The sequence below is a fragment of the Aquarana catesbeiana genome, linkage group LG01 (assembly GCF_042186555.1).
Source record: "Aquarana catesbeiana isolate 2022-GZ linkage group LG01, ASM4218655v1, whole genome shotgun sequence".
NCBI classification, from domain to species: Eukaryota; Metazoa; Chordata; class Amphibia; order Anura; family Ranidae; genus Aquarana; species Aquarana catesbeiana.
The window spans coordinates 446,812,283-446,956,461 of NC_133324.1; the positions used below are offsets into that span (position 1 = coordinate 446,812,283).

Sequence of the window (144,179 nt, forward strand, 5' to 3'; positions counted from 1 at the left end):
AGTGTGTTATGTGTGAAACTTTCATTGCTAACAGACAGCAGGCACCGCAAACAATGGTGGGGCAGGGGGTTACCAGAACATCCATGCAGATAAGGGGTAGAAGGGAGCCCTGTCAGATGCTGGGGAGATCGGACGCTGGGGCAGCGGCAGGGTAAGAAGATGGGATGACACAGCGATCATCAGTCTCTCACATCTCTTCAGCATTGGATGCCGACGAGTGGAGGGGCATATTAGGGACAAAGGAGCACTCCTGCCAGTCACCTCCGATCTCTCCCCAGCACTCCGCTCCACATCTCCTCCATCAACTTCATGATCCCCAGCTGCCGGGGTGAGCTTTGCGGCATGTGAGAGACTGATGATTGCTCTGTCATCCTATCTTCTCTCCCTGCCGCACCCCTGGTGCCAGATCTCCTCAATGTCTGCAGCTGTAGTACTTGTGATGTGGAGGAGATTGGGTGCCGGGGGAGCAGCAGGGAGAGAAGATGGGATGATGACATACATCCTATGTACAAACAGTGATCATCAGCAAAGGGCCCAATAAGAGACCTGGTGAAATTGTGCACATAAACCCGGGTGTATATAGTTTTAATAGAGATACAGTACCTCCAGGGGAATGTTGTGGCAAAGTCCAGTGGCAGGGGTCCCTGGTGTAGCATTGGAACTCAGAGTCAGCATATCCAATATGCACTTTAGACCCTCCCTAGCAGTTTCTAATCTGACAAGCAACCAGACCTCTAACTACCAGAAGTAGCTTTCGGATGCCTAACCTGGCTCTAGCCTATGCTGGTTATTGAGCCCTAAGTTAAAACTAGCTATATAAACTATATTGTAATAAACAGGTTCACCTACTAACATACAGCAAGGTGACTACTACACACATACAGTAGCACAGACCTAGATATCTGGTGCTGTGCATTTGAGATAATAATTATAATAGGACAGAAATAAGTCTGCCACAGGGATTTAGATGTACACTCAAGAAGCTATAGGCAGCTGCAGTTAAACTATGTGCACATAGGAGTACTTGCATAATAGTCTCTCCTTCTGATCTGGGTGAAAATACAGTAGCAGCCCCTGTGTGTATAAGACCATGTGACTCAGTTCTCGGTCTCTCTCTCCACTTCCTCCTTCTGGGGTTTTCAAAGCCCCTATCAGAGACAGCTGATGGGTTTTACTTCCTCTTTTTTCCCCTGCAAAGTAAAAGCATAATGGGCTATTATGCATCTCATACTAGCCCATTATGTGGCACTTACCTGCAAATGAAGGCCGTGCTATCCCCGCTGGTGGCCGCATCCATCTTCGCCCCTCTTCCTTCCGGGGAGCGGACTCTGGCTTTGTGACTGGCCAGAGCCGCGTGACGTCACTCCCGTGCATGCGCGTGGGAGCCCTCAATCACGGCACTTGCTAGTAAAGAAATGACTCGGAGGGCCATTTCTTCACAGCGCATGCACCGATGGCATCATCGGCGCACTACAAGGTGAATATCTCCTAAACGGCGCACGTTTAGGAGATATTTACAGTACCTATAGGTAAGCCTTATTATAGCCTTATCTTTAGGTACAAGTTGCACAGAGGGGTTTACAACCACTTTAATACATAATTATACATGACACTCTGATCATAGCAGCTAACAGTAGAGGGAAGCAGATCCCTACAGCAGTACAATCAGTTCCTCTCCACTACAGCAGTACCATTAACTCCTCTCTCAAAGAATAGAGGATTACATCAGCTCAGCTCTCTGCCAAGGTAGCACTGTCATCCCCCCACACCCTACCAGAGCAGTACTATAATTTCTCCTCCCAAATAATAGAGCAGTACCATCATCTCCCCACTCATAAATAGAGTAGTACTATCAGCTCTCCTCTCAAAGAATAGACCAGTACCATCAGCTTCCCTTTCATAGAATAGAGCAGTACCATCAACTATCCTCTCTACCAGAGCAGTATTGTCAGATCCTATTTCAAGGAACAAAGCTGTACTATCCGATTCCCTCCCCATCAGTAAACTACCATTAGCTCTGGCCACCAAAAGAGAACTACCACTGGCTGAGGGGGACTGGGAATTTTTGGACTCAGAACAAACAAAACCAACTGTCCTTTTTAGCCCCCGGCCACACTTAATCTTTTTACAATGTCATTTTCCCTGTTCACACTTGTACACTAGGTTGCCCTACGCTCTATGTTCAAAAAAGTACACAAGCTTTTTTCTAGCATATTCAGACCTTTCTGATCCTATAGACTTTAGTGAGAATGCCTGTAAACATGCAATATGCGCATTTCAAGTGTTTGTTCGTGCCTGAAGAATTCCTCTTCTTCTATAGAACTGCTATCTTCTTCTTTGATATGCATGCAAAAGCCCTGTAAAATGGCTATATTATTGTAGTACCCTCCTAGTTTTAAGTAGGCTGCTAGGTAAGTTTTTTTTTTTTTAATCAAATAGTTTTTTATTAATTTTTTATAATACAACAATTCAAAAACACACAAAACATTTCCCACAGATATCCCCACCCAAATTACTCCTCTCACCAAAAACAAACAAAAAAAATAAAAAACCACATCTCCATATTTATGCTCACCAGACTACGCTTCAATCTTTATTAAAGACCCTTTGTCTCATTATTACTCCTTAAAGTGTTGGTAATGCATTTATATAAGACTATGCCAGCCCTTCTATTAGAGGCTGGCATAGCACACTGTGTAAGTTGTTTTGAAAAACGAGTTTTCTAAATACCGAATTTCAGCTGTCTTCAGGCCAGTCACGTGACTCGTGGCCGCTTTACAGCTCCGATGGATGTCTTCTGCGGGAGGGGCCATGATCTTCCTCTGACGTCAGCCGTGGAGATCACGTGGCCACTCATCTCCTCGGCAGAAACCAAGCCATCGTAGCTGTAAAGTGGCCGCGAGTCACGTGACCGTCCTGAAGACAGCTGAAATTCGGTATTTAGAACACTCGTTTTTCAAAACAACTTACACAGTGTGCTATGCCAGCCTCTAATAGAAGGGCTGGCGGTGACAATTTTAGGTTTTTGTTTTATAAGAATAGCGGCGGGAGGGGGAGGGGGGCGGGGATGGAGACAAGTAGTGGAAGTGGCAAGTACAGGGAGGTTTTTTTTTAAGGTTTAGAGGTGGGCAGATTACACAGCACACGCACTGTGCAGTGTAATCTGCTTTAAGGGACCATGACCTATATTTTTTTTTGGGGGGGTTAACAATGACTTTAATGGAATATGTATACTTGTCCCCCTCTTATGTCATTAATTTACTCAACTGATTGTTCAAATAGATTGGAGACTAGCCACCAATGCCAGATTTTTAGAATTTTTTTTAGGGCTCCTCCTATGTTTATATGTCAATTCCTCTCGTCTTAAATTAAGGTTAACCACCTTGATCCATTGAACTATCATTGGCGGGTATTTTGATATCCATTTTTGTAATATAAGTTTATGAGCCATGTAGATAGTTCTCAACCACATCACATGCCTTTCAACTGGAAGGGTTTCTTCTGGTATAATCCCTAGTAATGCTGTTTTTGGATCAAAATTGACCTGCGTGGAGCCTAAAAAATGTAAAGTATTAAAAACACCCTCCTATTAGCGATGCAATTTGGGACATCGCCACAGCATATGTATGAGTGTACCTGTATCAGTAGTGCATCTTGGACAATTTGGTGTAACTGCTTTAACCCAAGTGTATAATTTTAAAGGAGTAAAATGGGCTCTGTGAATGATAAATAGCTGAGTTAGGCACTGTGAAGAGGATAAGGACACCTCAAATAGATTCTTCAAAGCTTGTTCCCACTCCTCGTCATTAAGTGTTTCTAGATCCCTGCACCATCGGCCAAAGCTACCCACTTGTAGATTAGTTGTAGCTGTCATTTGTAAAGTAGAATATATATGCCTGTAAACATGCAATATGTGCATTTCAAGTGTTTGTTCAGGTCTGAAAAATTCCTCTCCTTCTATAGAACTGCTATCTTCTTCTACCCAAATGGGGGAACAAACCCCTGAAGTTTGATATGCATGCAAAAGGCCTGTAAAATGCCTATATTACTGTAGCACCCTCCTGGTTTAGAGCAGGCTGCTAGGTACGTTTAGTTAGCTCCTCTGTAGGCAGAGGAGCAGAGGTTGATTGTTTTGGGCTGTTCAGTGTCTCCAAGGCAGCTGTGCTGCTACTTCCACCTGTTTTCTGGATGTTTCCAGAAGCATAGTGGGAGGGAAGGCAGAACCAGCAACCTGAATGTTTGTGGATCCCTAGCCAATCCCTGGAGAGGGTGGTCCAGTAGCTGGCTGGGGAATCTATAAATCTTCAGAGCGCATGCGCCGGTGGCATCAGCGTTTACATGCAGGGTGAATATCTCCTAAACGGTGCACATTAAAGTGGTTGTAAAGGCTTGTGTTTCCTATGCATTAAGGTGAAAAAACACCTTGCAGTCACCGGCCCCTTAGCCCCCCCCCCCGTTTTACTTACCTGAGCCCCGAATTTCTGGCAGCGCGTCCCCACCATCCCTCTCTCCACGGGTTCCCAGCTCTTGATTGGATAGATTGATAGCAGTGCAGCCATTGGCTCCCGCTGCTGTCAATCAAATCCAATAACGCGGGCGCCGGGGGGGGGGGGCTGAGTCCTGCATTCGGCCTCGATGGACGCCAAATGGTGGACTCGTGACCGCGCCCGCAAGGTAACCCCCTTGGGAGAGCGCTTTTCCAAGGGAGTTATCCAATGCGGGGAGGAGCTGCGAGAGCCGCCGAGAGACCCCAGAAATGGATGTTCGGGGCCACTCTGTGCAAAACGAGCTGCACAGTGGAGGTAAGTATGATATGTTTGTTATTTAAAAAAAAAATAAAAAGCGATCCTTTAGTATCACTTTAAGACCCCTTTCACACTGGAGGCATTTTTCAGGCGCGTTAGCAATAAAAATAGCGCCTGTACAAAAAACCTCATCCCAGTGTGAAAACCCGAGGGCATCCACACTGGGGCACTGCGCTGGCAGGATGTAAAAAAAAACTCCTGCAAGCAGCTTCCTTGCAGTGTATTCACCACTCCTAAAGTGCCCCCTGCCCATTAAAATCAATGGTCAGCGCTGCTGAAGCGCCTGCACAGCGACTCGACAGCGGTGCTTTTAACCCTTTATTCGGCTGCTAGCGGGTGATTAAAAGCGTCCCGCTAGTGCCTGAAAAGTGCTGAAAGAACTACGGTAAAGTGCCGCTAAAACTAGTGGCGCTTTACCACCGACGGCAGTGTGAAAGGGCTCTTTTACCTAAAGGTAAGCCTTATTATAGACTTACCTGCAGGTAAAAATAACAATTTACTACCGCTTTGAGAGACATTTGGGTCAGGCCGATAGGGCCCCTTTATGCTATTAAGATATTCCTGCTACTACGGTCCACCTGCATGCCTATAGTTTATTAGTAGGATGTAAACACAGACTCTGTTTAGGTGTTCAGCTGCGCAACAGCTGTGTATGGATGGAGCGACACCGTGTGGTACTTCAACGACAGAGATACGTTGAATAACCTCAGCCCATAGCAAAGTTGTTCAAAACGGGGACGCGCACGCGCCACGCAGCCAGGCGACGTCTGCACGCCTTTGTTTCTGCTTAATTCCCGCCCATTACTGTTTCCCGTCCCGCCATTGGCTGACTGTACAGAATACGCCCCCACCACTTCTCCCAGTAGAGGGCTGTGGCTGCTCTGCCAGCTGATTGGTTAAAGTGCACAGCTCTGTTTTGGCGGTTCGGAGGAAACAAAAAAAAAAAAAAAAAAATGGCGGCGTCCTTTTCTGCAGGAAGAAAAGTTTTTAGTGTTGGAATGAAGAGGAAGGAAACCGGCGAGCAGTGTTTGGCAGCCGGCGAGTAGAGCCGCGAGGACACCTATATTATTGTGGTGGCTGGATAAGTGCTGGCTTCCCTGACTAGCCCGCCTACTGCTCTTTCTAGTTTGTTCTTCCCCGGTCGGTTCGGTCTTGTTTGTATTCCCTGGTCGGCAGAATGCAGAGCTCCGCACGATCCCAGCCCGCCTGGAGAAAGGAGCACCTGTGGCTGACTCTGCAGGCCCTGGGCTTCGAGGCTGGAGCAGAGGCTGCTACGATCAACAAACCGCTGGCCCATGTGTCCTTTGCAGTGTGAGTGGCCTAGATCTACATAGGATCGTACTTTTCTTCCTGTACAGGGACCAGAGTTAGGTCACACCTGTCTGCCTCTTACTGGTGACAACATCACTATGCAGGCCACAGCAAACCTCTTCCCCATTTCCACTGTCGTTTCTCATACTCAAAAGTGGGCACTGTAAAAATACGTGCTTGAGCTGTGGTTTTTCCAGCTCCCCTTAGGCCCCTACGTTCCAATCAGGACAGATGGATGGAAACAGACTTGTGTCCACTTGTACCTGTCTACTCCTCTAAGTCTGGAAAACCTAATGGAATATAGCTGCATCTGTCCATTTTTCCAGACTGGATCAGTGGTAGCCTGAGGTAAATGGACAGCAGAATCTGTTTTACACCCGGTCACCTATAGAGCTGCCAAGGGTCTGCCCGTGTCGGGTACAAGCTCAGCAGGTATGAATGTCAAAATACCTGCACATGTCCCGTTTGGCTCTGATCAGGGGATTTGCTGCTGGATCTGCTGATCGGACCACATCTTGTGAAAGGAGCTTTATGCAGCGTACACACAGTCTGACTTTTCGACCGGACTTGTCCGACAGACCAAATCCGGCGGACAATCCGATCGCGTGTGGGCTTCAGCCGACTTTTCCAGTCGCAAATCTGACAGACTTTAGATTTGGAACATGCTTTAAATCTTTACGTCGTAACTCTCCGGACCCAGAAATCCGCTTGTCTGTATGCTATCCGACGGACGAAAACCTACGCTAGGACAGCTATTGGCTACTGGCTATCAACTTCCTTATTTTAGTCCTGTGTACGTCATCACATACAAATCCGTCGGACTTTGGTGTGATCGTGTGTAGGCAAGTCTGTCGAAAGTCCGCTGGAAAGTCTGCCGGACCAGTCCGGTCGAAAAGTCCACCCGTGTGTACGCGGCCTTAGAGTCCATTCACATTAGGTGTGATGGGACTGCATTGGGCGGCTATTCTAGTGCGTCTGGCCCCGTTCCACAGAAATTGATTTAGATTTACCGATCAGCAGTCACTGATTAAAGCGGCGTCTCACTTTTACAACTTGGTCTTAAAGGAAAGACCACCCCTCCACCACTCATTTTTGGATAACTATTTTTTTATTTTATTTAATGAAGTACATAATGTACTTCTGTCCTAGCTCGTTGCGGCCCAGGGCATCATTTCATCATTTCAGAAAGCGCCACACGAAACAAAGCCTGAAGGCCCCACTGCTGGTTTCCCTTAGAATGGCATTGCCTGCTCCAGATTCGATAGACTGATCGGCCCCGGGGGGGTTAACATCGCGGGCTCCCTAGACAGGTAAGTGTCCTTATTAAAAGTCAGCAGCTACAAAAAAAAAAAAAAAAAAAGTTGCAGCTGGAACAACTCTTCCATGTATTATGATAGGTTAGAGTCCTGCTATCAGAGCACAATGTCCCTGGGGACATTTGTATGGATGGACGAATCTGTTCCTTTCCTATCGTTTACCACACTGGCTAAATGGGGGGGAGGGGGGGAGTAACTAATTATCTATGGCCAGCTTAACGGTGTAATACCTTAAGGCTGGTCATACATGAGTCCTTCCCACCCCCTCTATTTCCCCATTCTAGATGTGGGTGGGGGAATCTCTCTTACAGCACTATTGTATTCTAACAGTGGGGATATTTCACCTGTTGTCAGAATACACTCATCAATATTGCCAGCGATAGTCGAGAAAAAGAATTTACAACTGGCTGGTTGTACACAAGTCAGTCGATAGATGTACCTGTGTACAACCAACCTGGCCATATGTGGATCGCAATTCAGCTGGTCCCTTCTGCACCAGCCGAACTTCAATCCATGTGCTGTATAGCTGGGCTTAAGACAACGGCCATACTCTTTTGCCTTTTGGGGTGTGTTGTGTGTTTTTTTTTTTTTTGCCTCAATTTTCAATATTCGTGTTTTAAAGTGCCTTTTTTGCCTCTTCCAGGAACATGTTTGATAAGCCCAATAAGGATGCATTTTATGTGGTTTTCCACTTTCTCTTTTCAAAGCTCAATGCTGTCCAGTGCAAGGAGGTTTTCAGGTAAACAAATTTTTAAGCATTTGCTAGTTATTCTTCTGTATATTTTTGCATTCTTAAAGTTTAACTCCGGTCATTTTTTTTTCTTTCCTGTGCAGTGGGGCTGTGCCTGCACTGCATGGGTTAATTGCTAGTTTATTGGTAGTGGAGAGGACAGCGGAGATATACTTACCTGATCTGCTGATCCTCCCCGCACAAGACTGGCCCAGCACCCCCATGCTTGCGCTTCAGTGGTCTTAAAAATGGACTGTTCCTGTCCATTGAGCATGCTGATGTCATGAACAGTCCACCACTGGACCTTTGGAGAACTGTGGTTTTCCAGATGATTGGTGGATCAGGTGAGTATAAACTTTGTTCTTACCCCTAGAAAAAACGACCAGTTTACTCATGTAGTTCAGACACAGCCTGACTGCATGGGGGAACAAAAATTTTGCCCGGAGTTGGGCTTTAAATGTAAACCCAGCACTTCATATTCCTAATATGCACCTACTGTACCATGTACCTGTATGAAATATCCTGTTTTTTGTATTCCTTTGTTTGAAATCCCTGGTGTTCCTGCCAGTCCCTCTGCTGTCCTACCAAAAACTGACCACACTAGGCCTGAAGGCACAGCATAGTTAGCCATTGGACTGATTCTCTAGCAGCTGGGGCAATTGGCTCCCGCTCCTGTCAATCAAAAGCTGATACATGGGAGCACAAGGCAGGGTCAAGTCCCTGTGGTCTGTGTCCATGGACGCAGCAGCAGGACTCAGGAGCACACACAGGTGCCCCCAGGGGAAGCTGCTTTCTGTGGGGGCACCTGCTGAATAGGGGGGGGGGGGCTTGAGCACTGGTGGGGCACCCCAGAAGAAGAGGATTAGGGCTGCTCTATGCACTAGCATTGCACAGACCAGATAAATAGACATGTTTGTTATTTTAATTGAAAAAAAAAACAAGTTTAATACTGCTTTAAGATTTTTATTTTTTTATTTATTTGATTTATTGAATCAATACAAACATTAAAGTGGAAATATGAAGATTGCTCTGGCCTATATGGGGTATTAAGTTGTAAGAACTTGGATTGGTTAAGGAGTAACTTTATTGATTTATGCAACAATTTTAGTTAATTGACTATTCCATACAAGCGTGACCTAAATGAGCAATATAGTGTTTATGCATTAAATGCAACTGATACATGGGGGGGGGGACTTTTGTGAATTTAAAATATTGATTGTAAAATTAAGAAATAAAGATGGACTTGTAATACTTAGGTAGCCTTTGCTTAAAGTGATTGTGAAGGATTTTTTTTAAATTTAAAACAATAACAAACCATGTTATACTTGACTGCTGTGTGCAGTGGTTTTGCATAGAGTAGCCCGGATCCTCCTCTTGGGTCCCCCCTGCTACTGGCTGTGATGGACAGCAGCGGGAGCCAATGGCTGCTGCCTCTCAGCCAGTCGGGAGGGAGAGACCTGGGAGATCCTCGGGTCTTGTACACATTGCTGGATCGAGATCGGCTTAGGTATGCATGAGGAGGTAGCTTCACACTGAGGGTTTTTTGGAATGCATGAAGGTAAAAAAAACAGCTTTTGCAACCACTTTAACTTCATGATTATTTGATGTTTATAATTCAGTAGCATTTTAAATTAAACCTCCTTTTTATCTATGCCTCAGTGTTTGTAGATCTTTCCTATACTGCGTACCCTCCTAAAAATTTCTTTGCAAAATTTGACTTTCTGAAAGTTTGAATCTTGATTTTAGCTTGCTTCTTCACTGTGACACTTTGACCCAGTGATTGTATAATTTCAGTGAAATTTTTGGTTGCACATACTCGGAGGTAATTTTTTTCAGGCATTGAATTTGAATCCGACTGTTCCAGGTAAGTAGAACACCTCATTGTATCTGCTAGAAATGCTGAGGCTTAGATAAGTAAACCTGTTTGACTAATTTACTCCTGTTTGGTCATCCATGGTGATGGCAAACCTGACCGATTTGTGCCGTCTGGAATTGCACCAATCACTCCCATTGTTCTGAGAGCAGTGGGAACCATTGTTTGAGCAACATATATGGAATGTAGCTCTCAAATGGTTATCTTTCAATTTTTCAGTTTAATGACAAAGTGAATATTCTTTACTCTCTGGTAAGGGGCATACCACATGTGCATTATCTGCCTGCAGGTAATCTTGCTATGTGTGGGCACTTGTAAAGCTGTAGCAGTCTGTTTGGCATTAATCTATAAAGCAGCAGCAGAAGAAGAAATTAAGCTACTCCCGTGTTCTTGTTTTGGAAATGTTTACCAATAAAAAAAAAAAAATCAATATTTACTTCCTGCTGAAACCACCAATTGTGGAAGGTGGTTCCACATCCTTGCAGCCCTGGCAGTGAAAAACCCCCTGTGCAGCTTAAGGTTAAACCGCTTCTCCAATTTCATTGAGTGGCTTGTGTCTTTTTACACTCCCTGAGACAGAATAGTTTTCTACCTACGCTGGGATCACCATTGAGGTAGTTGTATATCACTATCATATCTCCTCTCAAGTGTCTCTTCTCCAGGAAGTATACTTTTTTAGTGCTTGTAGTCATTCCTCGTAACTGAGGTCCTCCAGTCCCCTATTAGTTTTGTTGCCCTCCTCTGCACTTCAGTTTGAAAGCATCTTTCCTGGAGGATTGGTGGTCAGAACTGGATGGTCAAGTTTGTTACTTGTTTTGGTCTTTGCACAATTTTGTTTACCTGAATTTCTTATCTCTGCTAGACATTGTTGGCCTCCACTGGATAAGAAGAAAGATGCTGAATTTAGGAAGGCATCCTATGACTGGCTAAGAAAGATTTCTGTAAGTATTTTTTACATCTTGTTTAGTTCTGTTATTACAGTGACTATTGATTCCTTTTGTTCGCCTCTTCTGCTTACTCATCCCCCAACAATGGTGCATTGACTTTAAATGCTTTTGGAGTTCTGTGTGGTAATTGTGGCTTTTCCCTATAGGAAGATGCTGGGAATGGTTTTCCGCAGGTTGTTGCATCCATATTTCTTTCACCCGGCGGTCCTAAGTTTGTTCAACTCTTGTACTATTTTGCCAGATATGTTATGTTACAACATATTAAAAGAAATGTTGATGGTAAGTTGGATTGTCATAAATGCACGTTTGTATTGCAGTTTTCACTTCTGCCTTGCCGCACTGGGGTCCTTAGTTTGATTCCGACGAATAAGTTTTCTGCATGGCGTTTGCATGTACTCTTTTGCTTGTGTGGGTTTCCTCCCACATACCCCCAGCCATGCTGGTAGCTTACATCCTGTTTCCTAATTTGGTGTGTGTTGTTGGTGACCATAGATTTTAAAGTGACACTAAAGGTTCGTTTGCTATTTAAAAAACAAAAACACCTCAAACTTGCCTTTTCTGTGCAGCTCGTTTTGCACAGAGTGGCCCCGAACCTGCTCTTCTGGGGTCCCTCGGCGGCTCCTCCCCACATCAGATACCAGCCCCCCCCCCCCCCCCCCCCAGGGGTTACCTTGAGGGGCGCGCTCCCGAGTCCAGCATTCGGCATCCATAGAGGCCAAATGCCGGACTCGGCCCCGGCGCCCGCGTCATTGGATTTGATTGACAGCAGCAGGGGCCAATGGCTGCGCTGCTATTAATCTATCCAATCAAGAGCTGAAAACCCCAGGCAGAGAGAGGGCGTGTCTCCGTGGGTCAAGTTCGAGGGTTCAGGTAAGTAAAATAGGGGGGCTGGGAGGCCGGTCACTGACAGGTGTTTTTTCACCTTAATGCATAGGATGCATTAAGGTGAAAAAACACGAACCTTTACAACCCCTTTAAGCTTCTTATGACTGAATTTTTTAAATGCTTGTAATAAATACCATCCCAGCTTTGGCAGGCCCCTTCCTGTTATAGAACTACTTGCACTCTTCAGTGCTACCCTCTGTGTCCTCCGCTGGTCTTCTTTATGTTTGCATCCAATGCCATTCGACCATTTCCTGTAAGCCCAGGCTGTCAATTTCATACCCACCTGGGTTCCACACCATAATGCAGTCTGGTCTTACAGTGAAGTGCTGCATAGAATGGTGTTCACATGTTACACTGTGAGCACAGTTCTATGTGGCATTGAGGACCACTAAACTGAGGCTTTGCTTTAATGTTGGTGAATACCTTGATAAAGAGAGTCTTGAAATGGTAGTATGCTTCATGTGACCTGGGACTAAATGTTTGAATAAGCTATGTGTCTTTGTGATATTGGTACAGTTCCGCTGCATGAAAACACTGGAAGCTAACTGTTTGTCAGGAGAAATAATGACATAAAGTAGTGTTACTACATATTTCTTGGTGTGTGTACGTACGCAGGTTGGTTTGCTTAGGGTTTTTTGTTTTTGTAATAAACAAATTATTTTCTTGTAGGCACACATGCCTATATTCCTGATTCCCTCCAGTTTCAAATTCAAGACCCAGAAAAGGCTTTGGCGAGAAATAAGGTGGCACGTCAAAGATACTTACGAACTCTGCAGAGGGAGAATGTTGTGATTAAGCAGTACCAGGAGAAAGCACAGTGAGTAGTATTGAAAAATGTAGACTACTTTATCGTACATCGCAGGACACAGAGTGCCTTTCATGTTCAATATGAATAAAGTTTTGCTTCCACCATCAGGTGATTAAACACTGGAAAAAGACCAGAAGGTATAACTCCTCCCTGTTAGGCAAGGCTTCAGTTTTTTTTTTGCTAGTGTCTGCAGGTGACATAAGTGTCTGTGCATCTCTCTGCATAAAAATAACTAGCTTATAGTTGTTGATCTGTATCCTACACCTTGTCAGCACTCAGGATTGATACATGGACCCTGCAGGGATGGCCTGCAATGTTGCTGGTTGGCACTGGACCCTGCAGAACAGGACCCTGGCAATGTTATAGTAGGGTGCTGTACTGGTGCAGGGCAGTGTTTCCCAGCTGGGGAGTTCAGTGTTGTGTATGTGTTGTGTTTTTTTTTTTTTTTTTTTAAGGCCCTTGTGGCAAAAACCCGCCGTGATGGGTGAGAATTGGACTCTCTGGGGGTCCTGTGGCTGAACTGGTGTGGTGCCATTGTAATATTCAAGGCAGATGTTTATGAGGCTTTAAAAAAAGAAATGGAGAATAAACTCTTGGCATTGATGCATGTGTGAACAGCCCTAAGACTGCTTTGTACCAAAACAAACTGTCATTACAGAAGTGATAATTGGCTCTGGAGACTATCAAGTTAAATCCTATACTGCAGTGCTGTTACATAGTTTTGTATTTTTTAAATAAAAGTGTCTGAGTAATTATATTTCTCTTTTGAAAGGTTGCTTGTAAAGCAGATAAGGGAGCTGCGGTCTGAGTATGGGGCTTTGCAGAACCAGTGCAGGTAGGTGTAACTACTTACCTTGTTTTAACTAAAGTAAGTTTGTGTCTGAATTCAGTTACATGCTCACAAGGTAACCAATTATCACCAGTAGGTAAGATCGAAACAGGAAACGCATCATCCACAATCAAACAAAAAACACAGCCATCTAGTAGAGCTGCACAATTAATCGTTAAAAAAATCGTGATCTCAACCCCCCTGACAATCTCTCTATTGCAGAGTTTGTGATTCTTTCATATAACAAGTGGAGAGACTTATCTGCTCACTCAGCTGTCAAAAGAAAACATCTGGGCAGTCTGCCAAGTTTTTAACTTGAAACATTGTAACTAACTCTTCCTTCTTAGATCAAAGGGATAAACTTCTGTGTGGGAAAAAAAAAAAATCCAGGCAGTCTGCCAAGTTTTTTAAACAATGTGTAAATGCAGAAAGTTTAACCACTTAAAGTCTCTAAATCTTTTTCTGACACTTGTTAAGTTAAAATAAATATCAAATAAAAAAAATATATATATATCAGGGGAAAATCGTGGGTGCGTGTTATAGGCCGATCCCCGCCAATTTTGTGTGATCGGAGCGATCGCCGCTGACATACACAACCGTGTGTAAATTCAAATATGGCGCCGAGACTGCACGGACTCGGCGGAGCCGAGATACACCTACCCGAGAGTTCTCGGCGCCGCTCACAGTCCCGCCCAGTCCCGCCATTGGACCTGAGTTATGTCCATCATAGGGGAGAAGCCAAGGACTCTCGGGTACGTGTATCTCGGCTCCACCGAGTCCCTGCAGTCTCGGCACCATATTTGAATTTACACACGGCTGTGTATGTCGGCAGGGATCGCGGTGATCAGGCAAGGCTGCACTGGGGCAAGGCTGCACTGGGGCTGACATGGCTGCAATGGACACTGGGGCAAGGCTGCACTGGGGCAAGGCTGCACTGACAAGGCTGCACTGGGGCAAAGCTGCACTGACAAGGCTGCAGATTGACACAGATAACGCTGCATTGATGGGCATTTTAATGTAAGTTTTTCTTCCTTAAACTTAACTCCTAAAAGTTTTTTTCTTTAAAATTCCCTCCTAAACTTGGGGTGCGTGTTATACACCGGCGCGTGTTATACGCCGATAAATACGGTATATTCCCCCAGCCCTTCATGCTAATTGCAGGGGCCTTCCGGTGTGTGCTCCCCCATGATTTCAGAGACAGTAGACCTGGAAGGGTTGCATATTTGGGCTCTTGGTTACAAATAAGCTTTTTATTTATTTTTTTTTTTTGACTAGTTTTGGCGAAGCAACTAAAGCTGGCTATACATTATACAATTTTCCTATTCGATTTCATTTAGATTTACCTTCGGCTAGGAAGTGCAAGGGCCTGCCTGATTTTTTTTTTTTTTGCAAGTAGTTAAAGCACTGCACCTGCAATCAGCAGGTCACAGGTGCAATCTCGGGCTCCTGCAGACTTTCAGTGTATCTGTCTGCTTGTACCTCCTACGGGCAGGCAGTTACACAATGACAGGAAGACTCAAATTGCCTGGAGCACTCAACTAGCGCCCCGGTAGTTCATTGAGAACTGTAGTTCGTGTAGTAGGTGAGGTTGAAAAAAGACAAAGTCCAACCTATGTGTGATTATATGTCATTATTTACATTGTATATCCCTGTATGTTGTGGTCGTTCAGGTGCTTAATAGTGTTTTTTTTTTTTTTTAACTATTGATGCTCCCTGCTGATACCACTGGCTGTGGAAGGGAATTCCATATCCTTGCCACTCTTACAGTAAAGAACCCTCTATGTAGTTTTCTTCTAATTTTAATGAGTGGCCATGTGTCTTGTTAAACTCCCTTCCGCAAAAAAAAGTTTTATCCCTATTGTGGGGTCACCACTATGGTATTTGTAAATTGAAATCATATCCCCTCTCAAGCGTCTCTTCTCCAGAGACTAAGTTCAGTGCTTGCAACCTTTTCTCATAACTAATATCCTCCAGACCCTTTATTGGCTTTGTTGCCCTTCTTTGTACTTGCTCCATTTCAAGTACATCCTGCCTGAGGACTGGTGCCCAAAGCTAAACGGCATACTCTAGGTGCAGCTGGACCAGAGTCTTGTAGAGCGGGAGTATTGTTGTTTTATCTCTGGAGTTGATCCCCTTTTTAATGCATGCCAATATTCTGTTAGCTTTGTTAGCAGCAGCTTGGCATTGCATGCCATTGCTGAGCCTATCATCTGCTAGGACCCCCGGGTCCTTTTCCATCCTAGATTTCCCCCAGAGGTTCTCCCTCCAAGGTATAGATTGCATTCATATTTTTGCCATCCAAATTCATTATTTTACATTTTTCTACATTGAACCTCATTTGCCATGTAGTTGCCCACCCCATTAATTTGTTCAGATCTTTTTTTCAGGGTTTCCACACCCTGCGGAGAAGTTATTGTCCTGCTTAGCTTAGTATCGTCCGCAAATACAGAGATTGAACTGCTTACCCCATCCTCCAGGTTGTTTATGAACAAAATAAATAGAATTGGTCCCAGCACAGAACTCTGGGGGACCCCACTACCCACCCCTGACCATTCTGAGTACTCCCAGTTTATCACCACCCTCTGAACCCCCCCCCCCTTGTAGCCAGTTTTCAATCCATGTACTAGCCCTATGGTCCATGCCAACGGACCTTACTTTGACCTTACTTTATCTAGATGGCAACTTGATTCTTCATGAATCCATGCCAATTACTGCTAATTATACTGTTGTTTTTTTATTTATTTTTTTTTACACTAAAATCTTGTATATAGTCCTTTTATCATCCCCTCCAAGAACATACTATTGATGTTAGGCTAACTGGTCTGTAATTCCCAGGGATGTATTTTGGGCCCTTTTTTTTTTTTAAATATTGATGTTACATTGGAGAAAAGACAATCAGCTGGTACCAATTCCAGTCATTAGACTGTCAGTAAAAATTAGGAACAATGGTCTGACAATTACTTGATTGAGTTCCCTAAGTGCCCTCTGGTTCAAGCCATCTGGTCCCAGTGATTTATTAATGTTAAATTTCCCAAGTCTAATTTTTAATTCTGTCCTCTGTTAACCATGGAGGTGCTTCCTGTGATGTGTCGTGAGGATAAACGCTGCAGTGTTGGTTACTGAAGCCCCCCGATTCCCTCGAAGGCTGAGAAGAATAAATTCAATACCTTCACAATCTCTCTCTCTCCTTCTTTTTTTTTTTTATTTTTGCTTTCCTCCGCTATGTGTCTTTCGTGTTCTATCTTAGCCACCCTAATTGCACCCTCACATTTCTTGTTGCATTCTTCATAAAATCTGAATGCTGATAATCCCTCAACCTTGTATTTTTTTTTTGAAGGCTTTCTCCTTTGCTGTTGGTACTTGCAACTCATTCGTTCTCTGTCTCTGTGAATGAATAATGCAGCCAAGTGGGAGTGACAATCGCTGGGGTGGGGGGGTGGGGTGGGGGGGGGGTGTGCAAAAGCGGCAAGAGGCTACAGGAGTGGGAACATGTTACATGTTCCACCCGTTTTAGGGTATAACACGTTCCCAAATGTGAACCTATTCTTTAAAACTATATGCTCCTGCATGGTTTTCATTGTGTACTTGCAGTAAAGTTTCTGGTCTGCATGCTGTAATTCCCAACAATAAATTATGCTTACTGTTTCAGAGCAACACAAAATGAGAAAACTTATGGTGAAAATAAGGAAGATCAAGTAAAGGAGGTATGTGAACACAGGCAGGTCTCTATGCTAAAAAAAAAAAAAGAAAAACACATTTATTTAGAACACTTCCATGGGCCATATTTACCTACCCTTCTTTTTTTTTTTTTCTCTTCATGCCTAAGGTGCGACGTTTGTGGGAGAACATTATGGGGAACCTGAAATCTGTGGAGAAAGAAGTGGAAGTTGTGGATTCTGTTGTTGTTGGAGATGTTGATCAGTGTTGCTTGGATGGGTCGAAGGTTTCCCTAAACATTCCCAGTGCATTGGTGAGCAGAATTGAAAATGAAATGCAAAGGGTAAGCATCTCCAAAGTCACTCCATTATTCTGTGTAGAGCTTTGAGTGGAGACATGTCATACTCAAAGGAAGCAGAGGGCAAAACTGAGTGGACTCCATCTTAAAGGGGTGCATTATGTCAGAGTACACTTTTTTTTTTTTTCCTTAAACAGCTGGGGCCCGTTTTAATCCTAATTCTAAAATCACCAAGGGACATGTATGGAGACATATGGTCAAATGCTGCCCAAAAAAAACATCAGTTCCGCATGTCTACCCAAGATCTTGTTCGGAGTCTGGCTGCTCTTGTTTTTGTGCATTTGTACATTCTGTCTACTGCCAGGCACCCTATAAACTCTGTTGGGTTTTACTATGGAAATCTGTTGGGGAGGGGGAAATTCTTTTTACCTTGGCAAAACCGGACTCTCTTCTCATAAAACTAAAGTCAGGAATTCTGTGTTAATATTCATGCAGCTGATTAAAAAAATGTATTCAGCATTGGCAGTTGAACACCTTTTTGATGAATCTCCCAAACATTTTTTTTTTTTTTTTTTCTGACATTGTAATTCTAACCTTTTCATGTTCTCTTGTTACAGTTGCAAATAGAAAATGTGTATGAAGCTGGAAAAGTGAACCTTATAACCATTGTCCAACTTCTAAATGAAGCCCTAAAAATAATCAAATTGGAACAGAGTTGCAATGGTGGGCAAAAACTTCAAGTGGACCGTCAGTATGTTGCTGCAAAGGCTAAGTTTGAAACTGAGGTTCTTACAAGGCTAAAACACACAAGGTGAGACCAATATAAAATCAACAAGTTGTGTGGGGTGTTTGTTTTTTGTTTGTTTTTTTTTTTTTTGTTTTTTTTTTTGTTTTTTTTTTTGTAAAGATTTTTAATTTTCACATAAGGAGAGTGGAATAGATGTGGGTGGGTATTAACACATTGAGTCCTGGTTGGATCTACTTTTGTACATACAATTTGATCTTCTGGTACGCATGTTTAGTGATTTTATAAAAAATGAAAAAAAAAAAAAACGGGGGGGGTGGGGGAATCCAAACACTTGTACAAAGCTCACATAAACCATTAAAAATTCACAATTCCAACAATTTGATATATATAATTTTCTCCTATTAGCTTTCAAAGTTCTCCAACCTGAGAAACTAGTTATTCAACTTATGTACAAAAATATTTAAACTAACTTTATTATACAGACAGTGGTCAAAACACACATTTAAAAAACATTGTAATGCAAATCGTCCTGAACAGTTGATATTTTGTATGTACTTTACAGTGAACTAGGCCTTGTAAATCTGAACCCTTTTCACCATTTATGTCCACCTTTTTAAAGATGTTCTGTAGGCAACAAAATCTAGATATAGATAGATTAGATATCTATCTCAGTATAATATAAATTACGGCAAACCTGATGTTTTAATTTGATAAGGATATTGTTCAATATGGTGGTGGAATTTTTTGATGCAGAATAATTTTTTTATTTTTTTCTTGTATTTTGAGTGCCGGTTCACACTTGTGTGCTGCAAATTATTTTCGGGTACTGTACCGCATCCAAATCGCACCCTGTTCATGCGAACTTCTGTGGGTGTGCATGTTAACGACACTCTGAAATCCTATTTTTTTTTTTTTTTTTTTTTTTTTCTCCCATACAGAATAATGGTTCAAAATTTACTGCTGAATAATCGCATGGGTTTTGAACAGAAATGCGGTGTGAATCCTGTTCAAAATCGCTTGCAGTTCCCGCACCACGTTTGTGAACTGGCGCTAAGGCTCCATGCACACTAGGAGCAGAAAAAAATGACAACTTCTGCCAGAAAAGGTGGCATAAAAGATTCTCATAGTAGCTCACATTGCACAAGAGTTTATAGGCATTTGCTTTTAGAAGCAATTTCTATTTATCTTTTTTCCCCTAAAACATTCCCTTTAATCTGAAAATGCCAAATGCTTTATAACGTTGCGTTTTATGACCATACAGGCCAGTTAAGTTCCTCCACCCCAAACTCGCTCATCCATGTCTTTATGAACCTTGCTTTGTGCACTGGTCCAAATCATTAGACTGAGCCAGGCTTTCTCGTCCAACATCAATGCCTGGCCTCACAAATGCGCTTCTGGAAGAATGGTCAAACATTCCCATAGACACACTCCTAAACCTTGTGGACAGCCTTCCCAGAAGAGTTGAAGCTGTTATAGCTGGAAAGGGTGGGCCAACTCAATGAATCCTATGGACTAAGACGCCATTAAAGTTAATGTGCGTGTAAAAACAAGAGTCCCAATACTAGTTTCTTGGTTTAATATCTCTAAGCTGTAAGAGTACAATATTTTTGAGTTTGTGTAAAAGTGAAGGTTGCCTAGTACATATTCAGTTGATGTATGTAAAATGTGGGGGATTGATACACAGATGGAGATGAAATCTGCTTCATTTGTCACAAAATCTCCCTAGAATAGAAATGCTCTCTGATGACCGGGGCGAAATGAGAGAAATCGTCACGGACAGATACGGAGCGGACACATGCTAATTTAAGATGGACTTGTAATGTCTGTTAACACGATCTTTGCTGCTTTTTAGACATAAAATTAAAAGAGAAGATCTTGTTTCTATTAATAAATCAATTCTGGAAAAACAGAAGGACTGGGAGAAAAAATGGAAGAGTATTCTTGGGATGTCACCTTTTAGCCTCTTCAAAGGACTAAACCCAGTAAGTAATTTTTTTTTTTTTTTTTTTTTTTTAATTGAGGTGTGTGTGTTTTTGTCAGCCCGTGAGCACGTTATCCTGCTATAGACAACTCTTTAGCAGGGCATAGTGCCTCCAAAATTGTGAGCTCAACAGTGTATGTTTGTTTATTTATTTTTTTAAAAGAGTGTAATGTGGAAAGTGGGTGCTGTGGACCTGAAGTGGTTAAAAGTAGGAGTTTTTTATTTATAAATCCTTAAACCAGGCACTTTTTTAGTACTGGGGGGGAAAAAAAAAACTGGATATGGCATGGATAAAAACACTTGCAGGTGTTTGTGTATTCATTGCTACCTGGCAAACTATAGCATTAAAACTCTAAACTCACATGCCTTATTTAATTTCTAAAGGAGGTCGGCCAGCTACCCTTTTTATGTAATGTTAAAGCTCTTGTTTGGTGAGTTATGAATTCTGGTGTAAGCCTCCATTTGGTTTCTAGACCCTTTTTAAAAGTTGACAGTTCTACTTACGATAATAACCCTTTTTACATCATACACTTAATGCATTAGCAAGCTTATGCTATATATCTCTAGCTTTTTAGCTTCAATGTAATTGGCAGCATGTTGTATTTTGATCTCAGAAAACGTGCAGGCTTATTATTGGTTCAAAATTATCTGCACTAAATTGTTAAATCAATATTTGGCACACATTAATTGTACTGAAGTGTGTGTGTGTGGTGTGTTTGTTTTTTTTTTTTTTTTTTCTTCTATGTAGCCTTTTTCACTTGGTAATGCTGCAAATAAAATGCACATCCTGTGTCTACACTAAATGCAGGTATGGCTAGATGGTTATGTTGGATACGGCACCTCATCCCAAAATAATTAAATAACTGATAAATAAGGGGACAGGGGATTATAACGGTGCTAAGATAAAAGATGTGAAAATGAGAAGGAGATATAAAATTGCAAATATTTTATTACACAATATTAAATACATAGAAAGAGCAATAGAATAATTAACAACCAAAACGCATATATGTTGCGTGTGACCCAGATGCAGTAGGGTGGGCCAGATGGAGACTGCCTTCAAAGCAAGGGCTCGGTTTCCTACATGAGCTTGTTCCCTGAGGAAGCCAATGCCTTGGCGAAACATGTAGGAAACCGAGCCCTTGCTTTGAAGGCCGTTTCCATCTGGCCCACCCTACTGTGCATCTGGGTCACACGCAACATATATGCTTTTTGGTTGTTAATTATTCTATTGCTCTTTCTATGTATTTAATATTGTGTAATAAAATATTTTGCAATTTTATATCTCCTTCTCATTTTCACATCTTTTATCTTAGCATCGTTATAATCCCCTGTCCCCTTATTTATCTGTGTCTACACTAATTTTTCCATGGTGTGTATGGCAGGAGCAATAGCCGTCACCTAGGCTGGACTTCGAATAGGTCTGCTTCTGTTAGTTTCCATTATATGGCAGATAGGACTAATATTTTATAAAAGAGAAAACGAGCTTTCCCGCCGCCCTCCGGTGCTTGTTCCGACTCACCGTTACGATCGGTGAGGCGGAGAGCGGATCCGCCGGCGCCGGATGTAGATCATAGAGCTTTCCGGTGGACCAGATGGTCGCCGGAGTCTCTATGATCATCAGAGGCCGGGCGCGATGTTATGACGTCACGCCCGGCCTCTCCATTCAAAAAAACGGTGCCGATTCGGCTGGGAAGTGGTGATTGTTTTATTTTTTTTTTTTAAATATTTCGGGCTTCCCAGCCTAGTGGTGAGATATGGGGTCTTATTGACCCCATATCTCACTATTAAGAGCACCTGTCAGGTCATATTCCTATTACAAGGGATGTTTACATTCCTTGTAATAGGAATAAAAGTGATCACATTTTTTTTTTTTTTTTTTCAAAAAAGTGTCAAAATAAAAAGAAGAAAATATAATTAACAAAAAAAAAAAAAAATTTAAAGCGCCGCTGTCCCCGTGTGCTCGCATGCAGAAGCGAACACATACGTAAGTCTCGCCCACATATGAAAACTGTGTTCAAACCATACATGTGAGGTATCGCCGTGAACGTTGGAGCGAGAGCAATCATTTTGTCCCTAGACCTCCTCTGTAACTCAAAACATGTAACCAGTAAAAAAAATTTCAAGCGTCGCCAATGGGGATTTTTAAGTACCGAACATTGGCACCATTCCACGAGCGTGTGCAATTTTGAGGTGTGACATGTTAGGTATCTATTTACTCAGCGTAACTTCATCTTTCACAAATTGAAAAACATTGGGCTAACTGTACTGTTTTGTTTTTTAAAACACAAAACTGTTTTTTTCCCAAAAAAACGCGTTCGAAAAATTCCTGCGCAAATACTGTGTGAGATAAAAAGTTGCAACAACCACCATTGTATTCTCTAGGGTCTTTTCTAAAAAAACATATAATGTTTGGGGGTTCTATGTAATTTTCTAGCAAAAAAATGATGATTTTTACATGCAGGAGAGAAATGTCAGAATTGGCCTGGTAGGGAAATGGTTAAAACGGGAATCTAATGCAACCACCACATCTAAGGAGTGGTAAGCTATAATAATTTTTGGGTTGGATACATTTTTTTTTTTTTTTAATTTTTTTATATTGGGGTAGTTATTCTATCTGATGCAAACATACATGTGCAGCCAATAATTCGTATGGCGTGGTGTGTGTGGTTTTTATATATATATATATATAATTTTATTAGCAGAGGTTAAAATTTTAGGGCCGTCAGTGTCTGATACATCAGGGGCACGCTGCAGGCAGCACTGGAACTGTTGAAGTGTTGGCAAGAGGTACCTGGATTGGTGGGCAAAGAACGCGTGGAGTGTACAAAACTCCACTCAGCCGATGTCCGCACTCCATTCCTCAGTATTAACACCTTTTTGACGATTTAACGTGGTGGAAAGCAGGAATTGTAAATTGTGTCCAATATATCTAGTATTGAGGTAGCTACCGGTCCTTGGCCTGCACAGCTTATTCACAAAGTGAGTCTATAGAGACAGGGTCACACTTGGGCTGTGCCATGGCTCTGGACAGCAAGAGCCCTCCATGGCTAATGAACACAGTACTCTCTCTGGTCTGGAAAAATGCCCCATGCCTGAAGGTCACATTCCAGGTTAGTATGTTCTGTCTAGCGGGGTGGGTATTCCAAAGTCAGGTTTGGAAAAAGGCCTATCAAGTTGGCTGAATAGAGAGACCATTGATTAAGCATGAATCTTGATGGGGTACAAAAAAGTCAAATTCTCCTGAATGCAGCAGTATAACCTGACAGTCTCTCAATCTGTGTCCCTCGATGAAAAATTTCCCTGGAGCTAAACAAACGTTTTGTCGCTGATGGTAGAAAAAATGGCTGTATGCAATGTATCTAGTAAAATGGCTACCCTAATCTTCATTAAACTGCAAAAAATACATTTGTTTGCATAGTCGCATGACAACATTGTGCATAAAGAACCTACATTAACCATGGTAACTTATTCCATTGATTTGTTGACTAGCAACCTTTTTAATGCTGCAGTATTTATTGGCACTTTTGAGTCCTAAGTGCCCAGCAGATGCCAAGTTTTTAAGGGCACATTGAACTGAATGGCTCCTTTTATTATTCAAAAAATATAAGGCGATGCTGCAGGATGACTATTGTCCAACAAGCAGTGTAGGCTCTCTTATTTTTACTTTTTTTTTTTTTTTTTTTTTTATCTTCTGACTAGGTTCTTGAACTTCAGCCCCCACTAGCTCCTTTTTCATTTGACCCTGCAGCAGAAGAAGCTTTACGGAGCAGTCTTTTTAGTCAGTACCCAGTCTCTCTCCCAGGTAAGGTGTGTGTGTGTGTGTGTGTGTGTGTGTGTGTTGTTGCTCAAAAGCTTTGATTCACTGTATGCAATTTTATATTTACTAAACCCTTTTGTTAGGCACTGCACTTTTAAACTCAGGTGGTCAGACATTTTATTGCAATATTTCAAATTTTTTTTTTCTCCCTTTACAGCTTGCAGGGTTTAAGACCCCCTCAAACCATACATTTTCTGAAAGCAAATGATGTGTTTGCAGTAGGGTTGCTTAGGTATCAGAGGAGCTGTGGGGCATTTCAAAGGGCAGCGATAGGTGCAGAGCAGCCAGGGACCATGGAGAGTCTACTGAACGATTCTGCTATAAGTTCATGACTGGAAACGGTTTTGTGCCACCATATTCAATTCTTTGCTGGCAGCATAAGGGGTTAAGCACACTTCTTTGCACATTATATTGGTCACAATCACTTGGCTGGATGAAGTCAATCATATACCAAATTCTGAAACATTGGTGTGGGACACCCTCCCCATATGGCTTTTGGAGGGTCAGAAGGGCTTCTAATGCCATGCTGATGAGGTATACGCTATTAATAAATTGGCGGTCCTGTTATAGTAAGTTATGGCATGTACAGCAAGTGACAGGACCACAGTGATTCATATAAGCTGTAAACTTACAATATGCTAAGGATTATATCTGTTCATGATCAATAAATATTTCCCTAAACGTCTTTCAGGACAGCACCTGAGAGAGTGGCTCCACCCGCTAGGAAACGGAAAGCGCCAACTCTACCAAATTTTAAAAGGAGGCTTCTCCCCGCAGCTTGTCAGTTTTTTTGTTTCCTCCGGCAAGGGAACACCTAGTGGGAGTCAGGGTCTCTTAGGTGCTGTCCTGAGAGGCTAGACTGCCTACCCCACCATACCTTTTCGCCTCCAGAGAGTCCGCCCCTCCCACGCTGCACCAAGGGTAGCTGGTAAGTGGACTCCTCCCTCTTCAGCTCAGAGAGAGCTCGACTGTTTCCGGGGCCGCTCCTAGGCGGCGGCAGCTATTCAAGGGGTTCCCCAGCATGTCGGCATTACAGGCCGCCATCTTTTTAGTGGCAGAGTAGAGACTTGGCCGGCCGGAAATAAGGTATCTGGCAAGGGGCGGCACCGGGGAACAGGTGCAGCGTCACTTCCAGAAATTGCGCAGGGGGAGAGGGGCAGAGCGGTCCTGGTACTTGTATTCCTGTTTTGGTCCGGCGCTGATGGACTCTGGAACAGGCATTCTAAGCCACTAACAAGCAGCACCACGATGGACTCTGTGGCAGCAGCAAGTGGGACAGGCACCAGCAAGGCCCAGGTAAGCGGGTATGGGGGGGGGGTCTACCTTGTATATTATGGTGCCTCTTTTTCCATTTTTTTTTTTCTCCCCCCCCCCCTTTCCCCTCCCGGTGGCTGGGGCCTGTCTGGGCCCCATGGGGTTGGAAGAAGACTTTGTGTCAAATTTGCATTGACTCCTTAGTTGAGGAAGCAGCTTCTTCTGCATGCAGGGATTTAAATGCATCAGTAATGAGCTAGATGCTAATATGAGGAGGACTTTCCCCATGCATTCAGTTATCTCTGAAGCCATCAAAAAGGAATGGGTGGATCCAAAGAAAAACCTTTTTTCCAAGAGCGCATAAAAGACTCTTCCCGTTCAATGAACAACCATAGGCGCTTTGGAACAAAGTTCCTAAATTGGATGCTGCATTTTCCCAAGATTCCAGATCGGCTGACTTGGCACTGGAAGACATGGGAATATTAAAAGATCCCATCGACAAAAGGATGGATACACAGCTTAAAAGGGCTTGGCAATCCATCATGGGCAACCTTAAACCGGCTATGGCTACTACCTGGGTTTCTAGAAACATGGAGTTCTTGCTAAATCGGCTAAAAGCCCTCATTATAGCAGATTCACCCAAGCAGGAGATTCAGGATTATTTTTCAACCCTAGCAGCAGCTGTGGCTTACATTTCTGATGCATCTGCAAAATCAATAAGGATGTCAGCTAGATCCGCGGCCTTAACTAATTCAACCAGGAGAGCCCTATGGCTGAAGACCTGGCCAGGAGACGCATAGTCTAAAAGTAAATTGTGTGGAATCCCATTTATGGAGACCTTTTATTCGGTCCTGATCTAGATTCACTTTTAGATGGGACAGCTGATAAAAAAAAATCTTTTTCTGTTTAAAATGAAAAAGGAGCCAGTTAAGCAGCTTTTTCAACCTCAGAAAACTCAGGAACAGGGCAATAGGCCCCAAGTGAAGAGAAGGAATTGGTCAGCACAAAGGGACAAAGGCAGAGGGAATGTCCTTTTCCATCCTCCTGCGCCAACCAAAAAAACGCAATGACTCCTCATTGCCAGTGGGAGGAGGTCTTCAGAAATTCCTTCTTCACTAGGCAAGCATGACAGAAAACCCATTTATTCTAGACATTGTGGCCTAGGGATACAAAATAGAGCTTTCGGATCTTCCTCCAGAAAAAAAACTTTATTGTGTCCCTTAACAGGTTTGTTACAAAGGCCCTAGCCATGAAGAACCTGTTAGGGGATCTGATGCAACAGGGAGTTGTGATTCAGGTATCTCCCGAGGAATGTTATCGGGGTTTCTATTCCTATATTTTCCTGATAATGAAAACGCCGGGAAGCTTTCATCTCATTCTCAACTTTAAAACTTTTAAACAGGTCAGTCCAATACAGGAGATTCCGCATGGGCTCCATTTTTTTTCGGTCCGAAATCTTATTCAAGGGATGCTCCATGGCATAAATTAACTTAAGATATGCGTTCCTGCATGTGCCTTTAGCCCCTCAGTCTCGAAAGTACCTCAGGCTGGCAATAAATAAGGGGAAGAAGGTGCTGCATCTAAAATTCAAGGCCCTCCCTTTTGGTCTTTCATCCGCCCCACGAATATTTACAAAAATAATGGCAGAAGCTCTTGCTCCTCTCCGTCTGCAAGGAATTGCGGTAATCCCTTATCTGGATGACCTCCTCTTTTTTGCCCCTTCCAGAGAAATTACAGGTAGACTTGGCCAAGGCCCGCAATCATTTGGAAGCCTTGGGCTGGATTGTGAACCTTCAGAAATCAAATTTCAATCCAGCTCAAAGTTCAGTTTCTAGGTTATCAAATGGATTCTGTAGAACAAAGGTTTTTTTTTTCTTCCAGAAGAAAAGAAAAACAAAGTCACGAGGTGTAGTAGCAGGCTACAAACAAACCAGGAGATGGCAATCAAAGATTGTCAGCCCTTGGAACCTTAACTTCAACAATGCCGGCCATTCATTGGGCGAGGCTTCATTTCAGGCCCCTCCAGAGTTTTCTCTTTAAAGGTTTGGGAGCACAGCCCAGAAAACTTAGACACAAAAGTAAAACTCCCCACCAGGGTCAAGAGGACCCTTTGGTGGTGAAGTCAGTCTGTCAAAACTGACTAAGGGCTTACTATGGTCTTTTCGGACAGTCACGACAGATGCCAGCAGTTGGGGGTAGGGGGGCCCCACTGGGATCAAAATATAGCACAGGGAATTTGGTCACGATCCGAAGCAGGAAGATCCTCAAACTGGACTGAGTTAAAAAGCAGTCGTCCTAGCATTGGCTGCCTTCTCTCCAAACCTCCAGGGTTCCCATGTGCAGATTTTATCAGACAATGCCACTACCGTGGCATTAGAGTTGCCACCTCATCCCTTGAAACCCGAACACCTTTGAATTACACAGGTTCTGAGGCTAATTAAATGCAGATAAGGCACCAAGTGAGTTTAATTACCACCTTAATCAGCCACAAAACTTGTGTAATTAATATGTGTTCGGGTTTAAAGGGATGAGGTGGCAACCCTACGTGGCATACCTGAACAAACGGGGGGCACAAGGAGCAAGGCTCTTCTATTGCTGTCATCAGAAATTTTTGAGTGGGCAGAGAAGCATTTACACTCCCTGTCAGCAGTGCATCTCAAAGGCACGTTAAACGAAGTAGCAGACAAATTCAGGAAGCAGAATGGAGCTTAAATCTGGAAATATTTTCATTGACCACCAAGATGTGGGGGCGTCCAAGTGGATTTGTTTGCATCAAAAGAAACCGCTCAGCTCCCTTAGTTCTTTCCTTTGCACGGAGACAGCGGCTCACTAGGGATAGATGCATTAGCACATACCTGGAACTTTCATCTGGGCTATGCCCCCCCCTTCAGCTAATTCCACTGGTATTGAGGAAAATGCTAAAGGGAAAAAATGTCAATAATTCTGATCACTCCGTTCTGGCCGAAAAGAGCCTGGTTTGCCTCCATTTTACAAATGACAGTCAAACTATTCTGGCAGCTTCCTCAGGTACAGTATACCACCTGTATTTAGCCAGGTTAAGTCTCACCGCCTGGTATCTGAGGAACAGTTGTTAAAGTGGTTGTAAACCCTAAAAAAAAAATAACAAAATTAAAAAAACCCTGCAAGGCAAAGGCATAATGAGCTAGTATGCATAGCATACTAGCTCATTTTGAATTACCTGAGATCGAAGACCCCGCAGCGGTCCTCGTTCACCGCTCCGGCGGCCGACATCGATCCTGGAGTTACTTCCAGGTATCGCGTGCTCCGGCGCTGTGATTGGCCGGTAACGGCACAGGCTGACTGAAGCAACGGCACGTATGTGCCGTTGCTTCAGTGCACATGTGCCGATGACGTCGGCACATGCAAATGCAGGGGATATTTCCTAAACCGTATAGGTTTAGGAGATATTCATTGTAGCTACAGGTAAGTCTAATTATAGGCTTACCTGTAGCAAAAAGTGGTTTGTAAAGGGTTTACACCCACTTTAAGGAACAAAGGATTGTCAGAGCCTCTAGTATCCACTTTACTCGCCAGTAGAAAGAAAGTAACCAGAGATATATTTACGCTAAAGGTTGGAGAGTCTACAACTTTTGGTGTCCTCCTTCAAGCCGAACCTTAGAAGACATTGGGGGTTATTTACGAAAGGCAAATCCATTTTGCACTACAAGTGCACTTGGAAGTAAAGTTGCTGTAAATCCGAGGGGGACATGCAAGGAAAATGAACAGCATTTTAGCTTGCACATGATTGGATGCTAAAATCAGCAGAGCTTCCCCTCATTTCAGATCTACCCCTCAGATTTATAGCGACTGCAGTTCCAAGTGCACTTGTGGTGTAAAGTGGATTTGCCTTTCGTAAATGACTCCCATAGTGTCGATTTTGGAATTTCTACAAAATGGCGCAAACAAAGGTCTTGCGATTAGCACTCTTAAAGTGCAAATGGCTGCCCTGGGAGTATACCTAGAAAGACCAATTTCTTCAGTTCCTTTTGGTTACAAGATTCTTTAAGGCACTTACTAGGCCCAGACCAGCTCCTACTAAATATTTTCCTAAATGGGACCTGTCCGTTTTGCAAGCCATCACAAAAGATCCTTTTGAACCTTTACAGACAAACTTGTTAAGGAATTTAACTTAAAAAGGTATTAGTTGCAGTTACGTCCGCAAGGAGATTCTGTGAGCTACACGCTCTAACAAAAAAGTTCCTTTACTGATAATTTACCCAGATAGGATTGTACTTTAAAGCAGATCCGGAGCTTTTGCAAAGAGTAGCGTCAGTTCATAATAGGTCGCAGGAAATCATCCTGCCAACTTTTTGCTCAAATCCTTCTGGGAAAAGAGAATTTATTCCATAACTTGGATGTAAGAAGAATTTTATTACATTACTTGGAAGTAACAAGGGACTTTAGGTCTTCGGACTCTTTATTTGTTCTTTTTTCTGGTAACAGAATAGGCCGCCAAGCATCAAAGGGGTCAATTGCTAGATGGCTAAAATCGGCTATTTCAGAAGCTTATTCCCAGATGGGTTTGTCTCTTCCGCCGGGAATTCGAGCGCACTCTACTAGAGCTCTGGCCACTACATGGGCAGAAAAAGCTGGTGCCACCCCGGATCAAATTTGTAAGGCGGCCGTCACGGTCAAGTTATGTAACGTTTGTCCGTCATTACAGACTGTATCTTCTGTCCACTGATGATCAGGCATTTGGCAGAAAGGTCCTTGCAGGCTGTTGTCCCTCCCTAGGTGGTAAGTCTCAATTTATCCTCTTAGGTGCTGTTATGAAAGACGTTTAGGGAAAATTCAAGTTAGACTTACCGGTAACTTGTTTTCCAGGAGTCTTTCAGGACAGCAACGACCCGCCCCTTTCTTTATATTTGCTGTGACTAACCGTATTCTGATTGTGTTCCAGCTTGGGCCGGAGGTACTCTGCTACAACTGACGAGCTGTGGGGAGAAGCCTCCTCCTTTTTAAAATTTGGAGTTGGTGTTTCCTGTTTCCTAGTGGGTGGAGCACCTCTCAGGTGCTATCCTGAAAGACTCCTGGAAAACAAGTTATATAATGTATGTATGTGTTTCTTCATCAGAATTTCTTTGAATTTATGCAATTATATGCACATTTAAATGTTTGTTTTAATTACAGGTGTGCCTGACAAGGAATCAGAAATTGTAGACAAAGATCACAATGATTCCTTTACAAGTTTCATGGATGCCACATTATTTACACCAAGGGGAAGGTAAGCATACATGAAAATTATATTAAAGTGGTTAAATTTTTATATTGTATTTTCCTGCCCCCAGCTAAAGGGTACCTAAACTCAATAACAAATTGAATACTTACCTTTTTTCGTGTGTGTGTGTGTGTGTGTGTGTGTGTGTGTGTGTGTGTGTGTGGGGGGGGGTGTTGTTTTAAATAATATTTTTTTTTTTTTTTTTTTTTTTTTATTATTTCGGGCTTTCCACCCTAGAGAAGCTAGAGAACCCCACATATCTCCATAAAGAGGACCTGTCATGCACTAATTCCTACTATTCCTATTAGAAGGGTTGTTTATGTTCCTTGTACTAGGAATAAAAGTGATTACATTAAAAAAAAAAAAAAAAAAAGTGTTTGAAAAATTGCTGCTCAAATACCATGTAATGTAAAAAGTTGCAACGACTGCTATTTTATTCCCTAGGGTGTCTGCTTTAAAAAAAAAAAAAAAAAGTTTGGGGGTTCTAAGTAATTTTCTAGCAAAAAAAAATTTTTTTTTTTTCACCATGTAGGAGAGGAGTGCCAGAATAGGTCCGGTATTGCAGTGGTTAAGGAAGACACTTTTTTTTGTTGGTCCACAGATCAGATACGTCACCAATGACCAGCAGTTTAGAGCTTTGTTAGCGGGGCCAGAGAAAATCGCCTGGAAAGCATTCAAGGATGTCATTTGATTTTCTTGGCACCTACAGAGCACCAAACTGCATTCAGCAGGTTAACAAGCTTCTTCAAGCATACGATACAATGAAGTGCAACATGTTTCTAAAGATTCGTGAATATCCCTTCACACCTGCTCTTTCTCGAAAATCTAGGTGCAGTCAGTGAAAATTATGGTAAAAGGTTTCCCCAAAATATAGTAACCATTAAAAAAAACTATCAGGGAAACTGGAATTGTCTATTGGACAATGGAGCAAGATGGCACCAGACACGGAGTACAAATGAAAGTCGGCAGCAAAACACTTAGCCCTGGTTAAGTCATACAACATGCCAGAAACCTTATGTGATTGAGGCCCCTTTCACACTTATACGACTTGTCCCACGATTTTGTACTGCAAAATCGTATGACAAGTCATTCTCCATGATTTTCAATGACTACCATTCATATTGGCACGACTTTAAGTCGTGCCGACTTGAAAGTAGTCCCTGCACTACTTTGGTCCAACTTCTATGCGAGTTGTACTCCATAGACCTCAATGTTAAACCCTCAAGTAGCATGCAAATCGTGCCTGAATAATATAGACACGATTTCAGTACAACTTTGTAAGCACAAGCCTGGCTCGCTGATCGGGAAAGAAAAACTTTTTTTTCCTTTCACGATGAGCAACAGGCAGTGCTGACAGCTGTCTGGTATGAATCCTGAGGGGGAACGCCGCGCCAAGTTTTAAATGAAAAAACTGGCGTGGGTTCCCCCCCAGGGGCATACCAGGCCCTTAGGTCTGGTATGGATCTAAGGGGAACCCCCTACGCCGAAAAATCGGCGTGGGGCCCCCCCCCCCCCCCAAATCCATACCAGACCCTTATCTGAACACGCAGCCTGGCCAGTCAGGAATGGGGGTGGGGATGAGCGAGCGCCCCCCCCCCCCCCCCTCCTGGACCCTACCAGGCCGCATGCCCTCAACATGTGGGGTGGGTGCTTTGGGGCATGGGGGGCACCCTGCGTGGCCCCCCCACCCCAAAGCACCTTGTCCCCATGTTGATGAGGACAAGGGCCTCTTCTTGACAACCCTGGTCGCTGGTTGTCGGGGTCTACGGCAGGGGGCTTATCGGAATCCGGGAGCCCCCTTTAATAAGGGGGGCCTCCAGATCCCGGCCCCCCACCCTATGTGAATGAGTATGGGGTACAGCGTACCCCTACCCATTCACCTAGGGGAAAAAAGTGTCAATAAAAAAATGCACTACACAGGTTTTTAAAGTAATTAGTAATTAACTTCGGGGGTCCTCTTCCGACTTCGGGGGTTTCTCCGGCGTCTTCTCCCGGTGTCCTGATCTTCTGCCGGCTCCTCCGCTATCTTCTGCAGCTCAATTGCTAGCGGTGGCCCGGACTTCTGCCTTCTTATTTTCTTCCAATGTTGACACGACGCTCTCTCCAGCTGCAGTGGTCTCTGAGCTCTCCGCAATGGACTTATATAGGCGGTGACCCTTATGAGGTCACTGTCCCGGGGCATGCTGGGACTGTGCCGTCATAAGGGGGCGTGGTCATCACACGGTGACCACGCCCCTAAAACATCACAGTCCCAGCATGCCCAGGGACTGTGACGGCATAAGGGGGCGGGGTCACCGCCTATATAAGTCCGTTGCGGAGAGCTCAGAGACCATTGCAGCTGGAGAGAGCGTCGTGTCAACATCTCTGGAAGAGAAGAGGGAAGAAGACGATCCAGAAGTCCGGCCACCGCTGGCAAAAGAGCAGCAGAAGATAGCGGTGGAGCCGGTAGAAGATGCGCACACCGGGAGAAGACGCCGGAGAGACTCCCGAAGTCAGAAGAAGACCCCGGGGCTGCCTAATAAATTACTTTAAAAACCTATGTAGTGTGTTTTTTATTGACACTTTTCCCTAGGTGAATGGGTAGGGGTACGATGTACCCCATACTCATTCACATAGGGTGGGGGGCCGGGATCTGGGGGGCCCCCTTATTAAAGGGGGCTCCCGGATTCCGATAAGCCCCCCGCCCGCAGACCCCGACAACCCACGGCCAGGGTTGTCGGGAAGAGGCCCATGCCCTCATCAACATGGGGACAAGGTGCTTTGGGGTGGGGGGGCCCAAAGGGCGCCCCCCAAAGCACCCACCTCCCCATGTTGAGGGCATGCGGCGCTCGCTCGTCCCCACCCCCATTCCTGACCGGCCGGGCTGCGTGCTCGGATAAGGGTCTGGTATGGATTTTGGGGGGACCCCCACGACGATTTTTCGGAGTAGGGGGTTCCCCTTACAATCCATACCAGACCTAAGGGCCTGGTATGCCCCTGGGGGGGGGGGGGAACCCACGCCAGTTTTTTTATTTAAAACTTGGCGTGGAGTTCCCCCTTATGATTCATACAAACTACTGTATGTTTTCATTTGTTAATGCCAAAAATGTGGCAAAATCGTACAAAGTAGTACTGCTCCCAAATCGCAAGGCAAGAAGTTATTTTCATATTTCTAAAAGATTTTTGTGATGGTCTGTTTTGAAATGTGTTCAGTCTAAAGGAGTATTTCATAAAGTTTTTCAGGAATCAAAACTTTTGTAAGAATTTTGTCCTGTATATGGAGCAGCTTATTCTTTAAATATGCAGGCTCTGTGTCCTGGTCATCTTACTGATCTGTTTATCTCACATTAAGCCAGCCAGGGTCTGTCTAAAACAATAGACCTTGGGCCCTCCAGCTGTTGCAGAACTACAAGTCCCATCATGCATCTGGGAGTTATTGTAACTGCCAGCCTTGCGATGCCTCGTGGGAAATTTTAGTTCCACAACAGCTGGAGGGCCTCAGGTTGCCTACCCCTGTAATAGACTCATTGCAGTCTTTCACTAAATTAAAAGCCTCAAATTTTCCTGATGGCAAGATGAAATAAGGTCTAGGCTGCCAACGTTTTTGTCCTAAACATTTTTTACTAAATCTAGGAATTGGGGAATAAAATCTGAATCTAGTGCAGCTTCTGAAATGTTTCCCTTATGATTAAGAGACTGTAGTGAAGGAGCCGCAGAAGCAAGTAACATGGGTTTTCTGTGCTGTGTCAATTTCTTAAATGTATTTGTTACAGGACGTCATTGCCAAGTCAGAAGATGACTCCTCCCCATCGCAGAATGTCCTTAAATGAGATGGTAAGAAATTTAATAGCACTTTAAATAAATTTAAGTTTTCTTAAGTAGTTGGAAGTAAAGATAGTTAAATGAATATGTACAACTGTTCCTGTACCCTTTTTTTTTTTTTTTATAGTAGGTTTCCCTGACGGCTCCTCTTGCTTTGCTTGTTCTTTGACATGTTGCCTAGGTGCTGTGCCAAAGGCCTGCCATGCATGGATCGAAGTTTGGGTGGTTCAGCAGTGACTGGCCAAATTTTGATCCATGGATGGGCACCCTGGTTGTACAGAAGTCAATCTACAAGTGCACTTCTGTACAACTAACCTGTTTGGGTTTTCCCAGTCGATCAGTCCCACAGGTTATAGGTTGGCACACTGATCATTGTTGTTTAGTGGCATGGGAAGCATTAAGGTAAAAAAAAGCTTCTTCCTTTTAGAACCACTTTAACCGCTTCAACCCCCGGAGGATTTTACCCCCTTCCTGACCAGTGCACTTTTTACAGTTTGGTACTGCGCCGCTTTAACTGACAATTGCACTATCCTGCGGTGCTGCAACCAAACAATTTGATTCCTTTTTTCCCCACACATAGAGCTTTCTTTTGGTGGTATTCGATCACCTCTGCGGTTTTTATTTTTTGCACTATAAATGAAAGAACAGCGACAATTTTAATAAAACACTATCTTTTACTTTTTGTTATAATAAATATCCCACATCTTTTTTCAAAAACACTTTTTTTCCTCGGTTTAGGCAGATTATGTATTCTACATATTTTTGGTTAAAAAAATTGCAATAAGCCTATATATATTGCTTTGTGCAAAAGTTATAGCGTCTACAAAATAGGGGATAGATTTATGGCATTTTTATTTATTTTTTTTTCTACTAGTAATGGTGGCGATCTTCCTTTTTTTTTTTTTTTTTTGGGGGGGGGGGGGGGGGGACAGCGATAGTGCGGCGGACAAATTGGACACTTGACATATATTTGGGACCATTGACAATTATACAGCGATCAGTGCTATAAAAATACACTGATTACTGTAAAAATGTCACTGGCAGGGGAGAGGTTAACACTAGGGGGCAATCAAGGGGTTAACTGTGTTCCCTCTCTGTGTTCTAACTGTAGGGGGATGGGACTTGCTAGGAGAAGAGAGATCGGTGTTCATACTTTGTCATACTTTGTATGAACACATGATCAGTCTCTTCTCCCCTCAGAGAACCGGGATTTGTGTGTTTACACACACACAGAATACCATTTCTCGCTGTGTCACGAGCGATCGCGGGGGCCTGGCAGTCATCGCGGCTGCCGGGCGCTTGCATCGGCTCCGGGGGCGAGCAGCGGCCGTCCGCGCCCTTAGTGGCCACAGGGCGAAGCGACGTAACATAACGTCGTTTTACCCAGCCGTGCCATTCTGCTGCAGTAAAACTGCGGCGGCTGGTCAGCAAGTGGTTAAACAATTGCACTATCAACACTGAAGAGCAAGCCGTTGAGGTGAACACATTAGAAATCCATTCACAGCTAGCCAGGGTTTAAGTGAAGGTACTAACACATCTCGTCTGCAGATACACAATCAAAAGATCTGGAATTCTCTGAATTCCATATTTCTTTTGATTGTGTAATTGCACTACCAATTTGAGTATATATTCCATCACTGAAATTATTTCAAATCTTTGCCTTGTGAAATGCACATGTACTTGCTGATTTTTATACCTTGATTTGTTTTTATAGGGGTATTTTTTTTTTTTATTGGTTTTGTAGTTGACTGTATGAAAATTTAGTTTTAAAGACATACAAACATAAAAAAAATTACAGCCACAATGTCAACACGGTGCCAGGTTCAAAATCAATTGCAGTTAATAAACAGTCTGCAATTATCTATCACACGTCTCTTGTAGTATTTTCCAGTTGTAAAAATATGCAGTGTTACATAATACAGTACCAACATATACATTAATAACTGTCAATGGGTAGTAGATAACAAATACAGATGGTTGTAGTTTAACCTAAGGACATGGGCGTCAGTGTCAAGGGACTCGCTATTCACTTGCCCTAGTTTTTATTAAAAGTCTTGACTTTTCTTATCGTACATCAGGGGACACAGAGCCATAGTAGTTACTATGTGGGTTATAGGCCACCTTCAGGTGATGGACACTGACACTCCCTATATAACCCCTCTCACTACTGGGAGTACCTCCGTTTTTTTTTCGCCAGTGTCTAAGTTGTTGGTCACGAGTAAAGCTGTGCTGAGCTCCACTGGAGCAATCCTTGCTGGGGCCAGCCATGCAGCCGGATCCATGTTCCTGAAGGTTTGGTTACGGAACCCACCGTGAGGGGTGAAGATTGGGTCTGTTGGTTTTACCACAGAAAACCCTGCGGTGGGAAAGGTAAGTGGAGTTTTTCTAAGGAAATTTTTTATGAAATGTCTCCTTTAAGAAAAAAGTAAATGTTGTCATGCCTAAGAGTCACCACTGGGGGCTGTATGGAGCACGTACCTTGTCATGCGTTCCTCAGAGTCGCACTGTGTCAGCAGAAGCAGCAGGCGTTTCCTCCGGCTAGCAGCTCAGACCTCTGGTAAGTTTGGGGGGGGGGGATTTTCTTTCACCAGACACCCCCCCACCTGGACTAAGCTCTCCCCCTTCTTCTCTCCCTGGAAAGGGGAAAGCTAAAAACAATTGGCGAAGCCTCTGCACAGTGGCTTCTCTCAGGTCTCCTCCTCGCCATCCCTCCTTCACTCGCATGCCGTTCCTGTCGGATCGGAGGCCCGCTCACGCAGGAAGACTTTCTTTTGAAAAAGAGGGGTGCGATGCGACGGAGGGGGCGGGGCTTAGCACAGCGTTGGTGTCCTCCAACGGCCAGCGCGGGAGTATCTTTAAAAGCTCCATTTTTGCTGGATGTAGATGCTGAAGGCACACGAGCAAAAAGGGGCATGTAAGAGGTTTGGTGACACAGGCATTCCTATTGGCACATTTACTATTAGCATCAGGCTGAGCATTAATGGCAGCAGCAGGGCTGGACTATTGCTTAAGCAGTGAATGCAATCCTTATGGTAGTACCTCTGCATTTGTGCATCGGGCTATGGTCGGAAGGGGGCTAGAAACACCCCAAAAAAGCTCAAGAAGGACTTCTTCAGCCGCAAAAAAAACTAGAACCATCTCTAAAACAATGGCATCCTCCCCTGAGAGTTCTGAGGTGGCTGGTCAGAGTGAGCCATCAGGGCCGTCAGGTGTTGCAACGGTTTCCAACACTGCAGCCCCTGTCTATATTACTCAAGAGGTTTTTTTCCTCAACCACATTAGGATTGGAGCAGAAAATAGAGGCTTTAATCGCATCCCAGAGTGGGACTAAGCGCGACAGGTCCCCTTCCATTACCCAGGACCCTCAAACCGAGGAACCGGGGGCGGGAGATGATGAATTTCTCTCAGGGGACATGAGTCCTCTGTTCTCTTGGTGCGTTGTCTCCCTCCCTTCAGTTGCCATTGCTATGGGACATCCCACATAGTAACTACTCTGGCTCTGTGTCCTGTGATGTACGATAAGAAAGTAGGATTTTTATAACCGCTTACCTGTAAAATCCTTTTTCATTGAAGTACATCATGGGACACAGAGGTCCCTCCCTTCTTTTTGGTATACACTTGTATTGCTTTGCTACAAAAACTGAGGTACTCCCAGTAGTGGGAGGGGTTATATAGGGAGTGGACTTCCTGTCTTGGTGTGCCAGTGTCCATCACCTGAAGGTGGCCTATAACCCACATAGTAAGTGGCTCTGTCCCTTGATGTACTTCAAAGAAAAGGATTTTACAGGTAAGCTGTTATAAAAATCATATATTTTTTTTTTTTTCCGTAGTTCGAAGGTTAAGAGAGGGGAGAGAGTCATTAACAAATTTTAATTTTAGCCACTGGGATCGTGTTGGTGACCTTGGTCCTTTCCAGGATAATAGAGACTTTTTTTTTTTGCATAGAAGTAAAGAATGCAAAGCAGTAATCTCCAAATGTATCGATTTCAATCTGAAGTGCCTTTTTAGAGTCACAGGGGTCGGCCAAGTAGACTAAAAGATCATCAGCATAAAGTGAGATACGTTCTTTAATGGATGGTACGAATGGGAAGGTGCGGATACGTGTGGCAAGAGGTTCTGTGGCTAAGGCGAATAGGAGAGGCACCAAAGGACACCCCTGCCTAACGCCTCTAAGTATTGGGAATGTGACTGTGGCATGGGAGTTAACTCGAATGCGTGCTACCGGAGCAGTATAAAGAAGGCCTATCTATGCCACCATACGAGGGCCAAAGACGTAGAGTTGTAAAACTTGAAATGTGTAGGGCCATGCAACAATGTCAAAGGCTTTACATGTGTCCAGTGAAGCGATGACACGTGTAGGGGACAGTTGTGAGCAAATTGCAGATTCTGGAAAAGTCTACAGATATTCCTCCTGGTAGATCGACCAGGTATAAAGCCACACTGGTCACTTTGTACTAATTTTGCAACTACTGCGTTCAGACGATTGGCCAAAACTTTAACTAGGATGTTGACGTCCACGTTAGTTAATGAGACTGGGCTAGAAGAATCGCATTTAAGGGGGTCTTTATGGGGTTTCAATAACCGCACAATCCATGCCTATGCAAACCTTTTCTTGGTTAAGTGTCTTGTAGGCACCATTCAGAGAGAACTTTGTGGTGTGTTGAGGGTTTTTTTTTCCCCTCTGTGAATTTTAGAATGTTAAAGCAATGTTTATTGCCTTTTGTACATCTATGTATAGAAGTCTGATTTGGAACACAGACAAAAAAAAAAAAAAAAAACATTTTTAATATGCAAAGATAAAGGTAAAGGTTACCTGAGCTAAGCTGTGACATATTGTGCAAATGGAGAGAAATGGCAAGACTTTGAGCAAACAGTTGGTGTTGGAAATGTTTCCTCTGCTTTGTTTATATACTTGAAGTTCTGTATGCCATTGTGAAGAATCCAGTGGTTGTTGCCTGCAAAGTGTTTTTTTTTTTTTTTGTTTTTTTTTTTAACTTTTTGTGAAATATAAAAAAATATATATATATATATATAAATTTTCACCAGCCAGTCATGTAAAGTGAATCGCTCATTGTAATTTTAAGACAAATTCACATACAGTGAATGAATCATTGGTAAATGTCACATTCGCTGCTATCAAATCATAGTTCCAGATAAACATACCCCGGGACACTGACAGCAGTTTTGGACTTGTGTAAGTTTAGTTCTGCCTTAATAGTCCTAAATGCCAAAACATAGCACACAGAATGTTCCATTGTACTGTATTACAAGATGTACTTAATATGGATTACTGCATTTATTTTTAAAAGTGTGCTGCATAAATTGACAGCGCTATATAAGTACCTGAAATAAATAAAAGAAAATCATTTTTAATCTCCAATACTCAAAGAAGTGACAAAACTGACCCACCACTAATTTGCACTTTTGTATCCACCTTTTTTTAGGATTTTCGAACACCATCATCTGCCATTAAGGAGAGGTTTTTGCAAAGGACGCCAAATTCTTTGCATAAGAGAAGGTCCGATGTGACTTGGAAACCTACACCAAGTAACAAACTGCCACATACCCCAACACCTTGTAAACAGGATCCTATGAGTGCAGCACGCTTGCAGCTTGCACAGCAGGTTTGTGGACCTTTTTTTTTATTAAATGTGAAAAAAAAAAAGTTGCGCTACTAGTGATTATAAAGGGCAAAAAAGCATTAACTTAGCAGCCAGCATCAACAGTATAGTGAACCGTATGTCAATTAGAAAAAGATGTATAAATTGCAGTGCTAGTGTAAAGATCAAAATCCCCAGAGCATCCCCCAGGGATGAGTGTGAAACTGATGGCTGCTCATTAATTAGAAACCGACATCTAGTGAATATATCATAAAAATCAAAAAATATCAATGTGCAATAAACAAGAAAAAGCAAACAAAGTTTCTGTGAATAAAGGAGAAAAAAAAAAAGTCTGATAGACAAAAGCTTAAACACTCCTCAACGAGGTACTGTATAGTCCCATGTGAAGAGAACATAGGGGTGATGCCTTTTCAATAGATGGGTAAAAATGAGCAGGCTTCTCCATATATCATTCACAGATATGCATGTAGGATGATGGAAGAATTGGGTATGCTTATCGCAGAGGGTGGACACACTCGCCGTACGGCGGTGGGTCAGACAGGCATTTGGATCATTCAATCCAGCAGATGCTTGGTGGGAGATTGTGATGGTATAATGATACACTTCGATGGCCACATCCGGAACAGCGAAGAGTAGATGGAGCACACCAGAACCTCCAACAGGCAGACGTGCCTGAACTTACACTAATCACCAGCTGGATGGGATATGCAGACTCCAAATGGCAGCGTGTCAGATCATGGAAAAAAAGAAAGGGCCTCCACATAGTGCATGAATCCGAATTAAAAAAATGTATTTATTTAAAAAGTACCAAAAGATAAAAAGTGCAAACCACCTAGCAAGGTGGGTACAGGGGGTGATCACATAAAAAATTTTTTGATTAGTTGTGTGGTGTCAGAAGCACAAAGGCTGGCAACCCGACATGTTTCAGGCAATAGTCCTTCAACTGGGGCATAAAACCTAGTGTTTGGCACCACGCTATTATAGGAACACTATGATTGTAAAAACGCAGATCAGCTGTGTTGTGCTAGCACTGAAAGACCGTGATGGCCAATCATAAGTCGTCAGTGCACACAAACTCCTCCTCACTGTGTCATGTGACTATATGGACCAATAAGTAACAAGAGCAACCTCCGTCTGTAGTCGCGTGTTGACGCTGCTGTCATCGCGCATCAGTATTTGCGCGATGATACATTTTTTTTTTTTTAATTCGGATTCATGCACTATGTGGAGGCCCTTTCTTTCTTTTTCCATGATCTGACACTCTGCCATTAGGAGTCTGCATATGCCATCCAGCTGGTGATTAGTGTGAGTTCAGGCAAGTCTGCCTGTTGGAGGTTCTGGTGTGCACCATCTACTCTTCGCTGTTCCGGATGTGGCCATCGAGGTGTATCATTATACCATCAGTCTCCCACCAAGCATCTGCTGGATTGAATGATCCAAATGCCTGTCTGACCCACCGCCGTACGGCGAGTGTATCCACCCTCTGCGGTAAGCGTACCCAATTCTTCTATCATCCTACATGCATATCTGTGAATGATATATGGAGAAGCCTGCTCATTTTTACCCATCATCTGTTGAAAAGGCATCACCCCTATGTTCTCTTCACATGGGACTATACAGTACCTCATTGAGGAGTGTTTAAGCTTTTGTCTATCAGACTTTTTCTTTTTTTTTTCCTTTTTTCACAGAAACTTCATTTATTTGCTTTTTCTTGTTTATTGCGCATTGATATTTCTTTTTGATTTTTATGATATATTCACTAGATTTTGGTTTCTCATTAATGAGCAGCCATCAGTTTCACACTCATCCCTGGGGGATGCTCTGGGGATTTTGATCTTTACACCAGCGCTACTTTTTATAGACTTTTTTTTTTTTTTTTTTAAATGCACTGCAAGGTGTTTGTGCACAAAAGCAATTCATCACTATAGTTAAACATCTTTCTTGCCTGTTGAGGGACACGGGAATAAAGAGACTGTTGGGTTATATTGTTGCCTACAGTATGATTGAACACTGGCAAACAAAATTGTGGCTTAGTATAACCCCTTCTACTCCCAGAATGCCTCCAATTTATTTATTGTCATAGGAAGATTTACTTTCTACTGTGCCACGTGGGCTGAGATGAAAGCCCCGGTAGTTACCTCTATCAGAACACAACAGCTCAGCACGGTAGATCGCTGTACTACCATTAGCTGGAGGCACCGTTCTTGAACTGTTCTCTCTCGCAGGCCATGCACTGCAAAATTTCTTGGCCGTGACCCTAATCTGTCAGCTCCTAGCAAACTTCCACCTCATCTGCTTTTTTATGAGTCTCTTGTCAGTGAATATGCGGATTATGGAAAAAGTGCTTGTTTCACATACCATTTGAGGGGCAGCGCCTCTTCAAAGCTGCCCTGAATGCCCTTATCAAAGATGACACTGGTAGATGGAGTTCTCAACTTTCTCAGCAATAACAGCCTAGGGCTTAACATTGGAATACTCCCTAATTGACAGAGGCCCAAACTAGTCCTTTTTACTCCACAGCATCTGCCTCAAATTCCAGATGCAGTCTGGCACCCAGTCCTAACCCTCCAGAAACCTTTTCAGCATGAGTAGATTCCCCCATTTTCCGATGTGATGGGGGAGGGAGAGGGGGCTCTGAACACTTGGGTGCAGGTTTTTTTAGGGGCTACAAGTTAGTTAGAATTTTGTTCCCAGTCCCCTTTTTGGTTAATTACTTCCAACCTGTCTGTGTCGCTGCACAGCTTGGCAGATCTCCATGCTGCTCTAGTGGGTCCTCTGGCGCAGGGCATTGATGTCCCTGTATCTATGGCAGAGCAGTTCTAGAGGTTCTATTCCAAACTTTTTAGTTCCCAAATCATAAGGGGGCCTCGTTAGGGCCCAGGAATTCTGCATAGAATCCAACAGGGCTGTTGATTCCTTTCAGGAGCCCAAGCAGAGAGCAAGAGCGAGAACCAGTGATTCTCATTGCACCAAATTGACTTGGTACACATTCATACTCAGACTTCTAGGAGACTGTCGTTGGCTGCTTCCAAATAGGTCAGACTTGTTATCCCGAGGCCCCCTGTTTCATCCAGCTTTTCTGTCACTCGCTTTAACAGCATCGCTGTTAAAGTCCAGGATTTGAGAGACAGAGGGATCTCCGAGTCTGTCATTCCCACATTGCTAAAATGCAAATAGGCCCTTCCAGAAAGATCTACTGTTGTACCTGGAAGTCATCATTTGCCTGATGTGAACACAGGCACTTTACTCCCAAAGACTGCTTTTGCATTTTGGCCTTCCTACAATTGGGGCTTGACCAGAATTTGATCTTAAGTACTCTTAAGGGAAAATTTTCAGCCTTGTTCATTCCTTTTCAAAAGATTGTTTTCGGTTTCCCTTGTAAAGACCATTTTTAAGGTGTTTCTTGTATCAAACTACCTTTACAACACCCTGTTTTTTCTTGGAATCTCAATTTGGTTCTCTATGCCCTGCAAGAACCACTCTTTGAAACCATCAGGGAACTCCCCTTGGATGTTTTCTTCTGCAAGATAACCTTGGTGGCTCACATCTGTCAAACTGGTCTCTGGGTTAGCAGCACTCTTGTAAGGAGCCAATCTTCACAAGAATAAAGTAGTATTGGGCTCAAGAACATCTTTATTTCTTAGGGTGGTGTCGGCTTACAGTCTAAGGTCCCTAACTCCTATTCATATATACACATACCAGGGCCAATTTAGACAGGAGCCAATTAAACTAGCAGTATATCTTTGCATGGGGTTCCTCTGGGTATTCCGGTTTCCTCCTCTCTCAGTTCCAGGTAATTCTGTGGTTGGAATTCGAACAAAGGACCCTAGTGCTGCTAGGCAGAAGTGTTAACATTTAGCCACAAGCTTTGGACCTGTCATAGTGAAGGTATCTGCGGCTCTAAATGCACGAAGTGAAAAGAGATTTACCAAAACCCACATTTTATGAAGTGCACAGGCCTTCTTATGTTGGTGGCATGCCGAGTTTTAATGTTTTTTTATAATAACTTTTTCCTCAGGTTGCTGATTACATAGTTAATGAAACTCCAAAATATCAGTCGGGACGTGGAATGGAGCTTGATGATTTGCTTGGCATGCTGTCCTCTGATCCTTTCTTATCTAGAAAAGAGATTCCTCGCACTCCAGAGAACTTAAGTAAGCTAATTTTTATAGATTTGCTTATTGAATAACTTCTGTACAGAGCTCCATAGTCTTCAAATGAATCCTATATAATGAAACACTGTGCCTAGAAAAATATGCATCGGAGAATAAATATTTTTACAACTGCATGCTTTACTGCATCTTTACAAACCTCTCAAGTTAGGAAAGTGTTGTTTTTTTTTTGTTTTTTTTTTTTTTTTTTTGTTTTGCCAATAAATATCTTTTAAATGCATCATGTTGTATAGTCGCCCACAGCTTAAATTTTGAAGGTTGACACAAACTATATGGAAACAACCTTGTTTATACAGTACATTGAGTAATGTGTAACTACTCCTAAACTCTAATAGTAATGTATATTATGTAAACTCCTCCAGAACATGTTGCATAGGATTGTGCTTAAAGGAAAAAATTGGTTGATTCCCTCATCTTTTGTTAAATGCTGTGGATGGAGTAATCTCCACCGGCGGCTGTTATATTCAGAAGCTGCTTGCATACAATGGAACTGTTGTACAGTGTTAGGCCAATTTTCCACCTGGCAGTTTGTTGTTTTTATAGATTTTTCTTAACCGTACATTACTGGATGCAGGTGAGGGACTGATTCTTTACGTTTGTACAGTAAGCGTCTTCTTGTACAGTTTCAGATATTCGAACATCCTGGCGAAAAGCCATCCAAAATGAAGAATTTTGCAATGTATCCAGTCCAGTGGAAGAGCCATGTGTAGAATCTCCTGTAGAGCAAGAGTCTGCTCACTGCAGCCTGGTGGATCTGAGCATGGCTTGCTTCCTGTCTGCTTCTCATTTGTCTGAGCATAATGAATCGCCAGATCAAAGGATGTCTTTGAGCACTGGAAAACCAGACCCTCATGAAAAAGCAGCCTTAAGTCAGAACTTGACACCCTCTTTGGCTAGTGAAATTAAATGGTCTGAGCAAGACAAATGTATTCCATTAAAGGAATGTGTGAAAGCGCAATTTTTGCAGTCTGCAATTGAAGACCAGAATCATACTTTTATTTTTGACGACCAGCCATGTGATGAATTGAAAGATAGCACAATAATTATACCTGCACCTAGTCAAGAAATTGCTTCTGCACATTCCACTCTTTCATGGAACTCTTCAAAAGCAATGGACTTCAGCATCAGTTCAGAGAGCCACGATGTGATCCAGTTTGGCATACTACAAGAAACTATCCCAGAAGGAGATGGAAACCTAAGTCTTACCAGCACAACTAGTGCACAGACTCCGGAGGTGGATAGGTACAGCACCAGAGTAGAAAGTAGTGAGCTCCCCTCAGATAGTAGAGAGGGTGGCTGGGAACCTATGGAGCGTAAAATAGACATAAATTCTATACGTACTAGATATGAAGCTCTAAAAAGGAGCTTTTTTACGTCTTTAACAGAGGAAACAAAAAGTGTGGCGCACACCCCGTTAAGCATGGTTGCGAAGCAAAAATCTGAATCCAGCCTTCCAACAGAGACTATCGGTGTGTTCAGCCCCTTAGATAAAGTATTAACATTAGATTTGGACTATCTAAACACTCCATCACCCAGGAACAGAAAGCTGTCCCTTCCGCAGCTCATCTCTTTTTCTCCATGTGAAGATAATGTACGTGCCAGGACCACAGAAGATTTCCCAGATGTGTTTGAATCACGAGGTAATCTTTATTGCAGCTATACTCGGAGGCATTGGCAGACCTCTTGGTACATATTTAGGTGTTAGTTTGTGTAGGACGAAGTATTTGAAACTTTTCTGTGAATTACCTTACACCTAAAGTTTTTTCTGTCATTGCCTTCTGCAGTTATAGTGGTCATGGAACTGCAGAGCAATTGTCTAATGTATAGCAAATAACATATTAAAGTGTTTCCCTAATTTATTTTATTTCGTCCATTGACTAACGCAGCCTCTTCATATTCTTGAGTTCTGCCCACACACTCCTTTTTGGTTCGTACTTTTAACTACAATACAGGGCACTTACACCACCCCCTTCCTGCCCAGGCCATTTTTCAGCTTTCAGCGCTCACACTTTGAATGATAATTGTGCGGTCATTCTACTGTAACCATGTGAAATTTTTATAATTTTCTTCACACAAATAGAGATTTCTTTTGGTGGGGTTTAATCACTTCTGGGTTTTCTTTTCCTAAAATAAAAGACTGAAAATTTTGAAAAAAAAAAAAGTTTTTCTTAGTACAATTTGTAAATTTTCTCTTGCACTGATGAGGCTGCACGTATATGCCGTACTTATGGGCACTGATAGGTGGCACTGGTGGGCGTACACTGCTGGCACTGGTGGGTGCTTTATTGTAATCAGGGCACTGATTATCAGTGCCCTGATTACATGCCTAGATGTCTTCTGTGAGGAGATGCCGCTGATCGTCTCTCTTCTCATCACACTCTCAGTATGAGACAAGGAGTGCCGATTACCTTCATCTCAGTGTTTACATGTGACCAGCTGTGATTGGCCGCGGCTCTTTACAGTGATCAGGGTCGCGCCGTGTCCTAGCAACACGGTGCAGCCTCGATCGCTGAGCGCCCATTCTGGGTGCAGTCGTATGACTTCCGCCCAGAACGAGAGCCTGCACCGCCCTACCGTCTGACGGTGGGCGGGCGGGCGGCACGTGGTTAACTCAAGGAGTTCAATATGTAGCTCCTCCAGGGCAGTCTGGTTCTGACGACTCCTCAGAAGCCTCCTTTTGAGAACATTAGAGCTATTCCCTTGCTTGCGCTCGCCATTTTAGTTGCTATCACTTCCGCATGCTGTGCGCCGGCCCGAGCTGGCGGCCTTGTGAGTCTCCCTTAGGGGTTTTGACACACATTCAGCGTTTCTCTGTCCATGTCCCTCCTTCCTACAGAAGATGGTGTCCGATTTTTAGGTGAATGAGGACATTGCCCTGCCTTGTGTTTTGCACCCTTCACATTCTAAGCAGATTGTGCTGCACTCCCTGGATGTGATCCAGTTTACACCATTAAGGGTTGGGCTCCTCCCATTAAAGCGGGGGTCCACCTATCTATCGTTTTTTTTTTTTTTTTTTTGTTCACAAACTTTTCTTCTCAGCATTACATACTCACATATTGTGTGTAATATGTCCGCCTGTGTCAGATTTCGTCGGAAAGAATAACTTATATTATTCACTGCAGGCGGTTTCCATCTTCATTGTGGGCATTTGAAGCCCACAAGCATTTATTTCCTGGATGTGGTGAATGCTGTGCTCCCAGCATTCACTGCTCGTTCCGCACATGCTCAGTGGCATCCTGGGAAGCCTGAGACTAGCTCCCAGGAGTCTGGGAGAGGCTAGAAACACGCCTACTCCCATGGGAGGAGAACCAGGAAGTGCAAAGAAGAATAGAAAAATAAAAGGTAATTACGGCGATTTAGATTTTTTTAAACGGCATGTCAGCATCTAGGCAAGGAAGAGAATACATACAGATATTGTTCAAAATTTGGGTGGAACCCCGCTTTAACCACTTCAGCCCCGGAAGAATTTACCCCCTTCCTGACCAGAGCACTTGTTGCTATTCGGCACTGCGTCGCTTTAACTGACAATTGCTCAGTCGTGCGACGTGGCTCCCAAACAAAATTGATGTCCTTTTTTTCCCACAAATGGAGCTTTCTTTTGGTGGTATTTGATCACCCCTGCGCTTTTTATTTTTTGCGCTATAAACAAAAAAAGCAACAATTTTGAAAAATGCATTTTTTACTTTTTGCTATAATAAATATCCCCTAAAACTATATAAAAATTTTTTTTCCTCAATTTAGGCCGATACGTATTCTTCTACATATTTTTGGTAAAAAAAATCGCAAGAAGCGATTATTGATCGGTTTGCGCAAAAGTTATAGCGTTTACAAAATGGGATAGTTTTATGGCATTTTTATTCATAATTTTTTTTTTTTTTTTTTAAATGACGGCGATCAGCAATTTTTATTGTGACTGCGACATTATGGCGGACACGTCGGACATTTTTGACACTTTTGGGACCATTGTCATTTATACAGCAATCAGTGCTATACAAATGCACTGATTCCTGTGTAAATGACCTGGCAGTGAAGGGGATAACCACTAGGTGGCAGTGTAGGGGTTAAGTGTGTCCTAGGGGCTTGTTTCTAACTCTGAGGGGCATGGCTGTGTGTGACATGTGACTGATCTCTGCTCCGATGACAGGGAGCAGAGATCCAGTGACACTGTCACTAGACAGAACGGGGAGATGCTGTTTACATTAGCATCTCCCCGTTCTTCCTCCCCGTGAGGCGATTGCGGGTATCCCAGTGGTGATCGAGTTCGCGGGACCTGCCTCACGGAGCTTGCCACGTGCGCCCGTTGGCCGCCTCTTAAAGGGGAACGTACAGGTACGTGGCTTTGCCTGTACGAGCCCTTCTGCTGCAGTATATCTGCGTGAGGCGGTCGGCAAGCGGTTAAGGCACACTCTACTAGGGTAATTGGCTAGAGACACTGCTTTGGGACATCCCTATGGTAAAAAATTATGAAGAGGCTGTGTATGTTAATGTTACTCACCATAAAATCCCTTTCTCTGTTCATTGACTTACACTGCACCCACCCCTTCTAAGTCCTAATAGACTTGGTGACAGGTATTTTATGGTGAGTACCCCCCTATTTTCTTTGTATGTTCACATGTGTATTTTAGAGAGTTTTTAAATTTTCATATTCTTATTCCGTTGGGCGTACCTGGTTGAGTCGGTCACCTTTCTTTGTAGCTCTAAGCTGATCTGTGCTTGCATGGTCAGTTTGCATCCGTTGCCTGGTCATAAAAAAAAGTCCTAAATGAACTATATGCCAACCCATTATATGAATGCGGTCATTGTAACCCAAAATACTTTTCATTTAGCCAGAATTGGTCGCGGCCTAGGCACCTTGACGCAGTGGCTACCTAAAATAATTCATGTGGCTTCTGAGTCTTCAACCACTGAAGGATCGCCCCGTGTACATGTACTGCGGCATAGCGGCCCTTAAGCGCAAAATCTAATTTATGAAGAAATTGGATTTTTTCCAAAATTTTTATTGGATATGTTTTATAGCAGAAAGTAAAACAAAAAGTTTATAGCGCAAAAATTTTTATTTGGGTACGGCCCTGCATGCCCGTGCATTTGTCAAAATAACGCAGTGCTGGATCGCAAAAAAATGGCCTCGTCATTAAGAGGGTAAAACCTACCGGGGCTGAAGTGGTTAAATACAGTATAGATAAATATTCAAAAATGTTGTATTAATCAAAAAACAAAAATATACCCTGCACCTCACCCATATTAAAAAGATAATGTTGGCTTATTCTAAGTGAGCGAACATCCAGACGTCATAGCCACTGGTTTAACTTGTAGATAAAGAATTATCTAAACTGTCCAAAATATTAGGACAATATTGACACTAATATAGTTTTTGCATTTATTGGCTTTTTATCAATCGTGCATCCTATGCATTAAGGTGAAATAACACATGGCAGTGACCCCCCCCCCCCGTTTTACTTACCTGAGCCCTGGAATTTCTCGATTTGGATAGATAGTAGCGCAGCCATTTGGCTCCCGCTGCTATCATTCAAATCCATGGACGTGGGGGGGCGGGGCCGAGTCCCCTTCTCCTAGGGGGTTATACGATGGGAGGAGCTGCCGGGGGGCCACTCTGTGCAAAACTAATTGCACAGTGGAGGGAAGTATGGTTTGTTTGTTTTACAAAAAAAAACCTCAAAACTTTACAATCCACTTTAATCACCCCTGCGGTTTTTATGTTTTAGACTATAAACAAAACTATAATTTTGGAGAAAACCTATTTAATTTTTTTTTACTTTCTGCTAGAATACATATCCAAAAAAATATAAAAAAATGAATTTACTCATCAGTTTAGGCCGATTATATATTCTTTCTCGTGTTTTTGGTAAAAAAAAAAAAAAATCACAATATGCGTATATAGATTGGTTTACGCAAAAGTTATGTCTACAAACTATTTTTAAAAAAAAAAATTTTTTTTTGGTAATGGCGGTGAACTGCGCTTTTTGTTGGGACTGCGACATTGCGGCGGACAAATCTGACCCCAAATGACACTTTTTGGAGACTAGTGACATTACATTGATCAGTGCATTTTTATAGCACTAATCAATCTATAAATTACACTGGCAGGGAAGGAGTTAATTGTTCCTTGGGTGTGTTCTAACTGTAGGGGGATGGGCTTCCTGGAACACCAGAGATCGCTGTTCCCGATGACTGGGAACAGCAAATCTCTGAGATGTCCCCTGTCTGACCAAGGATCAGCCTTGTTTACATAGGCAGATCTGTTCTGCCTCTGTATACTGCGATTGTAGGTTCCCGCGGCGGGCGCGCCCGCTATTGCATGCATGGACCAACGTACACCTATGGCGATTCGTGCTATCCAGCCACCTTGCTGCAGTATAACTGTGGGTGTTCGGGAAGCGGTTAATTGTTCCACCATCAAGGTCCTATATACTTTATTTGTCCTTTTATGATAACATACATATAGGTAAAACTAAACTGAGATTAGAAACCTGTATCGGAGCATATGTGAGACATTAAAGGGAAAGACCCTGATATCCCACTGGCCCAACATTTCGCAAACCAGCATAATGTAAATATTAATGGTTTTAAAGGTAAAAGGGATTTATGCTTTGAATCTCTCAGAAGTGGCGACTATCACTGGTGTTAATGGAGGAGATATGAATTTACACGCTAAATAGCTTGTCGCCAAAGGGATTGAACACTGAGGTCAGTTTCCAGCTTTTTCTTGCATTTTAAGCTCTGATATATAACTATTACCTATTTTTAGGCTACTTTCACACTGAGGCGTTTTTCAGATGCCAAAGGGCTAAAAATGGCACCCAAAAAACGCCTCCCCTGCCACCCTGGTGTGAAAGCACGAGTGTTTTCACACTGGAGCGGTGCACTTGCAGGACGGGGGAGAAAAAGTCCTACACCGCTCCTAAAATGGCCCTGCCATTGAAATCAATGACCAGCGTTGCCAAAGCGCGGGGTGCTTTTAACCCTTTCCCGGCCATTAGCGGGGGTTAAAAGCGCTGCTAAAACAATGGTAAAGTGTGAAAGTGCCCTTTTTAGAATCTCCAGGGTTATCCACCTCTTCTCTACCCTGGACAGCATAATTTAAACAAATTTCTCTAAAGTTATGAGGATTATTGTTACCTTTTTTGTATTGCCTTCTTTTACATGTTTGTAAAACAAAAGCTCTTTGTTTCTTTTAGTTTTTCTCTCCTGGTTTCCTCCATTTGAAAAAAATTGGTTTAAATGGTTGATGTCATCCCTGATATATTTTAGTGTTTGTTGATGCTTATTGGATATGAAGGGAATCTGCCTCTAGTGCTTAGTTGATCACTAAAATCAAAATCTGCGTTTCTTTATCGTACATCATAGGACACAGAGCCTAAGTAATAACTTAATGGGTTATGGGCCACCTTCAAGTGATGGACTCTGGTATACCCAATACAGGAAGTTCACTCCCCTATATAACCCCTCTGTCTTCCAGGAGTACCTCAGTTTTTTCGCCAGTGTCTAATGTGTTGGTCACGAGTGAAGATGTGCTCTGAGGAGCTCCAGGAGGGATCCATGCTGGATTTAAATTCCTCTATAGACCGGATCCATCCAAGCCACTGAGGCCACGGGATGGTACCCGGGCCTCGCATAGAAGAATGAGGTTTTGCCTGTAAGCCTCTTCCCTTTTTTTTTTTTTTTTTTTTTTGCGGGCTGGACCCCAGGAACCAGGACTCTTTTTGGTCATGCTACATTACTTAAAGTTGCTTCTGAGGGGTGCTATACAGGTCCAAAGGAGTGGAACCCCTATTATAGGGACCCGGTCTTTGAAGGCTTACTAACGCTGCCCGCCATGATGGGTGAAGTTTGGATCTGTTTGTTTTCAGCAGTATCCTGCAGCAAGGAAAAGGTAAGGGAAGAAGCCTGGGAACTGTAAAAAGTCCGCCTATGCCTTTTTTCTTCCATATGAAAAACATTGTAATACCCTAAAATCTCCACTAGAGGGAGTATAGATACACATACCTTGGTACGTTGCTCTCAGCAGCTCTGTGTCCAGCTACAACAGCGTGTGTTTGTGTGTCCCAGTAGCCAGGAGGGGGTTTGTAATTGAACAAAGTGTCGTCCCCCCCCCCCCCCCCCCAAATGGGGAAACTAAGGGGCTGGGGCTCCAGCATTTTTATATGTACTATGGCTCTGGCTGAAACAGATATTAAGCCTCTACTGCGGGGCAGCTTCTTTATTACCAAACAACATTTTGCTATGTTTTACCTGCCTTTTACATAAAGCCTTGTTGCGCCCCATGAGAGCGCCAGATGGTGGCTGCAGCCTCCTTTTCTTCAGTCTGTATTACAGACCCGAATGCGTGCTGTCCGCGCGTGCTAAGGGTCATTTTGAAAGGAGGAGGGTGGGTCACTCGAGGGGGTGTGACCTAAGGCAGGCGGCGATCAGGGACGCCAATCGGGCTCACACCTGAAGTTTCTTTATAAAAAGCAGACGCTCTTATAACAGAAGGTCTCTACCAGAGCAGCTGAAGTGAAATCTGTCACACAGGACACAGTAGCGCTGGGGCACGTAAGGAGTGTATACAGCCATTTCCAGTATAGGAAATACATTGTTGCTCAGCATCAAGCGGATCTTTATGGTGCCATTGTGATTTCTAGACTATTCCTCAGCAAGTAGTACATTTTTCTGGAGTGCCTCTGCTTTTGTGCTTTGCACTATGGCATCCAGAGTTACCACAAAGGTACCAAAAATTCCTCCCCCAGGCGCTGGGAACTCCAGTCATGCCGCCACACTGTCATCCTCTCTGGAGATACCAGATATGGCAAGCCAGGATGAGTCATTGCAACCTATTGGTGGTGCAACTGCTTCTCACACTTCAGCCCCTGTATACGTGACTGAAGATGCATTTTCCTCTGCCCTGCAGGGCTTCGAAGGAAGATTAGCGTCTTTAATCGCATCCTCCATCTAAATGGATAGGAAGCATGCTAGATCCCCTTCCCCAACCTCAAATCCTTTACAAAGGGAACAGTGGGCACAGGATGAGTTATTACCCTCAGGCGATCACGTGGAAAAACAAGCCGATTATTCCTCTGCGGAGGAAACAGTTGATGAACATTTTGCAACCCTACAATCTAAGAGATTGATGGTAAAGACTCGATGGTTCGTTCCACATTCATGCTACCCCTAACAGAGTCAGTTGAAAGTTCGGTTTCTTCCTTGGGTTCTTTAAAATCATTTTATTTATTTTATTATCACGCGTTTCTTGTCCATTCATTACTAGAAAAACTTATTTTTGCTAAATGGGATCACCCGGATAAGCATTTTCTCTCTCCAAAGAGATTCTCTGTTCGCTATCCCATGGAGAAATTTACCAAAAGATGGAATGTACCAGCAGTTGAAACTGCGATTTCCAGTGTGAATTAAAGTTTAACTTGTCCGGTAGACAATGCGCAAATGCTTAAAGATCCAACAGATAAAAGTTGGAATTCCTGTTAAAATCCTTATTTTTCCTTAGATGGGGCCGTTACTCAGCCTGCAGTCACTGCAATAGGCATCTGCCAGTCCCTGAAGGACCAGTTCAGAGAGGCCCTTAAGCAGATCCCTGCACAACAGGCCCGTGAGTTGGCTAAACTACCAAAGGCATTATGTTTTGCCATAGACTCTATAAAAGACTCCATTCACCAGGTGTCCCGCCTTGCACTTGTGCTAGTATACATGCATAGGACCCTTTGGTTAAAAAATTGGTCAGCTGAAGCATCTTGCAAAAGGCTTCTGACTAGTTTCCGTTTTCATGGAAAGCGACTTTTTGGGGATGATTTGGATAAATACATCCAAACTATTTATAGTGGGAAGAGTACTCTTTTGCCAGTCAAAAGAAAGTATAAACGTCCTTCATTTAAACTGACTTTTTCTCCTGCGCCAGGGGCATCCGCCTCTAGGCAGTGGCGATGGCCTCCGCCGTCTGACTCTAGAGGAAAGGGTCAGGCCCAGGCACATAAGACATGGGCCTGGAAATCTGCAAAGCAGAATACTAAAGCCTCATCGTGAAGAGGCGCCCCCCCTCGCCAGAGTCGGGGGAAGACTTCTGCAATACTCAGAAGTCTGGCAAAAGGAAATTCAGGACAGATGGGTCATCTCCACGGTGTCTCTAGGATACAAACTAGAATTTCAGGAATTTCCACTATCTCATTTTTTGAGATCAAATGTTCTCAAAGATCCAGGGAAAAGGCAACCTCTGTTTCAAGCATTAGACCGATTATTGACTCAGAGGGTGATCATACAGATCCCCCACAGAAGAGCAAGGTTTGGGGTTTAATTCAAACTTGTTTACAGTACCAAAACCAAATGGAGATGTCAGACCCATTCTCTAGATCTAATGAAACTAAACCAGTTCCTGAAAATCTGCTCCTTTTGCATGGAGTCGATCAGGTCAGTTCTTTCTATCCTACAGGGAAGAGAACTTCTGGTGTCCATCGACATTAGGGATGCATATCTGCATGTCCCTATATTTCCTGCTCACCAAAGGTTTCTGCGTTTCGAAGTAGAACAGCAGCACTTTCAGTTTGTAGCCTTGCCCTTCGGGTTAGCTACAGCACCCCGGGTGTTCACAAAAGTGCTGGCCCCACCTCTAGCCAGGTTAAGGGCACAGGGCATAACCTAGATGTACCTAGACGATCTATTGTTAATAGACCAGTCAGTGGCTCGCTTGGAGCAAAGTTGTACGCATTACAGCCAGTTACCTGGAAAGTCTGGGTTGGATTCTCATCCTAGAAAAGTCTTCCTTTAAAACAGCTAAAAAAGCTGGAGTATTTGGCCCTGACCATAGACACAGCCCAGAAAAAGGTGTTCTTGCCTCCGGCAAAGATCAACTCCATACGAGAGCTGGTGCGGATGGTCAGGTTGAAAAGAAATCCCTCAATTTTCCTTTGCATGAGGTTGTTGGGAAAGATGGTGGCTTCATTCGAAGCAGTCCCCTATGCCCAGTTCCATTCGAGACTGTTGCAAAGCAGTATCCTGTCTGCTTGGAACAAAACGATCCAAGCTTTGGACCTGCCGATGCGGCTGTCCCCAAGGGTGTGCCAAAGCCTCAGTTGGTGGTTATTAACCCAAAATCTGCTGAAAGGAAAATCCTTCAGACCAATTATCTGGAAAGAAGTAACAACAGATGCCAGCCTTTCTGGCTGGGGAGCAGTACTAGAGAAAACGACTGTCCAAGGACAGTGGTCAACCGAAAGAGCCTTGCCCATCAACATCCTAGAGATTCAGGCAGTGCTTCTGGCACTGAAGGCCTGGACTTCCAGGTTAAGAGGCTGTCCTGTCAGGATCCAATCTGACAATGCCACGGGTGTGGCCTATATCGATCACCAAGGGGGCACCAAGAGTCTCTCAGTGCAGAGAGAGGTGAACCATATTCTAACTTGGACAGAAAGGAATGTTCCGTGCCTATCGGCAGTCTTCATTCCGGGAGTAGAGAATTGGCAGGCGGACTACTTAAGTCCCCAGCAGTTATTCCCAGGGGAATGGTCCCTTCACCCTGACATTTTTCGGGCTGTTTGCCAAAGATGGGGGACTCCGGACATAGATCTTCTAGCATCCAGATTCAACATGAAGTTAGTCAACTTTGTGTCCAAGACCAGGGACCCACTCGCATGCAGAACAGATGCGTTGGTGACCCCGTGGGATCAGTTCTCACTGATCTAGGCATTCCCCCCCATTCAGTTGCTACCACGACTTCTTTGCAGAATCAAGCTGCAAAGAAAGCCGGTAATTCTGGTAGCACCAGCATGGCCCAGAAGAAGGTCATGGTATGCAGAAATCGTAAAGATGGCAGTGGAGGATCCATGGTCCCTTTCACCTAAGGCCAGACCTGCTCTCGCAGGGGCCGATATTCCATCCTACTTTTACGAACGCTAAATTTAACAGCCTAACTATTGAAACCCGCATTCCTGAAGAAACGTGGGCTTTTCTGGTCAGTTGTCTCTACTTTGATTAATGCAAGGAAGCCAGCTTCCAGAACTATATATTATAGGGTCTGGAAAGCTAATGTTTCCTGGTGTGAATCAAAGGGTTGGCACCCTCGGAGATATATCATAGGCAGACCTCTTGCCTTTCTATATTTAGGCATAGAGATGAAATTGGCCTTGAGTACTATTAAGGGCCAAGTCTCAGCCTTATCAATCTTATTTCAAAGACCGCTTGCTACGCATTCTGTAGTCTGGGGTTTTATGCAAGGGGTGATGCGGATTAATCTGCCAGTCAAGTCACCTTTGAGCCCTTGGGACTTGAACTTAGTTTTGTCAGTGTTACAAAAACAGCCATTTGAACCGATACAGCATATTCCCTTCGTCCTTCTGACAAGGGACAACTGATGTTCTTGGTTGCTATATCCTCAGCAAGGAGGGTTTCGGAATTGGCTGCTCTTTCGTGTAAAGAGCCATATTTTGATTATTCATGAGGACAGGGTGGTGTTACACCCTTGTCCAGACATTTTGCCAAAAGTGGTTTCAGGTTTTCACCTGAACCAAGATATTGTTGTGCCATCATTTTTTCCAAAACCATGTTCCAGGGAAGAAAAGTCACTGCACTGTCTTGATGTGATGAGAGCAGTGACATAATAAGCTCTCTATAACGGACAAATGTGACATCTTTTGGGAGGGGGAAAGTGAAACCAAGGGTCTCAATTCAAGGATTCTACTCCATTGCTCTTCCGATTTTATAGTTCCTACATCTTGTTCGCATCTCATCCTACTTAGTGGGGTCCTTATCCCTTCCAGGCTCCCCCTAAATATATGCGGATATAAGCTCTAAATAAGGCCTTTTGGGGTGGTTGCATTAATAACCTGGAGCAAAGGAATCTCCATTCAAGCGCCCTCTCTCTAAACTGCGCCTCCAAGGCCTGCCTGACCTGTAGGTACCTAAAGGATTTATTTGGTATTGTGTATATTTTTCCCTCAATTCCTGAAAAGATTTCAGAGTATCTTCATTATATACCTGGCTAATAAACATTATTCCGCACATCTCCCATTCCTTGATTGTCTCTATCTTCTGGATTTCACCCAGATTTTTATTCTCCCATAAGGCAGTATACTCTGTAAGTCCCTTATACCCTAGCAATGTCTTCACTGTATTACATATTTTAATTGTTAGACTTAGTGTGGTGAGCCTAGAGGGGAAAGAGCCTGCCTCCATAGCTTCTACCAATGATCCATGTGGGGTGTTTTGTAGCAACATTTCCTTCCCCACATATCCCCCTTCCGATCAACTACATCATCCTATATGCTGTAATTGTGCTGAAAGGAATTAACTCTGAGGGTGTGGAAGTGCAACCCCTCCTTCCTGTCTCTGTAATTGTAAAGTGCGCAGACGGATTTTTGCCAGACCACCTTTCCAAATGAATTCTCTGAAAATAACGTCTAACTTTTTGAACCACTTTTTGTATACCCACACTGGAGAGTTGATCAAAATTCTATGGATACATTGCATAAGTTACATCGTCCTGCTACTGATAATGGGAGACTTTTCCATATTTTAGTTTTTTCCAGTAGTGGGACAATGTTATCTGATATACTGTTTAGGGTCTCTTGTGATTATTAATTCCCAAGTATTTCATTTTGCCCACTATATAAATTAGGGCGACCTCCAGGCAAAGTACTGTCCAGGTGATCTATTGGTAACAGTGCGCATTTTTCCCAGTTTATAGTGAGTCCGGAAAATTGGCCAAAATGTATTTCCATTTGCCTTTAGCATGGAGTCCTGCGTATCTCCTAGAAATAATAAAAGGTCATCCGCATATAATGCTACTTTTTCTTCCACTATTCACCTTTTAAACTCTATCACCTTCGGGGAAGACCTAACAGCCACCGCCAGAGTTTCGATCATGAGGGACCAAGAGCGGGGGGGGGGGGGGAGTGCCTTAGGGCACCCCTGTCTCGTTCCCTTCAGCAGTCAAAATTTGTCAGAATGTTCATTGTTCACTCACTTATGCCTTTGTCCCCCTTGTATAGCATTTTTATCCAGGTAATAAAGCCCGGGCCTAATTGAAACTTGGCCAGAACCCTCCAAGTATCGCCACTCCAGACTATCAAAAGCCTTAGCGGCATCCAAAGGCAAAATTGGCCCTTGATCCATCCCCATCAGCCGAGACCTGTAAATTCAAATGCACGTGTCTTATGTTTATACTAGTAGATCTTCCAGGTATAAATCCCGACTGATTTAGGTGGACAAGTTTCGGGATGACCCTAGTTAACCTGGTTGCCAAGACCTTCGCCAAAGTTTTTACATCCGTACTAAGTAAGGAAATGGGTCTATATGAGGATGTATTAAGTGGATCCTTGCCTTCCTTATGTATCACACCTATGGTAGTTTCCATCATAGATGCGGGGAGCTCCCCCTGAATCAATGACCAATTTAAGACCCCCAACCACTCTGGTAGTAACACCTTCCTATAGGTCTCTGCCGGAAGACTGTCAGGACCAGGAGACTTCTGGCCTGCCATCTCCCTTGTGGCCTGCTGCAGTTCCTCTGTTGGCAGGTCCAGTTCATCTGAAAGCATCCACCTCTTTCCCCCGTTTCCTGTTGCTGGTAACTATTCAGGTGCTCATAATATTCTTTAAACTTCTCTACAATTTCTGGTGTATGTGAAGAGACCCTATCCTGATCGTGGGAACCATAGATGGTGGCAAGTTTATCTAACCAGATTGGCCAAATTCACCCCGCCCTTTCCCCCCTCCCCAGAGGATTTCTGCCTCTGAAAAAGTTGTTTATGCTCTGCTTTGTCCTGTAGATTTTGTCCTTCCTCTGCCCAAACCCTACGTTTCAAGGGTCGGATTATTCACATATTCTTCCATGGCTACTACCCTCTCTCTGGCTGCCCTTTCCCAATCCTTGGCTTGTTTTTAAATTTTTGACACTTGTATCAGTATTCCTTGAAGGAAGGCCTTCAAGGTGTCCCAGATTACTGTTTCCCGGGGCAGTTTCTCTATTCAAGTCAGCAAACTCTCTCAAGTCTGTTAACGCCTCATCTGGGTCACCCGTTCCATCCAAAAAGGGCTTATTTTCCACTCCCCGGGTCGAGAACTCTCCTTCACCTCTATTGATAATGTCATCGGGGAGTGGTCAGAAAGACCTCTCAGCATGAAACTTAGTTTTTTTTCTATCACAGATAAATCATGTGCGGGCGCTATCCCCTTAATGACCTGCTGAACCTGCAGCGAAAAACCTTAAAAACAAAATTAACTAAAGTGATGTGCCTATAAATTCCAAGAATAAAAAATATATATAAAAGCGACTGTTGTTGTCATACAGCTTACAACATCATATAGCGTGAATCTACATTTCATAAAATATAAATATTGATACAAAAGTGATCCATAAAGTGCTCAGGTGCATATAGGTCCGTGATACTCTGACCATCCAGGGTCAGTTTTCGGCATCCTTAATCGATAAGGAAAAGATAATAAACTTGATAGGTGACTGTGAATATAGTGATCTTCAATAGTGATTTACACTCAAGTGCTCCCCACCCCAAGGTAATGGCCGCTCACCTCAGAGCGTGTGACCTCACAATTAAGTTTGCTCAGTACATGCTTTTGAATCATCAAAACGGATTCCAGGTCAGGTTGCAAGGTCCAAATACTGCTCAAAGATGTGGCATCCTCATATATGAATATCAAAAAGACTTCCATAGTGTAATAACGCTTTAAAAGATTTTATTTAATGCAAACGAAGCCCTATTATAGGGTAGTCACATGCGTCTAGTGCGTTAGTGCACCGCGCTATAGCATGCCTTAATAGCACCAAGCCGTGGATGAGATTGTGTTGTCCTACTCCACATGGCAGACCAGCTGCCTCCTGTGCCGTCCAGTCCCCTCCTACGCGTGTCGATACAAGGGAAATATCATATCTTCGTCGGGGGGACAGGGTGATCCCCCTGATGAAGATATATTTCCCTTGTATCGACACGCGTAGGGGAGGGGACTGGACGGTGCAGGAGGCAGCTGGTCTGTCATATGGAGTAGAACACGATCTCAACCACGGCTTGGAGCTATTAAGGCATGCTATAGCGCAGTGCACTAACGCACCAGACCCATGTGAGTACCCTATAAAGGGGGTTTGTTTGCATTAAATACAATCTTTTAAAGCTTTATTATGCTATGGAAGTCTTTTTGATATTTATATATGAGGATGCCACATCTTTGAGCAGTATTTGGACCTTGCAACCTGACCTGGAATCCATTTTGACGATTCAAAAGCGTGTACTGACCAAACTTAATTGTAAGGTCACACGCTGAGGTGAGCGGCCATTACTTTGGGGTTGGAAGCACCGGAGTGTCTTCACTATTGAAATTTTTTATTCTTGGAATTTATAGGCACATCACTTTAGTTAACATTCCTTCATTTTTTTTTTTTTTTTTTGGTTTTTTTGCTGCAGGTTCAGCAGATCATTAAGGGGATATCGCAGCACATTATTTATCTGTGATTCTCACACGTTTAGTATGGGACGTGATTAGTGATAGCAGATGTCGTCATACTATTATAAGATGGGGGATCTTTGATTTGGTAGCTTGCAAGACCTTTACTACTATTTTAAAAAACATTTTATCACCTGTAATGCCTCCTCGTTCCCCAGAACATATCAATTCTAGAAAGAGTGGAGTGTGTCCTGGAAAAACACGAGTACTGTCGGACCGCTGGATTCTGGACTTTCCATATATCCGTTAGTCCAGCCTCCCTTAAAAATAGAGCCAATCAATCTGTGTCCCATGGGGAAACCTATCCATCTTCTGGTCCAAAACCGTATTAAAATCACCCATGACAATAATCGGCACACCCGGTTTATCCAGAAAACTCCAATAACCTATACAAAAAAGTGTCAAAAGGAGGAGGAACATATAAATTGGCCAGCACGCAGGTTCTGTTCTCTATAGTACAATACAAAAAATATAGCGTCCCAGCTCATCAGTCTTAATCTGCTTGCAGGTGAACATTACCCCAGACCTGATCAGAATACTCACCCCCCTGTAGGAGGTGTGAACTGAGTGGTACTAGGTTTGAAATTCACCCCATCCCAGCTGCCGTATAGAAACATGAGTAAGGTGCGTCTCCTGTAGGCAGAGCAATCCCACCCCATACATTTTTGATCTCCCAACCCCCAGACATTCCAAGAACATATAATTTAATTACCTGCATAGGATTAACCTCTTAATTTGCAACAAATACATATAATTCAAAATGTCCACTCCAAATTGTGTGATTTCCATATACTTCGTGTGATCTTTCTTTGTTGACCAATACCCATTCTTATTTTCCTTCTGTGATACTTTAGTGACAAAATATTTCCTATTTTGAGATATTTATTCCTCACACATCCCCACCCCTTTTTCATACCTAACACACCATCTGTGTCTCATTCCCAATTCACTCACCACCCTTTTGGGTCCTCTCTGGGAGCTTCCAAAGTGACCTTCCCATGTGCTCAAGATAACAAATACATAATTTCCTCCGTGTATAACCTCCCTCCCATTAACTTTGAGGAAGAAGGCCATTTACACATTCTCCCTCTAACCTAAATGCAACCCCCCGCTGAAGCTCCATTATGTGAAAATACATGATCAATTGTGCCCCTGGATCATCCATGCAGTTGTTATACTTTTTTTCTTTTAAAGTGTTGTTTTTTTTTTTTAATTCTTCTATAATTTCTCCTTACGGGATGCCAGCCACCCGTTCTCCTCTCTGGGAATTAAAGTCTCCCCCATAGCAGTCACCCGCAATCTTGCTGGATATAACAAGGCATAGGAGACTTTCAGATGTTGTCATTTGAGCTTGATTTCCAAAAACTTGTTCCTCCGTCTCTGCACATCTGGTGAAAAATCTGGGTATATAGATACCCTAGTTCCTTCATAAATGATTTTGCCCATTTCCCTGGCCTTCTGCAATATGGTTACTCTATCTCTTTATAATAAAGCATTTTAACCACAAGAGGTCTTGGATAGCCCCCTGGTAATGGAGGTCTAGAATGCACCCAATGGCTCTTTCCATTGCAAAAAAGTGTGAGAAAGTGTCCTTTCCAAAAAGATCCCTGAACCATTTTTCAAGAAATACTGTCAGGGTTGATGACCACTGCTCTAGCGCATCTGGTCACGCCTGCTGCTGGCACCACTCTGGAGATCGCTAGCCGGGATAAGAGGTGAAGTGCAGTTGATATCATTCCACATAGGATAGGAGCCGGCACTACAGGAGGCATCAGATTATGTGGCTCTTGCTCCCTTCTACAGCTCCAACTTTACAACTAGTCCCTCTGCATTGCACTCTGATGCTCTGGCATTGCAGGTCAGCAAACCCAGACCAAGATCTACCGGTAGATCACGATCTATGGGTTGCTAACCCCCGATTTTAGAGAATTTATTTGCCATAAGTTACTAGAGTGGTTGACAACAACAATATTGTTCTTTTTCATATGGGTGAGGTGAAGGGTATTGTCTTTTTTTTAAATAATTGTTGATTTTTTTTTTTTAATCTAATGTGATAGTTACATTTTGGAATATTTTTGAATAAATAGATCTGTACATTTAAACTGAGAAGCCATATGAGTCAATTTAGGTAACCACCTTGTTAAATGAATAGTTTGTGCAGCCACTACACCTCACCAGCCAATCACAGCCTGCCTTTGGCACACACCCCCTCCCAATCATACCCTGCCTCACGAACACACCCACTTTTCAATCAGTTTGCATATTGCCTCAGGCTGAGCAGACTTTGCAGTACAGGTACAGCATGTGTTTGCAGAGTGTGCTGGAACCCTGCCCCCCCCCCCCCCACACACACTCACACACTATCGGGAAGAGATGCTTGGTCACAAAAAGAACTTTTTAAACCTGTAAATAAGGGAAGAAAGATTTTCTGAAACTCAGCAAAAGCAGATATGGTGCTTGCAGTGACTCATTGAGTCATTGTTTTCAGCACTTGCGAGGACTGGGCCATTAGCAATCATGTGATCACTTAGTTCTCAGTCTTAGAGCCAGTGGGGGCTGCAACAGGGAAGTGAGTATGTAGTGATGTTTGTTCTATATTTTTTCATTTTTTATTCCCATACGTTTAACAAATCTCATCTAATAAAGCACTCAAATCATTACCCATTCAGAAGTCCTATAACCGTTGGGATCAAAACTGTCCCCCCTTAGACAAATGCTTGCCCAAAAATGGATGGTGTTTTAAGGTAGGAGTTCTTTGTGAATGGGCAATTTGGAGTTCTGGCTATAGACTGTAGAGATTATAAAAATCACTTTCGGACTTGATTTCTATAAGTGTGATTTTGCTTAACCCTGCCATAAATGCATTTAACACATGTATTATCTGTGTGGCAAACAAATATGCTTTTCTTTTTTTTCAGGTACTGGAAATATCAATCAGACCTTTGATTACACACGTTCTGTGACAGACCTGCAGCAAAGTACAGATGAAGGACAGCTTATAATGCTGTAAACTATGAAGTCCCTTTATTTGAATGCATCCATAATTTGTAAATCCTTAACCCATAATATGTTCTCAATATGTATGTGTAACAGTTAATTACATAATTTAATTTTTTTTTTTTTTTTTTTGCTGTAGCTTAACTTATTTGGATACACATGCACTTTTTTAGTAACTAAACCCCCCCCTAAGAGTACTAAAATGCCCGCTTCCTTACTTTTGCTTTCCAGTTTCTCAACCAAAACCTGAAAATGGGCAATAAAACAGACTTTTGCATTTTTGAAGACCTGCATTCTGCCATTTTATTTTGCCACCTTTTGTAATGTTGCTGACATTTATTGCTTTTGTGTTGCTAATGTTTTGATGAAGTGTTTTTGTTAGACTAGATAGTAAATCTTAACTTCCACCAATCTTCAGGGCATTTGCTCACTGGAAAATTCAAATAATTATTTAGCATTCTTTGCCTGTGTCCATTAATATTTGTTACAACTCTTTCCTCACTTGCCACTATATCCTCACCACTAAACTGTGGACAAGGGGACACTCTTAGCACGATGTACATGATCTTGCCAAAATTGTGCGGAAGGTCTTTTAAGCATCTTTTTAATCTGAGATTTTTAACTTAAAATTGTGCATATGTCTATAAACCCTTCCAGACTTATGGCAGCTGCAGTCTTTGCATTTTTATGAATACTGGAGAAGACAGATCAAAGTAAAGGTTTACTTAAAGGATGTTGTAAGATGATCAATATGTACAGTGTTTTAACTGAATATCACAGCTTGCTTTTTCTGTGTTAATCCATTAAAACAGTAAATGAGAATGCACTAAAATTTTAAAAAAGCAAGCAAAATTGGCTCACTCATCACCTGACCTTCACTTTTTTTTTTTTTTTTTATGCGGTTCTGACTTAATGTAAGCTGTAAGTTCTGTTCAATAAAGTGATTCTGGTTTAGTTAGTTAATTGGATATATGCAAATATAGTTATTACATCTAGTATAGTTAAAAAAGATGGCCTCAGTCTGGTCACACATTTTGGTAGAATAGGAGATCCCAATAACCACTTCCTTTAGCCACTTAACCCCCAGGCCATTTTTTTTTTTTTTTTGCATGTTCTTTTTATTAGTATAAATTTATAATTTATTATATTTTTACAAAATTGGTATTTCCACCTTACATTCCACTATATTATTCTAAATTGGACATACCACCCCTCAACACAACCCCCCCCCCCAAAAAAAAAAACAAAATTCATTAATAATCACATAATCTCTCTCTCTCCTATTGCGCCTATAACACCTATTGCGATCTATGTATATTCCCCCCAGGGCTTCATTCTCTCCTTCTCTTCCCACTCCCCTTAACACTCCACCATCATATATTCTGAAGATTTTTTTTTTCTTTAAACTCTAGCCGCTTCCCCCGAATCTCTAGGGATTCTAATTTGTGATCCCATGATCTTAGGAGAAAAACCTGCAGGCACCTGAAGCGTAGCTTTGCCCACTGAATGGCTGGCATTGATGAGGTCAGAACAAAGCTGTCATAACTTGTCTTACCGTCACACTTGTTCTGTTAATGGCTTAAGGAGTCTTCTTCTTGCCAGCGTTTCTACCGATAAATCTGAGAATACTTGCAATTCAGTTCCTTTGTACGCAATTCCTGCCGTCTTCCGGATACTTTCCATAATTTTAGATTTCTCTTCATAGTAGTGGAACCTTACTATCACATCTCTTGGATTATCGTCCGCCTGGGGTTGATATCTTATGATCCTATGGACTCTCTCCAGCTTCAATATTTTTTATATAGGAGCAATCTATTTGTTTTTTTGAGAGATTTGATTTTATTTCCACCAGTTTTTGGTCATATTTATCCATTCTCTCCTCTTTCTTCTACACGTCTGAGAACCTGCACAATATCTGCTCTTACTGTTGCTATATCAGCTTTTAATGATATTTCAACTTTAGAGTCTCATTCAGAATCTCTTTAATTTGGGATAGGCTTGCTTGGGCCACATCTGGCCTTAAGCCCTCTTCAATCTCTGGGGACGCCCCTCCTTTCCTCTTCTGGTCCCCATTATGTATCTTAGCACTTCCTTGCGAGTTTTCCCCTGCATTTCTTGTCCGTGTGACAGACGTGTAGTTGATTTTCCCCACTTTAATCTCCTTCAGTCACTTTGGGTTTGCAGGTCCCCCCCTGTGCTGCGGTTACCTGCCTAGGGCTACTGTGCCCATTCTCCACCATGCTTGTCTCTGCGGACATATACCGATGAATACCCTCTGGGCTTACAGTAGGTGGGCCCCCTTTTCCTGTTTTTCCTGATCCCCCCCCCCCCCCCCCCTCATTTTGGTTGATTCTACCTTGAAAGGTTTCTCTTGGGATTTCTCCACTGAGGTCTCTTCACTCTAACATTACCAGTAGGAGGGGTTTATCCAAATTTTATCAGTGAGCCACTACACTAAGACCTCTACAACCATCTGTAACTATAATAACAAAATGTTTGGCAGTGATTGTTCGTTACCCTTGGCAGAATATTTAGCAAGGGTTGTTCATGAGACATAGCGGCATATATAACAGCAGTTGGTCACAAAAAATGACAGAATATTTAACAGCTGTTATTCTAAGGTGGCCCCAGCTACCAATTGGGAGTATAGGTTCCCCACAGTTGGGAGTAATTTACCGACTGTTTTATCTACCAGCAAGGAAGTTGTTCAAAAATGACAATATTTGTCAGGAACAGTTCATGATAGGCAACACCAGTTTGTCCAGGAGTAACACCTGTAATATTTATCAACCACCCCACCAAGCTTCACACCCAGTGGAAATGGGTAGTCCTTCAGTTCTCAGCCCCAGTTGTACTTAAAATGTAGCCGTGTTTCTCGTCTATATTCTATCAGCTGTTAAAGGTTTGTCAGAGAACTCTATCATTCTCCCAAGAAATGAGGAAAGGAAGTTGTATTTGTCATAGAGTAATGGCAATCTCCAAAAGACACATCATTCACATAATTTTATGACAGGTGAGGAAAGTAAATAAGTCCTCCTCCCACCCAAAGCTAGTTTAAAGCTGATAACAGTAGTTATTAGCAATAACATTGCCGGGAAGTAGCAATCATCAGAAAATCGCAGCATATATCAGCTAATAGTGTTCATGATAACTGCCAAAGGTACTCCTCAGCCATCCCAGATAACAGCAGTCATTAAATAGCCATGAAAGTTTCCAGTAATTAGAAGCACTTTATCTGCAATAGGCAGAAGCAGCAGTTTATGAGGTGAAACAAAGTCACTCAACAGCATTTACTGCATTTATGTGTTACATCGGATTTATCCCCAAGTGTTAGATGTCTGTTGGCGATGTCATGAAGCAGAAGGTACAATTCTACATATTTTCTGGGAATGCACAAGAATTAGAGAGTTCTGGGAAATGGTTGCCGAAACTATTAAAACAATAACAGAAATCTCCCTGGGAGATAATACGGCAACTTTTTTGTTGCTAGATATCCCGATATCAGTGGGAAAAATTCAAAAACTTGCTGCCGAGAGATTTTAACGGCAGCTAGGGCATGTATCCCTGTCTTGTGGAAAAAAGATAACTCTCCAACTAGGGCACAATGGCTGGCTAGAATTGCAGAACTACAACATGGAAAATCTTACTTTGACAATGAAAGATCAAGATGAGAGGTACCGGATAACATGGGCCCCGTATTTGGTTTACAGGGAGAGATTAGATTGATGTAAAGAAAGGTGGAGAGGGGGGGCGTGGTTTAAAGGGAATATGTGTTTTTTTTTTTTTTTTTCTTTTCTTTTCTTTTCCTTCTAGGGCTAGGGAGGGGGATAAAAGTAGCAAAAGGGAATTCACAAGGAATTATAGAGTCAATTAAAGGAAACACAAGATATGCAGATGGACATAATTACTTAAGATGTATTAAGGCGACACTGTATAAGTGTAATGAATTGTATTGTGAAACCCATGAAAAATAAAGAAAAAAAAAAATAGCATTTACTAGCAATCATTTAGGAAGCAGTGGTGATTTCCCACAAATAGAGGCATTCAACCTCTGCATGTAGTGACAAGAAGCAGCGGCTTGCAAAAAGCCAGATCAACAGCGTTTAATAAGCAGATAGATGTCAGCAGTTTTTTTTTATGCGGTTCTAGGCAAACAAGTCGCTCACTGTGTTATCTGTATCGCTTCTATATTACCGCATCCTCTCAGGCGCAGGGGGGAGGCAACTGCCCAGCATCTGTGTCCTCTTTAAATCTGTGCCTTTGTCCCGTACCTTCAGGTCTCCTCTGCCAAGCAAGGGAAACCGTTCCGCCGACTTCTGTAATGGAGAGGAGTCCTCAACACTCCAGGCTTCCTCGTTCCCTTCCATACAACATGAATGCATGGAACTGAAGCAGGCAGGAAGCCAAAGCCGTAGGGGAAAGGAGGAGGGGGGGAGGCGCTGTGCCGGCCAGCAGGCCAAGCAACTATCCCCCATGAGAGATCATTGAAAGCAGATCTAGTTTCTCCTGCTTCCAGTGGCTCGCTCCTCCGGCATTCCTGGAGCTTCAGCTTGGATGGATGGTCAGGTGGAGGCAGAGCTCCGGCGCTCAACGTGAGTCCGCTACATGCGAGAGCTCCTCCCCCTTCCAGAGAGTACCCCCCAGGCCAATTCTGACATTTCTCTCATGCATGTAAAAATCAGATCCCCCTTTATATATATTTTTTTTTTTATAAATGTATTTTTTTTGCTTGCTTAGAACCCCCAAATATAAATAATCTATATCTATCCAGGGTCTCTGGCAGGGTCGATTTGATTTAAATCAAGCCGATTTAAATCATCATTTTTAAAGTGCAACTGTCATCTCTCCTGCAGCGGCTCCTTTTCTGACCTGCTGTTGATTTACCGACTGTCCCATTCACTTTAATGTGGTGGCTGGTAATGTTGCAGTGACACAACAAGGTGAGGGACGTGGCAGCAGCAGGTGAGTGGATTCCCGCTGACAGGTGCTGCCATGATGGATCTGAAATGACAGGTGCTCTTTAAATGTAAGGACTTTATTCTTGCTGGTAGTTAAGAAACCTTCATTTTGTTTGCAAATATTAAGATTCTATTTAGAATAAGCTGTCAGGTTAGTAAAACAGCGATATTGGAACCAATTCAATCATACAGTGTAGTGTACAGAGATTTGCAAAACAATGGGATAGTGAAATATTCCTGAACTTTGTCTTCTCTCATGGTTACTTTGAAATTGTGTGAATGCATCAATGCAGTGCATGTTATCTCAGTTTGCAGAGCTTGGATTTATTGAATGAGTTTACCAAAAATGTAAATATTGCAGAATATACAGCCTCATGCTACATAACTAAGCTCAATTTCATGCTGAATAAACTAAATTATTAATGTACTTAAATAGAAAACCTATCTTTAGATTTTTTTTTTTTTTTTTACGCTAAAAGCATTTTATAAAAATTACTTTGATTAAAAAAAAATTTATTGTAAATCAAAAACAGTTTAAAAAAAATAGATTTTTATCCAGCCTGGGCTCTGGAGCTTCTTATTTATTTACACACACACACACACACACACACACACACACACACACACACGTTGAAAAAAGACAAGTCCATCTGCTATAGCAGAGGGAAAAATTCCTTCCTGATCCCCCAAGAGGCAATCGGATTTTCCCCCAGTCGTCTTCCAGGTCAGCCCTTGAGAGATGGAGCTCCTCCTCACACACAGGAAATACATTAACAGTAATTTCTTTAAAAGGTGCTCCCTGGTCAGTCTTAGTATTTCCTCTGTCTGGAGGAGACATGTTGCCAAAGGACCTGAGGGGCTGCATGTCCCAAGGGCTGACCAAGACAGGGGTCATGCAGGTGCAGCAGCCATAGCACAGGAAGTGTGGACTGGAGTGGAGCCTCTGAGCAGCAGGGAGTCAGTGGACCTTGCCGGGGCCATTGTACTGGCATGGAGGAGGATGGGTATGCAGCCGCGGGTAACCCTCCTTTTAGCAGCGGGCAGGCGGTATCCCGGATTTCAGCTCTCTGAGCCCAGGCGTGGAGATGGTCACCGATACAGCAACCCCTAGACTGGCTCTGGCAGGGGGGCGTGACCCGGAAGACGCGGGGCGTCGCTTCCGGGGGCGGACGACATCATCGGCGTGTGGTGGGGAAGCTGGTCCAGCCCTCTTAAAGGCGCAGAGAGTAGGAATGGCTGGCTGATGCTGTTTTTGGCGTGGATGCGTCTGTAGGAGTCAGCAATTCGTCACGGAAGCTGCAGGAGGAAGATGCATTCTCATCTGCCCAGGCTCCCATGGATGCAGGCACCAACGGGTGACTTTTTGTCCATATAGGGAACAGCATGAAAAAGAGGGGAGAAGGTTGGGACTTTGAATGAGGTGCGCATGATGCAGCCCAATCGCACTCACAGAGGTGCAAACATATGTATGTTTATTAAGGACCAATGATCAACATGGCATAAAAACGCATTGCATACATTAAACATAAAAAAAATCGCATATAGACAATAAATCTATGTATATACAATCATAGGACATGGGTAGGTACAATTATGCATCTTAATCCCCCAAGCAAGATAAAAGTCATGTGAAGTAAAAAACATCTGAAAATTGGTCAATGTGTATTTGATGCATAAAAGGTAGGCCCGACGCTGCGTTTCATGGACTTCAATCCACTCTTCAGGAGCCAGATGCATCGAAATTCTATAAAAAATGTATGAAAAGCAATATAGTTTCAGGGTCTAACAAGATCAGCAGAAAAGGGGGAAATTTGGGCATAATGGGCAATGCCAAAAAAGTTACGCACATGATAGCCAAAACTGGGACCGTGCGACAAAACAAAGCCAGGGGTGAGCCATGGAGCCTGGCCCGGGAGCTGAGAGGGGGGACCTCAACGCGGAACACCGGACTGCGCACACCAACACCCTGCAGTGGAGGGGACTTCTATAATGTAGGAAATATATAAAATGTATCTATGATGATACAAGTAACAAAAAACGAGATGATATAAGCTTTTTTATGTTTAATGTATGCAATGCGTTTTTATGCCATGTTGATCATTGGTCCTTAATAAACATACATATGTTTGCACCTCCGTGAGTGTGATTGGGCTGCATCATGAGCACCTCATTCAAAGTCCCAACCTTCCCCCCTCTTTTTCATGATATTAAAGGGGTTGTAAAGGTAAAAATTTTTTCACCTTAATGCATTCTATGCATTAAGGTGAAAAAACTTTTGACAGTACCGCCGCCCCCAGGCCCCCCGTTTTACTTACCTGACGCCTCGAATCTTCGCTCCTCGTCCTCGTCAGCTTCATTGCAGCTCAGCCTGGTCGCTGATTGGCTGCAGTGGATGGATTGAAAGCAGCGCAGCCATTGGCTCGCGCTGCTGTCAATCACATCCGATGACGCGGCGCGCCGGGGGGCGGGGCCGAGTGACATCGCAAGGGATTACTCTCTGCTATTCAATTGTCATCCTCCAGAGAGATTTTTATTAACAAAACTTTCCAGGGATCCCGAAAAAGCAAGGGCTCTCCCGTTGCTGGGGGAGATGGTAGACCAGAAAGTCCTTACTCCAGTCCCAGAGGAAGAAACACTAAAGGGTTTTTACTCATGTTTTTGTGATCCAAAAACCTTCCGGGAAGTTTAGATTAATATTAAATCTAAAACCCCTGAACCAGGCGATGCAATACAAAAAATTCCACATGGAATCCATATTCTCGGTCAAAAGTATCCTTCAACCAGGAACTTTCATGGCGACCATGGATCTCAGGGATCTCCACATTCCCATACAAGAAGAATCCCAGAGATACCTGAGGTTGGTGGTGGAGATAGAGGGAAAGGAGTATCATTTACAGAGCAGGGCTCTTCCTTTTGGGCTATCCTTGTCACAGGATATTTACCAAAGTACTAGCAGAAGTCCTGGCCCCTCTGAGGTTGAAGATGACTGTAGTACCGTACCTAGACGACCTGCTATTCGCAGCACCATCAGAAGTACAGCTGGTAAAGACTTCGCAGAAGCTCAACTATGGCTGGATTTTAAACATCGAAAAATCCAACTTGTGTCCCATTAAGAACATCCGGTTTCTGGGATATCTGCTCAACTCCATAGAGCAGAAGACGCCCCTACCGGAGGGGAAGATCCAAGGCCTCGTCAAAAGTAAGTTCTGTACAGAACAACCTCCCGATATCCAACAGGGAGCTGATGTTGGTTCTGGGTGTGATGACTTCAATGATACTAGCAGTACAATGGGCCAAATATCATCTAAGGCCCCTGCAAGTCTTTCACTTAAGAAATCAACAAGAAGATCTGGACTGGACGCTCTTACTCCCAACCTCCGTGAAGAGGTCGCTCTGGTGGTGGAGGATCCACACAAATTTTAAACCAGGCATGGTCTTTCCCAACCTCATGGAAGTTGACCACAGACACAAGCAGTTAGGGGATGGGGAGCCCACCTAGCAGGGCAACCTGCTCAGGGGAGATGGTCCCTGGAAGAAGCCCAGTTGTCTTCGAATTGGAGGGAGTTTATGGCAATAGCCAAAGCAATGGAACACTTCCAAGACCAACTAAGGAGTCATCATACCCTGATCCTGTCGGACAACGCCACGGCAGTGGCTTATGTAAACAAACAAGGGGGCATGAGGAGCCCCTCCTTAAGCCACATCTCCAACCAGATATGTCGATGGGCAGAAGGGAACCTACTGTCGTTGGGAGCGGTCCATCTAAAAGGGGGAAAACAATCAAGTGGCTGACTTCCTCAGCTACCAAGAGATCTCCCAAGAGCAATGGGTATTATACCGAAAGGTGTTCAGGGAAATTACAGCCCGATGGGGAGTACCAAATATAGATCTATTTGCATCCCGGAAAAACACTCAGGGGAATAGTTTCTTCTCCCTAAACCCGCTAGACCGGCCTCTAGGGATAGACGCACTCCAAAACCCATAGAATTTTGCCTTCCTCCGGTAGATCTGATTCCTCGGGTAGTAAAGAAATTCCTACAAGAGCAAACAAAGCTCATACTAATAGCACCATATTGGCCCAAGAGAGCCTGGTTCTTTCGGCTCCTCAGTCTCTCAGCAGAAGAACCATGGCTACTTCCTCACAGGGACGACCTGATGTGTAAGATGAGAAAGCTTCAAATGGGTGGCTTGGTTACTGAGGAAGACATCTTGAGATCGAAAGGACTCAGATGAAGTTGTGGCGTTGCTTCTGAGCGATAGGAAGCCGAACACCAGGGCCATCTACAGAAAGACCTGGAGAAAATTTAAAAGCTGGTGCACTGAAAATAAGACAAAAGATGGATACACCAAGTATTCTTAAGTTCCTACAGCAGGTTGCTGATAAAGGTCTAGCACTCAGTATGCTGAAGGTCCAGATAGCAGTGCTGTCAGTGTATCCAGAACGAACACTACAAGAAGACCCGTTGGTCTCTCACTTTTGCAGAGCGTTGGGGCCTTTTCTCAAAATTCATGATAGAATCGTCCTTCAAACAGATCCGGGATTTACACCAAAAGTGACGTCAACTTTTCAGAAATCACTGGGTGGAATACTACCTTCATTTTGTAATTTCAAACGAAGGTCCAGATAGCAGCGCTGCCAGTGTATCTAGAACGAACACTACAAGAAGACCCGTTGGACTCTCACTTTTGCAGAGCGTTGGCAAAATACAGACCACCCAAGACACATGTCCCACATGGGATCTGTCGGTGGTACTGAGGGGGATCATCAAGTCCCGTTTGAACTGCTACAAGAAACATCTTTACGCCTGCTGACACTCAAAACCATTTTCCTCATGGCTATCACTACAGCACATAGAATAGGGGAAATCCAAGCTCTGTCTGTCAGAGCCTTTTCTCAAAATTCAAACCGATCTGGGATTTGCACCAAAAGTGACGTGAACTTTTCATAAATCACAGGATGGAATACTACCTTCATTTTGTAAATTAACTAATGGCAAAGAGCAAGATGTTAGAAGATGTCTCCTTCAGTATCCGGAAGTCACCAATGAGTTCAGAGCATCAGACGCTGTATGCTGGCAAACTGAAAGGTAAACAAGCGTCCAAGAAAACGCTAGCCAGATGGATCAACGCAGCTATACTGGAATGCTAAGGGGTTATGGAGATAACACCACCAAAAGATCTAAGGGCTCATTCAACAAGGGCTTCAGCAGCCTCGTGGGCAGAGAAGACGGGAGCCACTCTGGAGCAAATTTGCAGGGCAGCAACTTGGTCAAGATTCTCGACCTTTGTTCAGTATTACAGGCTGGATCTGATATCTAGCCAGGACCAGGCTTTTGGTAGGGTGGGACAACGGATTTGAGGACTTTCCTAAGTCTGGTGAGTACTTGGTTATCCTCTCAAGGGCTGACCTTGAGAGGATAACCAAGCCCTAGCTTGACCCCTAGCATGTATGATGCATGCATATTCTTAGCCCCCAAGTGTATAACTTTACATTTATCAACGTTAAACCTCATTTGCCACTTAGTTGCCTAATTACAGTGCATTGAGGTCGGCTTGTAAATTGGAGACCTCCTGTAAGGACGTTAATCCCCTGCAGAGCTTGGTGTCATCTGCAAAGACATAAATGGTACTTTTAATCCCAGACCCTATATCCTTTATAAAGATATTAAAAAGTAAGGGTCACAATGCAGAACCTTGGGGTACACCACTGATAACCTTAGACCATTTAGAGTAAGAATCATTAACCACTACACTCTGATTTCAATCTTTTAGCCAGTTTTCTATTTATTTACAAACTGATCTTTTCAAACCTGTAGACTTTACCTTACACATTAGCCGTGTGTGGGGGAACTGTGTCAAACGCTTTTGCAAAATCCAAGTATACCACAGCCACCCCTCTGTCCAAGGTTTTACTTACCACCTCAGAAAAAGAAATTGGGTTGTTTGACAACTTATGTCTTTCGTGAATCCATGCTGTCTGTTGCTTAAAATGTTTTTTTTTTCCAGCAAGAACTCATCTATGTGGTCTTTTATTAAACTTTCCAGTATCTTCCCGACTATAAAAGTTAAACTAACAGGTCTATAGTTACTTGGTAAAGACTTTGATCCCTTTTTAAATATGGGTACCACGCTGGCCCTATGCCAATCCAGTGGTACCATTTCAGTCATTAACGAGTCCCTAAAAGTTAGAAACAATGGCTTTGAAATGATAGAGTTCAATACTTTCAGAATCCGTGGGTGGATGCCATCTGGTCCAGGCACTTTATCCACCTTTTTATTCTGTCCAAATATTTCTGGACCATATCACTTTTGAGCCATTGTGGATCATTTGGGACTGTGCCAATACCACCCCATTATGGACATGAGCTCCCCCATGCTCCTTTGTATACACAGAGCTGAAGAAAGCATTTAAATTTAGCATTCTCTTTGTCCCCAGTCACACACTCTAGATTATTTTCTAAGGGGGCTACATGCTCAGACCTGACCTTTTTTACTATTAATATATTTGAAGAATTTTTTGGGGTTTGTCCTATCTTTTGCAATCTGTTGTTTTTGTTTTGAATTTTTACATCCTTGATTTCTTTTTTACATATTCTGTTATATTCTTTGTAGCATTTAAACGATGACTGTGTTCCTTCATTTTTATATTTTTTAAAAGTTATTTTCTTATTTATAGCCATTTTAACTTTGGCTATGAGTGACAGGTTTTATGTTTAGCCTTTTAAACGTATTGCCCATGGGAATTTACTTTGCAGTGAGTTTGCATAGTCTTTTTGAAGAGTTCCCATTTCTGTTCTTTGTCCATTGATGCCAATATTCCCTCCCAGTCTAATGCCCCGTACACATGGTCGGATTTTCCGATGGAAAATGTCCGATCGGAGCGTGTTGTCGGAAATTCCGACCGTGTGTGTGCTCCATCGGACATTTTCCATCGGATTTTCCGACACACAAAGTTGGAGAGCAGGAGATAAAATTTTCCGACAACACAATCCGTTGTCGGAAATTCCGATCGTGTGTACACAAATCCGACGGACAAAGTGCCACGCATGCTCAGAATAAATAAAGAGATGAAAGCTATTGGCCACTGCCCCGTTTATAGTCCCGACGTACGTGTTTTACGTCACCGCGTTCAGAACGATCGGATTTTCCGACAACTTTGTGTGACCGTGTGTATGCAAGACAAGTTTGAGCCAACATCTGTCGGAAAAAATCCTAGGATTTTGTTGTCGGAATGTCCAAACAAAGTCCGACCGTGTGTACGGGGCATTAGTCTTGGAGAGCAGCCTTCATCCTTGGAAAGTTTGCTCTCTTAAAATATGTTACATATTTTAGTCAGGTTGAAAAGACATTTAGTTCAATCAAAGAAAAAAAAATACAATCCTATTTACACAATCCTTCACCCACAGTTGATCCAGAGGAAGGCGAAAAACCCCAGCAAAGCATGCTCCAATTTGCTACAGTGTTTTTTTTTATCTTTCCCTGTATGCTTACAGCTAACATTAGGTGAAATCATGTTATGGTCACTGCTACCCAGATGTTCTTTAATATGAATATTGGTAAGAAGCTCTGCATGGTTTGAGATTACCAGGTCCAGCAGAGCATCATTCCTAGTTGGGGCCTTAATAAACTGGACCATAAAATTTGTCTTGTAATCAGTTTATACATTTTTGCCCTGTTTAACTGTCCCAGCAGTGCCATTACTCCAGTCAATTTCCGGGTTAGTTAAAATCCCCCATTATTATCACTGTCCCAGCCCTTTCCATCTGTGCAAGGAGCTGAGTCCCCATCTCCTCATTAACACTGGGAGGTCTATAACAAACTCCAATGATAACCTTTGTAGTACACACCCCCATGTACAGTTCCACCCATAATGCTTCAGACTCATCACACTTTCCATAAACTACTAGGTCCGGACGAATCTCTGGATCTTAGTCAGGTTCTAGAAGACATCAGCTGTTTCCTCTGGATTCAGGAAATTCAGGACCTGTTATCCAAGGAGAATTTGCAAAGACACTTGCAGACACTGGCCTGGTGGCATGATTTGCAGAGTTAATTTCAGATGGAACATAATGCCATTGTTCAGGTTTAGATGATTTCCTGATTCTCTCTACCCGATTGCTGACATAGACATAGAAATGTTTAGTCTGGTTGTATATGTAGCCCAGAACAACTTTGCTGTCTGTGTAGAATCTGATGTCATCTATCTGAATGTCTAGCTCACACAGTATGAAATCTATTTCTACAGCTAGCACAGTCCCACAAAGTTCAAGCCTGGGAATCGTGTGTTCAGGCTTAGGTGCTAACTTAGCTTTCCCAAACAGAAACCCTACGTGGGCTTGATTAGAAGAATCTCTTACCTTGAGGTAAGCGACAGCTGCTATGGCCTCAGTAGATGCATCTGAGAACATGTGAAGCTCTTTCCTCCGACTTGTAGCAAGGGAGGCAGAAGTGTAGCAGCGTGGTATATGGATTCCATCTAAGGCATGTAGAGATTGTTTCCAGGACTCCCACTTTGAAAGCTGGTCTATTGGTAGTGGAGCATCCCAATCTTTAATAGTCTCTGAGAACTGTCTAAGTAAGGATTTACCTTGTATGGTGATGGGAGCCACAAATCCCAATGGATCATATAAACTTTTCACTACTGACAGAACACCACGTTTGGTAAATGGCTTGTCTGCAGAGCTGACTTGAAAGCCGAAGGTGTTTTTTAATAAGTCCCACCATAGGATCAGATTTCTCTCTACAGGTGGTATGTCCATTCCCAGATTCAAGTCTTTAAACCCTGTGGCATGATCGCCAGGTTGAAAGGCTTTCATAACAGCAGCACTATTTGAGGCAATCTTGTGTAGTCTGAGGTTAGCCTCAGAAAGCATACCTTGTGTCCTTTGTAGCAGGTCTATGGCTTCTTCGTCTGTAGGTAAATATTTAAGTCCGTCGTCCACATAGAAGTCTCTCTCAATAAAGTGTCGAGCATCTTTGCCATACTCCTTTTCCCCTTCAAGGGCAGTCCTTCGTAAACCGTATGTTGCAATAGCAGGTGAGGGACTATTTCCGAAAACATGTACCTTCATGCGGTATTCAATCATCTCATTGTCCACGTTGTCACGGTGCCACGGAAACCTTAGAAGGTTCCTATGATCTTCACGCACAGTGAAGCAATGAAACATTTGTTCAGTGTCAGCAGTTATGGCAACTGGCTCTCTTCTAAACCTCATAAGTACACCTATAAGGTTGTTGGTTAGGTTTAGACCAGTGAGAAGAACTTCGTCCAGGGATACGCCTTGATGCTTGGCACTGGAATCAAATACTACCCTGATTTGCTTTGGCTTACGTGGATGATACACTCCGAAGAAAGGCAGGTACCAGCACTCATCATGTCTTTGAAGTGGTGGAGCTGGTTCGGCGTGATCATTGTCAAAGATCCTTTTCATAAAGGCGATGAAATGGTCCTTCATTTCAGGCCTGTTCTTTAGTGTTCGTTGAAGTGAGTTGAATCTGGATAGAGCCTGTTCACGATTGGTTGGGATTTTAACCCTTACAGCACAAAGAGCTAATGTTGCAACCCAGCTGTTAGACTCATCCTGGAAGAACTCTTTGTCCATTATTTTGATGAACCCTCTGTCATCGACTGATAAGGCTATTTTGTTGTCATCGCTTGTAGTACAAAACACTGTAGTACCTAGGTTGTCATCACAAAGGTTGGGGGTGACATCAGGTACTTGGATGATGTCAAGAGGCTTCTCTTTTACTTCGTAATGGCGAGGGCACTGTTTGACGTGGGATGTACGTCCGTTTCCTAACAAGTAAGTTTTAAAGAAGTGGATCTTGGATGACGTACGCATACTATCCATGCATACGTTGCCCACGATTACCCAGCCTAGGTCAAGTTTTTGTGCATAAGGGGCATTATCGGGTCCATTGCACTGCTTGTGTACTTTGTGTACTCTGAGAATGTCTCTTCCTAGCAAGATCAAGATTTCAGCATTCATGTCCATTGCAGGAATTTCATTAACAAGGTGCCTCAAGTGAGGATGGTGATATGCAGCCTCTGGAGTAGGAATTTCTTCCCTTTCGTCTGGTATCTGGTCACACTCCAGTAATGTTGGTAGGGGTATGTCCTCTCCCTTATTGATATGAGAGACCATGAACCCATCGGCCCTTCTGCCGAAGGTCTCTTCACAACCAGAACAGGTTCTGAGAGTATACGGTGATGCGTGTCCCTCTATACCAAAGATCTCAAAGAATTTAGGCTTAACCAAGGATCTGTTGCTCTGTTCATCTATTATGGCATACATCCTAATAGCTTCCTCAGGTTGACCCTTTGGGTATATCTTGACTAGGCATATCTTAGCACAGCATTTGTGATCTAATGCCTTCTCCAAAGACTTCTGTGCATGAAGAAGAAACGTTAGCTCTGGCTGGGGCATGACTTTGTTGCTCCCCGCCATGACTTGAGACAGGGCTGGAGGTAGGAGGCTGCTGTGAATTGTCTGAAGGTGGACCCGGATGCATAGCTGTAACATGTCTGTCGCTACTGCATTCTGTGCACTTGATGACAACTTTACAGTCTTTAGCAAAATGTCCATAACAAGCACAGCACCTGTAGCATATTCCAAGTTTCTGAAGAATCTCCCTGCGCTCTTGTAACGTCTTTGCCCTAAGCCCACGACATTTCTTTAGGGGGTGAGGCTTCTTGTGAATAAGGCACTGACAGTTAGGGTCTTTATCTCTGTCACCCGACTCGCTCTGGTGAGCAGGAGAGGATATGGGTGGTTAGATGTCTGTCTTTTTAACTGATATTGCTCTATTAAAGTCTCTGCATTTAGCTGCTATGTTATCATACCTTGACGATGATGATGAAGCAGGCAAGTTGGGTTCAATGAAGCTGAAACTGGGATCGTTTCTCGTCCAGGCTTGATCGCTAATGAACCTGCAAAAATATGCGAATGGAGGAAAAGATACGTTATAGTCTCTTTTGTACCTTGAGCCCCGTTGTGCCCATTTCTCTTGTAGGCTGTATGGCAGTTTAGATACCACTGGATTGACACCATGAGCAGTGTCCAGGAAGCTTAGTCCAGGTAGACATGGGTCTGTCTTTGCCAACTCTAGCTCCATGAGAAGATCACTCCGATCTTGCAGCTTGCGATAGTCTTTGTTCCCTATTTTTGGGAAGTTTTGCAGTCTCTTGAATAGAGCACTTTCTATGGCTTCAGAGCTACCATAGGCTTGCTCAAGTCTTGCCCATGCAGCAACAAGACCTGCATCTGGGTGGTCAACGTGCACTGTTCTCAGTCTTTTAACACGATCTGCAGATTCCGTCCCCAGCCACTTTATGAGCAAATCAAGCTCCTCCTTGGTTGTAAGGTTGAGATCAGCAATGGCAGCTTTGAAGGTTGATCTCCAGGCCCTGTAGCTCTCTCCAGACAGTCCTCAAACCTTGAGAGGGTAGTGTTAATGAGCTCATGGCATACCATATATCTGGCGAAGTAATTCAAGTCTGGTCTCTCACACTTCGGTGCCAAAGTAACTTGTGGAACCCCTCGGGTGTGAAAGTTCTCTGGTGAAGTAGGGTGAGGTTTGCCAGGATGAAATGATGATGCAAGAGCGTTTAACTGTGGTGTAGTCCCTAAGGCTTGTGCTGGCTGTGGCTTGAGCTGCGGCTTGTCACTGGAAGTCACCTTGTTGTCAGCAAGAGGTGATGCGGTTTGCTGCATAGATGCACTTGTGTTGTAGACTTGAAGAGGCTTAGGCATTTGGAGCTGAGAGGTCTCTGTGTTGAGAGTCAGAATAGTGTTGTTAGTAGGAAGTACAGGAGATGACTCTGTATCATTGCAAACACTATGCTTTAGTACATATTCACTGGTGCGTTCAACTGGGTCTTGCAGTTCCGCTGGGATGGAACAGTCTGAGGTAACACTTTCTCCTGTCGCTTGTTCGAGGACTCTAAGCCTTGCTAGGGCAGCTGCTTCTTCCTTTTCCATTTGCAGAATCTTTAATTGGGCATCTGCCTCTGCTTTCTGGGCATCTGCCTCTGCTTGTTGAGCTACCATCTCTGCTTGGTGAGCTTTCATCTTTGCCTGACAAACTGTCTTTTGTGTTTCTACTTCTGCTTCCTTTCTGGTAAAGGAGCTTCCACTTTATTTGCTTCCAGACTTGTACGGGCCTCTATTAGCTTGTCGCTTAATGTTGAACTTCTGGAGTGAGAGGCTCTAGTAGAACGTGTAGTGTGCTTGATTGATGTGAATCTGTGAGATCTGGTCTCCTGCAGTTGAACAACGCGGAATTCTGCCTTATAATGAGCATTTTGCAGTAAGAGATCCCTTTGTTTATTGCATCAGCCCTGGTCAGTTCTGCTGAGGAGTCCTCTATATTACAGAAAACTGTGTATTTTGCAAACAGCCGCTGGTAGCGTTCGTACGCGGCAGATAAGTGATCTATAGAGTCTCTTAGTTCAGCTGGTTGATCAATAAAGTGTGACAAAACTGACATGCAGTGTGAAGTTCTGCCCCATAAGTCTAACAGATTGCTGGAGAACTCCTCTCTAGTGGCTTCATAGTTTTCTCTGAGTTTCTGTGTCGGTTTCATTGTACGTTTGGGTCTTACACTCTGTTCGGCAATATCTGCAGAATCTGCTCCCTGTACATCTGCGGGTTCAGAGGCATGATGAATCTGCGTTGGTTCAGCCACAAAAGGGTGCTCAGAGTCTTGTGTAAACATATTTCACGTTTTTGCAAAAAATGGTACTGTCTCTTTAAGAAGACGAACAGTAGCTTAGACAAGTGGGGTAACACAGTTCAATGTAGAGAAACAGTTTTTAACATTCACATGAGGTGCAGTAAGCTTGTGTGACCATGTGCTTCACAAGATAGCGGATGGCACTGAGCTTGATTGCAGATCAGGCACCCATACTGTATATACACAGCAGGCTGTAGGAATTCTATACATCTTTTGACTATTCTGACTCCGATTGTTGTGAAGCGACTATCCCTTGTGAGACCCCTATGCCTGGCCTGTATAAGATATAATCACTGAAGACAATCCTCATCAGATAGTTTGAACTCACCAAATACCGATTCCATCCACAAGATGCTTATTCTGAACATCAGGTTACAGCAGATGACAGGATACAAACAGATGAATAGGTTGTAGTATTTATGCAGTCAAAAGATGATACTGTCTGTAGCTTACTTATGTAGAATACATGTGCCCTGCTACATGTGGCTTGTTAACTGCATAGATGACACAGGAAGTACAAACACAGGAAGAAGGGTGGAGCATTACATATAAAGGAAGTGTGTCATAACATAAGGGAAAAATAAACTTGAGAGACAAGTGCATTACACAAAAGGTCACTAGATGGCAGCATGTAAACTAAACATAAAAGTGCATAGAAAATAGTTGGGAAAACAATATATATATAAATGCTATGGCCTGTTGGGGCAGCACACAGGCAATATTTCAGAGAACCTTGGAGGTCCTTCCCTTCAACTTGCAACCTAGTTCTTTAAATTGGTTCTTAAGGAGCCTCCACCTTCCATATATTCTGTCGTTGGTTCCAATGTGGACCAAGACAGCTGGGTCATGCCCAGCCCCTCCCAGTAATCCACATGCTGAACCCTGGCAACAGGGAGACAGCAAACCATTTGGTTAAGGCGATCCTGGCGACAAATGATTCTATCAGTCCTTCTGATTATAGATTCCACTATTACCACCAACTGTTTCAGGCCTACCTGCGCTCCCCTCACCAGAGGACCCCTTTCAAGGTTGTCAGTTCTGCCCAGTGTTGCAATTTGCTCCTCCAGATCTCTAATGCGGTGCACTGCGCAAAACCTTCAATCTTGCTAGCACACATTTTCCTAGTTACAATAATATTACTAACAGGAAATTTCAGATGTTACTTACAGGTTGGATGACTCCTGTTATAATATCCTGTTTGCAAAAAGGTTGCAAGCTCAGAAATAAGTTCTACAGAAAGTTATATAGGACCTGAAGCACCTGTGACCAATTAACCACTCCCCTTAATTAGCAGTCTGAAAAGGAAGGAAAGAAAAAAAAAGGCTGTTTTAAAAAGCTGCAAGGAAAGACCCCAAAAAGAGCCAAAAATGCAAACACAACAATCGCCAACAGTCAAAAAGAAAACTGTCTTTCACTCTCCACTCAAATTTCCCACTCTTCAGCTTCCAACCAGTGTGTGTGTGTGTATATATATATATATATATATATATATATATATATATATATATATAATGTGTGTGTGTGTGTATATAGAGATATATATATATATATATATATATACATACATATATATATGTGTATGTATATATATATATATGTATATATATATATATATATATACACACACATATACATATGCACACATATATATGTATATAACTGTATAAAACAGGAAAGGAGTATAAAAATATATCCAAGGAATTGAGAATGCCAATCAGCAGTGTTCAAACTCTAATCAAGAAGTGGAAAATGAGGGGTTCTGTTGAAACCAAACCACGGTCAGGTAGACCAATTAAAATTTCAACCACAGCTGCCAGGAAAATTGTTTGTGATGCAAAGAAAAACCCATAAATGACTTCAGGTGAAATACAGGACTCTCTGAAAACATGTGGTATGGCTGTTTCACAATGCACAATAAGGAGGCACAAATGCCACAAAGTATCCCGCTTACAATACGCCAAACAGCACAGAGACAAGCCTCAAACCTTCTGGCACAAAGTCATTTGGAGTGATGCAACCAAAATTAAGCTTTTTGGCCGCAACCATAAACACTACGTTTGGAGAGGCGTCAACAAGGCCTATGATGAAAGGTGCACCATTCCTACTGTGAAACACAGAGGTGGGTCGCTGATGTTTTAGGGATGTGTGAGCTACAAAGGCAAGATGAATGCAGTATGTTATCAAAAAATACTGGAGGAACATTTGCATTCATCAGCCAGGAAGCTGCGCATGGGACGTACTTGGACATTCCAACATGACAATGATCCAAAACACAAGGCCAAGTCGACCTGTCATTGGCTACAGCAGAATAAAGTGAAGGTTCTGGAGTGGCTGTCTCAGTCTCCTGACCTCAATATCATTGAACCACTCTGGGGAGATCTCAAACGTGCAGTTCATGCAAGACAGCCCAAGAATTTACAGGAACTGGAGGCTTTTTGCCAAGAGGAATGGACAGCTTTACCATCTGAGAAGATAAAGAGCCTCATCCACAAATACCAGAAAAGGGTTCAAGCTGTCATTGATGTTAAAGGGGGAAATACATGGTATTAAGAACTGGGGTATGTAAACTTTTAATCAGGGTGATTTGGGTAGTTTCTGTTGTCATTATGATTTAAAAAGAGTAAAGACAGTTGATTGATAATAAATGGCTTCAGCCAAACACTAACCACGAGAGGAAGAACAGTTTTTGTGTTATCATTCATATTCTCTGAAAAATGGCCAAGAAATCATAAATTCTGCCAGGGTATGTAAACTTATGAGCACAAACAACTGTATGTATGTGTGTGTGTGTGTGTATGTATATATATATACATACACACACAGTATCTCACAAAAGTGAGTACACCCCTAACATTTTTGTAAATATTTTATAATATCTTTTCATGTGACAACACTGAAGAAATGACACTTTGCTACAATGTAAAGTAGTGAGTGTACAGCTTGTATAACAGTGTAAATTTGCTGTCCCCTCAAAATAACTTAACACACAGCCATTAATGCCTAAATTGCTGGCAACAAAAGTGAGTACACCCTTAAGTGAAAATGTCCAAATTGGGCCCAAAGTGTCAATATTTTCTGTGGCCGCCATTATTTTCCAGCACAGCCTTAACCCGCTTGGGCATAGAGTTCACTAGAGCTTCACAGGTTGCCACTGGAGTTCTCTTCCACTCCTCCATGACGACATCACAGAGCTGGTGGATGTTAGAGACATTGTGCTCCTCCACCTTCAGTTTGAGGATGTCCCACAGATGCTCAATAGGGTTTAGGTCTGGAGACATGCTTAGCTAGTCCATCACCTTTACCCTCAGCTTCTTTAGCAAGGCAGTGATCGCCTTAGAGGTGTGTTTGGGGTCGTTATGTTGAAAAACTGCCCTGCAGCCCAGTCTCTGAATGGAGAGGATCATGCTCTGCTTCAGTATGTCACAGTACATGTTGGCAATCATGGTTCCCTCAATGAACTCTAGCTCCCCAGTGCTTGCAGTTTTTCCCCATAGTTGAGTTCCTCTAGTCCCTTTATTAGCTTTGTTGCATCCCTCCTGAGGACTGGTGCCCAGATCTGGACAGCATACTCCAGGTGCGGCCAGACCAGAGTCTTGTAGAGTGTGAGAATTATTGTTTTATGTCTGGAGTTAATCCTCTTTTTAATGCATGCCAATATTCTGTTGGCTTTGCTTGCAGCATCCATTGCATGCCATTGCTGAGCCTGTCATCTAGTAACACCCCCAAGTCCTTTTCCATCTTAGATTTCCCCCAGTGGTTCTCCCCCTAGTGAGTAGATTGCATTCATATTTTTGGCACCCAAATGCATTATTTTACATTTTTAAACACTAAACCTCATTTGCCATGTAGTTGCCCACCCCATTAAATTTGTTTAGATCTTCTTGCAAGGTTTCCACATCCTGCATGGAAGTTATTGCCTTGCTTAGCTTAGTATCGTCCGCAAAATACTGATACTGAGCTGTTTATTCCATCCTCTAGATCAGGGGTCTCAAACTCAAATTACCTGAGGGCCACAAGACAAGTTTTCATATCCCATAGGGCCACATGCAAACTTTCAAGCTTCAGAAATAGCTGTACTGGTCTCATCGGATGCACTATTAACCCCCAGCACTGGTGTCAGCGGACACACTATTAACCCCCAGCACTGGTGTCAGCGGATGTACTATTAACCCCCAGCACTGGTGTCAGCGGACGCACTAATAACCCCCAGCACTGGTGTCAGCGGACGCACTATTAACCCCAGCACTGGTGTCAGCGGACGCATTATTAACCCCCAGCACTGGTGTCAGCGGACGCACTATTAACCCCCAGCACTGGTGTCAGCGGACACATTATTAACCCCCGGCACTGGTGTCAGCGGATGTACCATTAACCCCCAGCACTGGTGTCAGCGGACGCACTAATAACCCCCAGCACTGGTGTCAGCGGATGTACTATTAACCCCCAGCACTGGTGTCAGTGGACGCACTAATAACCCCCAGCACTGGTGTCAGCGGACGCACTATTAACCCCCAGCACTGGTGTCAGTGGACGCATTATTAACCCCGAGCACTGGTGTCAGCGGACGCACTATTAACCCCCAGCATTACCCCCTACACCCTAAAAATACCCCCCTACACTCCACAAATACCCCTCTACAGTCCACAAATAACCCCCCCTACACTCCACAAATACCCCCTCTCACTCAGCCTCAGTGTGATGGCTCACTTACCTCTCCTGACAGTCAGCTGGTGGCCTGATCTTCTGCCTCCCGAGTCCTCTCCTCCTGTCAGGTCCTGGCTCAACACAGGACACCCCAAATCGCCACGATCTCCTGCCCTGAGGTGACATCAGGACCCTGGATCCGGGGCTCTGTGCTATCATCAGTGCATAGGTGGGCGGGGCAATGGGCGGATCCTCTTTCCGCTCTGTTCTCTGTCTGCTCTCCTGTGCGGTGTCTGTATCCAGCTGGGCTGCAGCAGCATGCGACTAAAAGGACACAGGAGAGGGAGAGATCAAACTCTTCAGTGCAGCGTGACGCCCCCTGCCTGTGGGCCATTTGTAACCGGTCCGAGGGCCGGTACTTTGAGACCCCTGCTCTAGATCGTTTATGAATAAATGAAATGGGATTGGTCCCAGGACAGAACCCTGGGGGACCAGGCTATCCACACCAGACCATTCGGAGTACTCCCTATTTATCACAACCCTCTGGACTCGCACCCGTAGCCAGTTTTCAATCCATGTACTCACCCCTTAGAGGCCCTCCGCATCATCAAGACTACTATAGACGACCACAGAGGAGCCCTATACCCACCCATACTAGATACGAACCTATCAGGAAATTACAATAACTCCTGTCCACAACATCAACAAAACTACTATGATCAGCAATCGCAGAGGTCTTTTTTTTAGACAGAGGAGGGACCACACACCGAGAAGATACCTACAGGAAAACTACCGGTTGCCAAGGAGGAAACTCCAGGAAACTCAATCACCAAGAAGAAAACCCCAAGATGAGAGACCAAGAAGAAGTCCGGAAAGAAGAGGGGATGCAGAGCGGGAAAGAGAATCCAAAAGAAAAAGAGAATAATAGGTGAGGCCGTATTTAATTTGAGCGGAAAGATCAATAGAGGAATTGGCAGTACTGGATAAAGGTCTTAAAAACGCCCCCATTAGGACACATACAGTATATAGGCATTCAGAAATCTGTTAGAAAGATAAACATCAAAAAATATATTCTAAGTAAACCCTTTTAAACCGAATATTGGGTCGACAACGGTTACAACTGAAGCCCAACACAGCACATTGCGAAATAATTCCCTATATAACCCTCAACTGCATGACAATCAACACATAGAGGTGTTTAAAAAATGAGTGTTGTAAGATCTTGATGCATTAACCACTTCTGCCCCGGAAGGATTTACCCCCTTCCTGACCAGAGCACTTTTTGCGATTCGGCACTGCGTCGCTTTAACTGACAATTGCGCGGTCGTGCGACGTTACACCAAAACAAAACTGACATAATTTTTCCCACAAATAGAGCTTTCTTTTGGTGGTATTTGATCACCTCTGCGGTTTTTATTTTTTGCGCTATAAACAAAAAAAGCGACAATTTTAAAAAAAGTAATATTTTTTACTTTTTGCTATAATAAATATCCCAAAAAAATATATATATATATATAAAAAAATTCTTTCCTCAGGTTAAGGCCAATATGTATTCTTCTACATATTTTTGGTAAAAAAAAAAAAATCGCAATAAGCGTATATTGATTGGTTTGTGCAAAAGTTATAGAGTCTACAAAATGGGCGATAGATTTATGGCATTTTTATTAGTAATGGCGGCCTGCGATTATCATGACAGTATTACGGACACATCAGACACTTTTGACACTATTTTGGGACCAATGTCATTTATACAGCGATCAGTGCTATAAAAATGCACTGATTACTGTGTAAATGACACTGACAGGGAAGGGGTTAAACACTAGGGGGCGATCAAGGGGTTAATTGTGTCCCAGGGAGTGATTCTAACTGTGGGGGGGATGGGCTCACTACAACATGACAGAGATCACTGCTCCCAATGACAGGGAGCAGTAGATCTGTCATGTTGCTAGGAAGAACAGGGAAATGTCTTGTTTACATACGCATCTCCTCGTTCTGCCGCTTCGTGACACGATCTGCCGCTCCGTGACACCGGCGGATATCGAGTCCGCAGGCATGGTCACGCAGTACGCGGTGGGCGCTCACCCACGAGCCCGCAAATTAAAGGGGACGTACAGGTACGCCCATTTGCCCACCGCTGCCATTGTGCCGACATATATATCGGCGTGCGGCGGTCGACAAGTGGTTAAATCTCAAAAAAGGTGTCTGATCCCATACACATAAAAAAGGGGATACAAACATTGACCAAGAGGAAAGACATTGTGATACACCCAGCAAACAAAGACGAGTGTAGTAATTCAGTCAAAAGAACAGTATCAGGAAGAAATTAATCGCCAACTGCAAGATGAGACAACCTATACTAAACTGTTGGGAAATACCACCATTCAATATAGAAAGGAGCTAAAAAAAATTGTCCATTTGGGAACGAAAAAGGAGCTTTAAAAAAGAAAAGAAGCCAAATACCTGATCCCTGAGTTGTGCAGAATTCCAGTCATCTATACTATCCCCAAGATTCACAAAGACAGAGTGAATCCACCAGGAAGACCCATTGTAAATGAGACTCACATCTAGAATGGGACAATATTTCGATTACTTCATACAACCGGCAGTACAACAAACAAAAGCTTACCTGAAAGACACGAAGCATGTACTTCAACTGCTTGAAACAATTCCAGTATTAGAAGGAAGGACTCTACTAGCAATGGCTGATGTATCATCCCTCTTTATACCATTGTACACCACCAAGCTTGTGATTCTACTAAATGGTTGTTGATAGAATTTAGTATGCTTATATGTAAACAAAGAATATCCTGATTAAATCTATGCCTGAAGTATAATTACTTCTGGCATGATCAAGCGTACTATAAACAAACCACTGGCATAGCTATGGGTGCAAAATTTGCACCCAGCGTTGCCAATGCCTACTTGGCACAGTGGGAAGAGAATGCAGTTTATAAAAATCCTCCGGTTGAATTAACCTTCTATAAAAGTTACATCGATGATTTGATAATTATATGGAATGGGAGTAAAGATACATTAGATAATTTTTTAGTCAAGTTAAACAACGACAAGAATATTAGACTTAAGTGGAACATCAATGAGAAGCATATTCATTTTTCATCTAGACATCACACTTTAAAGGAATAAATTATTTACCAAAACCCATTTCAAGAACGTAGATGCCAGAAGTTATCGATCTATGAACTGCTGCCATTTTAAACCGTGGCTATATAATATTCCAAAAAGTCAGCTCATAAGGATTAGGAGGACTAATGCAATGACTCATGCAACACGGATGTATTTGTACAGAACCAAATCGACCTTGTTAGCAAAATGGACAGGACATCTATGCTACAAAATAACAAGTCCCAATATAACTTGGAAGCCCCTTGTTTAATATTGGATTACAATATCCAACACAAGGAAATAGAAAAGTTAGTAAAAAACACTGGCATATACTGAAGAGCGATAGACATCTAAATAGCATCCTTCCGAAGAAACTCAACATCGTCTATAAGAGAGCACCAACTCTTATGCCCCGTACACACGGTCGGATTTTCCGACGGAAAATGTGTGATAGGACCTTGTTGTCGGAAATTCCAACCGTGTGTAAGCTCCATCACACATTTTCCATCGGATTTTCCGACACACAAAGTTTGAGAGCAGGATATAAAATTTTCCGACAACAAAATCCGTTGTCGGAAATTCCGATCGTGTGTACACAAATTCGACGGACAAAGTGCCACGCATGCTCAGAATAGATAAAGAGATGAAAGCTATTGGCCACTGCCCCGTTTATAGTCCCGACGTATGTGTTTTACGTCACCGCGTTTAGAACGATCGGATTTTCCGACAAATTTGTGTGACCGTGTGTATGCAAGACAAGTTTGAGCCAACATCCGTCTGAAAAAATCCTAGTATTTTGTTGTCGGAATGTCCGAACAAAGTCCGACCGTGTGTACAGGGCATTAGAGATATCATTGTAAAACATGTTGTAGAACCACCTCCAATTAGGGGATACACCTTCTTTACAAGGAAAGGTTTTTTCCCTGCAAATATTGTTTTGCCTGTCAACACTAAGAAACTCCAAAGGAAGCAAACAGATTTTGTAGCCATCAGTACAGAACAATCCTACCCGATTAGGGATTTTATAAGTTGCCACACTGAAGGTGTTGTATATGTTCTTCAATGTAGCTGTAACCTACAATATGTGGGAAGGACTAAAAGAAGTTTAAAGGTTAGAGTTAGGGAGCATGTTCAAAATATCATGAAGGGCGTCCCTAAACACAATGTATCGAGACACTTTGCGCAGGTCCACAACAAAGACCCCACACATTTACAGTTTTGGGGGGTAGAAAAATATAACAAACCATGGAGGGGGGCACACAAGGTGAGAACTATAAGCCAGAAGGAATCCAAATGGATCCACACCTTGCAAACTCTTACACCTGAGGGCTTGAATGTCGAATTCGATCTTAATTGTTTTTTGAGCAATTATTAATTTTTCAATGTATATGTGAACTTTTTTATGCCTATCTGTGATATTATGCCTTGATACCTCATTTTCGGTGCACAAATTGTTAATTTGCCCTCTGCATTACTTGGTGACACCTTTATGTATACACATCTATCATTAGATTGTATTTATATATACATTTTTCAGCCTATTTTTTGTAACTTGATAAGGTTTACATTTTTTACAGGTTACCAGTTTTACGTTACAGAGGTCTGTAGCTAGCATTATTGCTCTCACTCTAACGATCGTGGCGATACCTCACTTGTGTGGTTTAACCACTTGAGCCCCGGACCATTATGCTGCCTAAGGACCAGAGGTCTTTTTCCAATTTGGCACTGCGTCGCTTTAACTGCTAATTGCGCGGTCATGCAATGCTGTACCCAAACGAAATTTGCGTCCTTTTCTTCCCACAAATAGAGCTTTCTTTTGATGGTATTTGATCACCTCTGCAGTTTTTATTTTTTGCGCTATAAACGGAAAAAGACTGAAAATTTTGAAAAAAAATGATATTTTCTACTTTTTGTTATAAAAAAAATCCAATAAACTAAATTTTAGTCATACATTTAGGCCAAAATGTATTCGGCCACATGTCTTTGGTAAAAAAAAATGTCAATAAGCATATATTTATTGGTTTGCGCAAAAGTTATAGCGTCTACAAACTAGGGTACATTTTCTGTAATTTACACAGCTTTTAGTTTATGACTGCCTATGTCATTTCTTGAGGTGCTAAAATGGCAGGGCAGTACAAAACCCCCCCAAATGACCCCATTTTGGAAAGTAGACACCCCAAGGAAATTGCTGAGAGGCATGTTGAACCCATTGAATATTTTTTTTTTTGTCCCAAGTGATTGAATAATGACAAAAAAAAATAAAAATATTTACAAAAAGTTGTCACTAAATGATATATTGCTCACACAGGCCATGGGCCTATGTGGAATTGCACCCCAAAATACATTCAGCTGCTTCTCCTGAGTATGGGGATACCACATGTGTGGGACTTTTTGGGAGCTTAGCCGCGTACGGGGCCCCGAAAACCAAGCACCGCCTTCAGGATTTCTAAGGGTGTAAATTTTTGATTTCACTCTTCACTGCCTATCACAGTTTCGGAGGCCATGGAATGCCCAGGTGGCACAAACCCCCCCCCAAATGACCCCATTTTGGATAGTAGACACCCCAAGCTATTTGCTGAGAGGCATATTGAGTCCATGGAATATTTTATATTTTGACACAAGTTGCGGGAAAGTGACACTTTTTTTTTTTTTTTTTTTTGCACAAAGTTGTCACTAAATGATATATTGCTCACACAGGCCATGGGCATATGTGGAATTGCACCCCAAAATACATTTAGCTGCTTCTCCTGAGTATGGGGATACCACATGTGTGGGACTTTTTGGGAGCCTAGCCGCGTACGGGGCCCCGAAAACCAAGCACCGCCTTCAGGATTTCTAAGGGTGAAAATTTTTGATTTCACTCTTCACTGCCTATCACAGTTTCGGAGGCCATGGAATGCCCAGGTGGCACAAAACCCCCCCCACATGACCCCATTTTGGAAAGTAGACACCCCAAGCTATTTGCTGAGAGGCATGGTGAGTATTTTGCAGCTCTCATTTGTTTTTGAAAATGAATAAAGACAAGAAAAAACTTTTTTTTTTTCTTTTTTCAATTTTCAAAACTTTGTGACAAAAAGTGAGGTCTGCAAAATACTCACTATACCTCTCAGCAAATAGCTTGGGGTGTCTACTTTCCAAAATGGGGTCATTTGGGGGGGTTTTGTGCCACCTGGGCTTTCCATGGCCTCCGAAACTGTGATAGGCAGTGAAGAGTGAAATCAAAAATTCACGCCCTTAGAAAGCCTGAAGGCGGTGCTTGGTTTTCGGGGTCCCGTACGCGGCTAGGCTCCCAAAAAGTCTCACACATGTGGTATCCCCGTACTCAGGAGAAGCAGCAGAATGTATTTTGGGGTGTAATTTCACATATTCCCATGGCATGTTTGAGCAATATATCATTTAGTGACAACTTTGTGCAAAAAAAAAAAAAAAAAATTTGTCTCTTTCCCGCAACTTGTGTCGCAATATAAAATATTCCATGGACTCGACATGCCTCTCAGCAAATAGCTTGGGGTGTCTACTTTCCAAAATGGGGTCATTTGGGGGGGTTTTGAACTGTCCTGGCATTTTATGCACAACATTTAGAAGCTTATGTCACACATCACTCACTCTTCTAACCACTTGAAGACAGCCCTTTCTGACACTTTTTGTTTACATGAAAAAGTTATTTTTTTTGCAAAAAAATTACTTTGAACCCCCAAACATTATATATTTTTTTAAAGCAAATGCCCTACAGATTAAAATGGTGGGTGTTTCATTTTTTCTTTCACACAGTATTTGTGCAGCGATTTTTCAAACGCATTTTTTGGGGAAAAAACACACTTTTTTAAATTTTAATGCACTAAAACACACTATATTGCCCAAATGTTTGATGAAATAAAAAAGATGATCTTAGGCCGAGTACATGGATACCAAACATGACATGCTTTAAAATTGCACACAAACGTGCAGTGGCAACAAAATAAATACATTTTTAAAAGCCTTTAAAAGCCTTTACAGGTTAGCACTTTAGATTTACAGAGGAGGTCTACTGCAAAAATTACTGCCCTCGATCTGACCTTCGCGGCGATACCTCACATGCATGGTGCAATTGCTGTTTACGTTTGACGACAGACCGCCGCTTGCGTTCGCCTTAGCGCGAGAGCAGGGGGCGACAGGGGTGTTTTTTTTTTTTTTTTTTTTTTTTCTTTATTTTTTTTTGCTTTTTTATCTTATTTTTAAACTGTTCCTTTCATTTTTTTTTTTTAATCATTTTTATTGTTATCTCGGGGAATGTAAATATCCCCTATGATAGCAATAGGTAGTGACAGGTACTCTTTTTTGAAAAAATTGGGGTCTATTAGACCCTAGATCTCATCTCTGCCCTCAAAGCATCTGATGACACCAAGATCGGTGTGATAAAATACTTCCCCAATTTCCCAATGGCGCTATTTACATCTGGCGAAATCTAAGTCATAAAATGCTCGTAGCTTCCTGTTTCTTAGGCCATAGAGATGTTTGGAGCCACTCTGGTCTCTGATCAGCTCTATGGTCAGCTGGCTGAATCACCGGCTGCATTCTCAGGTTCCCTGTTGAGACAGGAGAGCCAGAGAAAAACACGGAAGACGGTGGGGGGGGGCATTCCCTCCCACGGCTTGTAAAAGCAGTCTAGAGGCTAATTAGCCGCTAGGATTGCTTTTACATGAAAGCCGACCGCTGGCTGAAAAGAATGATACCAAGATGATACCTAAACCTGCAGGCATCATTCTGGTATAACCATTCAAAGTCGTGAATGGCGTACCTGAAGACAAAAAAATGGTTAACAATAAAGCACAGTAAACGGTAAAGTATAAAAAATTGCATACCTGAAAAGCAAACATGATAAAACATAATAACAATAAAACATTGCAGAATAGAATACAGTAAAAAAGAGCAGAACAAGAGAGAGAGAATAGAGAGAGAGAGAACAATAAAACGACAACTATTTTTTTTTATTTTATATATATATATATTTTTTTTTATACTTTTTTTGTAACTAACTTTTATAACGGTAACCGGTTCCAGGTTCGGGTCTCTCAAAATGCGATGGCATCTTGGGAGACCCTGTGAAAGTGTGCCTAGTCTGTGCAATGCTGTACCCTATGCTAACACTCAACTAGTGTATGGTAGCGTTCAAAACATTCACCAATGCAAAGACCAGGATTGTCAGGACAGGAGGGACAATAATAGCGGGTGTCATGCCTATATTCGCGCTTGCTGCAGACACGACATCTTTTTTGGGGGTTCGTTGGGTAGGGGTACTCGGAAGGACATAAAGAAAATGCCTCTCATGCAGCCGACTGCATTTGGTTGGGGATGTGAATGGGGGAAGTACGGGTGCTGCAGAAGTGGTGGGTTCCCAATTAGGATTGGCGAATGCAGCAGGAAGGGCACTATGGGCACGACGGGCCTGTGTTTGTCTTTTTGGTGGCAGCGGGACACTACTTGTGCTTGCCACCTCACCAGCTTGAACTGCACTTATGGGACTCGCCACGTCACCAAGTGTTACTGCAGTGCTGGTTTGACTACGACCAGGGTGTACTAGGCCGCTGGCGCTTGCCAGTTCAATAAAAAGCTACCAAAAAAACTGTTAGCGATCGCAGGGATCAGGCCTGACTCTGCGAACGCTGCAGTTATGCATTTAGTGTTTTGTAAGTGACAGTGATCGATCGATACTGCACTTGGGTGGGCTGAGCTGGGCCGGGCGGAGGGGCAAAATGCAGGTGCTAGCAGGTATCTGGGCTGATCCCGCTAACACTGCATTTTTGGGAACCCTAAACTGCTGGGGACGCTAGTATAGATCTGATCGGATCAGATATTGATCCGTTCAGATACTATACCACTAAGGGAGGTGTACGGTGCGTGCGTGGGTGTTAGCGGTACTGGCGCTAATCTGACGCTGCTTGGGGCTGGTGCTTGCCAGTTCACCAAAATACTACCAAAAAAACTGTTAGCGATCGCAGGGATCAGGCCTGACTCTGCGAACGCTGCAGTTATGCATTTAGTGTTTTGTAAGTGTCAGTGATCGATCGATACTGCACTTGGGTGGGCTGGGCTGGGCCGGGCGGAGGGGCAAAACGCAGGTGCTAGCAGGTATCTGGGCTGATCCCGCTAACACTGCGTTTTTGGGAACCCTAAACTGCTGGGGACGCTAGTATAGATCTGATCGGATCAGATATTGATCAGTTCAGATACTATACCACTAAGGGAGGTGTACGGTGCGTGCGTGGGTGTTAGCGGTACTGGCGCTAACCTGACGCTGCCTGGGGATGGTGCTTGCCAGTTCACCAAAATGCTACCAAAAAAATGTTAGCGATCGCAGGGATCAGGCCTGACTCTGCGAACGCTGCAGTTATGCGTTTAGTGTTTTGTAAGTGACAGTGATCGATCGATACTGCACTTGGGTGGGCCGGGCGGAGGGGCAAAACGCAGGTGCTAGCAGGTATCTGGGCTGATCCCGCTAACACTGTGTTTTTGGGAACCCTAAACTGCTGGGGACGCTAGTATAGATCTGATCGGATCAGATATTGATCCGATCAGATACTATACCACTAAGGGAGGCGTATGCTGCGTGCGTGGGTGTTAGCGGTACTGGCGCTAATCTGACGCTGCCTGGGGCGACGCATATCACCGCCGGGCGATCAGGGGGCTAAACCTTTATTCGGTAATAAACGGCGGGTGCCCTGACACTAAAAAAAATAAACAAACTAACCAGCGTCACCCGTAACACTTATACGGTGATCAGTGGTGAAAGGGTTAACTAGGGGGCCATCAAGGGGTTAAAACATTTATTAGGTAGTATATGGGGGTCCCTGTCGCTATAAAACGCTGACGGCGAACCTAAATATTTAGGTCCCTAACTAGCATCACCAGCGTCACTAATACAGCGATCAGAAAAATGATCGCTTAGCGACACTGGTGACGGGGGGTGATCAAGGGGTTAAAACTTTATTAGGGGGGGTTAGGGGGGTATCCTAGACCTAAAGGGGGCTAATATTCACTGTCCCAGCACTGTAACAGTCACAAACTGACACCAATGCAGTAATCAGAAAAAAAAAAAAACTGCTGGTGTCAGTTTGTGACAGGGAGGGGGGGGGGGTGATTGGGGGGGGATCGGGGGGCGATCGGGGGGGGGATCGGGGTGTTTTGTGTGCCTGGCATGTTCTACTGTGTTGTGTAGTGTTGGTGCACTCACAGTGAAGTCTTCTCTCCTCGGCGCTGCAACGGAATACCGAGCCGAGGAGAGATGACATCATTTCCTTTGCTGCTGTTTAGCATACAGCAGCAAAGGAAGTGATCTGATTGGCCGGCGGCGATCGCGAGGGGGGGGCCACGAACGGATGGTCTCCCCCTCACCTCTGATCGCCGCTGGACAAAAGACGACCGCCTCGGGCACCGGGGGGGGGGTCCGATCGGACCCCCCACCCGCGGAAGGCAAATCACGTATATATACGTGATTTTGCCTGTCCGTGCCACCTTGCCGACGTAAATCGGCGTGAGGCGGTCGTCAAGTGGTTAAACACCGTTTACATATGTGGGATCGACTTGCACGGAGGGACGGGGCACTTTAAATTTTTTATTCTTATTTTACTTTTTATTTTTTATTTTTACACTGTCCTTTTTTTTAAAAAAAAATTGGATCACTTTTATTCCGATTACAAGGAATGTAAACATCCCAATAAAGCAATAAAAAATAGTTTTGTTTTTTTTTTGTTTTTTAAATAAAATAATTGTCCCTTTAAGGCCCTTGGGCGGAAGTGACGTTTGACGTCACTCCCGTCGTCCAATGGCATAGTCGAGTAGGGGCCATCATTCTCTCACTCAACTGCCTATCAGGGGAAAGGATCAGATAGTCTCCGCCGCTACGGACGGATCCGATAAGCTGCGGAGACGACAGGGACAGGGCGGGAGGGGGGTGGGCATCTCTCCCGTCACCGATAAAATTGATCTTGCGGCGAATCCGCCACAGAGACCACTTTTATCTTAAAGCGGACGGCCTGCCGTTGAAAAAATACCAGGGTTATGGCAGCTATCTGCATGGTGGGTGGTCCGGAAGTGGTTTAAAGAGCAACTACTGAAGTAGCAAGAGGATGAATGGCATATTTGATGAAGGTAGGAGATCAGCAATGTAAACGTAACACGTAAAAAAGTTTTTTTCCGGAGTTCTTTTTTTCAAGTGTTAAAGGTTACCTTCATCCAAAAACCAATATTTCAGTTTTTCTTAGATGAATCACATGCTGGCTTCTTTGAAAGAGTGAAGAGAAATCTTTTCCCATATACCTCTTTCTGTAATAAATAAATTACACCTCATTTAGGTTTGTAATTATTACAGATGTTTATATAGATCCAAAAATGTACACATACTGTATATGCTTTGTACATTTGTCACAGTACTGAATAACTCTATGGAATCTTTTTGGCAAGAGATTAAGGGCTCATTTACACCAGATGCAGTCGGATGTGTTTTTAAACACTGTATAAAGGCTTATGCAAGAAAGTTGAATGTATTTGAATAGGTCTAGTTTACACTATTGTGTTGCTTTCATGTGCATTTAAAAAAGTGCAGCATGCTACATTTTTTGTTGCATGTAAACCCACATGAATGCACCACAAACACCTGTAAATGCAACACACAAAAAGAAACAAAGCATAAATAATGCGTAAGAAACGCACCACAAATGCATTGTGCAACAAAAATAGATTGCAACTGTGCTGTACGCTCATGAGGAACAGCACACTGAATGTAACGTTTGTGGCGTAAACAAGCCCTAACTTGTGTGAGATGCAGATTACTGCAAGAAAATCTAGCCACTGAAGTTCCTGGTACATTTACAAAAAACATTGAGCTGTAAATGCTCACTTACAGTATAATCGTCACTTTGTCCTATGTCCACTAGATGGCAAAACATAACCGCAGCATACAAAAGCATTTGTGTTTGTATCAGCATGAGCAGAGTGTCTGCATACAGTAGATGGCAAATTGTCATTATTATTGAGCTCTGCAGGAAGTAACAATGGCTTAAAGCCCACCTCTAAACCACAACTATTTAAGTTGTGAATAGGGAAGGGTTACGTTATGCCAGACTTATGCTTCTGTCTAAGACATTTTTAACCACTTGCCACCCAGGCCAATTCTGACATTCTGTCATACATGTAAAAATCTTTTTTTTTTGCTAGAAAATTACTTAGAAACCCCCCAAAATTATATTTTTATCTTTTTCAGCAGAGTCCCTAGAGAATAAAATAGTCTGTGTTGCAATTTTTTGTCACGGTATTTGCACAGTAGTTTTTCAAATGCAAATTTTTGGGAAAAAATGCAATTTAATGAATTTTAGTGCACACAAAATACAATGCCCAATTTTTTTGGTAAAGTATAAATAATGATGTTTTTACGGTGAGTAAATAGATACCAAAGATGTCATGCTTTAAAATTACATACGCCTGTGGAACGGTGCCAAATACCTACTTCTGTTAAAAAAAAAATTTAAAAAAATTATGGTACCTACAAATCTTCACAGGTGACTCCCTTTAAAAGCCTTTACACGTTACCAGTTTAGAATTAAAGGAAATCTGGAGCTACAATTAATGCTTTTGCGCTGACATTTGTGGCGATGCCTTACATGTGTGGTGTGATCAGCGTTTACATATGCATGCGGGACTTATGCATTTCCATCTGAGCATGGGGCACTTTAATTTTTTTTTTAAATGGTAATATTTATTTTATTTGAAACATTTACATTCTCGCTTTACTTTTTTTTTTTTTTAACTATTAACTTTACTGCTATCACAAGGGATAAACAAATTCCTTGTGATAGCTTGGGCTGTGACAGGTCAGCTTTATGTAGACATTTAGGATTCATTAGACCAGAGTTCAGCTTTAAAAAAATGGAAAATTGTATCAAATACCGTAATTTTCCTTTCCTGATGCCAATACATGGCAGCATACATATAATATAGCTCCACCCCTATGTCTGACTGAGAGCTACCTCCCCCGTTCTCTGTGTAAAGCACAAAGATCAGAGGGAGGGTTTGTATGCTGCCATGTATTGGCGTCAGGAAAGGGAAATTACGGTAAGTATTTGATACAATTTTCCATTTTCCTGACGCCAACATGGCAGCATACATATGATGCATAATGAGCTTTTGAGAGAGACTGTTTAATGCTACAAACTTAGTCTTTGACAATAGACATCAAAGCTTGGATGGTTTTCCTCCCAAACTCTACTGTAGTAAGAGCTGCTGGATCCACCCTGTAGTGTTTTAAGAACATATGATGTAATGACCAGCTAGCCTCTTTGCAGACTGTCTCCAGAGACAATCCTGCCCGTGCCGCCCAAGAAGACATTGCCCTGGTTGAGTGAGCTCTAACCACCTCTGGAGGATCCTTCCCAGCCGCTCTATATGCCCGGTGAATACTTTTTACTATCCAGGCCAAGATGGCTCTTTCCCTTTTAAATTTTCATGATGATGAAAAAGTCTGTCGGACTTCTGAATGTAGAAGTAGCCTGGAGATAGGCTTTGAAGACTTTTAGAATGTCCAACTCGTGCAGATCAGCATCTAATTCCGTTGGGAAGGCTGGAAGCACTCATTCACTGGAGAGATGAAATATCAATGCCACTTTTGGGACAAAATGATCCAATGGTCAGAGCACAACCCTGTCTGGGAAGAACACCCTTCCCCCTGAACATATGGCTAATAGGAAAGCCGTTTTTAAGGTGATATCCCATAATGAACAATCTTCTGTCGGAGTACGAGGAGGGTATGCTGGAAAGTTGTGCACTACTACCAGGTCCCATTGGGGGAACCTATTTCTCTTGGGAGGGCGTAGTCTAAGTAGTGCTCTCATGAAGTGCTCCACCAGCAGGTTTGCTGCCCATTTCTTTTGGGTAAAAGCCGAGATGGCTGAAATTTGCAGCTTAAGTGGACTTGGAAGAAAAGGAAAAGTCCTGGATGGCCGCACACCGCTGGAGGCATCTTTATTGAAAGTTTAAAATCCAATACAGTCACTTCATGTACAAAAAAGACTGGGAAAAAGCAGCGAATGCGTTTCACACCATGCGTTGGTGCTTAATCATAGCTGTTATTTCCCTGTCTTTTTTGTACATGAAGTGACTGTATTGGATTATAAACTTTTAATAAAGATGCCTCCAGCTGTGGACTTTTCCTTTTCTTCGAAGTTTGTGCGGAGCCAGCACCTGCAAGTTCCTAATAGGCGGGCGTTTCCAAATAGGTCCGGACCTTTTGGAGTGGCAATCTTTTCCTTAAGCGAACTTGGGCTGAGCCCCAAATCCAATCCAGATTGCAGGAAAGACAGGATTTGAGATGCATTTGGGTCACTAAGGTCAAACTGACGTCCAGAGGCAAAGCTCGTTAACCTATTCCATATCCTGGAGTTGATGGGATTGGTTGACCCCTTTCTGGAACTCTGTAAAATTATAATACCCTCTGGAGAACATCCTAACTCTTGTAACCCCTGCCTTACAATCTCCAGGACGCTAAGCCCAGTTGTGATGTTTGCGGATGTAGGGTATCTCCTTCAGACAGGAGATGAGGAGTTACCGGCAGAGTGATCGGTGGGCACGCGTTGAGATCCATTGTCAGAGAGACCCATGGTCTGTGAGGCCAGTAAGGAAATACTTTGATGACTGTTAAATTCTCTGTCAACAATATCCTCAGGAATTTCAGGATTAAAGAAATTGGAGGGAAGGCATAGGCCAGTTGCCCAACCCAAGGATGGGTCAAGGCATCCGTCCCCTCTGCTAATGGATGAGGGTAGCATGAGAGGAACCAGCTCACCTTGCAGATGGTTGATGAGGCAAAAAATATTCATCTTGGGGACACCCCACTCATGGATGATCTGTTTGAACACTTCAGGGTGCAGGAACCATTCGTTGGGGTCCATGAATTGTCTGCTTCCAAGTTCTGACAGCCTGGAAGATATATGGCCCTCAAATCTGGGAGATATTATTGTGCCAATGTCATGATTGGTTTCATCTCAAGAGGGATTAACTGTGCATCCTGCCTTGTCGCTGTATGTAGGACACTGCTGCCGTGTTGTCCCGATGGAGCAGGACTGGGCAACCCTGTATGTGAGGCAGCAAGGTGGCCTACGCCATGAATGCTGCTTGAAATTCCAGAATATTGGAAAATAGGCCGTGAGTGGAAAATTCCCCTCTGCCCTGGATCTTGAGTTGTTCACAAGTTGTGCCCCACCCTGCTGCGCTGGCATCTGTGGTAACAACGATTCATGGCTGCGGCCCTAATGGATGATGCCGTTTAGCGTTTGTTTCATCTACCACCAGAGACTATGGCATCTCCGGCTGGTGATCCTGATTGGCTGGGCTAGACAAACTCTTCCACTGCATCAGGAAGCCTTGTTGGAAAACACTGAGTTTCCAGTGAGCCCAGGGGATCATCGGAATACATGAAGCCATTGTCCCGAGAAGACTCGTGCACTGGGATGCATCACTGGTGCAGCCAATGCCTGTTGGAACTTCTCCCTGATTTTGGGGAGTTTCTGAGGTGGCAAAGAAACTGTGGCTGCCTCAGTATTGAATTGGGCCCCTAGGTAGACCATATTCTGTGTAGGCTCTATCTGGCTCTGGTAATGCCTGTCCCTCAATGCAAATCTGAGGTACTGCTGGTATGACTGAAGGATCGGGATATGCTGGTAGGCATATTGCAAGTCCACTGAAATCCTCCAGTCACCTGGTTGAATAACCTGGCTTATGGTATGGAGATACTTCATCTTGAGCCTAAATTGATTTACCCTCTTGAGGTAGTTCTGGAGGCTGCCATTTGAACAGCCAATAATGGGCTTGCGCCACTGTGGACTGAATCCGCCGTTTTTTGGCAGTGGTCTTGCTGGAAATGGGTCACATTGAGCTACCTGGCTCCAACTGTCTCCTAGGTGGGCCTGGTGTTAAAAGGACTTCTGGGTATCTGAGGGAGCCGCAAGGGTCTTAGCTCTGCGATCTTACGAAGGTTGACTGTATACTCCTCCAACGCCTTATGAAGTCCTTGGATGGGCGAAAGCCTCTGAAATCCCAGTACCTGTTTGGCGCTCCTCTGGATGGTTGCCCCCAGTGGTGGCCCGTCCATAGGGGGCACTCGGGCGCCGTCCCCCCAAGCTAAAAAAAAAAAGTCACTTTAAGAGTGACCAGGCGCTGGACATGCAACGGTATATAGGAAGCTTCCCAGCCTGCAATCAGCTGAGTTGCCCGTGTTTAGGGCATGTGCAGGGCACAAGCTGTGCGCCCACACACACTCCCACTCTCTTGGGATTTGTCAGTATGCTATTAGTAGTGGCTAGGATTGGCTGCGACTGCGAGGCAGGGACTGGAGGAGAGGACAGTGGGCAGTACTATGGGGGGGGGGGGGTAGACTGGGACAGGAGGACACCAGAGGAGAGGACAGTGGGCGGTGCTTTAACATCACTTCTGGTTTCCTGGTCACAGGGGGAGGAGTCGACTGGAGTGTGTGTGCGTGCGTGCGGTGGATTCAGAGAGAGGAGCGCATGAGAGGCTCCTCGGAGCCTGAGGACGGGGGGGTAGATGGAGTAAGCAGGCCAGTCCTGTGCAGTCTGAAGAGAGAGAGAGAGCCAGAGACAGCCTGGCGGCACCAGCACTTCCTAAACCAGCTGTGAGAGAACTCAGGGCAGGGGTCGGCACTTGGCACAAGTTCACAACACCACCAGCAAATAGGCTGCATGTATGACTCTGGCACACTGAAGGTAAGGGGGTGTGTGTGTGTGCGCGGGAACCAGGGGCGGACTGAGTGACCATTCAGTAGGGGGCCACATGAGAGGCTCCTCGGAGGGCAGGGGGGATGGATAGAGTAAGCGGGCCGGTCCTGTGCAGACTGCAGAGAGAAAAAGAGCCAGAGACAGCCTGGGAAGGAGGAGGTGGCACCAGCACTTCCTGAATCAGCAGTGAGAGAACTCAGGGCAAGGATCGGCATAAGTTCACAGCACCGCCGGCAAATAGGGCTGCATGTGTGACTGACTTTTTTTTTTTTTTTCATCTCCCTCATGTCAGTGAGAACAGTGATGTTTCTCTCCCACACTGCTATCTGCATAGTTCCCAGCAGGATGTCTGGCTGGCTGCTGATTTACCCAAATGCAGCTGGAAGCCGATTGGTCTGCTGCCCTGTCACTCAGCTCTGCACCTGTCTACCCCTAAAGTCCAGGCTGTGCTGGGGAGTACAATGCAGCCTGGAGAATAAAATGTCTGCTGGAGCAAGAGGTGTAAGAGTCAGTAGCCCCTCTTGTCACAGTTGTGTACACTGATCCCTATTTACCATCAATGGTGAACATGAGTGCAGAGCAGGTGAAGCAATGCAACATGTGTGATGGAACATGGGGGGTAGCAGGCCCTATAAGTATGTGTGTGTGGGGGCTTTACTTCATTTAATAGGGGGGGGGGCTGTGTGTCCTGAGCAGGAACAGTGTACTCACAATGAGGGAGCCCCTGTCATGTGGATTAGGGGTCTGTTCAATATTCCTATCGCACACATTCCTGGCAAAATGGCTCATAAAATGGTGGGTGCTGCAGCAATTACCAGTTGGGTCCTGAAAGCATCAAACATACGTACATCTTCGCCAGCACACCATGGATCAGCAATAAGTTGTCCAAAAAGGTTTTAATGAAAGGAAGTCACATCACAAAAGAAGGTGCAACATTTCGGGGCCACACAGGACCCCTTCGTCAGGCATGTGATAAGGTGCCTTATCACATGCCTGACGAAGGGGTCCTGCGCGGCCCCAAAACGTTGCACCTTCCTTTGTGATGTGACTTCCTTTCATTAAAACCTTTTTGGACAACTTATTGCTGATCCATGGTGTGCTGGCGAAGATGTACGTATGTGGATTAGGGGGACTGCACTCATATTAAGAGACCCCTGTGTGCCTGGATGTCATGTGTGTGTATATATAACTAGCTGTATACACTATATACATACATTGTGAGTACATCTGTCCTATATACAGGAAGAAAGAAGGTAGGTGTATATAGCTATAGACTACACAAGACAGATGTACTCACAATGTGTGTATATTATCTGTGTAGTAGTGTATACAGCTATATATATATACCCACACCTTCAACCTTCCTGTATATGGAGACCTTGCTCCATCATCATTGACTGTAGATATACATAATTTGTCCTGTTACTGTATATATAGCTGTATACAGGACAAATGATGTATATCTGCAGTCAGTAATGATGGAGGAAGGTCTCTATATACAGGAAGGAAGGTGGGGTATATATAGCTGTATGTGAGACGGCACTGGTAGTCACAGATGAGATGGCACTGGTGGTCACAGATGAGACTGCACTGGTGGGCACAGATGAGAAGGCACTAGTAGGCACAAATGGGAGGGGGACCTGTGTAAGTTCACCTTACAGATTTTTTTTTTAAGGTGAACTTACACTTTAAGTAGCCATGCGACAGACTCAAGCAGAAGGGGAGACCAATGAGAAATGCTATATAGCAGTCTTTGTGAGAAATGCTATATAGCAGGTTTTGTGAGAAATGCTATATACCAGGCTTTGTGAAAAATGCTATATACCAGGCTTTGTGAGAAATGCTATATACCAGGCTTTGTGAGAAATTTTATATACCAGGCTTTGTGAGAAATGCTATATACCAGGCTTTGTGAGAAACGCTATATGCTATACTCTGCTGTGATTCTGTGCTGTATACTCTGCTGTGAGTCTGGGCTGTATACTCTGCTCCGAGTCTGGGCTGTATACTCTGCTTCGAGTCTGGGCTGTATACTCTGCTCTGAGTCTGGGCTGTATACTCTGCTCTGAATCTAGGCTGTATACTCTGCTCTGAGTCTGGGCTGTATACTCTGTCCTGAGCTTTATACTCCTGACACTATGGGTGGAAACAAGTGGAATACAGGGGACGGAGTGGGTGGATGCTATAAGGGGTGGGACTTATAAGTGGGAGGGGTCAAAAAGGAGGGGCGGGTCTGGCGCCCCCCCAGCCTAAAACTTCACCAGCCACCACTGGGTGCCCCCTCTGGCGTCTGGACCTTTGATCTTGGGGCAGAAGACCTGATTTTCTTCCTGTAACCCTGGACATGGCAGTCTCCAGTTTTTTGGCCGAACAATGCTTTCCCATCAAAAGGCAGTTTCTGCTTTGAGAAGCCGTCCAGGGTTTTAGCCACAGCGCTCTTTTGGCTGTGACTGAGCTGAGCATGGCTCTAGAGGACCATCGAATGATGTCTATAGCTGCCTCACCTGCAAAGCCCGCCAAGAGTTTTATCTCATCAAGAGCCTTGGTGATTTTTTTCTTTTGGCAGCTGGCTTTTGATCGCATACTCCAAGTTCTGCGCCCACACTCGCATAGCACTTGCTATGGATGTTAAAGCAACCGCGGGTTTACAAGCACCACCTGCCACGAGGTAAAACTTTCTTAAGTCCATGTCGATGCGTCAATTAAGGATATTGTGAAAGGAGGAAGAGGCTTCTATCGTTAGTGTCACATTCTTGGCCAGTCTGGTGACTGCCGCATCCACCGTTGGTGGGTTAGATAAAGGAGTCACATCCTCCTCCATTACTGGATACAACTTCTGCAACCTATTGGTCGAGGAGGATTTTCTCTCTCTCCCTTTTCCCATTCCTCTTGAAACGGGCCTCTTATTTCTGTCATAAGAGGAAAGGTAGCGCTACCTGTTTCTTTAGGTTCCTCCTATGGAACCCAAAGGTTTGTTCACACTTGCAGCAGGCCATGCTATTGCACTGAAAAGTGATCTGTGCTAACTTTTCAGAGGCATTTGATATCATGTAGAGGGGACAAGTGTTCCTGCTATGCGATTTTCAAAGATCGATTTGTACGCAATGTTGCAACTCGCATGGGGGCGGCCCATTCACTTGGCTGACCTACATTTGCAAAAAGAAGACCCTGCTCCTATTTAGGGACGACCAACTTCGCACAATATTTTTAAAGGCGCTTTCTCCCATGGGACAATCACAGCAGAATCGCTTTGCATTTGGGGTGCCCTAAAAAGGCTAAAGGCACCTAATGCGTGTTGTGCAGCAATTGCCACACACTTTAAAATCAGATTGTATGGTGCATGATAATAGGTTTTCTCCTTCTTTGGAGGAGGTTCTGGATCCTCTCATTCCAGTGCAGCTTTTACTACCTTAATCAATGGTGGTATTAGCGCAAAGCCTGAACCTTCAGGATCCTCTGCCGAGGAGGAGGCAATATCTTCTCCCTCTGCCTGGCAGGTTGGCTGTAATACTGGGACTGGGGAATCAGCCTGCCTAATCTGCTGGGCTGGAGTCACCCCTGAAGTGCCTGATACCACGCCAGTTAGAGAGAGTTGAATGGCTTGGTTTAGACCTGGTGCAGGGCCCACACTGTTCGTCCACTTCTTCTGTCCCTGTTTGCCCGAGATGTCCGTAAAATTTTGCCAGGGAGTCGGGGACTACTTTCTTGAGCAAGGTTGACACCTGCTGACTCTCATACTCCTGGTCTCTGGCAAGCTTCCTGAAGCAGTTGCTGCAAAGTAGATTTCCAGGCATAGGGTCATCTCCACATGACCAACATTTGCCTTTTGGGCGCTGAGCCCTTGGAGGAGAAGCTGTGTGCGTTCTCTTAAGTGTACATTTGCACCCTTTGTACTGGGGTCTACCAGGACTGGAGGAGTCACTTTCTGCCCTGGAAAAATCCTGATGATCCAGAGGGCCTCTGGACCTCCCTAGAGCAGGAGTGTGAGCGGCCGGGACTGCAATACACTGGAGAACACGCTTGTCACGGCAGAATGCACTCTTTTTCCCACATCTTCTTACCCAGAGTTGGCCCTTACCTGGTATTGCGGTGGTCTTGGTTGTGTGGTGTTAGGTTCATGCTGGCGGAATAACCGAAAGGTACAAGGGGGAACTGCATGGCAACAGAGAGAAATAAGGGAAGCAAGAGAGAGAGAGAGAGAGAAAAAATACATCTATATCCCCCCTCTTTTTTTTTTGTCTGGCAAAGAGTAACACATTTAAATAAAAGAAATCTGGGCAAACCCCCCCCCCCATCCCCTAGTAATACATTACTCCTCCCCCCCTTCTATCCCCATTACTAGGATAGCAAGACTTACCTGTCATTGGCTGTTCCTCAGAATGAGATGCTGACTCTCTGGATGCCTGAATAGCAAAGGTATCCATTACCTGGCCGTTTGTGCTCTGTAAATAGAGCACCTGCGAGAGAGAGAGAGGTGCTCTATTTACAGAGCACTCAGCCCTCTCTCACTTCTGTTTTAATCAAAAAAGGGCTAGTACAATAGGAGGGAAGCCAATGCCCATCCACACAAAAGGACACTTTTAAGTTGGCTACACATCATCTAATCCTCTGCAGATTTTTTCCCTCAGATTTACCAAAACCACACAATATGAGGTCAAACCTTAAGAGCCTCGATTTGTATGCAATCGGGCAGGCCCCTGCACCACATGGTCCTGGCAAATCTAAAGGAAATCGGACAACAAAAGCTGCACAGTGTGCATGGGGCCTTTTGGGATTTGAGAGCAAGACAAAGAAAAAAGTTTTATAGAAATTGACAGACCTGGAAAGAGTTCCATAGGAGAGAAGACATCATGCAGTCCTAGCTGCTGGATCCGGACTCCAAAGCAGGCATGCCACAAGAGGATTGTGGTCTCTGATTAGAGAACACCTCGACCCCAAAAGACCACCAGAAGGGGTTCCCCACCTTGTTGGTGCATTTAGCAGCCTAAGATCTGCGACTGCGTACTGGGAAAGGCTGAACCCAGATGGACCGGACATAGTCGGCAGGTAAGAGCTTTATCCTGAGTGTAACAGTCTGTAGGTGTTGATCGTTTGAGAGCAAAAAAGGAGAATGGGGGAGGCTGCTCTCAGTCAGACTTTTATAGAGCTAAACAGGTCCTGTGGGTGGATATAGGGGCGGAGCTATATCTTATGTATGCTGCCATGTTGGTGTCGGGAAAAAAATCTCATGGGTATCAGTGGGCTTATCTCCTGATCAGGTTCACTATGTGCCCTGGCAGGACGCCCTGAGGGAATTATCCCTACTTAGAGTTGAACTTACCAAAAAATCTATGCTTGATATCGCCCAGAGGGTTTTTTAATTTGGGGATAAGAACGGTAGGCTGTTGGCCTGGCTAGCCAGGGGGCAGCATACTGTGACTCACATTGGTAGGCTGATAGATCTGGATGGCTGTCTGTTGACGGCTCCAGCAGGTATTAATGCAAGATTCCTCGAGTTCTACAGGACTCTGTATTCCTCTAGGGCGAACTTTGATAACTCTGAGCTGCTCCACTATCTGGACCAGGTCTCACTCCCCTCCTTGGAAGCGGTGAAGTGCACGGAGCTGGATAGGGTCATGTCTCTTGAGGAAGTGCAAGAGGCCTTGGAATCCATGCATTTAGGGAAAGCCCCTGGGCCAGATGGAATTCCCATTGAATTTTATTCTGTATACCAGGAACTTTTAGCACCTAGGTTTACCTTATTATTGCAGCAATTCTCTACTCTAGACTCTCTACCAGATTTGTTGTCCAACGCGATTGTGGTTTTGGTGCCCAAACCTGGTAAGGACCCTGAAGAGTGTGCCTCTTACCGGCCTATCTTTTTAATTAATGCCGATGCCAAATTACTAGCTAAAACATTGGCTATTAGGCTTGGTAAGGTAATAGACGACCTTATTCATGTAGATCAGACCGGGTTTATGCCAGAGAAGGGCACCAATATCAATATCCGCCATCTATTCCTGAATTTAGCCACCTCCCATAGTAACAGGGGAACAAGAGTCATAGCCTCTCTGGACGCAGAGAAGGCTTTTGACTCCGTTGAATGGGAGTACTTATGGGCAGTGTTGCGGAAATTTGGGGTGGGACCTAAGTTCCTTCACTGGCTAAGTTTGTTATACAAGGCCCCTAGAGCAAGGATTCGGGTAAATGACACCCTTTCGGATGTTTTTCTCCTCCAGAGGGGGACCCGGCAGGGTTGCCCACTGTCTCCCAGCTTATTTGCGCTGGCCTTGGAGCCCCTGGCGGTCTTAGTCAGGGAATCTAGTCACATTGTGGGACTCCGGGTTGGCCCTCTGGAGGAGAAAATATACCTATATGCGGATGACACCCTGCTATATTTACATGATGCTGATTCTTCACTACAGGCTGCCCTAGAGGTTTTTGATGAGTTTAGACGGTTCTCAGGGATCCATATTAATTGGACTAAGTCTGTCCTATTCCCTCTAGATGCGCAGACCAGGGATTCTGTGTGAAAAAAGAAAGAAAGGGCGCACCAGCCATGTGCATTATCCTTTGGATGTAAATTTATTAAAAACATGATAAAAAGGAATTACTTACAACAGTTGTAGAAGATCTCATAATGTAAACAATCTTCAATCTTCAATCTTCAAATAACAGCATGCAAACTAAGATCAGCGGAGCCTACCAGAGGTCACAGAGGAACTCACAGCGATCACTGCTAGCTGATGCGTTTCGGGGGGAACATCCCCTCTTCCTCAGAGCACAGGGATTCTGTGTTACCGTGGGTGGAGGAATTCACGTATTTAGGAATTAGGATTTTGCGAGACCCCCAGTCCTTCCAACTCCTAAACCTCCACCCCTTAAAGACCATTGCTCTTGATGGGCTAATCTGCCCCTTAACTTACTAGGGTGAATTAATATTTTAAAGATGATCTATCTACCCAAGTTCAACTATATCTTTAGGAATTGCCCTACGTGGATATCCCAGGCCTTCTTCAGGGACTTGGACAGTTGTATTGGCTCTTTTCTGTGGCCGGGGGTCTTCCCCTGGGATGACCAGGTCGACTCTCCAGCTCCCAGTTAGTTGTGGTGGACTGGCTTTACCTAACCTGTTGGTGTTCTACTGGGCGGCCATGTTGGTCACAGTGAGGTGGTGGTTCGAGCAGTCCAGAGCCAATGCTGCGGTCTGTCTGGAGGCAGCTATTGTGGGATCCCTCACGGAATTAGGCAACCTGGTATATCGAGGGGCCTCTGCATATCCCTCCCTGCCGAATCCCACTAAAGTTACCCTACGGGTATGGAGGGTGAGTAGGCAGCGGTTTCTATCTCCCAACCGGTGGTCTCCCTATTGTCTGCTGTGGGGGAACCCGTCTTTCCCACACTATGGGACAATCCCTGACCCGCAACTATGGGCCCATTATAGTATTAAATTGCTGAAGGATATTGTTTCTGCTGGGTCCCTTCTTCCCTTTCGGTACCTTGCTGATAGGCATGGCCTCCCTGCGTGGATGATGTTCCGTTACCTTCAGCTGCGACATGCATTCCGTGCACAGTTCCCGACACCACCCTATCTCAAGGCAGATGTGGTCGAGGATCTATTGGCTCAGGGATCCCTGGATAATCCCCTCTCTGAGCTGTATTTGACACTTCTCTGGACAGATTCACCCAAAATGGATGCATTGTGGGATAAGTGGAGGGTAGACATCCCGACTTTGGATAGAGAAACATGGGAGGAGTGCTTTGAAAATAGTTCCAAGCTGGTGATATCCTCTAGAGATAAATTAATACAAGCCAAATTCCTGCACAGGATATACTTTACGCCTCAGAGACTGCATAGAATATACCCACAGAGGTCCCGGACTTGCCAGCGCTGTCAATCTTCTGACAGCACCTATATTCATATGTTCTGGGCCTGTCCTAGGCTCTCCCGCTACTAGTCTGCCATAGTGGAATTTATTAATGTCTGCCTCCAGCTTGAGATACCCTTTACGGCTGAGTTGGCTTTGCTGGACATACAGCATGATGACCAGAGACCTCGGTACACCAAATTGCTGTTCTCACTGTTGCTTTTTTATGCCAAAAGAGAGATCCTGTTAAAATGGACTTCTCACCTGCCTCCTACGTTGTGGGCATGGGAGAACTCGATTAATGCTATTTTGCCTGTGTACAAACTGACCTATATGAGTAGAGGATGTCCCCAGAAATATACACGAGTATGGCAACCATGGACTGACAGCATTTGAACTGCCCATTCATAGATATATTGCCTTTTCTTTGCATTCACATACTGAGCTGGGTACTGATGTGGCCTGTCCCCCCCCCTTTTACCCACTTCTCACGCTATTATAATGTTGACAGCTTCTTCCCCCCTGCTTCTGAGAAATGTCTATGGTAACCTATTGTACTTCCACCTTGTTTTGTTTTTTTTTCATATTTTTTATTTATTATGAGAAAAGGTCCCATAGGGACAACAGTAAAACAGAGTATCCAATGAGTGGAACAAGTAATAATAAAGTGACATAGAGCAAGGAGAAAAAACGTATCGGAAAATGGGTTACAGTATTATACAAAATGGTGGTTATCCATCTGTTTGTGTTTCTTTCTTTCCCTGGTATGTTCCCGTGATGGTGCATGGGATAATACCTCAAGAGGGTAACAATCCGGAAAAGGTGACTATAGTAATATCTTATGGCTGTCTTGAATATCACCCATTTTCTATTGTATCATCGCTTATGTAGCCAGGCAGCTATGTAGGCCTGTATTCGGTAGTGCCTAATGTGTGTTCCCTGTTACTCCCGGAACCGAATCTCTTCCTTTTTCCAACTGTTCTGAGATAGCAGGAATATAGAGAGTAAGTTGAATAGGGGCGTTGAATAGAGGATGCAGAGAGTAGAGAGGGAAAGGACAGAGGTGAGGGGGATAGAGAGGAGGCAGGGGATCAGAAGGGGGGTGGAGTGGGGAGGGTGGGTGTTCCACGAACATGGGTCCAGGTATCGTCTCATTAAGCTAAATTCCTGGAGGGTGTGGTTTGCGATCTATCCTATTCGGGCACTGGCAGTAAAAGTACAAATTAGGAGTCAGGGTTGCTCCCTCGAATTGCTTGACCTTCGTGTGAATAAATGAAGAGATTCCATAATGTCCATGTTTTGGAGTACCTTTCTTGTCTGTGTTGGTCTGATAGTATAAGATTTTCCATTTGTTTTATATCTTTCACCTTCCTAAGCCACATGGCTATGGTTGGTGGTTGCGTCAATTTCCACTGTAGGGGAACGCATGCCTTTGCTGCGTCTAAGAGGTGGTGTACAACAGATTTCTTATAGACGAGCTCTGGAGTTGCGGATGCATGTAATTGAAAAACCGCGGGGTCTTCCGGGATAGTGCGGTCCGTGAACTTTTGTGAAATCTGACATACTGTTTTCCAAAAGTCTACTATCTTGGGGCATGACCAGAATATGTGCAGGAGGGTTCCCCTTTCCTCCTCACAATGCCAGCAAATGTCAGGTGTTGCCGGAAAGAATTTGTGTAACCATACTGGTGTTCTATACCAGCTTGTCAGGAGTTTGTAATTCGTCTCTTGGATTTTAGTGCAGATCGAGGATTTATGGGTAAATCTGAGAATGTGATGTCGTTGATTGTCACTAAATGTACGGTTCAGCTCCCGTTCCCACCCTAGTAAGCCTGGATGCTGGTATCCCTCTGGCGGGGTGATCAGCATAGTATAAGTGAGGGATAGTGCATGTGGCAGGGTACCTTCGGAAATGCAGTAGTTTTCTATTGGTGTCGGGGGTTGACTATCGATGCTGGGAGGTGGTATATGTCTCAGAAAATGGTGAAGCTGTAATGCTCTGAAAAGTCTAGGCAAAAGGGGCCTGTGGGGTCTGTCAGCTGTGATATCGTTTTCCATCTGCCTTGAGAGCTGAAGTGTGACGTCTGAAAATGGCCCGCCTCCGCCAACCCCTGAAAGGTCATGTCATGTAGGCCTGGTTCAAACTGAGGGTTGCCTATTATCGGGAATAGGGGAGAGCTCCGAGAAGGAGAGGAGGATTGGGATATGAGATGTGAGCAGATATTGGTGGTATTACCAATTAGTGGGTGACGTTTGATTGACATAGGAAGTGTCAAGTGGCACCAAGGAGCTCTCCGTAGAGGGATGGCACTTTGGTCTTGCTCTATTTGAGTCCACAGTTTCATCTCCCTGTGCCTGCACCAGTCTAAGTCTACTGAGATGGACAGCATGATAATAAGTGCGGATGTAAGGTAGCGACAGGCCCCCCGTATTGTTTAGGGAGGGAGAGTATTTTCTTATTGAGACGAGGTCTTTTCCGTGCCCAGACAAATGCAATAAATAGTGATTGCACCTGCTTAAAATAGCTCACTGGTATGTGTATGGGAATGGCCTGTAAAAGGTAAAGGAATTTAGGTAGGATGGTCATCTTCAGTATGTTGCAGCGACCAAACCATGAATGTAGGCCAGTGTTCCATTTGTCTAGGAGTCGTTTGACTGTGTTCAGCAGGGGTGGGAAGTTAAGATCAAAGAGTTTGGAGAGTGTCGCGAGAATGAAAGTCCCCAAACACCTTAAAGCTGTGTTAGTCCACTGTAAGTTGAATCTATTTTGTAGGTATGTGAGCTGACCCTGGCCGATGGGCTTGTGTAGACTGTGGAAATCCAGTTTAGTATGTTGCTCCGGAGACCTATATGGCTCAGGGTCGCAAACATGTATGGCCAGCTCACCCTATCGAACGCCTTCTCGGCGTCCGTACCTATAGATACACATGGCTTCTTGGTACTGTTAGCTATATGGAGCAGGTTAAGGACTTTAGTAGTGTTATCTCTGGCCTCTCTCGATGGAACAAATCCTACCTGGTCCAGGTGAATTAAATCGGGCAGATGGTGTTGCAATCTGGAGGCCAGTATTTTAGTAAATAATTTAAGATCTACGTTTAGTAGGGATATGGGACGATAACATTGAGCTGGGTCTTTCCCCTCCTTTGGGATCACTGTTATTTGGGCCTGAAGGGTGGAACTGTGAAGCGTTCTCCCTTTAGTTATGTCGTTGAACAGTTTAACCAAGTGGCTGCCTAGCGAGGGTAAGAAGGTTTTCAAGTATTGGATTGTTAGACCATCTGGGCCCGGCGCCTTCCCTGGTTTAGTGTTTCCTATCGCCATTTGGAGTTCGGGTAGGGTAATGGGTTCCTTAAGGGCAGTACTCACTTCTTCTGATAGAGAGGGCATGTGGGATGAGGTTATGTATTCTGTCAATTTCCCTGGGGATGGGTGAGCCGTGTGCAGATTGTATAGGGATTCGTAATACAATTTAAATTCCTCCGTAATCTGTTGAGGTAGGGAATCCTTCTGTCCTGTGTGTGACATAACATGCTGTATATAAGACGCAAGCCTCTGGGCGCATCAAGATTGAGCTAAAAGTCTGCCACATTTGTTCCCTGATTTGTAGGATTTTTTCCGACACACCTGGAGGGCTGCCTTAGCTTTAAAGAACAACAAATCAGTTATTTGCTTCCTAACTATGTCCAGGTCATTCTCTAGGGGTCGGGAAGGGGCACGTTTGTGCTGGGTTACTCAGGAGAGCTGTCAGTTGCGTTGTGCGTTGCCGCTTGATCCTAGTCCCAGGTTTTATAAGTATCCCCCTTATCACTGCCTTGTGAGCTTCCCAAATCAGTCCTGTGTCCTCATTCTGCGTGTCGTTCGTGTGGAAGTAGTGTCCCATCTCCCTCACCACTTCCTTCAGCACCTCTGGGTTTTGTAACAGGCTCTCATTCAGTTTACACGATTTTGTTTGTGTCGTGGAGCCATCTGAGAGACCGTACCACATTATCACCGGGGCGTGATCCGACCAGGTGATAGGTCCTATGGTGATTTCTTTGATTGCGTGTAACTGGCTGTGGGGGATCAAAAAATAATCTATCCGTGAATACTTTTGGTGAGGTCCTAAGTAAAAGGTGTAGTCACGTTCACCAGGGTGGAGCAGGCGCCAAGCATCTATCAACTGTGCTGTATGTAGGGATTTAAGGATGCAATTACGTGTACACAGAGGGGTAGACGACGTTTTCGACGATGTGTCTTCAGTTGGGATTAAGGGAATGTTGAGGTCTCCTCCAATAATTAGCTGTCCTTCTGCGTATGTCAGCAATTGTGCTAGGTGGCGGTTGAGGAAGGTGTCCTGGTGTTCATTGGGGGTGTAGAAGTTTGCAAATGTCACTTTCACCCCCCCAATTTGACCTTCAAGAAAAAGGTAGCGGCCCGAGGGGTCTGTTAGAGCGTCTAGGTGTGTCCAGGGCACCCCTGAGGCTATTAGGATGGATACTTCCACCTTGTTTATTGGTTACTACATTCATGTTGTTCTTCATTTATGTATCCACTCTACTGTTTTTGAGACTTGTAATGTGTCAAGCTTAATTTCTTCTCAATAAAGACCAACCTTGTTGTTAAAAAAAAAGACAGTAAGACTGACCTTTTTTTTTTTTTTTTTCCTGATAACATATTTTTACTCAGAACAAAAGTAAAATAAGTATTACAACAGAGTGCAGGGTTTAGGAGTGCATTATGCAGAGAATGCAGGGTTCATCAGTGTATTATGCTTAGAATGCAGGGTTCAGGAGTGTGTTGCACTCAGAATGCAGAGTTCAGGAGTGCGTTGCGCTCAGAATGCAGGTTTCAGGAGTGCGTTGCGCTCAGAATGCAGGTTTCAGGAGTGCGTTACGCTCAGAATGCAGGGTTCAGGAGTGCGTTTCTCTCAGAATGCAGGGTTCAGGAGTGCGTTTCTCTCAGAATGCAGGGTTCAGGAGTGCGTTGCTCTCAGAATGCAGGGTTCAGGAGTGCGTTGCTCTCAGAATGCAGGGTTATGCTCAGAATGCAAGGATCAGGCGTGTGTTGCACTCAGAGTGCAGATTTTAGGAGTTCGATGCGCTCAGAGTGCAGGGTTAAAGAGTGTGTTAGGCTCAGAATGCAGGGTTTGGGGGGGTAATAAGAAGGGTTTTTAGAGAACACTGCTATGGGGGTCCTCTGCCCCCTTTACATTACCTCCCCACATTATAAATAAATATATATATATATATATCACACACCTCCCATAGCAGTGTCCTACCTGTGTACACAGCAGAGAGGAAGAGGCAGCACAGATCTGGATAGAGGGAGCTGGCAGAGTGACTTTTCATATTAGCAAGTTGGTGATTGGTTGCTTAGGACCGCCCTGTGTCCTAGCAAACAATCACCTGCGATTTAACTTAAAGTTAATATGGCCTGTTTCTCCTTCCGTCCTGAACTATGCTGCCTCCCGCTTTTTTCTGCACTCTCAGACAAGCTTTATTATTCAGCATTTTGAACATTTATAGAGAAAAGAGGACTGCAGATAGACAGATACTACTTATGTAGAATGATTTGTTTCATCTCTGTGTATCACCTGAGGCCAGTTACGTCACTGGGTTTCTGTGAGGGTTTACAACCACTTTAAAGGGGAGTTCAAATCTGGGGGAAAAAAAAAAAATAGTCAGCAGCTACAAATACTGACTTTTAATATAACGACACTTACCTGTCCAGGGAGCCCGCAAAGTCAGCACCCCAAGCCAATCCATCCATCGGCTTCAGGTGCACGCGCTGGCATTGCAAGTAAGGGAATACTTCAGGCTTCACAGCCAGTTTCCTACTGCGCATGCGTGAGTCGTGTGGTGCTTTCTGAATGGTCCTGTCATCTTCTGGGACACAAACAGGTCCCAAAAGGCAACGGGGGGAAGGAGGAGGGCACAAAAAAAAACAACGCGAAAGTGACGTACCTCGCCGCGGCAACATGGAATGTAAGTCCCAAAGAAAACATACCAAAAAGGTATAAAAAAAATTAAAATTGTCCAAAAACGAGAAATTGTTTCAAACAGAGTTTGGTCTTTGCCTAGAACTCCGCTTTAAAGATGGATCAGTGAATACAGAGCCATGTTAATTTGTGTCTTTTATATCTGCCTCGAGTTCAGCTTTAACAAGCAAAATGCAAATCCTATTTTAAAAAAACAAGCTCAGCCTATTGCATGGTGCTGAACTAGCCATGTACAGTAGACCCATGTTTTCTAAAAAAAAGTTTTAATCCTATAAGACACGTCATTTAGGGCCAAGACAGACCACATGGTAAAACATCTGTCACCCCTGGGACAAACCAGAAACAATTGTTTCCTATGTGTCCCGTTTACATTACAACGCAGTCTAGACATGCTGCATTTTTTCCCATAGCACCGGCCCGAATCGCACTGCAATGTCAGGCAGCGCATTAGCATTGCACCGCCCAACAATGCAGTGAATGGAGTGTACATATCTTTATCGTACATCATGGGACACAGAGCCTTAAGTAATTACTTAATGGGTTATAGGCCACCTTCAGGTGTTGACACTGGTGTACCCAATTAAGGATGTTCACTCCCTGTATAACCCCTCCTCCTTCCAGGAGCACATCAGTTTTTTCACCAGTGTCTAAGGTGTTGGTCACGAGTGAAAATGTGCTCTGAGGAGCTCCAGGCTGTATTTAAAAAGCCTCCACAACCGGATCCATCCACACCACTGTGGCCACAGGATGGTACCCGGGCCTTGCATAGAAGAAGGAGGTTTTGCCTGTAATGCTTCTCTTTGAGGGCTGGACCCTAGGAACCAGGACTCTTTTTTGGTCTTGCTACATTACCTAAAGTTGCTCCTGAGGGGTGCTATACAGGTTCAAAGGAGTGGAACCCCTATTAAAAGGGACTTGGTCTTTGAAGGTTTAACTACGCTGCCCGCCGTGATGAGTGAAGTTTGGATCTGCTATTATAGCAGTATCCTGCAGCGAGGATAAGGTAAGGGAAGAAGCCTAGGAACTGTAAAAAGTCCACCTATGGTTTTTTTCTTATATATATATATATATATATATATATATATATATATATATAAAATATAACTTTGTATGCCTTAAAAATGTCTCCTCTAGAGGGAGTATATTACGCTTACATGGTACGATGCTTTTTCAGCAGCTCTGTGTCCGGCTCTAGTAACATGTGTGGTCCCAGCAGCCAGAGGGGGGTTCTTAGTTGAACAAATTGTGTTCCTCTTCTGAGGGATCTAAGGGTGGTACAACAGTAGTTTATAAGCAGCTCCTACTAATACTATCTAGGAGCCTAACAACACTGCTGACAAAAAATCCCCCCCCCCTCCACTTCGGGGAAGGTGCGGTGGCGGCTTCCATGGTTTTATAAAATATAGACTTGCTCTTGTTAAACACTACCTTGAGTTGTCCCCAGCCTGATATTACAGGCAGCAACTTCAGACGGCATTTGCAGGCTTTAATACGGCCTGATCCGCCTCCTCCTCTTCCGGTCTCCATTTGCAGACCTGAATGCCGTCCGCGCGCACGCAGACTAGAGTTACTTTAAACAAGGAGGGGGGCGGGTATGCAGAGAGGCGTGTCTCAGAGATAGGCGGTGCCGTGTGGGGGACATAACGTCCACATGGAGCACACAGCGCATACACTAGATTCTGAGGACGCCTAATCAGGTTCTCACCTGAGGCTTAAAACAGACGCTCTCTGTTCATCTATGCTGAAGACAGAAGTCTGACACACTAAGAGACACAAGAGCGCTGGCCACGTAAGGGGTGCAAGCAGGCATTTCCAGTACAGGAAATAAAGTTGTTACTCAGCATTAAAGGCTGATCTTATGGTGACATTGTTTTTTTTTTTGCTATAACTATTGTTCAGCAAAATACTATATGTTAAAGTGCCTCTGCTTTTGTGCTTAGCACTATGACTTACAGAGCTACCACAAGGGTACCAAAGATTCCACCCCCAGGCACTGGGAACTTCAGTCATGGCTCCATACTGTCATCCTCTCCGGAGATACCTGACATGGCAAACCAGGGTGAGTCATTGAAAGCAATTGGTGGTGCTACTGCTTCTCACATTGCAGCCCCTGTATATGTGACTGAAGATGCATTTTCCTCTGCCCCGCAGGGCCTAGAAGGAAGATTAGTGGCCTTAATCGCATCCTCTATACAATTGGATAGGAAGCGTGCTAGATCCCCCTCCCCCACTTCTGATCCTTTACCAAGGGAACGATGTGGACAGGATGAGGTATTACCCTTAGGTGATCAAGAGGAGAAACAAGCCGATTATTCCTCTGCAGAGGAAACAACAGTTGATGATTCAGCTTCACAAACTGAGGAACAAATTCTTACGGAGATGGTTCACTCCGCTTTCATGCTACCCCTAACAGAGTTAACTGAAAGTCCGGTTTCTTCCTTGGGTTCTTTAAAACCTTTACAGCCTTTGCATGCGTTTCCTATCCGTGCATTACTGGAAAGCTTATTTATGCTGAATGGGATCATCTGGATAAGCATTTTCTCCCTCCAAAGAGATTCTCAGTTCTCTATCCCATGGAGGAAAAATTCACTAAAAAATGGAAGGTTCCAGCGGTTGACGCTGCGATTTCCAGTGCGAATAAAAGTTTAACTTGTTTAACCATTGGTTCTCAACTCCTGTCCTCAGGACCCACTAACAGGCCAGGTTTTAAGTATTACCTTGGAGAGAGGCAGACTAGAATACTGCAATCACTGAGCAGCAAATTATATCACCTGTGATGTATTTCAGTTATCTTGCAAACCTGGCCTGTTAGTGGGTCCTGAGGACAGGAGTTGAGATTCACTGCAGTAGACAATGCACATATACTTAAAGATTAACAGGAATTCCAACTTTTTATCTGTTAGAAGTCCTCCTTTGCCTTGGCAGGGACCGTTTCTCAGTCTGCAGTCACTGCAATAGGCATCTGTCAGTAGGACCAGTTCAAAGAGGCCCTTAGGGAGGTCCCTGCACAAGAGGCCTGTGAGTTAGCCGAACTACCAAAGGCGCTATGTTTTGCCATAGACGCCATAAAAGACTCTATTCACCAAGCGTTCCGCCTTGCGCTTGTGCTAAAACACATGCTTAGGACCCTGTGTTTAAAAGGTTAGTCAGCCGAAGGATCTTCCAAAAAAGCTTCTGACTAGTTTCCCTTTTCACGGGGAGTGAATATTTGGGGAGGATTTGGTCAAATACATCCAAATGATTTCTAGCAGGAAAGGTACTCTTTTGCCCAAAAGAAGGTATAAACATCCTTTTATTTTAAACGGACTCCTTCTCCTGCGCCAGGGGCAGCTGTTTCTAGGCAGTGGCGATGGCCTCCACCGTCAGACTCTAGAGGAGAAAACATTCAGCCCCTGTATTTATGATTGAAAATGCATTTTTCCTCCTCCCTGCAGGGCCTAGTAGGAAAATTAGCGACTTTAACTGCATCCGCTATCCAAGGATAGGAAGCTTGTTAGATCCCTGACCTTAGATCCCTTATCAAGGGAACAGTGGGTAGAGGATGAAGGGTTAACCTCAGGTGGTCAGGAAGAAAGGCAAACCGATTACTCCTCTGCGGAGGAGACATCTGGAGTTGAACCTTTTCTCAGCCTCGCAATCTGAGAGATTGCTGGTACTAATCTCTTACAGAGAGGATTCATGCCTCTTTCAAGCTACCTAGTAGAGTCAGCAGATAGTTCTGTTTCTTCTTAGGTTCCTTAAAGCGGGGGTCCACCTATCTATCGTTTTTTTTTTTTTTTTGAGTTCATTCACAAACTTTTCTTCTCAGCATTACATACTCACATATTGTGTGTAATATGTCCGCCTGTGTCAGATGTCGTCGGAAAGAATAACTTATATTATTCACTGCAGGCAGTTTCCATCTTCATTGTGGGCATTTGAAGCCCACAAGCATTTATTTCCTGGATGTGGTGAATGCTGTGCTCCCAGCATTCACTGCTCGTTCCCGCACATGCTCAGCGGCATCCTGGGAAGCCTGAGACTAGCTCCCAGGAGTCTGGGAGAGGCTAGAAACACACCTACTCCCACGGGAGGAGAACCAGGAAGTGCAAAGAAGAATAGACAAATAAAAGGTAATTACGGCGATTTAAATTTTTTTAAACAGCATGTCAGCATCTAGGCAAGGAAGAGAATACATACAGATATTGTTCAAAATTTGGGTGGAACCCCGCTTTAAAACCTTCAGTGCTTTTTTCATGCGTTTCCTGTACATGTACAGATCCATGCAGAAATTCAACAGATCCATTCTAGATATAAAAGAATTTAAATCAGTTCCTGAAGATCCGCTCCTTTCTATGGAGTCGATCAGGTCAGTAGTTTCTATCCAACAAGGAGGAAAACTTCTGGCGTCTATCGGCATCAGGGATGCATATCTGCATGTCCATATATTTCCTGCTCACCAAAGGTTTCTGCAGTTCGAACAGTATTTCAGTTTGTAGCCTTGCCCTTCCGGCCAGCTACAGCACCCCGAGTGTTCACAAAAGTGCTAGCCCAACCTCTAGCCAAGTTAGGGGCACAGGGCATAAACAGTCTTGGCATACCTATACAATCTATTGCTAATAGATCAATCGGTGTTTGGAGTAAGGTGTACGCAGGAAAGGTCTGGGTTGCGTTCTCAACCTAGAGAAGTCTCCCTTAAAACCGCTAAAAAAGCTGGAGTATTTGGGTCTGATCATAGATACAGCCAGAAAAAGGTGTTCTTGCCCAGGCAAAAAACAACTCCATAAAAGAGTTGGTGCGGATAGTCAGGTCAAAAGGAGATCCCTCCATTCGCCTTTGCATGAAGTTGTTAGGAAAGATGGTGGCTTCATTCGAAGCAGTTCCCTATGCCCAGTTCCATTCAAGACTGTTGCAAAACAGTATTCTATTTGCTTGGAACAAAACGATCCAAGCTTTGGACTTGCCAATGCAGCTGTCCTCAAGGGTGTCCCAAAGCCTCAATTCGTGGTTACTAAAGAATCTGCTAAAAGGTAAATCCTTCAGACCAGTTATCTGGAAAGTGGTAATGACAGAGAAGATAACTGTCCAAGGACAGTGTTCAAGAACCGAAAGAGCCTTCCCCATCAACATCCTAGAGATTCGGCAGTGCGTCTGGCTCTGAAAGCCTGTACCTCCAGGTTAAGGGATTGTCCTGTCAGGATCCAATCCGTTAATGCCACTGCTGTGGCCTATATCAATCACCAAGGGGGCACCAAGAGTCTCTCAGCGCAGAGAAAGGTGAACCATGTTCTAACTTGGGCAAAAATAAATATTCTGTGCCTATCGGCAGTCTTCATTCCGGGAATAGAGAATTGGCAGGCGGACTACTTAAGTCGCCAGCAGATTATTCCCAGGGGAATGGTTTCTTCACCCCGCCATATTTTCAGGCTGTTTGTCAAATACGGGGGACTCTGGACGTAGATCTTCTAGTGTTCAGTTCAACATAAAGTTAGTCAACTTTGTGTCCAGAATAAAGCATCCATGCAGAACAGATGCGTTGGTAACACCGTGGGATCAGTTCTCACTGATCTATGCATTTCCCTCTATTCAATTGCTGCCTCAACTTCTTTTGCAGGATCAAGCTGGAAAGAAAACCAATAATTCTGGCAGCACCAGCATGGCCCAGAAGGTCATGGTATACAGAAATCGTAAAGATGGCAGTGGAGGATCCATGGTCCCTTCCACTAAGGCCAGACCTGTTCTCACAGGGGCTGATATTCCATCCTACTTTACGAAAGCTAAATTTAACAGCCTGGCTATTAAAACCCACAATCTGAAGAAACGTGGGCTTTCCGGGTCAGTTATCTCTACTTTGATTAATGCAAGGAAACCAACTTCCAGAACTATATATTAGAGTCTGGAGGGCTTATGTTTTCTGGTGTGGATCCAAGGGTTGGCACCCTCGGAGATATATCATAGGCAGAATTCTTGCCTTTCTACAAATAGACGTAGAGATGAAGTTGGCCTTAAGTATTATTAAGGGCCAAGTCTCAGCCTTATCGATTTTATTTCAAAGACCGCTTACTACACATTCTTAGTCCGGAGTTTTATGCAAGGGGTGATGTGGATTAATCCGCCAGTTAAATCACCTTTAAGCCCTTGGGACTTGAATTTAGTTTTGTCAGTGTTACAAAAACAGCCATTTGAACCGATACAGCATATTCCCTTAGTCCTTCTGACAAGGAAGCTGGTATTTTTGGTTGCTATATCCTCAGCAAGGAGGGTTTTGGAATTGGCTGCTCTTTCTTGTAAAGAGCCATATTTGATTATTCATGAGGACAGAGTGGTGTTACGCCCTCGTCCAGGCTTTTGCCAAAAGTGGTTTCAGGTTTTCACCTGAACCAAGATATCATGGGACATAGAGGTCCCTCCCCTCTTTTGGGATTAAGTATATTGCTTTGCTACAGAAACTGATGTGCTCCTGGAAGGAGGATGGGTTATATAGGGAGTGAACTTCCTTGATTGGGTATACCAGTGTCAACAATTGAAGGTGGCCCATAACCCATTAAGTAATTACTTAAGGCTCTATGTCCCATGATGTACTCCAAGAAAAGGATGTTACAGGTAAGCAGTTATAAAAATCCTATTTTTGTACACTTCAAATAAAGCCGGTACAGAAAAAAGAAGCGGGGTGCGCTGAATCATGCACCACACTGCCCCCTAGCCAGCTGGTAACACAGAGCAGGCAGAGCGCTGAATCGGTCCAGCTGCTCTGCGATATAGCAGCATTGGCCCTTACTGCAGAAAAAAAGCACAAGTTTTAACTGGCCTCAACAGGACAATATGGTTATTGTAGGAAGATGTTTTTCCCAAAGACCACTTATTAACTTAGTCCCATTATTTACTAACCTCCACTCTTGGATTCTGATTTGGGCTTTGCGGAGTCCTCCCTCACCTTTTGAGCTTGCTTGCTAAGACCTTAGATTCTGATTTAGACTTGTCACCAATGTTGTGGCAAGTGTTTCCTTGTTCAGATATTAGTCTGGCACATAAACATAAAAAGTTTGGGTTGTGACTGTAGTGAGACTCTTAGGCCTCATTCACAGGAGGCGGACTCCGCTTCCATGGAGTCCGCCTCGGCCCACCGGCTCGGCGGGAGATCTCTCCTTTGATCTCCACTGAGTCGGCGGATGACAGGTCCCTCTCTGCTCACTGAGTGGGGAGGGGCTTGTCAGGCGCCGCTGCTGCCTATGGAGGGATCGGATGAAAACGGACAGCATGTCCGTTTTCATCAGATCTTACCCAATCTGATCCGCCAGAGATGAATCTGGACGTAGGGCCATCCGTCTGCTTTTTGCGGATCGGACCGGGTTGGATGTCAGCGGACATGTCTCCGCTGACATCTGTCGCTCCATAGGCTAACATGGAGCACCCGTTCAGGTCTGCCGTCAAAACTGACAGGCGGACCTGAACGGTCCGATCGTGTGAAAGGGGCCTAAGCCAGGTCCTGGTGTTATAGTAATATGCACATAGCTTCAATATTATACATACAGTATTTGTCAAGCACTGTTTAAGTGTGTGTGTGTGTGTGTGTGTGTGTGTGTGTGTGTTCTTGAAGAAAAAGGGTTTCAAGATGAATTTGCTTACAATTGCTAAATGATTCTCGTTTCATGGACATTTATTTGATATTGACAAAGCTATGTTTACTCGTCTTCCAAGTGTTACAGAGTTTATTGCTCTAAACAGCACTCTGCAAGAATCATTGCATATTGCCTTGGCAGGGGATAGCTGTTCTGGGACAGTCTATGGAACATAGCTAACTTGGCCACAGCCTTTGCTGGACGGAATCAAAGAATGTTGAAAAGTTTTGGCCATTGCAAAGAGTAATGACCTGATTCTTTCTGTGCACTTGTACAGACTTTTACAAAAATAGAAGGCTGACAAATAAGCAGGATAATCAATCTGAGTCAAAGGTTTTACAAAATGTTTGAAGTCTATATCTTTTTAGGAGATGATCATGCCTCCAATGGATTAAACTTTAAGAGACTTGGCTAATTTTGTGTAAGTTGTATACAAATTCTTTTCCAGCTAAAGTTATTTGTAGGTAACATACAGTACTGTTTCACACAGTCAAAAGGTTAGTATAGAGATGTAGCACCCTCCTATTTTAGATTAGGCTGCTAGGTAAATTTAATTTAGTGCCTCTGTAAACAGTGGAGCAGGGGTTGATTGCTTAGGGCTTCTCAGTGTTTCAAAGGCTGCTGTTCTGCTGCTTCTTTCTGTCTTCTAGAAGCATAGTATCAGGAGAGCAGAACAGGCAGCCTGAATGTTTATGGAACTCCAGCCAATCCCTGGGGAGGTGTGTCCAGAAGGTGGAGGGAGAGCCCATAAGTAGTCTGAGGACTGAGTAGCAAGAGCAGTGTTCCTGGGTCCAGTTTTGTAGGAGGAGACCCCTGTGTAGGGACTCTGTTCCTGGAGCAGAAGCCTGGGAGGAAGCCGGCCTAAAGACACTGAGGCCCCAGCTAGGCTTTGCTGGGGGGGATATTTATAAGTCTTAGTTCAAGGATACAGTTTGGACCAGCAGGAAGCTCATAGGAGAAATCAGTGGGAGACAGCCCAAGTTGTCAAGAAGCGATGTGAGTCTTCATCTCCCTCACTAGGAAGATCCTAGTGGATATTGGCATGAGACAACTAATGACCCTGTTGGGTAAGTGAGTACTAGACCTCAGTGCTGACAGTGTGGTGCTTTGAGACTTTGGAAGGAGTACACGTCACAGTCAGCCTAGAGATCCAGTGAAACATTTCTTTTTCAAGTGCCAGGAGTTGTGCAATACAGCCAAGAGTAGTGCAGTGCAGCCAAATGTTGTGCAAAACAGCCAGATGTTTGTGCATAGCAGCCTGAAGTCATAGTCTTCAAGTTGTACAGTTTTGAGTTTCAGGGTATCTCATGTTCCCCATCCCTATCCAAGTTCATAGCTCCCCAATAAAAACACAAAAAACGAGCTCCTAGTCTGATCTTTGAGCCATCAGAAGAATTTGGAAAAATGCTGTGTGCCTGAATGTGTGTGCTGGGAGGGGGGAGAAATAGGAACAAACTAGCAGCGGCTCTTGCTGTGGTAGCGCTACACATGGGGGGTCATCCGGGATATTTCCACCCCTACTTTACACAGCTGTTGCTAGTAGCCTTGTTTGTCTTGAACCCTTAACTCTCTGCTCCTCCCATAAACTTCCTGATTTAAATCATGTCTCTGCACCTTCCTGTTTGTCAGATTATTGTGCTCTTTCTCCAGCCAGCTCCTGTATTCCCTGCTGCGATCCATATTTTGCTACCACTCATTATCGACCCTTTGCTTGTTCCTTGCCTACACTTCTGCCTGTTCCCAACCTGCAACTACTTTACTGACCTTTTTGGCTTGTGTACTGACTAAGCTTCTGTTTGATCGCTACCTGCTTATCCACTACTGGACCCAGGCTTGCTCACCTCCTGGTGAGGCGATCCTGAGGACTGTGACCTGATACTAACATGCAGCAAAATCCATCTCCATCAGGAGCTCTGGTGAAAACCGGTTAGTACTTAGACTCCGCACCTCAGATGAGCCCATGGCAATCACCAGGGTGACTGCCTGTGTACCTATCCTGCTGGTTGCTGGTAGTTGGTAGTTCCGCTACTGCTTTAGCAACTGGTATTCGAGCCTGACCCCTGATCGTGACATCTCAGTAGGAATGGAACTGCTACAGTGTTTTTGCTGAGGGGTTTCCAGCGAGGAAAGCTCAGAGACAGTGGTGCTTTTCACTAAACTTGCACTACAATTATTAATAGCAACTGAGACCAAAACAGGGAGCTGGAAGGCTGTGGTGTGCCCAGGTCAGTCTGGGTGAGAGACTGTGACAGTACTGTTGTTAAGGGATTTATTGGCAAGAAAAGCTCAGAGATAATACCTCTTATCCTAAAACAGAATCAACACAGAGTAAAATAAACTTTCTTGTGGCATAGCAAGAATTAACAGTGGCACGGGAAGATCTTGCTATACAGAGTAGGAGAGTGGCATCAGTGTGTCTTGGGTCTGGACTGAGCTGCTGGTCCCAGAAGATACACTACACCCCACAGACGCATGAGAGTAGCAAGATGGCTGCACGTGTTCTCTTCTTTGGATGTGGAGTTAAGATGGCTGTAGTGCAGGACAGTCTGGCAGAATGGTGTGAGTGCATGGTGGACACAGAGGTTCAGATGGTTCTCTGAAGTGGATTTGTCCTGGGGATGATCAGAGGGTCTGAGCATGTGTGTCTAATCCACCCGGGAGCCTTGATGAGAGCATGGATCAGATGTGGCCACTGCGCTGAGCTCACACCCTGCTACCTGTCACCAGTGACCTATTCTGTTGATGCCGTCACCGGGCTCTGCTGAGGTTGTGGAACCATCCTGGCTGGTCAGACCACAAAGTGAGGAACATGGTGCTAGCACTGCACAGAAAAGAATATCAGTTTGAAATCCCAGTAGGGGCTGGTCACCAGGGAGTTCACTCGGGGTCAAGGTAGGAGGTCCTCTACTACTGCTAGCAAAAGGGATACAGCTATTCAACCTGCAACAGCGGAACCACCAGTAATGACCTGCAAGTATGAAGTACCAGAGTGAGAAGGAACTCTGGAAAAAGCCTACCGCTGCTGTCCGCCCTGTCACCCCCACTCAGAGGGAGCTGGAGTCCGATAACTCATCGGGTGAACCAGTGGGGAGCGATCATGGTGGGACAAAAGACCTTCTGAGTGGGACTGGGGAATACCCAATGGGAGGCCAGGAGACCAGAGTGGGAGGATGACCTTATCTGGAAATTTATGCACATCCCAAGGCCTTGTCAGGGCCCCACTACCCTAAGTTTTGGTCACGGTTCCTTGACATTAAGAGAGAGGTTGAAGGCATGGGAGGTCTATACACAAAGATCATGTAGTGGTCATCTAAACTGGAAAACCAGGCTGCTAATACTTCATCAAAATCTGGAGGACTAAAGGGTGCGTGATCCAAGTCCCAGATCCCAGTTTTTACTGCTGAAGCTGGACTGACCCCCTTTGTCCTATTGTACTGTTTGGGGTCAAGGACTGGATTTCTTTGTTGATGAAGGGGGGTGTTTGCTGGAACCCCCAGCCCTCAAAAATAAAATAAAAGTCTTCAGGACTTCATTTCCTTCATTTCCTTGTTGCAGAGGGGATCCTCTGCCTTGTTCCTGGGCATGGCCGATCTGTTTGTTTAGCCCTTCTCCCCCCAGTTTCAGAAAGTTTAATGTTGAAAAAGTTGTGGGGATGGACCTATCCAGCCTTGTTACTGTCTGAGGAGGTATAGGTTTCTCCAAGTATCTCCTCCCAAAGTGTGATTTTGAATTTTGTACTCTGGGCCTGCAGAGCCAATCCTCTTCTTAAGCACTTTCCCTAACAGCAGTAATATCCTGTTGTGCAGGGCAAATGTATATAAGTAGATAGATTTATAGGATAAATAGGTGGGATGTGCCTTTCTGTTTCGTTTTAGGGCTCTGAAAGAGAACGTCGCATCAAGAGTTGGCCACCAGGTAGCCCTACATTTAGTAGTAGGGTTTATTGAATTTATCATTTCGTTTAGCGTAGGCAATGCTGTTGTGGGTGAAGGATCATCTTGATGATGATAGATGATGATGATGCTCCTACCTAGGATGTATTGGTTAATGTTCTCTTCGCTGTTTTTCTTTTCAGGCAAGAATACCTTAAGATATTTCTTTATGTAAAGTTTATGCGTTAATGGTGTTCAGAGCTAGAGGTAGGGCTCTCAATAAAAAAGAATATAATCGGCGCAACCAAATTAGAACATAAAATATAAATAGTCAATTGCTGCTAACACCACTAAAGTGATTTCACCACACTTCAATGCAAACTGATAAAACTAAAAATAGTGTAGCACAATATCTCACTCTGATAATACTTGAAATACAGTGCTTATCAACTACTCAAAATGTGTGCACATGCATATAATACTATGAAACAATTCCAATAAAAAAATCAAATCGGACAATTCAAAAAATGCAAGCAATAAAGTTGTAGGAGTATTTCACTTATATTTGACTCCTTATTTCACCACAATTTTCTACACATATATTTGTTGTATTCATGAATATATATTTTAGATATAATTTTTATCAACACGATTAATAACCAATGATTTCAGGGCATGCCTGTATAAGCTCTATGGACCTCAACTCGCATAAAAATCGGACCAAAGTAGTACAGGGACTACTTTGAAGTAGGCACGACTTGAAGTTGCACATATATGAATGGTTTTCATTGGAAATCATGGGAAACGACTTGTCATGCGACTTTTCAGTCCCAAGTCACAGGACAAGTCGCACAAGTGTGAAAGGGGCTTGAGGAGCATAACTTCCTAGCTCCAACACTTTACATCACATCCACCCGGAGGGGCTTGCTCACCATTGTCCACCTGGAAGGTCGCCACCAGCTGGAGACTTATTGATACACTTTTTAATATCTTGTATATGTGAGCGCATATTTATTGTTTTTCATTTTATGTATATGTTTTGATAAATGCTACACTTAGGTATGACGCTTTTCTCTCCTCCTTTTTGTTACTTCATAGTCTGCTAGGTGAAAGGAGCTGACTCTAAATGTAAATTTGGTCCAAATAAACTTTTAATGATCATTTTATCTGTGCAGCATCAACTGTCACAAAATCAGAATGAGCACCAGTTGTGGGACTTGGTGGTTGCTTCAAGGATGCGAAGATCTTTTACAAATGGGCATAATAACATTCACAAGGGAGAAATTCAGCTTTAGGGATAAGGTAAATTTAGAGTATTAATTCCCCTAAAACTTTGTTGAAAATTTTCACATTTCAGAAAAATTGTGTCATTTTTGCAAAATGAATTGGAGTCAATAGGGAATGTGGAATTATGTTTTTGATGGTTAATTGTGCAGTGAGCTTTAAGCAGCTCCCGAGGGTTATGGAAGCTGCTTTCAACTATGTTGAACATGCTCTCACGCCCCTCATTATTTTATTAAAAAGAAAGAAAAAGAATACAGGAAAAAAAAGTTATGATTTTCCAGTCCTAGTTTATATGCAAAATGTATGTGTCAAGGAAGATGCAATGAAAGTAAAATTCTTTGGGTTATAAATAGGCACCATTCGCCATCAAAGCACAGATGTTGACCAATGTTACTTTTGACTCATTAAATGTGCAGATACATCTAGCCACCAAATGTTCTTCATGAATATAGCAAATGTACAGCATCTATATAACTACACCCATTAAAATAGGATTTGTGCATTCACCCTGAAATACTTTTCACTAAGTCCACTGAGGGACACAGCTTTATAGATAATAAGCAACTAAGGGTTATGCTGCTGCTACAGGACAGATAGAAACTGAAGACCTGCCCCCTAGGGGCTATAACCCCTTCCGTAGCATAAGAGGGGAGGGACCTGTGGCCTTCAATGGACTCAGAAAAAAGGATTTTACTGTGAATATAAAAATCATATTTTCTCTATCATCCACTGAGGGACATAGCTTTATGGATAATAAGTGACATCTAAAAGCTCAGTCTAGACTGAGTAGTAAAGATGAGCTCAGGCGTGTTCGCAAACAGCATGTGCAGAACCCACCAGGAAGTCGGCATTGGGGAGCGCTAATCACAAGCAGTGAGACAATGTCCCGATGCGTGGCTGCAGAGATCGGGAAATGTCTCACTGCCTGTGATTAATGCTGTGCAGTGCCGACTTCCTGGCGGGCTCTGCACGTGCTGTTTGCAAACACGCCTGAGCTCATCCTTACTGAGTAACAGGCGCAACTAAACAACACAGGCGAACCAGCCCAACAAAGAACAAAAAAAACAAAACAAAAGGAAAACAAGGGTACCAAATATCTATTTGGAAAACTATTTGGCCAAAACTAGCATCCAGATACACTGACCTTGTAAAACTTGTAGAACAGGTGAATAGAAGACTAGGTCACAGCCTTACAGATTTGAGAATGGGACACCTGATGATAAAAAGCTCAAAGTATTCACTGCTCTAGTGACGTGGTCTTAAACAGGAAAATAAGGCATTATTTCTCAAAACTCATAGACCTGCACAAAAACTTTAGCAATGGTGGAAGCTGGAGATTATCGCCTCTGCCCTCCCTCCACACCCCCCCTTAATTTCCCCCCTCCCAATCTGTTCCTCTTTCACCCCCCCTTTTCCTTCCACTTCACAAGCTTCCAGGTGGGCTGGCACCTGCAGAACTGATAAGCAGGTCTCTTCCCGCACGCGTGGCTGTAACCCCTTGTTAGCTGTACTGAAGTTTGCAGGCTTCTTGATGCTTGCAGAACTTGTCCGGACATGCTGTTCAGCACCGGCTGTGTCCGAGCAACTGGGAGCAGGTGGCCGCTGACTTGCACGGTGGTTGCCGGTAGTAACAATAAAGTTTTTAGCCCATGCCTCACTGTATAGAGCACAATGAGAACAGTCCCGCCTGCATGCATGCACTGGCTTACCCCGACCACCCCAGGCACCGGTAGACCTCTCCAGGCACATGTTATTGTAAAAAGTAGGAGTTTGGAGCATAAAGTCACTATATCCAGCATTAGCAGATAGCTGGACAGAAGACAGCACATGGTAATAGTTACCGAATAGCAGGTTTAAGCACAAGTGTCTGTCCCAGCCGCAGTTGGGGCAACTGGGCAAGCAGGGCAGAAATAACTTGGCAGGCAGCTCCTGCTGGTTGCTATGCAATTGCAGTCACAAACAGGCAGAGCACATAAGTCCTTCCCTGGTTCAGTCCCTCGTTGGTCTTTTAGAAACAAGGCACAGAACGTTCTCTGGCTCAATGAAAACTCCGGTTACTAGGAGTAATGGCTGGCAGGTTACCCATAGGCAGACATCCAAGAACGAGCCCCCAAACATAGCGCTACCCCCGTAGGGGCTGCTGGTTTATGTGGTCATCTCCCACCCTGCACAGCCAGGCACACAAATTTCCATTCACTTCAGAGACAAGAAGCAGTCCTTGCAGCTTTGTCTTGTTTTTTTTATTAAGGGGATTGAACTTGGATAGGGAAGGGTTGACATGGGATGCCCATTTGATCAGTAGAACTCTTTAGGGACTTGAACTATATACATCCAGTATACACTTTCTTTCCTCTTCCACCTCCAGCACAACTTGCTTGCAAACTGTCATTTCCAGGACAGCACAGGTTCTAGATCCAACATAGACTCATTGAATCAGAATGCCCTTTAGCAGAATGCCCAGGGACAGCGGTCCCCTTTTGGTGTAGCAAAAGTAGAGAGGTCTTTGGTGCTAGCTGTCCTTTCCTGTGGCTACTGATCCCAGTACCACCTCTTCAGGTACTGCCAGCCCGCCTGGCTGCAGCTGCCCTTTTCACTAGCCCTCCTGGCTACTTCGCCACAGTCCTCCCAGACTGACTCTGCATCCATCCCAGACTGCTTGCACCCAACCCCTTCAGGCATGCCTCTCAGACTGTATCACTCACCAGTCCACGTGGCTGTCTTCCTCTGATGAGATTTGCCCGGCACCTGAGATGTATGCCCTAGAATATGGCCATGGAACTACCAAGTAGTCTTCTTGTGGTTGAACACATCAGGAAGTGACCCAAAGAACAAACATGTGTTTTACCCTTCTAAAACTTGATTTTGAACAGTGCTAAAAACAGATTTCTTATTTTAACATCATAGGGCTCAAGCTAAGGATGTTTGATGTCTAATGTGTGTCTTATTGTAAAAATAAAACTTAACTAGCAATAACTTTCTATTTCTAAGGATAACTTTGTCACTCATAAACTTCAATATGTATTATATGTGAAACAATCAGAATAAAATTAAAAAAAATTGGACATGATTAAAATTTGGCTGGAAGCTCCCACTGTTGTAAAGGAATGACATCACGTTAAATCTTACGTTTATTTGAAGCTGAGCCCAATTATTCATGGATCTCCATCAAACAGTTCAGTTCAAAACTATTCTTGTGGTTTTCTGATTAAGTACTGTTACTATATTGTTTGTATACAGATTTTATATGAGATCTGTAATGACAGAGGCTTTTTTAGGGCAATGAAAATTAAACAGTCTACATAAACTGATCTTCATTTTATATTAAAAAAAGCAAAACATTTTATTAAGCTGCCACTTACCTTGCAGTGCTTATAAAATATGCAGTTATTTTAAATGTGAACCAGCTGGAATGTCATTTTGTATTACTGTAATCTGCAAATGCAGCTTCGATTAAAATCATTATAATAATGTGTTTCAATGACTGGAATACAACTAGCAAACATGGTAACATGAGTACGCTTTCATTTATAATTTTAAATAAACCCGTAGACTTGCCTTACAATGTAAAGTGGCCACAGGTCCATAAAGCAGGCTCCAGGTGCCTGCTCTGTATTATCATCATTTACCCAGAGTTACCCAGGATCTCCAAAACCTTGGACGTTCTAATACAGATTAGATTTAAAGCAGTAACAAATACAAAAATAAAAAATGTCGCATAGCCGACAGTGTACTCCCTCTAGTGTCGGGCTTCAGTAACTAAAATCTCTGTGAGCCAAGCTGGGAGGATTGTGGGACCAGTTGTCTTTTGATCAGCCATTCTGATGTTGTGATTATTGCCCCTGAACTACACATCCCAGAGGTCCCTGGGCAACACTAACAGATCTCTGGGAGAAACTACAAAAGGGCCAGCAGATCAGCCCTGCACACTCTTCTTCCTGTGCCTCACCAAGTGAGCACCTCTCTGCTGCTAAGAGAGAGAGTTGTGGCCTACTACGTGGTGACTGAGGAACCCGGAGGGCCCAACTCTGCTTGTTGTTTGTGAGACAACAAGCACCACTCCCTCATTCAGCGGCCACCTGTGTCCAGCTGCTGGTGGGTCACCACTGTTTGTCTCCCCGAAGGACACCTCATCCAGAGTCGCTGTTTAGGAGGCTCCTATCCGGTTCTGCAGTTGGTGAGAGTGCAGACGCCCATCGTTCACAATCCTTACCTGGTTATCTTGCACTGTGTACACTGTGTACCTTGGAAACACTTTACTGCATTGCATAAGACACTGTACATAGACATCCATATCCCGAATTACTATAAGGAATATCACTAGTCTGTTTAAGCTGTCCTACTTGCCATCATCTCACTGTGTCATATCTTGGATATAATTCAATGAACTCCATCTGCCGTTGAAGACCATTGCAGGCCTGCGTCCTGGACATTTCTGTTGCTATCTGTTAAAGGGCCCTATCCTACTCCTATTCTAACTGGTCTCTCATTAGGATATGAAGGTTGAATAGGCCAGCCTGAGATCCCCTTTAGTGTGGTATCTTATCGCATTAACCAGCGATTTCTTACAACCCCTCCAGTTCATACTCTAGATGGTATTCCACTAATTATATAATTATATATATTTTTTTTCTGTCCCTATCATTTAAAATACACCTATGATAAAAATTATAGACCCTTAATTTCTTTGCAAGTGGGTAGACTTACAAAATCTGCAGGGGATCAAATAATTATTTCCCACACTGTATGTGGTGGCTGTTAGAAATTAGTTTCATAGTAGAATTGAAGAATCCTTAGCTCGTAGGATAAAAAGTGTTTATTCTTCACAAATATAAGACAAGACTTACGTAGTGACATGTGGTAACATATGGTATGGCTTCAGACATCAAAAGGAGAAAGAGATGACAGATGCTATGTCCTCCATAGTGTAGGTTTCTTCCCTCTCTCTTCCTAACTAACCTTCTAAAGCCTCGTACACACGGTACGATTGTTGGACGTCCGAGCTTCTGATTTTTGTCAAAAGGCGTGTGCCAGGATCTTGTCTTGAATACTAACGGTACAAAAATACAAAGGGTTCCCCTAAGTGGACTTTAAAGGCACTCAATTTGTATGGTATAATAAAATTATATAGAAAAGTATACAAAAAAAGTATAAAAATACAAAAATTTTATTTGTAGAAATACATTAAAAACATTTGTAACAAGACATTTATTAATCTATACAGTGCATATAGAGAGCCATAAAGAAAAATGTTTTTTTTAATGTAACAAAACCTCCTCACACCCAACACGTTTCGGTATATATATATAGTCCTTCTTCAGGGATGTAGAGAATTAGGAGGGGTTAATCTAAGATGAAATGAAAGATATAAAATCAGTTAGACAACCCTAAAGCATATGAGATCATTGAGAATTGTAGGTTTAAAGCATTAATATTATGGCACTTATATACGATTGGTTGATGGAATGGTTTGACAACGTTTCGTTGATTCACATAAAAGCTTGCAATTAGAGTAGCACCAAATATTTGAGTTTCTATTTGAAAACAGAGCAACAGGGTGGGACTTTGCATGAGACGCTAGGTGGGTAGAGCCAAGCGTCTCCATCCCCGATAATTGGAACGAAAAAAGAAAACGGAAAAGCGGGACTTTAAATGAAACACGCACTCCAGGAGATAACAACTTAAAAACTACGAATGTGGCAAGTATCCAAAAAACGACGGAACCAAAACATGTTGCATGGAAGTATCACATAACCTCAATTGGCGCTCCATAGTTTATTTATTGATATATGGATTATAACAAACAGTAAATATAATAATAACATGGTTCATAATATTATTAAAAAATCCTTATTCATAACGAGACAGGTTTTAAATTGTACACAGGGTATAGCGTATATACAGCCAATGACATGGTTAGTTCATACTGTACATACTGTAAAAAGCAAATAGATAAAAGACACGTCTCTATGATAATTCATTGTAAACTGTGTATACAAGTAAAACCCAATTGATCTGTAGGATAAATTAATAATGCAATTGTAAACATATGGGGGCGACCATTGGCTCACGCTTCCATAATAGAACAACATGATTGGCTCATATTGGTACGTACTGTAGATAGCCAGATTCACTGAAGTGTGTCTCCATAGTAAATAATTATAGCTAAAATTAGTTGGTACAGTCCAATTGGTATAGATACGGTAGTAAAGTAATAGTAATGTAGTGTGGACACAGGGGCATCTATTGGCTCAACGCGTTTCGTGGCTACCGCCACTCTTCAGGAGCAGGTATGCAGTAGGTGTCTATAGATATTAAAAAACATATATATTAATTATAAAAGCCTATATGGTAGATCTGTGTAGGGGAGGAGAAAGGACGAGAAAAGGGGGGTATAGCCCGATTCTCAAAACTACTTACAGGTAGTCCTATGAGTTTGGGCATGGATATGGGGAGATGGGGGCCAACCGAAGAGACATCCGCTCCCGGGAGCTGAGGTGGACTGGCCCAGAACACAGCGATGAAAATTCAGTAACAAGTCGCAGTCCCCAAGGATGCATCCTCATGAGTGTCAAAATTGTGTATGGTCCACGTGGTGATCATCTATAAAAAAAGGGGGGGGGGGGTTGTATGGTAAATATATGTGTCTAGAGACCAAGGGGATATGAATTGGGGGAGTAGTGGTGCAAATGTGTGCAGGTGTCAATGGAAGAGCAGAAAAATTGGCAGAGTGAATTAGTGCAAAAATAGTAGAAAGAATCCATCTCGCAGAGGAGAAAAGAAAAAGATGTGGGAAAAACCATATAAATTACCTGTAAACAAAGTGTGTGGGCAATATAGATCTGAAGGTGCCTGGATAACATGGGGTGACCACCGTGCGGGGACTGGAATTGAACTGGAAGGAGTATAAATACTCCGGTGTGATGGTGGGTGTCCACCAACGCCATGTAGGCAGCCAATGGGAGGCGACGGCGCCAAGATAGGTGAGCAGCTTCAGCTGCCCGCCATCAGGCGGTAGTCACCTCGTGTAGGAAGCCGGATGGAATCAACAGCGGCGGCGCGCCGACGTCATGGTACGTGATGCAGAGCGCGCTGACGCTGGAAGCGTGACGTCGATGCGCAATTGGATGTGCGCCCGATCCGCTATCACTCTAAAGAGGAGGGGGAAGGGGAGGGCCCCAGGATCGCATCGCAGCTCCCGGGCGCTGAGCAGAACGGTCAAAAATGGCCAAACCAGCTCTCCTCCCAGCCCAGTAAAATATACATAGGAGGTGTGGCAGAGAACACACATTGTGGATAACAGTATTATACGGTAAAAAAATGTAGTGGACCTCCTCAAAAATTGGCAATATAAAAAGTAGAAATAATGCTTTAACATAAATAGACACCTGGATTATTGGTGGCAATGGGGAGTACCAACATTTAAATAATATAAAAGGTAGGGGTGCATGTTTCCATCCCTTATATGAATACCTATTTGAAAACAGAGCAACAGGGGGGGACTTTGCATGAGACGCTAGGTGGGTAAATATTTGAGTTGGTAGGATGGCTGTCTTGGGGTAAACAATGGAGCATCAGAGTGATGTATGCAAAAAAGGATGAGTGTTAGTATTCTTAGGAGAAGGAGAGGTCCCTCCTGCACTTCATAGCAATGGTACGGCCCAAGGAATATACTGAGGCAAAGAGGGGATCCCTGGGAGTAAAAAGTAAACTAAGTATATGAATCTCCTTAATAGAGTATAATTAGTGTATGGTAAGGGAATAGAAATAAGTTAAATTGTAGAAAGACATATGAGGGGGATATAATTATATGTATATGTAAGTATGTGCAAATGCCTATTAGTTATATACATATTCTGATAATGATATCAGGAATAAAGATAAGTAAGTAGGGAAAATACTCGGATGCAAAGGTATTCACATACAGGTATTATGAGTTGGTCTCAGTGTTATTAGGTAATGGAATATTGCATTCGTACAGACAGAATAAATTAAATGGTAGGGTATTGTAAATAGCTAAATAAATGAAATTAAAATGTTGAATTTATGGCAAGTGAAAATTTGAATCTACATATATAAATAGAAAGGGGATGGGAAAGTGTATAGATATGTATAGACATAGATAAAGGAGTATATTATAAATAAGGCTTTGTTGCTATTATCAGTAAGACTCAATAAAGCATTGCTTCGTCTCATTGCGAGCCAATGCTCAATATAAAGATTAGCAGTGAATAGACAAGCAAAACAGTACCTTTGTTAGAGGAGGGTAAGGAAAGACCATCCACACGTCCCAAATCCAGCAAAATGATGCCTGGTTTGGGAGTGGTGTGGTCAGGGTATTTAAAGAGTGATTAATCCCGGTCAGCTGGCGCACAAATGCACACAGCTGATAACCGGGATGGTTTCCAGGGAAACCTAAGAAGCTGCCACCTGGACTGGATGTGCACGGCGCCGCCCCCACCACGCAAGCGCGAGTGCCTGCACGTCGGAGCGGCGTCACGCACACCCAGTCCACCGATACGGAATGCCGACTCGGCGGACTGCGCATGTCCACCGGAGTGGCAAGATGGAGGCTGTGGGTGGTGATGTAAAGCGTCCATCAGCCTCCAAAGGTGCCGCCCAGAGAGAAAACTGGGCGGCTTTCCGTGCCGGGCAATTCCTTCGGTCGACCGCAGCCAGAGGAGGGCTAAGGGGAGAGAGGGGGGAAAAAAAACCCATATCAGCCCTACAGGGATAATCTGGGAAAAATAAGGCATAAAGTAAATAGTAATCCGTATTGCATGTATACAAGGGAAGACAAATCCAACAAGAGCATTATCTGATGCAGTAAAAAAATATATAAAACAGCCATTCTTAAATAAGTAGCAGCAATGGACAAAGAAAAGGGCATTGATAGGGGAGGGAAGGGGAGGGAACAGGGAGAAGAGTAGTGGAATTAAATTTTAATTTGGAACATAGAAATGGACTAAATCTAATTGCATGCCCTGTACATAGCATAATTACACGGTATCAATCTAAACACACAGATATTCCCTGCAAAATATAGATGGACTAGAAAAGAGATATGCATACTCCTTCTATTGAATGGTTGCCATAGGTGTGCGCAGCCTATTGCATTAGGGTGTGCACCCCAAATGTATTAAAACATGGACGGTGTTAGTAGGCAGTGGACTTTTCTGTAGGGCCGAGGTTGGTGTCAGTAGGGCATTGGACAGTGTAAGTAGTTTTTTATTTCTATTATTTTATTTTTTTACAACTTTTTAGGAGCCTCATTGGGGGGCTTTGGTGAAATGTCAACAGGGGGAATCTGCACCTCACGGGGTGATTAGGGTGTGCCCAGGCACACCTGGCACAGCCCCTGCGCACACCTATGCTGGTTGCTGAATGGTATGATAGTGCTGACAATATGATATACCCTGGAATAGTCACAAAGAATTTTTTATTTATTATTTAATATTACATTGTTTTGCCAAGTTGTAGCAGATGAGAATATTCTATAGTAGTGATTGAAAGGATAAGACGTCCAAGCAAGAATATGGCAATCATGGACAATACTAATATTGCATTATTAATAATACGTAACAACAGATCAGGAGAAGAAATTCTAGAGTAATGATTGAGGAAGTATACTACCCGAAAGTATACGGATAGAGCTCTTTATTAGAGGGGGCTGATGTTGTGGGGAAAAAATAATGATAATAGAAGGGAAGAGGGAGATAATTGACACGTAAGACGGCACAGAGGTTGATAGAGGGGTTTACCTTTCCATTCCCCCAGATGAAAATCCTTCAAGATATGGTTTGATGGATATAGCTTCATTCAGGCCGGGGGGCAGGGTAGCTTTTAATAAATATATCCATCTTACTTCCATTTGTAGGAGGGTCTTGTTCCAGTCCCCCCGCCCTTGGGTTGGGGTGTATTCTGTCAAGGATCAAAAATTTGACCTTAGGGAAAATTCCGCCATGTACAGTAGACACGTGGCGTCCAAGGGGGAGGTCTGGATTGCAAGTTTGAATACTAACGGTACGCAAATTTTTGTTTGGCAAACACGAATGTAGTGACGCACTACGAGACTATAAGGAGGAAGTTAATTTCTCAAGCGCCACCCTTTGGGCTCCTTCTGCTAATTTCATGTTAGAAGTTTGGTGAGTGATTTGCGCTTTTCAGTTTGTTTCTGAGCGGCCGTTCGTCAACCAGCCATGTTGCATAATCAGAGGAGAGAATGTGCGATTATTGGGCTAGGACTTATTACTTTGACCCAAGTCCAGTCCAGGAGGAGGAGTTCTTGGACCAAAAATTGGTTGCTTAATCATGACCAATTATGTCATATGCCATTGCTGCGGGAGCTCCTGGAGAATAATCTGTATGATTATAGGAATTATCTTTGGATGACAGACCTCTGCTTTCACCACCTCTTGGCATTGGTGACCCCCTATATTAAGAAGCAGGACATATGTATGAGGCTTTCCATCACTCCAGATCAAAGGCTCATAGCCACCTTGCGGTGACAAGGAGAAGTCTCCAGGACCTCAAGTTTACTACTACTGGGATCAGGCTCTGGGAGTAATTATTTGGGTTTTAGATTCTAAAAAACACAAACATTACGATTTACATTAGTTAGGGCAACTCTCCACCTCAAGATGCAAACCCAGGTCATGTTTTCTTGATTTCTTGAATTTGGCACAGGTGATGTTATTTTCACTGTTAGTAATTCGCACAGTCGCTTATAGACTGAGGAAATTCTAGAAAACAGGACCTGGTACACACTGCAACTACTCTGTAAAATTGGCCCTGGTGCCTGGGTCTCCCAAACTCGGCTACCTAGTAACACTGCCAGCTCCTTCCAGCTCTTCCTTCTCCATGCTAATGTTAAGGCACTACATACTTTGCTAATGTGTGGAGTGGGTGTTTGGTTTGGACAACTAAACACTCGACATGTATACACATTTGAAGCAAGATTCCAAGAATACTTGTGCAAACAAGAGGCTCCCGAATACTGTCTTCCTCTTCTGGTTCACTTTGGCCCTCACTGTGACTCGCGTCAGGGGATTTGACGTCCACAATGGCAACGTCTGTGCTGGATCCAGGAGACAGATTCCATGGCTCCAAAGAAACATCCTGGGTAAGCTGACCACACTCACTTTCCTCTAAAAAGAAACAATACACCATTCATTAAGCCACCCCAAGTCCCATCTGTTTCTAGCAACCATTTTGCTACATTAGTTGACCAACCTTGCACTTGGTCTGATGTCAGTGTTTGCTCCTGACTAGTGGACTCCACAATGCTGCACTTTGGATGTTTTTCTGTGAAAAATGCATAAAAAAGGGAAGGTGATGGCATTTTCCAGAGGGCAAACACTTGACAAGTGCCAACATTGAAAAAGTCTTGCAGTTGCCCCCCACCCCTCTTGTCTGCTATGGGATACGGGATATATGATGACCATCCTAGCAGGCGTGACTCTGTGTGACTGGGCCTCTCCTCTACCCATGTCTACACTGGCAAGGCTGCATTAATGGGCACTGATGAGCCAGACAGCAACCAGAAAGTGTTCTTTACCCCTAAGTTCTCCCCCAAGCCCATGGACTTTGGCCCACCTAGAAACACCCTTGTCTGTGGCTAAATGAGTGTGTTTGAAGTTGGCACTTATGTTTTTGGGGGAAGATGGCCTTGTTGCCTCCCCTGTTGGGGCCCAAGCGAGGGTAACCTCCCTTCATCCCTTGTGGTAACTTGGCTGGAGCATCCTTTTTTTGTGCCTCCCTGTTGAAAGAAAAAAAAATAAGTACAAAAAAAATGAATGTCCAAAACATGACAAAATAAGAATGTTCATATATGCTTTATATTTACCTTCATCTTTGGAATCCCAAGTCATACAAAGATTTTATAAAAGCTTATATAGAATTCTCTAGAGCTACTTGGAGAGAGAACATATACAGAAAGCTAATTTACACATATATATATTGTTTAGATCCAAATATTGCTTCTTCTTTTTTAATGATCTGATGTATGAATTGCATCTGGTCTTCTTCCTGGTGTTTTAGATCAGACCATCTTTTTCGGATTTGGTCCTTTGATCGGTCCACTGAAAATTGTCTCTGCAAAACGGAGATGACCATCTCCAAAATTCTGTCCTTTTGGCTGTTGGGCCTTTTGTAATTGCGCAGCTTTCAGTCATAATCGTGCTTCTCTAGGATGCGCACCAGCTCCACCATCTCACCCTTGCTCATGGGGGTTGCTTTGTGCCTCCTATGAGCTCCACCACCACGGGGCTGGCTGCAATCCTCCAAATTCGCCATGTTGCCCCTCCCGAATGTTCCGCCATGTGTGTGTTGCATTCAGAAGAGAGATGGTCACGCCCCAGCATCATGACACACTGAGAGCCGACTTTGACGCATGCGCAGTGTGTATCAAGCCAGAATGCATAGTCGATGGAACAGCTGTAGGAACGATCTTGGAGTGGAGGATGAACGATCGCCAACGCATGAAAGGAGCAGAAAACGAAGGAACAATTGGAAATTGGAGCATAGATGGTTAGTGGCCTATACTGCTTATATTGAGGCCTATATTGGGACCAGCTTATGGGTTAAGCCAGACATTATGGTTTGTCTTGTGTTCTGTCTTGCAGGCATCATATCATCATGACTGATAAATTCACTTTGCCAGAATTTCTCCCCCATTTCATTGACATGTAACAGGAGCTGCCCTGTCTCTGGAGGGGGAGGAGTAGAGACTACTCAAATAAAATACTGAGGAAGGCAGCTTTGGAGAAACTGGTAGAGTTGTGCAAACCTGTGTACCCCAGGGCAGACACCAACTACGTCAAGCAAAACATAGCTAACCTTCGGAGTGCATTTAAAAGGGAGATGAAGAAAGTCCTGGACTCTGAGAGATCTGGAGCAGCAGCGGATGACCTATATGTCCCCAGGCTGTGGTATTACCACAGCCTGCGGTTTTTGATAGACCATAGAGAACCCAGGCCATCGCTGTCTACACTCCCTTCGACGTCTGCTGAGGCCACAGCTACTGAGGTTCACACAGGTCCTGATGCACAGGATGAAGATGTGGAGGAGCCCAGCTTGACCCAGGTATAGCATTGTTGAACATGTTTGTATCCAAAAATACAACGATGATAACTAGACGTTATTGGGAAGATAATTCTGCCTTAACAAAGTGGTTTCCATATCAATAGACAGTAGGTACCAAAAATGATTTGAACAAGAATGAAAAATGCTGGGATCAGAATGATAGTCTTTTCTATTTTTCCACATACAAATTGCAACAGTGAGGAGATCGAAATTGCGTGTGATTGATGACCAAACAAATAAAAAGATTCTAATTATGTCCCATTTTCATACACAGGAAAGTGTCAGTCTGGAGGAGCCAGCGGCCAGCAGCCAGACAGAGTCTCAGATCACTCCCCTACGCGGTACTGCTAAAAGAGCCAGGAAGTGCAGGAATCTGGAGGAGGCCACTACTGCCCTCCGGACAGACCCAGATGAGTGCGAGGGATTTGGTGTGGTGAAGGCCAATAGGTTAAGAGGGATCTCCAGTGACCAGAGGAGAAGGTGCGAGGATCTCATTCTGCAGCTCCTCAACAGGGGGGCGACGGGCGAGATCTATGCCACCACCCACCTGTGTGATTTTGTGGGCCCACAGACACCACCTGCACAGCCAACCCACCCACCATAGCCACCCTACCCACCACAGCAGAATGGCGGTCAGTGGCAATACCAGCCACAAGAACCCCAACAACCCTGCTGGTCTGGGGATTTTAACCCCTTTCCCACTTACTAATTTCTATTATTTTGTGTTTTTTGGAATAATGTATTTTTTTAATTATATTTTCTATATTTTTGTATGCATGGAATGCACTTTTTTGTTAAGTTTTGTATTTGGATGGCAGATAGCATCTCTTATTTAATTAATTTTTTTCTGCACAATAAAAAAATTGTGTAGAATAATACTTGGATATGTGTTTTACTTCAAATGACAGTTTGGGAGTAGGCAGTTGCATTACAAAAAAATACAATGTAGAATTAACAAGGGACACCAACATAGTTGTATCTTTGATCTTAAAAACTCAGGGATAATGGTGTTGTGGTAACTTGCCCAAAAAATCAAACGACAAGCATAATAATAATATTCTTAATATCACTAGAAAACAAATGCCTTTTAAAATATGTTTGGCATAACTCTATCAGTATCACTAGCAAAGCAGCTTCATTATTATCCCATTAAAGAAGAAGAGAATGCGCGCTGCATTTCGACATTTCATAATCTGCCGCAGGGTCACAAATGTTAATAATCCATTACGAACGCTAGTTTACAAGACCGACCGCTTCTGGCTCGTTCCTTGGTTCCGATCATGCGTGTTTGTACTTTCGACTTTTGTGTGTCGGATTTGTATTCTGACCATCTAAAAATCAGACATAAATAGTAATTCAATGAGTAATCCCCAGTGATAGCTGGTTTGCTCATATATTCAGCTGCTCATTAGCATGGGCTGGCTTCTGGCTTTCAAAGAACTTCCGCAGTCTGGAGGAGCCAGTGACGAGCAGTGCTGTGTACACTGTTGGCGTGTGATCCCAGCTGTTAGCTGTATGCAACTGACCTTACCATATGCGATTTATTCTGCTGAAAAGTGTGAGTGAATTTTTTACCCTTATTATATAGGGATTACATATCACACTGCCTGCGCAATGGTCTTTCTTTCTTTGTTGCTTCATACTGTGGAAGCCAGAAGCCAGCCCATGCTAATGAGCAGCTGAATATATGAGCAAGCCAGCTATCACTGGGGATTACTCATTGAAACCTGTCTATATTCATCAAATCACCAAAGAC

At 43.7% G+C, this 144,179-nt stretch overlaps 1 protein-coding gene and 1 non-coding gene across 2 annotated transcripts; both read left to right on the forward strand.

Annotated features, from left to right (window-relative positions):
* Positions 1 to 5,578: 5,578 nt before the first annotated feature.
* Positions 5,579 to 64,208, forward strand: HAUS6 (HAUS augmin like complex subunit 6). Its single transcript, XM_073636576.1, has 17 exons — positions 5,579 to 6,116; positions 8,076 to 8,171; positions 10,898 to 10,976; positions 11,129 to 11,261; positions 12,537 to 12,684; positions 13,448 to 13,510; positions 17,154 to 17,208; positions 17,331 to 17,504; positions 18,077 to 18,270; positions 20,060 to 20,189; positions 23,891 to 23,993; positions 30,414 to 30,507; positions 34,254 to 34,314; positions 39,747 to 39,926; positions 43,942 to 44,077; positions 44,719 to 45,735; positions 63,468 to 64,208. The coding sequence occupies exons 1-17, from the start codon at positions 5,983 to 5,985 to the stop codon at positions 63,557 to 63,559; spliced, it is 2,889 nt and encodes a 962-aa protein (XP_073492677.1). The 5' UTR covers positions 5,579 to 5,982; the 3' UTR covers positions 63,560 to 64,208.
* On the forward strand, positions 19,874 to 20,004 carry LOC141125033 (small Cajal body-specific RNA 8). The gene has a single exon (XR_012241335.1).
* Positions 64,209 to 144,179: the final 79,971 nt, after the last annotated feature.

Bases quoted from the DNA above. Each gene is read 5' to 3' on its own strand.
- HAUS6 (XM_073636576.1), top strand. From the start codon at position 5,983: ATGCAGAGCTCCGCACGATCCCAGCCCGCCTGGAGAAAGGAGCACCTG. The intron at 11,262-12,536 runs GTAAGTTGGATT...ATTTTCTTGTAG, and splicing joins TATTAAAAGAAATGTTGATG to GCACACATGCCTATATTCCT. The intron at 45,736-63,467 runs GTAATCTTTATT...CTTTTTTTTCAG, and splicing joins AGATGTGTTTGAATCACGAG to GTACTGGAAATATCAATCAG.